Genomic DNA, 144,179 nt, shown 5'->3' with positions numbered 1-144,179 from the left:
AGGATCTGCAGAATTGTGGTGAGAGGCTGTAGACTGTGTTTGCTGGCGCTGTGAAGAGCCTCTTCACCAGGCTTTGGCCACAAAGGCCTTTGGGATGCGCCCATGGCTTACTTTGTTCACGGGAAGCATTTCACACGCACCCAGGGCAACAGACAGGCAGGGCTGAGGCCTCAACACTCGGCAGAGTTATTGAAAAGATTTTGTGCTTTTTTTTTGTTCACCTATCCCCCCCTCCCCACCACACCTCCTTTTTTACCACAAATCCTTTCTCATCCTTTTCGTTCAAATACTACTGTTGGGCAAACAGGAGACTCCTCTTTTTCTCTTTTTCTTGATCTCACCCTCCATAATATCCGACTTTAATTGTAATCACCTCACTTTTGTCAATGAACATTGTTTCTGTTTATTTGAAAATGTGATGTGCAGTTAAAAAAAGCAGGAAGGTTGAAATGTCTTTGATAAATTATTGTCACCTTCTACTTTATTTCAAATGCACAGCTACAGTGTTTTGCTGGACTTATTTTATTAGAAATCATATACATTGTTTAACAATAAAAGTAGTTTAATGAGGTTATGACCATAGACCTTTGTAATCGAAATTCATGTTTTATGATTCTATGCTTAGGCAATAATTCCCTCATGGAGCTTATAGCGCTCTTACATTCATAAATCACGCATTTGCTGTAGGTCAACTTGAATTGCTCATGACTATCTATACAATATGTATGTCATGTTTGAACTATGCGTGCACACATAAGAGAGAAATAACATTTTGTAGTCCTAACAATCTTTTAGCCCAGTGAACAAAATAATGCAGTTTTCCTGACATGCCTAGAAACCTCCATCTCCACAGCAGCTTAAGTGTCACATGAAAAAATTATGTGTCAGGGTTGGGGCCTGATAAAATATTGATGGTGGTCAGTGGCCCAGAGCTACTGTATAGTGTAAATTTCTGCTCTGGATGAAAGGAGGTGGTGATTGGCCTCATCCAGATTCAGTGAGCATTTATGAGAGCATTTACTTTATTTGTGTATGGTCTATCAAATGTTCAAGATAGGAATCTCAGTGCTTGTGTTTCATTGCTAAAACTAAGATTGTGAACCACTGGTGCACAGTATTGTCTTATATTACAAGTCTTGATGAAAACAAATACATTTAATTAATGAAACAGAAAAGGACAACCACAATAAAAATAACGTAATAAATGTATAATAATAAAACAAATATTAATTATTTATAAATTATTATTATTAATTTTTTATAAAGCTCTCTTTTTAAGATCCAACATGTGTTTTGAACAGTTTAAAGATTTTACAACATAAAAGGTCAGAGAGAGATCTAATCATTGGGATGAACTAGTAAAGAACCATTACTGTATTTTGTGCTCCAAGAGACACATAATTTAATGCATTAGGCCATGATCAATGAAGTCTTTCTCTGAGAACATAAATTACATTAAACAATATGGTTAGAAAACTACATGAATGAATGGTTGAGAATTATGACTAATGCAAATCAATCATATTAGGCCAAGCTTGGTGTGAATGTGTGAAACTTAGTTATATCAGACCCAGCAGGACGAAGTTACATCTCTGTCTATTTTCATGGGTTATAAAGATGAAATGAATAAAACATGGCTTGGTCTTTGGAGCACTTTGCTAAGATGTTGTATCACTGAAAACAGCAGCACTCTGTCAGATCAGATTGAGAACAGTGCAGTGACACACCTCTGCCGAGGAGATGATAAAATGTACAAACCGTATAAGGAGAGCAATAGCATCTGTGCCCGTCTCTCTGTGTGGAGAATCATGACTTCCTCCATAGCGCACACATTGTGTTTTTCACATTCATCCGTTAGAGTTCGCTTTCTCAGCAACACAAATTCCGACATTCTGCTCCGTGTGAATTATGATAATTGGATATATAGCAATAGTGACTATACAGACTGCAGGACTAAATGTCTCTTTGTTGTCTGCTCAGACACTTCACCTGAAAATATTATACAAGCTTTCGGAAGAATGTCCAATTGGGATGCTTTTCAGATGTTAATTCATCATAAGAACATGGCAAAGTGTCTTTTGAGGTCTTTAGATCTGCTTTGTCAATTATTGCTTGTGTCTGTGAGACCAAAGGGGAGTTAATTATTATTTGCCAATGCAGTCTGAGGAGTCCAATCCTTTTATGACTGGTTTCTTGAGCTGGAGACGAGGGAGTGCTCCCAATCACTGATGCCCATCTAGCCATTAGAAGAGATTCCCATTCCTACTGTCATCTTTAAATTGCAGTACACATGCTTCCTTGCACTGTAGTTGAGAAGAAGAGGGATAGTTATGGTTAATGCAAATTGGTATGTGTGATTCTAGTCTTTGATTATTTTCACAGCAAACAGAGACATAAGACGAAATACTACTTACCAACAACTTCACATCAGACTATGGTGTGACAGGACTTTTTTTGTGCTTTGACTTTGAATATTGCTTGGAAGTTACTAATGATAAACAATGGATGAGTAAAAAATACAAATAACTATAGAATTTCTATATAAAAGAATAAAATATATATAATATTTATATTAATAATACTTTCTGTAACTGAAGTTTGAACAGACCCATTTAACAGTGTACAGTTAATACATTTAAATGAATCACAGTTGTCACTTTTTACACCAGTGAAAATAGTTATATAAGGTCAACAGACATTGACCTTTTGTGACAACATGCCCCTATGGCATATAAAATGTAGTAATATAGTGTTATGTTAATATTATAACCCTAGGGGTTAATGAGGGAGCTGCAGGAGACTTATGAGACTGGGATATAAATCATAAACCCAATCAGTTACCCCTATCATTGTTACAAAGATCACTATTTCTGATCACATGCTTTGAATTGGCCTGTAAAGTTTTGCTGCTCCAAGTTAAGCTGATCATTATTTGGCATTATTTATTTATTACGGTGTAATTAGTCTATAACCCACATTTCTTTTTAAACTCTAATGATTTCAGATGACTTTTGCCACTTCTCAAATCATTGAAGGGATGAATCGGTGGGGTTCAACACTTCTAATAGTACATTTAGAATAAAATGCACTTCATTATCTGAGGATTCCTGAAATTCCTTAAATCTCTTATATTTCAAACTTTCACAAGGGCAAAAGCAAAGCTTTTAATCTGTATGGAAACCATTAAGAGAAAATAGTTTGACTGCCAAAAATGCTGTGGATTAATGGAAAATGTAATGAAATTAAGTGGAGTGATTTATCGCTATGCAGTACAGAGATTTACCATAGGAGGGGTGTTAATCCTCATGCTAACTTTTCAAAAGCTTGCTCCTGTTTGTGCTTGTACTGCGTATCAAAACTGCACCAAATGACTCAGCATGGAGTCATTTTATTCACCAATAATCATTTTTGTCATTTAAAGGCAATAATGATTCATTATTATTTTTATTTTGTCCCCTTGAGTGGACACTTTTTGTTTTGAATATAGCTGATTCTCCTCAGCTTTTGATTTTTGTCAGAATTAAACAAAAGTTGCTATAGTCTTTCTCTTCCCTTTTGCCAAGTATGTCTGAGTGAAACAGCTCCTCAAACAAAAACCAAAAAAGTAGGGTGGGACTTGATTTTGCCCATTGTGAATTGATTGGATTATTGTATCATTGTGGTTTGCTACTACTGTGATCTCATGTGAGTGACAGGATGTCCCGCCCTCGCGCCAGTAAACATGTCAGAGAAGATTATGAATTAAATAAATAATGATGTGCACAGATAATGATTACTGCAATATTCCTTTAAAAAAAACAAGAATTTTCATTTCATGGGACTTAACTAAAGAGTTTTCAGTGATTGACAACAATGGAAACCTTTCTCAATTGTTACACTGTTTTAATGAATAAAGCAGCAAGTTAGTCAAAAATAGCCATGTTCTCACTATATTTGTTTTACAATTTCATTTTTGTCTTTCACAAAACTGCCTTTGATAGTTTGAATGAAGTGTTACTGAAGCAATTGTAAAGATGTGCCTCTTAATAATAGGTACAACAGAATAAGCAGATTGGTTACTCTTTTGGTAATATATTTAACAAAGCATAAGCTGTAAATGATTACATTGTTCAGTGTCATTAAACGGTACTTTAGTCGACTTGTCACGTCAAGTTTTATTGTGCCTATTCTAGAACAATTTAGTTTATTACATGGTTCCACAGCTTTTCCCTTACATGTGTACACCAAAATATTACAAAATATGCACAGTATTTGGTACATAAATATCTGCAACTATATATCCCTTGTTGTTGTTAAAAAAATAACTAGTGGCTATAGGGGGTGTAGTTTCCCCTCTTTCCACAGATGTTGTCTAGTGATAAATAATTTGTGAATATAGATCTTCAGAATGGAGGATACATTCACAAAAAAAAAAAACTCTTAATCTTTAACAGCCATTCTGAGGATTTGTGGGGATTTCACAAATAAGTACAATCCTGTTACGGCAGCTTTAGGCTGTAATGAAGACACTGATTACTCCAAACATATTAACAACGATGTTAAGAAGCCCATTGCTCTGCTGGAAGCAGCTCTAGATAACATGGAGATGATATCAGGCTGTCAGGACAATGAATGAACGAGCATGCCCTCATTGTCCCCAGTGGTCATGTCACATTGCACTCATGGCTGGATTACTGGCTGACTTAAACAGCTTAGAGTTTCTTTTCTACATGCACAGCAGTCCTTGTGCTGTGCTTCATCTTAGCTGGTGAGAAGTGAAAGCCTTCACACAGTGCTAGTCTACGTGGTCTCTCAAGGTTTTCTGTGCGTGTAGCTGGCCTTTGACAGAAAACAATCGGTCTCTGCGATTTCAATGCATGTGTTGCCATGGAAATGTCTCTGAAGCTCATTCACTGATGTGCTTAGCTGATTTATGTTCAACTCAGTGTCACAGTCAGCAGCTAACATATTGGTGCTCATATCACATGCAGAAGCTCTCTTGGTAATTTAAGAAGGGTGTGATCACACTTGACACTGATGATTGTTGAAAAAGCACACATTTTTATTTCAGATGCATGTCTGATATAGCCATCACAAAAATACATAGTTGCAGATATACATAATGACAACAACAACAATAATAATTTAGTTATTATTATTATTGTTGTACCTTTATTATGGATAAAACATTTTTACATGTTTGTTGCCCTGTTTGTATTCTGCAGGTGTCCTGAATAAAATCCCTGTTCAATGTAAAATCGAATGGAATATGGCTCTATATAATGATTCTTTTGTCAGCAGACATTCAGACTGAATAAGGCTAAAGAGTGTTAGTGTGTCCACTAATGCTCAGATTTTTGTAAATGTGACACTCACAGGCTGTACGGCTCTGAGCTCACCATGGAATCTGGGCCTTAAATGGCTTAGCATTCCCAGCCACACAAGAGTTTTCTTCAGCCCCCAAGTATGCATCACAAAAGTCTAAGTACAAAGAATACAAACATGTAATCATTTTCAGGCGTTTTAGTTATCTCCTACTGTGCCTTACTTAATCTCAATTTCAGAACGAGTTTGAAATGGAGGTATGTAATGAAGACTTGAGGATAAGTACCGTGTATGTCTTGGACATGTCGAACGAAGAATCGTGTAGCAGCGAGGAGATCAGAGAGCACAACAACAGCAATAAGGCAAATCAAGTCCAGCATGTAGTTAAGTCAAAGATGTAGACTCAAGCAATTTATCATATTTATTGACCCATAATATTGGCTTTAAAAGAACTCGACCTCAGAGACCACAGAATGCAAAGTGTTAAATTAATTCATATGTTCCCTTTTGTTGTGGCTCGACAAAAGCGGCTGAGTTTCTAACTCGCTCTCAGAGTTGATGACAGATGAGTCTTTCGGCAGTGTTTGCCCAGGTGTCAGTCCCTCTAACCCACTCAGCCAAGGGTGCGTCTCACTTTTTAACCTACTGCTCTCATCGTCCTTGTTGGCCTTTATCCGCGCAATATCTTTCTCACACAAAAAGCACCCAACAGGTCGATTCAGCGATTCAGACGAGCCATCAAAAAAAGACAACCTCATTGGTTTCGCAAAGTTTCGGAAGTCGCAACCATTATCAGCGTTTTTTTGTTTTGTTTTGCAATATTTGCACTAGCTTTCCAAACAGAATCCATCTCAGGGTTGGGAGATTAGAGCTGAATAGATATGAAATATGTATATGTATCTGATCACAAAGCACAAGGCGAACCCTTTGCCACAGCTGTGGCCATCAAGGCCCTGGACCCATTTCCTGTTTATTCGCAGTGCGCATGCTTTAACTAGCCCAGCTAAGCATTCTGTTCACTCCAAAGACCATTTATCAACACAGCCGAATTCTGTGCTGTTTTACGTTTTATGGCCCAAGAAAGTGCATAATTACTCAGATGGTTTAAAAAGGTATGACCTGGGGCATTTGGCAAGAAGTTTACTATGCTTCACACTGTGTCTTATTAAGGACCATTTATCTTTGTATAGATGTAGTGAATGGCTTTAACATTTTGTGCTTGTTTAAAAGTCCAGCATGCATTGAAATTAGTCTGCTAATAAGCAGGATATTTTGTTGGCAGTAGGCCGAGAATGGGAAGGCCTAGCATATTTTAGGACTTGTCAATCACCACATGTTGTTTAGTCTGGGGTTTGAGGAGGTGTGGTGGAAGCATGTGGTTTGAGCCTGGCTCCTCCCGCATTCATGCTGCTCTATAATTGTGCGGTAAATTATAGTTAATCCTGCATTTTATACATCACTACAGTCCAGCCCAGAAAAAAAATCCAAGATAATCTCAAAGATGTGAAGTCGAAAGATTTAAGGGGGTTTCAAATTATTTGTAGATTGTAATAAGGACACCAACATGATATCAACCAATATCAACATAATACAACAGAGAGTGATTGTATATCATAATGGTAACGGTTAAAATGTTGATTTAAAAAAAAAATGTTTTCATTATCAGCTACACTACCAATCAAAAAAGTGTGGGTTGGTAAAATGTTTTGTTGGTAAAAAGTATTTTATGCTCACCTAGGTTGCATTTATTTAATAAGAAAATACAGTAGAACACTAATATTGTGAAATACTATTACAATTTAAAATGACTGTTTTCTATTTAAATATATATTCAGTTTCTTCAATGTCAAATGATACTTGCCTGATATTTTTGAGGAAACCGTGATACATTTTTTTTAGAATCAATAGAAAGTTCAAAAGAAACACCATTTATTTCAAATAGAAATCTTTTGTATCATTGTACATGTTTTACTGTCACATTAAATTAATGTAATGCATCCTTGGTGAATAAAAGTTTGAATTTAAATCAAAATTCTTATCCTTATCCTTATCAAAATAAAATCTTAAATCTCAATCACAAACCAACCATCCTTCGGAACAAATTGCCCATTTAAAAAAAGTAACTTTAAACAAATAAATACACACACATGCACAAAAACATACTAATATGCAAATGCTTATAAATGTTTATCATTCTTGAGAAAAAAAAAAAAACAGTAATGGCCACTGCCTCGACCTACGACAATATACATAATTAAATTGCTTACTTTGGCCCAGAACAATATATATATGTGTGTGTGTGTGTGTGTGTGTGTGTGTGTGTGTGTGTGTGTGTGTGTGTGTGTGTGTGTGTGTGTGTGTGTGTGTGTAATGATAATTTTGAGATGTTCACATGATCAAAGATACAATTAAACATCTCGCTTCCAGAAATCAGTTGTTCCCTAAATAAAAAAGAAAGAAACTGAATGGCTAACATTTATGTGAATGTGGTAAGAAATGTGCTTTCTCTTTGTGTCAGTCAGGCTAAACTCTGAAAGATTAGAATGCCAGCTCATTAGTTCAGGAATTGGGTCTGTTTAACGTTTGTTTTTCTAAGCGTCTCCAACATAGCAGGGAGCTCATGGCCATCAGCACCTCTGCCCAGGTAAAAGCACTTCCTCTTTCAGCCTCTGCCTCTTGCTATTTGCTCAACCTGATCCTGAGAAAAAAGGAGAGAATAACTTTAAAACACCGTCTCACCAATGAAAAGAGCCAGACATGAAAGAGCTACAGAAATGAACTGAATGCTGTGCGGTTGATGTTTTTTTCTTCTTTTCTCCTTCCTCTCTGCTGCCCTTACTTACATTGTGAGGCCCTGTCGCTCTATCTCTCTTGCGCTCTCTCTTTCTCTCTCTCGCACACTTGCTCACTCTATTTCCCTTGCTGAAAGACTGGCGTGGGTGATTCATCACTGTGCCCTGTCAAAAGCCTTTTCCACAACATGATGAGAACAATGTGCCTGTGATTGGGATTGAGAGGCACAGATTGAGAGATAGAAGCAGGCCTCTGCTCTTCTCCGCTCGGCTCCCTTAAGATAGGGCTTCACCCCTGAGACCATTTTAAAGAGTTTTGCACCCTGACATAGAGTTCATGCAAACTCTGAATAACACAGGTGACTGTGCCATGCTATGCTTGGACATGTAGCACAGAGACAATAGCCCTGACCATTCGTTTGGCCTTCCCAATGCCAACAAGTTCTAACAGATTTGTCCATATCGTTCTTTTTTCCCTTCTCCTTCTTGTTCCTTTACGTCATCCTCTTCTTGTTCTTCTTTTTCTCCTTTTCTTTCTCTGCCTCTCTCTGATCTCTTTCTTTTCCTTTCGTCTTACTTTGCCTCGGTATTATCTTTTGTCCACAAGGCAGTCCATGTGAGAGCTGAACAAATATCATCACAGATCTTATTTAATTCATGGTCACAGGCAGCCATTATGCTGTCATCAATAGCATTATCACAGCCCATTACCATGCCAGACGAGTTTGTGAGCCAATCCCTGTCCTCTTTCTGCCCTCCAACACCAATAAGATCATAATCACAGGGCTATTCCGCTTTCCTATCACAATACTTGCCATATAATGGCCAGTGATTACTGATATCTGTCCCACTAAATATGAACCTTACAGTACATCAGTTATCATGGACTAAACTGCTTACAGTGGTAAGCTGCAAAAAAAACCATTAACAAGTACACTGCACAGTTACATGATATTGTTTTCATACAACAGTTCGATAAACAAGAATAACAATATGCAATATTTGCAGTTAATTTGTCAGTTTTTGTCAAATTTAAACTTCACACAAAGCCACAGCAGAATTTTTCAACACACGGTTGTGGTGTCACTCCCCCCCCCAGTTGTGCTTTAAACAAATCGGTTGAGCATATGATTCAATGACTCATTCATAAACCCTTGTTTCATAGGAATTAGCCTTTTTAAATGAATTAGCTGTTGAGTATATGATTAAGTGACTCATTTGTCTGATTTGAATGAATCAGCGTGAATGTACTGAGTAAATGATTCATAAAACATACTCATAAAAGCTGTGTCCGAAACCGCTCCCTATCCACAATGTAGTGCTTTATAGTGTACATCCAATGTACACTTGCTGAAGCACTATTTCCCAAAATCCAATGCAAGAGTGCACGAGTAAGAGGGAGCGAGTGAGTTTAAACTATTTATTTCACGCTGGTTATTGTTTTTATCTTTTTTATTAATCATTACAAAATATTCGTTAATCACCTGTAGGTAGTATCATAACGGTCATCTGAGGGCTCTGTGTGACTATTATCATCTCTGAGCGCAAAATGCTGCTCGGGAGAGTTTCGAGATTTAAAAATAGTTCACAAAAAATATTAAATAGCTTATAAATATAAATTGTAAATACATTAATATAAATAAAATATTTAATTTATTATTAAAAATGTAATAATAAATTATTAAATTAATAAAAATATAAAATCAGCTGTTTTGGCATCCCTCCAACTCCACCAACATAATTTATGCAAGGTTATTCCATTTATTCTGGAAATTAAATCTCGGCAGTTTCACAACCAGAAGCTGCGCAATGTTGTGGCATCTTACTGTGATTCTTACCGTAAGTGACGACACACTGACCGTTTCAAGATAGCGGGCGCGCTGACGTGTCTGGAGGGGTCGAATGTGGAATCTACGTGCACATATGATAGATGAAACCACAAAGTAAGTATGTATATAATTACAATATAAAGTCATTATGATTGTTGTTAATGATAAAAGTAGTTTACTTTCACTAAATGTGAAAGTAAACTTTTACACTACATGTGACTAAGCTGTTTTCCGTCAGCTCCAGCTCTCTAATGCACAGAGTATACGACAGCGTCCGAATTCACTCACTTCATTTTGTTAACTCCTTACTGATATAGAGTGCACTCAAATACCATACACTATATAGGGATTAGTGAATAAGTGAATGAGTGAGCGATTTTGAACACCGCTAAAGACTCAAAAAGCCTTGAAAAGAGTCACTTGTCGCCACTTACTGGCATAATGATGTAATGTACAGAAAGAGTCATTAATAAAGAAACTAGCGATGCTGATTCATGATTGAATCACTCATTTGAGTCGAATCTTTTCAATAAATCAGTCACACAGGTTAGCGATGCAATCTGAATTTATTTGCCACTCACAAACTGAATAATTTAGAGCGGTTCCCCTTCAAAGACGCTGCGTCATGGCGTTGACGCTATGGGAACACCCCTGTGCAAGTGTCTGAAGCACGGTTCTGAACACGGCAATCTGATTTGCCGAACATATGGACGTGCAAACGTAGATGGGCGTTTGTTTCATGTTTGTTGAGCGCGTGTCTGTGTCCTGCAAAAATTGTGTTTGTGTGTGAATTGAAGGTCTTTAGACCAAGAGTTAGACTCAGTATGTCAGGTCTAAAGTACAGGAGATGTGTGATGCAGTGCCCCTGCTTTATTATGGCGGATGTCTCACACGAGGTGTGTGTAATGTGTATGGGTGAGGAGCATGCTAGGTCAGTCCCAGAGAGGGCTGACTGTGCACATTGGTGGACATGGTGCACATGGAGCTTGAAGTCAAAAAGTGGGGTTGCCTTGAGATCCACTAGACTAGGTAATCTTCTATGTTCACTGGGCTTGAGCCTTTTCTTATCAAGGGAATTGCATGTGGGAATAGCTATATCAAAAGGAATTCTGATGTAGTGTTGACTGCACAATTATATTAAAAATAATTCACAATATAATTGTTTTGATGTAGTCGGAGAGTGCAAAATCCATGACATAACATCCAGCCGATCTGAAATCCTACATTGCATTTATAAATTTGTCATCTTGAGACATTTACTTCTCACCATAAGCCTAATTTGTTTCACAGATACAGGTATGTAATACTGATTCCAAATTTGCATTCAGGCTAAACACATAACTTTTCTTGATTTAGTACAGCTCCCCCTTTTTTTACTGCCAGGAAACTGGATTAAAGGTAAACAGACAGAGATGCACTTTCTTGCAGCAAAATTAATTAAGGGTTTGGCCCCTCTTTCCTCTCATCAATTTATATAATGTAATTGGTGTGGAAAGCAATGGAAAGAATCTGTAGGAAAGGGTCTGCATGAGGGTATGCAGGAAGTACAAGTACAGTTATATCAGGTAAATGTGTAGTACTTAGCAGCATGCCTCCATGCAAAAACATTTTTTTCAGGAATATCAGTGCAGTCCTGGCACTTGTTCCCTAAATTAATATGTTGACTGAATTATTATAATCATGTGGCATGATCACATAATGAGTATGAAAGTGGGATACAATGACTCTGCATTTCTGCTCACCTTCATCCTGAAGATTTAGCAGTCTAAGGACTTGAGTCAAATCAATCTTGTTTTCAGATGTGTAATAATTATCCCTCTCTGGAGTGGATCCTCAGGACCAAAGGCTGACGTCATCTATTGCTCAGTCGCTCTGTCTCTCTTTCTCTCTGCCTTTTCTTCCTTTCTCAACTGCTTTTCTTATATGCCTCACTTTTAAAGCTGAACAGAGAATGGAGGATATTAAAAAAATGGATGTTAAATCATAAAACTGTCAGACAGGACATGGGTGGGTGTAATTGCTCCTTATAAGTCTGTCACCCAGAACTAACAGAGTCCCCTCAATACTAGACAGCAGCCTCTCCACTCATTATTCAACCTTCTGCTCAGCTGATAATTAAGTGACTATCGCTGTAAAACTGGAAACGTAATACAAAATTAGCATCACATTAAGAAGCCTATAAAAATTGGAAAATGCCAGATGAACATCAACGGCTAAATCACTACACTGTAAAAAATAATTCTGTGGCTTAGTAAATATTACAGAAATATTTAACTTTATTAACTTAATAAAATCTCTGAATATCGTTTACTTGATTGTTTGAGTTAAACATACCAAAATAATTGAGTAAAAATCCAACAGTTAATTTTATCAAAAATTTACAGATATATTCAAGTTTTTTTCTAACCAATGATTTAGTATTTGACTAACCAATTATTTGTTTATAATACACTTAATATATTTGTGAAATTTCTATCAAAATATTTGAGAATGTTGAATTAAACTGATCTGTTTCAAGAAACAAAAAATATTACTTATTTCAAATCAATATTATTAATATATTTAAGACACTCTTAAGAAATTGAGTAAGTTTACTCAATTAAAACAATGCACCCCTCCCCCACCCTCTGACGTGAAGACTCAACGGTTGAGTCGAGTGAGCGCGGGCTGTTTGAACTCTCCAGTCCAGAACAACAGTTCTCCTCTCAGCGTCGCATATTTGGTGCATTTTCTCTGTGAAATTCAGGTTTGTGTATATTTTATTTTATCTATAAAATCATTACTGTGCTTAAAATCATTTTATTTAATGCAAAACAACATACAGAGGTGTAATTCGACACCTAAAGGAGAGTCGCGCCTGTCTTTTCGCATGATTGAAACGCCTTGCATAAACACACGACTTTATTCCTAATGATAATGAATATATAATAAATTTTCGGCTCCGGCACGAGAACCAGCGCTGATCCGGTGGATATTGGACAACAGACTGGTTGATTACACTTGAATTAGGCTACCTGAATGTTTAAATGTTTCATTTTTACTTCTAAAATGATTGTTAAATGAGTTTATATGTAGGCAATATTGTATACATGTTAAAAACAGTGTAAAATGTGCTGTATTGCTGTACTCATCGACAATAAAGGCCAATGTCATGTAACGTATTCATGGGTTTCATCAGGTCCCTTTCCACAGGTGTAATGTACCAGATGCAGTTACTCAGATTTACTTAATTTTTTTACTTGCATTTACTCAATTCATACAGTATATTTAATTGATTTCACAGCTTTAAAATGTTCTCCATTTTTTTTGTGTAAAAATGTTTGGTAAAAAAAAAAAAAAAAAAATTGAGTAAATAATAGTTAAACTTTTTACAGTGTATCCTGTCTATCCCCTCATTGATTTAATCACATTAAAATGAGCTATTTGATCTAAAGGATATTAAATAAATTCAAAAGATGTTATTTTCATACCAACATCAAAACATAATCATCTTACTGTAAATACATCTTAAGTGTCTAAAAAACCTATCTTTTATTTTAGTCTTTAGTCTTTTATGTATTTATTTATTTATAACCATTTTCTTAGGCTTTCAATGAAAGGAAAAGGATCTCAATTATGATATCTGTCAAAGAACCTATAACTTGGGCCTTTGGATGAAATTGTATCCTACTGCATCACCTTAGAATGAGTTCAATTAATTGTAGAGCAAGTTAGAATGCACTTCCTGTGTTCAAAGCCTTGTATGAAAACTGTAGACGGGGTAATCTCCACTAAACTTCACAGCTCCACACTGGCCCAACAAACAGTGTTTAGAAAGCCACAAGAAAGTGAATCTAGCTACTCTCTGCAACAGTCCTGTAATTCTGTCAGGTACCTTCGTATTAGAGACGGCTGCTGAAATCACATAAAATAAAGAATAAAGCAGGAGAGCGCAGACGAGGAGCTGCTGACTGGCCAGAGATCTCACACACTCTGAACTGTTATTAAAAGAAGTGGTGTGGATAAAGCATAATTTGGAAAAAACAAAAGAAGTATGAGGTAATTGCAGGTATTTTCCATTTTGTTTTCTTTGATTGAAAACCAAAGAGTGATTGATACCAAATACACGTTTTAAAAAACGATTGATTGATAGTGAATGTATAATACTGTATGTTTCACTTCTTATGATATGTCAGGACCCATGATCATTTGATAATTAATCAGACCAATAAAATTAAAAAGTCACTTATTCAGTATGTACTGTATGTATATATATATATATATATATATATATATATAGAGAGAGAGAGAGAGAGAGAGAGAGAGAGAGTTTTAGTCAAAATTATTCAACCCCCATTGAAAATCAGGTTTATTGGCAAAATTGCTACTTTTTGTATCATGTTCCTTGTTTGTTAAGGGCGATGATATCTTCTCTTCACTTTTTGGACCATTCTTTCGACTTAGCCATATTTATAACATGCAGTCAAACGTGACACTCAACAAACCTAGCCAGTTCAGGTATTTCATGTGTTCTAGCTCAAGCACACCTGGTGCAACTAATGAAGCCCTTGATTAGTTGCATCAGGTGTGCTTGAGACAACACCTGTTTTGCAGATTTGTGCTGTTGTGAGGGATTCTATTCAGGGGGTTGAATAATTTTGAGACTGCAGAAGTCATTAAAAGTTGCATTTTCAGTTGAATTTGGGGAAACCACTTAAAACATTTAGTTGTGTTGAGCTTTTCAATTACTTTTGTTTGATTTGTTCATTGCAAACAGCTGAAAAACGATATATATATATATATACACACACACACACACTACTATTCAAAAGTTTGGTAGAATATTTTAAGCAATTACTACTTTATTCAACAAGGACACAAACGAAATATTAAAAGTGACAGTAAAGACATTTATAATGTTACAAAAATTTAACAAAAAGAAATACTGTTCTTTTAATCTTTATATTTATCAAAGAATCCTGAGAAGATGTGTGTCTATAACACTGTGTCTAAAGACTGATTGACTTTATATGGCTCAGGCAGAGATGGAGAGAGAGAAAGAGAAAGAGAGAGAGTGTGTGTGTGTGTGTGTGTGTGTGTGTGTGTGTGTGTGTGTGTGTGTGTGTGTCTCACTGCCGGAGCCCTAGAGTGAGTGTGTGATGTGTGAGAAGACAGGTTGGAGTCAGGGAATGCAAGATGAAATGTGGTATTTCTGAGAATGCCAGCACCTGCGTCAGTCTTCTCTCTGAGCTGTTAGCTCTGGCCCTGTGCTGCCCTGGCATCCCTGAGCCTCTGCCCTCTTGTTCACTCAAACACATAGTCAATCCCTCATAATACACCTCAGACTCACACACACACAACATTACATGATCTTAAACTCGTTAGGTAAAAAAAAGAAAATGCTGGAGCTGCATACAGAGAGGGAGAGAGACATAGATTCAAAGTTCTCCCTATTGATAAGGTAAATATTTATCAAACATGTCTACTTATGCATAAGTTTATATATAGGAAACAAGATCTACCAGACTCTTTCCAGAGTTTGTTTATCCTTACCTCACATGTACATTCATTTCAAACTAGACATAGTAATAATACTTTACTTTTACCATATACACGAACTACAAGACATCAATTTAATATTTCTTTTAGAGGTCCTAAGCTCTGGAGTGATTTAAGTCCAACAATGTCCTCTTATTCTGCTTTTAAAAAGCATTTGAAGAGACAACTATTGTTAGCTTGACGCCTTTATGTAGTCCTTTCTAGGTATTGCTTGCTTTTTCTGCATTCTTTCTAGATTGATAATTTTTTATGTTATTGAATTGTTGTTTTGTATTGTTTTTTGTTTTTTTTTATTTCTTCTGCTTATGTTCTTGCTTTGTTTTTTTGTTTTTTTACTGTTTAGTCTGCATGTCTCATGAGTTAATATGAGCAGGAGTGGAACTCTGTACAAGCCTAGAGTGGCTTCGTTCCCTCCTTGCATAGTTTTGTACTTGTACTAAACATGTGCTAAACAAATAAACCTAAACCTAGACTGCATCCGAAAGCCTAGGCAGCTGACTTGCCTTGCTGCCCTATCAGGCAAGGACTTTTCAGGCAGCATTTGTGCATGAACTGAAGGTACCTCACAAAACTGATTTTGGACATATTTCTGAGGTAGCATGATGGTTTTGTGATCTACAACAAAACAGAGAGCTTTGGTGACAACAAATTTCACTCTAGAAATGACATCAAAGGTGGAAAAGGTTTATTAAAAACGTGCATTTACAAACAAACCGAAACTCATTCTTAATTTGGTAACACTTTATAATAATGGTCCGTCATTAATACCTAACTATGCAGGAAGTAATGCAGGACTAATGAGTAGTACTACATTAACACTTCAGCTTCTACTATTAACTAATATAGAAGTAATTTCAAATTTAGGACAAAGATAGTTCCTTATTAGGTAATAAATAATTACTTAGTGAGATTGGCATCATTAAGAACTAATAGGTAATTATGACAAATTATAAAGAATTACTAATTAATTACTAATCACAACATTAACGTGTCTGAGATGTTAGCAATTGTCTTTTTTACTCTCATAAAATGCATCACTAATTACTCAAGTGTTGCCTAGTCACTATGCAGGAAGTACTAGTGACCTTGAAGAGTGAGATACTTGGGTAATTAGTGATGCATTTTATGACCACGTTGAGAGTAAAAATGATAATGTTCTTTATAATTTGTCAGTTAGTTAATAGTTATTAATGAGGCTAATCCCATTATGTAATTATTGGTTACCTAATAAGGAATTATCTCCTAAATTTGATATTACTTACTGATTAGTTAAGCTTGTTTCTATATTAGTTAATAGTATTAGCTGAAGTGTTAATGTAGTACTTACTCTTTAGTCCTGCATTACTTCCTGTATAGTTACTAATTAATGACGGACCATTATTATAAAGTCTTACCCTTAATTTTTTTTGCTCAACTGTCATGGAATCAAAAGCACAGGAATGTGGGATATCATTGGCAGCAAATGATACATCTATGTATCTCGATCAGATGAAGGTATCTCAGTAAACATGATCATTGGATTTGGACATGCCTTTTTTGCCTTCCTACCTGTATGCTGCCCCTGTAGACAGCATTTTCCAGCTTTTGGACTGGGAGAGAAAGAGAGAGAAAGAGAAAAGTAAAAAATATCACCAAAACAGCTTATAATTTTTTACTGGGTGCTAATGGGCTTTTTGGACAATGAATTTCCTCTTATACGGCTATGGTCATAAGAAACTAGGTATTTAAGACCAAGAGACTTTTCACTCGCTGCTCATTCTGTGTGCATGTTGAAACACTTGGATTCATATTTGTGATGTATTATGAGGATATGAGATGATGGTTTAAATAAGAGTCTTAACTTTTATGTCCAAAACAAATTACAGCTATTATATTGAACAGTGAACAGTGCCCTTGTTTCTTGATTCACATGCATTTCACTATAACACATTCCAACTGACAAACAAAAATATCACTGTTATGAGCTTCTTTGTGATGCAATGTTCTGTGAGCTTGCAAATAAGTGCTGGTCATGTTAGACAGAGATTTTAATATGCAGAGGGAATTTTAATCTTTACTTTTAATAGGATGTCCACCTTCTTGTGTCTGTAGCCTATAATTAGAAAGTCTGGCTGGCTAGATTGACAGAACGTTTCGTCCCAGATGAGAGCTGGTGCACAGTAGATGTTCTAAATTACACACACACAAGACATGTTTCATCTAACAAATTGGTTTCTTTTTTATCTCTTTTCCTTTGTCTTTTGTTCTTTTTGAATTTGAATACCAAGCTGACGTCATTGTCTCATCCTTTTAAAGCTTGCAGAGGACTATATATTTCACACAAACACAGGGAGAGAGGGACAGATGGTGTGTTGCAGAGGGAGTCTTGTGTTTTCATGTCCTTTCACCTTCTCTATTATCTGTGTATGACAAATTTTAGGCACAAATGTACTTAAAGGCATAGTACACCAAAAAAACAAAACAAAAAAAAAATCTGTCATTATTAAAACATCCTCAAGTCTTTCCAAACATGTATAACTTTCTTTCTTCTGTGGAACACACACACACACACACACACACACACACACACACACAAATATCTTTAAAAGAATGTTTCAGCTTTTAGTGGAGCCCAGAACTTAAAATGAGTGTGATCCCTTTGTATGATAAACCATTTTTTCACTTAAATCAAATCAAAACACTGGTCACACAGGGGGCCCAGTAGAACTCCATAATTTTCTGTATGATTTTTGTATTTAAATTACCTCTTCGTAAAATAATCTTTTAAGATGCACGCTATAAAAAGTGGCTGTGCACTTCCCAGTTCTGACTCGTCGCACATCAAGTAGATGGCAAGAGATGGCGCAGGCAAAATCAGGATACCAAAAGAAGAAAGAAAAGCACGAAAAAGAGGAGAGAACAAAACAAGGAGGACTTTATGAAATTTTTATTTTGAGTTTATGAAATAAGCGTTGTAATGATGTCCGATTCGTGAATGAATCATTTGAGTTGGTTGGTTCAATGAATAGGAGAAACCCATTGAGAAAACCAGTCTGAATGATTCATTCATGAATAGAACTGGTTTGGTTCTCGAGTTCAAATCACTGATTCAATGATCCTGTCGCTGTTTTTAGCTAATTTCCACGTTTCTTTCTGGTGCTGGTGTGTTAAACTTATTATTTACTCAGTGAATGATTAATAATTATAATAAATTTTGAGCTTTTGAATCAGATCTACAAGATGCAGCTTTTCAGTGAAGTGTGCATTGCCTTGCGCATATTTTGCACTTTGCCTGTGAGCGTTGCAAGTGGAGAGAGAGCCTTCAGTAAGCTTAATCAAATAAAAGAACTAGCTCAGATCAACACTGTCTCAGAAATACTAAAAGGTCTGGCCATGCTGTCTATTGAACACAATTTAGCAAGACGGCTTGATTTTAAAGATCTGATCAAAGGTTTTGCTGTGAGAAAAATGCCTCACTTGGGGAAAAAGAAATTGCAAGTTGACAGCTTATATTATATACAACAGCTTATAAGACATCCAGACAGAGTTTAAATAGTGTCTGTGTATGAGACAATGGTGTTGTACTGTATGCAGTATGTAATTATTTGCATATAGTTATAAATGCATAATTTCAGTTTATTTTATAAACTTTAAATTGAGTTATTTATTGTCTGTTACTGAATATACAATAATTGCTATGCTTATAGATAATGATTGTTGTTACATGGGGCAAAAAGATAAGATAATTGGGGGTTGGGGCCTTGGGGCCCGGATTACAAATTAGCCAGGGGGGCCAGAAAACCTAGCATTAAGAAAGTGTGGATGAACTTTATCTTAACAAAGTTCCATTCAGATCACGTCAGTAAGACACTGTTCGGTTGTTCGCTTAATTTTACTTTGGATTCATTTTTAAACAAGACACAGTTCGACATCGGCTTTTCAGAGCGATTGAAATTAAAGATGATGCAGTGCCAACTACGTTGGATCCGACAGTTGGGGAAGATGATTCCCCGGATATTGGATACGGAAGAAAGCACATATGGAGCACTGCTTTGGTTATTGTTTTGATCAAAACCATTCTCTTTAATCCTGAATAAAAGCTTCAGTGAACGACATCTGTTTTGTCATTAGTAAGAAATTACAAAACGTTTCATTTTATTAAAAACACAACACTGCAAATTACAATGTAGGCCTATACTTCTTTTCATTTATTTGTTTGTGAATAGCCTATAAGAACAACAGTTTGACAAATTCATTCATAATTCATTTACACGAAACACAACAAATCATCCATCGTCAATTATAACTGTGGTAACTCCAAGTACTTCAACTTTATTTGCCACAACCAAGACATTGGCATATAAAGCATATGTAATACCCTTAAATGTTTCAACTATGTATGTTTTAAAAACAATTTCACATGTGTAATGGATGGTATGTTGAACATTATTTTAATATACAAAACTGTGACCCAATCATAACAGTGGGCGTTTCCTTCCATGTCTTGAATGCGACACTCCTATCAAAACTGAGTGATTAAAAGAGAGGGTCAAAACAGGATAGAAAATAGATTATTACTTCTAAATTAGGATGTTGTTTGATGTTAAAATCTTGTTGTGGACCGCAGAGAACATTTATAAAGTAAAAGAAAGAAAAAAAACGCAGTTCATGACCCCTTTAATGTCCTTTTTGATGCTTGAAAGTTTTAGATGAACTATCCCTTTATTGGTTAGTATTTACTGTGAAAACGCCTTTTTTCATCAGGTTTTAGCAGAACATTTCTGTCTCCATCATCCACCCATTTCAAGCCACAGTTATGTTTTTTAACTCTACTGAACTTTTACGTTGTTCCTGGCTTCCAGAGGTAGTCCCTTCAGTGCCTCCTGACTTCTGTTTTCTTCAAAGTCTTTCTTATTCTCTATATCTCCTCCATCTATCATCCTCCCGTCTCACTCTCTCTTTCCATCTCTCATGTGGATGAAGGGCAGGAGTGTGGTCTCTATATTTAGAGCAGGCTGGTTTATTTACCTGCTGCCCTTGCTAACGTGTCCTTGCTAAATGAAGGCGAGTAGGCCCATCACCATCCCAAGAACAGCGCTTCACACCATCAGAGCTGATGGCAGTGTGTGGGTGTGTACTTGTAGGTATCTTGATTCAGCTTTTAATCAGAACTAAACAGATGAACCAATCTCTGCTCATCAGCGTCATTATGCTCCTAACAAGAGTTATTGATGTGAACTGCCAATTTATGCTGCATTATGCTTGTTAAAGTGGATGCTTGTCGAGGAAGTAGTTACACAATAGACTGCTGATCTAGCTACAGAAGTACTATGCGGTGATGTCCTCACAGCTGCCTGTATATGTATAATGTGGCCATTACCAAGTTTAAACAACTCAAAAGATTCATCCCTGCTCGCAAATCTCTGCATGTGTGCAAAGCATCTTCCTAAGTTCTGCATTAGGCAACTTTAGCTGTTGATTGACATACATTCGTTCTTCTTGTCACTCAAATCATTCTACTGATCAATGTTGGAGGGTTGGGTGCAGCTGAGGCGTTGCATCTCTTTCTAAACCTCATTTATCTTTGTCACACAAATACATACGTCTATCAAACACACACATACTAACCTTGAAGTCTGGAAAATTCTCCTTGACTGCACCGCTATTTTTGGGCAGGTTGCTGTATTGTCTGTTTGTGATGATGTTTTCTGTGCAATCATTTCGGCCATCATAACTGTACAGTAATTGTATAGGGTTTTGGTTTGTGCGTCTGTACATTAAAGGGATAGTTCACAGAAAACTTAAAATTCTGTCATCATTTATTCCCCCTCATGTTGTTCCAAACATTTATGACTTTCTTTCTTCCGTGGAAGATAAAAGAAGATATTTTGAAGAAAGTGTTTGTCTAAAACAGCACTGGACCCCACTATCTTTTGTTATATGGTTGGGAAAAAAAAACACTGAAACATTTTTCAAAACATCTTTTATATTCCACAGCAGAAAGAAAGACATACAGGTTTGGAACAATATGAGAGTGAGTAAATGAAATTTTCATCTTGTGTGAACTATCCCTTTAAAATATTTAATATACCAACCTATACTTAATTTTGAAAAACTTTTATGTTTTATAAATAGGTGCATGTGGAAATAAAAGTTTTTCTTTAATATTCTCTATGTGATCCTCCTTTTGTTGCTTAAACTTAAATCTTCCATCAGTCTAAATGACTTGAAAATACATCCCTCACTCCTACCTGAAGCTAATTTAAGTTGAGGGTGTTCCGTATGTTTTATGCAGAGTTTTATTATGTCATACATTTTGGGGTTCCCTCTTTCTGTTCAGAAGAACTATTCTTTTAGTAAAAATGCAGCATCTGTTTTAGCTGCCACTTCTCACTCTAATCACTGATAATATTTATGTGATGTCAATAACAGTACACTAAGGGTCTCTTACAGTTAGGGAACACCTCCATATCGCCCCCTATTGGCTATTTTTAGTAGTTAAAAACACACACACAAAAAATGTTACAGCTGACATTGTATTGGCCCCTTCACCTCTCATTCACAGTAACTCTGTCACACAGAGTATGGTGCTCATGGTCATTGTATACAAGGTCAGTCTTGATCACGTTTTTTTGCTTAAGAAGACTTTAAACTGCTCAGCCACCTCCTCATCCAAATCCTTGCCCCACCCCCACAACTGCCTTTACACCTATACATTGGGTTCTTATGTGGAGAGACTGTAGTATGACCCCAGCTAACCACCATTTTCTGTCTTTTTAACTCATATTCTGTCCCTTCCTGGTCTCATTTGCCTTGTCTTTTTGTCAATTTCTCTGGGATATCCGGACAGTCCTTTACTGTGTTTGAGGTTGTCATATTCGGGCCTCAAGATATATAGCAGGTGATGGATATATACAGTATGATATGATATGATATGAAATTATATGATATATGATAAAGAATAAAACATTTAGGTTTAGTCTCATGAATGGACTAAATGAACGGAATGCTTTTGGCTTACCTCAAAGATTAAGCACCAAATATCATTGCCTATTGCTTGGCAAGGATTTTGCTGTTAAATAAGACTCTTAAAATAGTTTTGGGATCAGAAACCTGCTTAAGAACCTTCTATTCGTCATAATCCAAGCAATGTTACTCAAGATGTGGAGATGTGGAGGCTTTTTTGAGGTAAATGTGTTTCAGAGGAAGTCATTATATATTTCGTGAACATCAAAGTGTCAGTGGGACAGGGAGATAAATTGTAATTGGCCGGTTCAGGTCATGCTCAATGCCAGGGTTGCCTAGAGACAGGAAACGCTTGATTCTAATTGGGTTGTCTGTCTGATGCTGCTTGGCGGTGTCCTGTCCTGCATCACAGCACACGTTATTTCAGTCCGACACCAAAAAGATCTGCATGACCCTGTGGTCTAGAAAGCAGACTGACAAAGGGAATCACTGCTAGAAGTTCCTGGTATGGTAGAGCAAAGCATGGACTCAAGAGAGGATATAGTATCGTATATTTGGGCTTGAGAAGGCTGTATAGCAGAGGCAAGGTCTTGAGATGTTGTTCTCATCACTAATAATCCAATTTGTAATACACTGAACAAAAAGCCATTCAGTGAAATACTCGCATTCATTGCTTTGGTATAGGATAGGTTGTGCCATATCTAGTTCCACTAGATAAGAAATACAAAATGTTACCTCTTTTTTGTCTAATTTTTACCTAATAGTGACGAGTTAGTCACTGTATTAAACCTTTATTTGACATAAAATTATTTATTTATCTGCAAATATAAATATTATTTTTACTACTTACTTGAGACAAAAGTCCTTAATTTGTGCTTTCTCTCACATCACATTTCCTCAAACCCTATTTTTACAGGGTCATCTCTTTCAGACAATAGTTATTTTAATGTACTTCTAACAACACACAGGGTTTGCTATTGCTAGTAAAAATCATTGTAGAGTAGAGTTAATTCATTGTATTGTTTATTTTTTAAATAAATGCCGTAAAGAACTACACAGTATTTACAGCTTACATCATGAAACAGTTTGGCAGTAACACGTTTAACAATAAAATTATATATTTTATATTTTAATATTATTAATTATATTTATTTATATAATGAATCTGACAAAGGTATATTTTGAAGCATCCCATAAGAAATTAAAAATCCTTTAAAACATGCAACCATCCTGGGGCTTTATGGAGCTTTAATGGGACTGTAAAAGTCTAGATTTTGTTAGAAAGGCTGTAAAATCCAAAGCAACGTGGCTGATAGATATTTATATAGTACCGAGGTCTGTTGTGGGTAACTCTGGAAGATTTACCCCTGGACTTAAACTGGTGGGATATGATATAAAGTATGTATATATATGTATGTCAAACAAAGGAAATGATTGCAGTTGTATTGAGATATCATAGTACTTTTATTGGGGAAATGATAGATTTTTTGTAAAACAACCATTTTAACAGCATTGTAAATAAGCAGCATTGGTGGTGTGTACAGTATATGGAAACACTCAAATGAACATCAAATGAAATACATTGTAGCTTTGTAAAGAGTGTTAATGTGAAGATTTAGCTTTACATTGTGTCTGTATATAGTTCCGATATAAAACTTGGCTTAATATTTCCAACATTATATTGGTCAGATTTGTATTTATTTTTTTGACCCTGAAATAAACAACAAGAAAAAACCTGAATACTGAAAATAAAAATGCATGTTATTTGGCTGCTATAGCTATAACATTTTGCAGATAATTTGAGTTGTTTTTTTCGCCATTGTTATTCTCTGCATACTTACAGACAGCAAGCCATTGATGTGAACGGTTGAATCACGGATGTTTAATGCAGGAATGTTTGGGTTTATTTCGATCTTGGATCTGCAAGGCCATAGAGACGGTGTCCTTCACTTCAACTACAACAACAGAAAGAATACAAATATTTAAAGAAGAAAAAAAAACTGTCAAAGAAAATTTTTGACTTATCAGAGCATGTCATATTATTGTTAATTGTAATTACAAATGCTGAGGACAGCACACAATACAAAATTGGAGAAAACTGTGAGTTGCTCTCTACTATAGACATATATATTACAGCAGCACTCGAGTGGAGAAAAATTCAACACATTTGTGAGTGGTGAGTGTTAGTCTGCGCCGGGTCTTCAGGTCTAATGTGGCAAGTTGGTGAGGTTTTATGCACCCTCCCGTCATTTATGCTGGAGCGACACAGGCCGCGGATGTGGCGGGGTCTCACGCGGCTGAGTGGGGAAGCAGGTTGACTACATGTTGATCAAGTTGAAAAACCTGAGTGAGCACCAAATATACAAATAATAATGTGATTAATTATAAGTATGTGATGAGATGTGATGTGATTGAAATTAGTGCATCATGCCATTATGAATCAAATGTGTATACATATATACATTATTAGATATAAGTGTGTTTTTTTCTACCTCTTCTATGCTTTTCATACACACACACACACACACACACACACACACACACACACACACACACACACACACACACACACACACACACACACACACACACACACACACACACACACACACACACACACACACCTGTCTGTTTTCTTTGTGATCTTTGGTTTTGTGATGCATTTACGGCTTGCATTAGTCTACAGTATAGAAGTGCTTCAAATCGCCCCACCCCCTTCCAGTCAGACAGAGTTACAGTCATAAAGATAAAGGTTGAGGTGCTTTCCCACCTGTGTAGACATAGATCAAACCGACTGCCAACATGATCCATACTGTTACGTATTTGGAAGTCATTCAGGGGGGAAAAAGGGATTGAACACTGGAAGGTTCCTTGTGATTTAGCTGCTTCAAATTTTCTATAATATTCTTGATTATTTACATTTATATAGATATGGGGAACTTGATGTTTCTACGCTCTACATTTCCTCAAGTTGCATTATTGAGGAAAAGTGTAAAAATACACTTTCATTAGTTAAAAAAAGTGCTTGTGCTTACAAGCTGTATAAAGTACATACAAAAGTCATTGTAAAAGGCTTCTTGGCAAAAACAACAAAAACAAATGGTTGATGGTGATATGATATGGTTTCAGCTTGTTTGTTTTAGGTTTGTGTTAACATAATCTCATAATTACAGCTGAGATTGAGTGAGAGAAATCAACGAACACAAAGATAGGATTAAAGCCAAGATAAGATTATTTCAATACAACAGGTGTCTTACTATCCTTGCATGAAGCAAAATCTTCAAAACCTTCTGAATGTGTGAAAATATGTAATTAAATCATGCATCTTTAAAGGACACTCCATCTGCTGAAGCTGTAGAGTAGACTATAAGGGTAAACATATTTAAAAACGGCTGCGGGTCACTTTATATTAGGTGTCCTATAAGTCCAATGTAGTTACTGTGTTTATATTGTACTGTAAACACTTTTGCTGCTACTGAGGTGGGATACAGGTATGGTTAGGTTTGGTGGTACGGTTATGTTTAAGGGTGGGTTAAGGTCTAAGGAAAGGGTCAAAAATGTAATTACAGAAATTAATTACATCTGTAAGTACATGCAGGTATTTTAAAAATACAAGTACAATGTAAAAACATCTATGCACACAATAAGTGCATTGTACCAACTGATTAGATTAAATGTACATAATAGTCCCCTAATATAAAGTGGGACCCCGCTGTGTTTGCCGTAGGCCATATGAGGACGGACCAAATCAATCAAATAGAACACAAAGAAAAAAACGGATTATTTTAAAGTTATACCGCCTCTCAACTTGGTGCAAGCTTTGCAAGCATGTGTCATGTGCCTGTCTACTGAGCTTCTGCCACATACTTAACCAACCGCCTTCATTAGGGGGTTCTGAAAAAGGAACAGGCTAAAAGGTGAGTATGAGTATGTAAGACCTTAAGAGTCACAGAGAAAGAGCATTACATGGTTTAACAGGCATTGAATTCTATATTGCTGTTGGTAAAGGGTAGAATCAAGGTCTGAATTTTCTTTTCCATCAAAAGGACACACCTGGAAGGGCTGGTGCAGGTTTGTCTATCTGTCTATACAGTAATCCCCCCTGCTTGTTCTGGGAAAATTCCACAGATCTGAACCACACCTTTCAAATGCTTCTAATATGGTACTCATCTACTGGAAACTATTATTTGAACAGACTGCAACTAGATAAAAGTTGTCCTGAACTGACAAATGCCTTCGCTCTGTATGATTATTAGTTAGAAATGAATCTTGAGCCTTGAACAAATACCTAATATAAAACACACAGAAACGTGTCCAAACCAAAAACAACTCTTGAAGCAAGTTTGTCTGTAGTTTATTAAGATCCATAAATAGATTTAGAAAGCTGATTTTACTTTTGAAGCTACCACAAGACATTAGAGCTTTTAAAACAAGGGTGAGGATATTAAATAAGCCCACAGAGGCAGTTCTCGACTTTCTCAACCATTTGTTTTAGGCTATTCCTGGGATTTAGGGCTTGCTTTTTTTCTCATTTGCTTTTTTCTTTTCAACATTTGTACATATAACATGAGTAAGGGATAATGTACAGTCAGTCCCTCATTATTGTAAAATATAACCTCAGCCAGGGTGATCAGGACCCCAATTTGAAGTGTGAAGATGATTGTCCTGCATTATCCTGCTTATTATATATGGATGCTTACAAAATAAACAGATAAATAAATACATATATAAAAACTAGCACTGCTCAACTGGTTGCCTGAGTCAAAAGTCAATTATACAGTTCAATGTTAATTGTACAATAATAATAATAATAATAATATTAGGAGAATCAAGTGTTCCAGAGCCATATCATAAATGACAATAACCTTCGCAGGTGTTCACAAAAAAGTCATGCAAAACGCACCAGAGAATGCCAGAGCACAAAATTCATTTCTACAAGGATATAAATATAATGCTGATATAGTGCTAGATACAAATCATCTGGGTCAGAAGTCTCTTGAAGAGGTGTGTCTTGAGACTTGAGAGATGGGAGGATTCTGCAATAACAAGTCATTGGTCACAGCATCGATTCATCTTTCCACATAATTCTCACCATTTACCCTGTGCCTGTGCTTAATATTCATGTCTTCTCCTCGTTTCAGGCTTTGCATCTTTCCCGTACAATCTCGCTGCCCTCGATCGCAAAACTCTGGCGACCGGAATGAGGTCATTATCCAAGGCTGTGATGAGGAACTGCTGCACTCTCTCTCTTCTTCAGCAGCAATAGTCTGTGGGATAATTCTGCTCCGCTCCTGATCTTTGATGACTTTACAATGCTTATTTCAAAACTAATTCGTATCTATCACCAGCAGCAGAAGCGTGCAGACACATGTAGTTAACAATTAATTTTACGATCAATATGAAAAATATTGGCTGAAATGTTGTTCAGTGAGCAACATCCTGGAACCTGTCCAGTAGACTATTGAGTGTGGGAATGAAATCACTGTTCACTATTCTTGTGGAATGTTTCTAAACACTCAGGTAGAAAGGCAGAACTTATCATGGTGTGATGGCCAATAGCATGTGAGTGGGTGTTTAATGATGCTTTCACGTTTCATTGGTTACAGCGGTCAACCGCGTTGAACGTTGACTAAATTTCCAGAGGAATTACTGTTGCTCTAGGTAATATGGCACAGGCCACAAGCACCCCAAGTTCATTAAATAGATACTATCTGTGTCCTCAGGTCAAATGGCAATCGAACAAAGCATGCTGCAGCAGATGGTTTACTCTCATGTGCACACTTATTTGCATTGCACTGCATTTATATTTTCTTCTGCTGTCCATCACCATTCTACAGCTCTGACCAAGTCTTGGACATGTCTTTCCCAGGAGTTTTTTAGAGCATTAAATATTACAAGTAAACATGGAACCATGTATGGTATTGAGAAACAACAAAATGTTGAACCATGCTACCATTTATAATCATTATTAGTGGTGTATGATGGTTGATGCTGGTGAGTAAATTGGTTTTCTCAGGCTCCACAGAGGAATTTGTCTTTATCACTGAATGGAATGTGATAAGTCAATATGAAAATGCCATTGATAACATGCAAAAATTCTTTTTTTTCCCTCAGTCTTGGGTTTCTGAATTACTCTTAGTGCTCACCAGCCCCCTTTTGCCCCCTAAATCTCTGTTCGAATTGAAAATAGCATGTATTTGCGCATCTCTAAGGCTCTCTTCTCCCTCCCGCTGTGTAGGGTTGACCTGGGGCTTGGCTGTCTTGCCTTGGCCTTGAGAGGACTGAGACTGTGTTTAAGTAGAGGGAGCGGCTGAGCGAGGCAAATAAAAAACTCTTTACACACTCTGAGACGGAGCTGAGCTGGAACCTCAGGTACACGATTGTGAAATTCCCCACGTTCCACTCCCTGCAGTCCACAACTACACAAAGAGCTGCCCGAAATCGAGGCTAAGTGTTCCTCCACAGAATGCTTGTCCTTAAGACTGTTTCGCTGTACACTGACTGCTTAGGGTCATTCTCAAAGGATTAGTCAATTGGGGCAGCATTTGATCTTGTATGAGTCCCAGAATTACACGATATGTGTTTGTTTGTAGAGCTTATTCATGCTACACATACCTGAATGACCTGATTTATGATGTCTACTGTCTGCTCCCATAGAATTGCTGAAGTATGGTTAAGGAAGACAATATCAGTGATCTCATAATATCTGTTGAATGCAATTGCCAAGATGTAATTGTACTATAACAGCTAGAGATCAGGAAGGAGCAGGAAAATCACGCTCCACTACAGCATGTGGGTGACTGTTTCTCCTCTGTACTCCTTTTTTCCTTGTAGTCATCCACACTGATTCATTAACTGTCTAATACACTGAAGGTAAACTATCAGATTATTGCCATCCTCCAAAACCTCTTCATATTAAATAAGTGAAAGTTCATAACACGTTCATCATAGTGTGGCAGCGTATAGAAAATCATACTACAGTCTGTACAGTTCACTCCTGTTAGACATATGTGGCCAGGTGGTCATAATCTCATTAAATCAGACATAAAGTAACTTCTGTGTGACTGTTTGCAAGAAGTAGGAACATCAATTGAACTGCCTCTCTTTCAGTTGCGTATTCAGAGCTTATAAAGTTGTTTTAGAAGAGATTAACTGCTCGATTTGCTCTCAACATTCTGAGAGGTTCACACTGAGGATTAATATAATGTAAAGTTGACCATGAAACAATCTCCAATGGAGCTAAATCAAAAATTATGACAAAAAATACAAATAGCAAAGACAAATAGATAATTTTCCTGTGTGATGCACATAAAAGATCTCTTTGCTAATTGTGTTACTCTTCACATATCATTATGATTTAATGGTATTTGTGATATTTAAGCAGTCAAAAAAGTGCACACCTCAAAACTAAAACAAACTAGACAACAAATCATCCATGTCATGGTCATTTGAACAAAACCTTCAGCAGGGGTCCTACTTTCTTAATGTATTTCACAAGACAAGCAGCCACCATCTTTGATAGAGCAGTCTGGAAAATGTGTGAAAATAAGACAATAAAACACATACCTAACCCGCTGCTATGGGCCAGGGAACACAGTGGTTACCATGGCTTAATCTGTCACTGAAGTGGACTTTAAGGGGTGACAGGGTTTTTGCAGGCTGATCTTTCTCCCAAACAGACAGCTTAGCATTTGTGTGCACAGGAAGAGCCCTTTCCAATATCTCAAATAAGCTGTGTTGGGCAGAAGAGCCAACTTAATCTCTGTCTCCTACTCTCTCGCTCTCTCACACCAATGGAATATGGAGGAATAATTAATTGTATCCTAAATTTACCAAAACATCCCTGGCTTTTCAGTTTGGAAATAGTTGTTTGGATGAAATTTCGAAGAAAGTGAAATCCTGTAAATTGTTCAGAAAATTATCCTTTCACTTTAAAACTTTAAAAATGACAGCAAAACAATTGCAGCTTCTGTAAAGTTCAGCTTTTTCAGGTTAGAGGTTAATGGGACAACAAGTGATCAACCTGATAATTATGTGATAAAAGAGATAAAAAGTTTACATTTAAATTAAAATGTATGTTTGTATTTTGAATCGCTTTGCTTGTGATTATTCTATGATTAATCAGATTAATGTCCTCACTGGTGATAGGCCTAAATGAAGTTTTGAAAGTCGCATTCACCCTTATGTGCACCTTAAGCAGTAGCATATACAGACCAAGTGATTTAAACATAAATGGTCCATTAGCAGGTTACATAGATGGATGGAGCATTTGCATCCCAGTAACAAACTGAGCACACATGCATGTCGCAGCCTCACGGACAGCAGCGGGGAAAAACTGATGCGTTCACATCTCACCGTGTCCCTCCCCTGAAACCCACCTTCTTTAAAGGTTTTTGTGCGTCCGTTTTGTGGGATAACATCAGAAGGGTTCGTCCCGTCGAGCCAATCAGGTCCCTCCCTACCTCAGATCGCAGCTATAATACATAGGAGTAAAGAGGCTTCTCGCATAAGTGACTGTGGCTTCAACTCACGTTGCGATTTTGAGGTTAGTCTTACCTTTCACATCCACGCCGCAAACCTCCGATGCGTTATCAGACGCACATTTACGCACCTGTCACGGTAGGGCTTGGCGCTGAGGGGCACGCGTGAACTGAGGAGAAGGCAAGGACATCGCCGGAGATCCACGCAAAGAGAACGAGAAATCCCTCTAGACAGACCGCGCAGGGCGCTCTAGAACACCGCAGCGAGATTCACCGTGCGGCAAAATGCGGCTTCTGACGAGAGAGCTGCTGGTGTCTCTTCTCAGTCTGTCCTTGGTGGTGTCCGGACTGGCCTGCGGTCCAGGCAGAGGCTACGGCAGAAGAAGACATCCGAAGAAGCTGACACCTCTCGCCTACAAGCAGTTTATACCTAATGTCGCGGAGAAGACCTTAGGGGCCAGCGGCAGATACGAGGGCAAGATAACGCGCAATTCGGAGAGATTTAAAGAACTTACTCCAAATTACAATCCCGACATTATCTTTAAGGATGAGGAGAACACAGGCGCGGACAGACTCATGACACAGGTAATTCCTTTCCGTTCACAAATCACACCGGTGCTTGTTTTTAAGTCAGGGCTTAAGAAAGTACAGTTCGTGTAAGGATTGTGAATTAGTCTTGCGGCACGGCTCTTTCTAATGAAGCTGTGCGAGAGAAATGCCTCCAGGAGAGGACCGGCTGGTTGCCTCCTTGCTCACCCTCTCTGTTCCTATATTTGTCCTCGATGAGATACTACATCAGGCGCGCGTTAGCCTATATGTTTTATAAAATGTGGGTATCCTGCTAGATAGGTACGGCACCTGATCTGAAGGGACTGTGGTGGGCATAATATGTCAGTCTCATGACAGCTAAATATAGAAGGAAATTAAGCGTACATGTTCATGGGATCGCTTAGTAGTCATACCGCAGCCCACCCGCTCGCAGCGGCTGCTTATCAGGGCATGAAAATATTGACATTTCTCAAAGGATGCTCTTAAATTTGTTTCTGCTTATTAATGGGCCAGGACGGTACCGCTTAGTGACAGATTAGAATCAGACACAATGGCCTATCTGTCTTCACCCCTCTGCTTTCGATATTATGCAGGGGTTTGCTCCTATTCTGACAATAATTTTACGCCATGCGATGCTGCATAATCTATAGGCCTATTTGTTTTACAACTGACCGATATATAAGCAACATCAAGCGATGCACATGCATAAACAAGTTTTATGTGGTACACACCAGGAGTAGACTAGTACAACATTACTTTAATTGCAATATGCGCTGATATATTGATAAATGGTTAGATATGTGATTAATCCGTTAGATGCGGTAAACTGTTTTCTTTGCTTTGTAATTATATTCGACTAGCCAGACTTCGATCTATTTATTTTATGGTTAATGCTAGAGTTGTGAGCTGCTCAAAAATTATAGAAAGTCTTTTTTTTTGTCCGAGTTGTAGCCTACATAACATTTAACATTTTTTTCTTAAATTTTTCTTTCTTTAATTTTTGAAACGAAAGCTAGGCCTCTGAAAAAGTCAGACAGCTTCGGGAATAGGCTGTCTGTCCCCAACATGGCTTTCCACTCTCGTCGCATTAGCAGGGATCATTTGAACTTCTGACCCTTTGCCCAAAGGAAGAATAACATTGCTGCTTAGTAATGCATCGAATATATATTTGCTATACAAAGCATATTGAGCTCTGCTTCCGTGTAATTTACAAAGTGATTACCCTGAGTGTAATATTTTTTATTAGGTTATTTTGACGTGCCTCTGCTGAAAAGCTATTCGGTTCAAAATGACTGGTCATGACTGGTTATCGCATGGACGAGGTTTGCTGAAGCATTGCGAATGTCAACCAAAGTGAATTTATACGCGCTGCGCAGGTGCATTATAAAGTCTCCCTTTTTCTGGTCCTTAAAAAAAGATGAAACCCTTGTCTGGTGTGGTTTTCTCAGATGTATATCAAACTCTACTTAAGGTGAATGTGATTATAAGTGTGTGATGACCCGCGGGCACACACACTGCCATTAAAAAAGGAAAGCTACCCCTGCAATCTTGTTACTTCAAATGGACGTCTAAGCTTTTCAAAGGGAGTTAACGAGGTGTCCTTTTAGCAAATGTTTTGGAGAAGCGCATCCGAGTGGAAGAGATGGTTTGTTGGTTGAACACGCTGTGTAGTGAATTGGACTTAACGGTGCTGCTCACGAAATTAGGCGCAAGTGCGAGGGCATCCTGGAGGCTGTTTGCTCTGACAGGTAGCTGATAAGTGTTTCCTCTATAACAGTTCATTTTGAGAGGAGATTAGTAGCTGACTGTGACTATAGGCGGCGTGTTGAACAAACCTCGTGTGGAGCACAAAGCGGCGGCACAGGGGGTTCCCGCTGCGCTTCATGGTGGCTGAACAGAATTTGGCTTGATTTGCGGCACACGACCCAATGAATTAATAAAGAGTTTAGGCTTCACGGGTCTTGAATCCCCGGCAGTTTTGCTCAGAATATGCTAGGTTGTATCTTTTGGTCCCTTGTTTGTATTTTCCTCTCTCATTTGAGTCCCACGAGTGCTGTAGAGCTAATAAGCAGCAGATTAAAATAACTAAAGTAAAAATCACTAGTTACAGGAAATATATTTTTCTATAAGGGTAAAGTACCAGTCTGTCATTTTCCATTCAGTCCACAGATGTATCAGTATCACAGTAAGAAAATGATTAATGTAGCTACATAAGAGGATGCATGTGTGAAGTACATTAAGTTTTTGGTGGTTTGCATAATAGACATTGAGACATAATGGAGTGAACTTTAACTATTATATGTTTTATAATTGACTCTACTTCATTTTTTAATGTATGATGCAGTGTAATAAGATGTATGTGGCCTTCAATGCAGACATGAAAATTAGAGGGTCAGGCGAATCAGTAGAAAGTGGGGCGTTAGTAGTCTGGTACAGAAATGTATGTAGATGTTATAGGCTACGGATGGTGTGTGTGTGCTTGTGAAGTAGGGAGAGAAAGAGGCAGCGAGCGAGTCAAAGCTAGGAGGGAATTTGTGTGAATTATTACAGGTATTAATTTGGCTTAGTGTCACAATTTGCAAGCATATTTTGAATAGATTTTATATAACCTCTGAAAGACCGTCGATTAAGCAATCACATCACGTCCCTTGAGCAAACCTGTGCTGCAAGAATAATGAGTAGTTGCTTCTCCTCTTGGACGCAGTGAAAGAGTCTTTTGTAGTGTTTTATTTGACATATTGGTTAAGTGTTGGGAAGAGTTGTCCTGGAGAAGGCCAAGCATCCCAACACAAGGTCCCGGGAAAGGTTAGTGGGTGCATCACCCACACATGGCCTGATACTCCATATCTCGTACCTGCACCTCGGCGAGACCCACTGCTCTAAACCAAAATGTTTAAATAATAAAAACAACAAATCACTTACTGAACATCACTTTTCAGTATTTTTTGCCTTCTAATCTCAAGTTACTATTGTTTGTATTCTGGCCTTTTAAGAAGAAGAGGTCCTGATGCAGTCACACCTTTCTCTAGTTGGATCTATATGTTTTAGATCAGTGAAGCGAATGCAATAACTTATCAATTTTTCATTGAGCTCTTTGAGCAGAATAGCCTTGCATGCAAGGCTGAATTATTTCCAGTGTAAATACAGGATTCTTATTTCATATATATAGACTTATTTGTAAGTCAACCTGTTTGTCTGGACATACTGATTTGGATAGTTACAGAATTATTGTCAGTAAATGATGTCTGGAGTGCTGTGATCCTTTAAAATGCTGTTCAGAACTGACTGATTGTGATAATACTGAACCAGTCTATCACACCGAGGTCTTTAACTATACTAAAACTGTCAGTTTATTTAAAAAGCTTTTACGCAAGCTATCATTTAGGAATTTTTGGAGATTAAGAGCATTATTTATTGTGTGTGTGTTTTTTAATGTGTATGGCAACATGCATCAATGAATGGAATTATAAAAAATCATCTCTCTTCCTGTTCTCTCGCTGTCTTTCTATTAGAGATGCAAAGACAAGCTGAACTCACTGGCCATCTCTGTAATGAACCAGTGGCCGGGGGTTAAGCTGCGTGTGACAGAGGGCTGGGATGAGGACGGTCACCATTTTGAAGAATCACTCCACTACGAGGGAAGAGCTGTTGATATCACCACCTCTGATCGAGACAAGAGCAAATATGGGACACTCTCTCGGTTAGCTGTAGAAGCTGGATTTGACTGGGTCTATTACGAGTCCAAAGCACACATCCATTGCTCTGTCAAAGCAGGTAAGACCATGGCAGGTTGATTGGAAGGGCAAAATATCGAAATGATGGGCGTAATGCTTCACACTCCATTTCATGTTGAAAAAATATCAGGCTTAAAAAGATAATCTGCTTTTAAATACTGATACAGTGAAAACAACAACAAAATTCTTAATTTATTACAGAAAGTTTAAACTATAACTGTATTCATAAAAGTAACTTCTGGCAAATAAATGATTATTTCTAACAAATATTATTCTAATTAATAAATCGAATGTATTTTAGTTATTATGAAAAATACAAATAGTTTCAAGGCTATTCCTCTGTAAGATATTTTAAATCTTTCACTGAGAGTTAAAACGACTATCACAGAAAGACTTTCGAGCCAATATATTAACTGATCTTACATCGCCCCACTCTGTCTCTTTGAAGGAAGCGCTTATCAAGTCATCACAAGATCCCTCACTGAAACAGAATAAACATTGCTTATGAAGACATATCAAATCAAACACGCACGCTTAAAATATACGATGAAAAACACGACGGAGTTTGTGGCATCACTTGCGCAAATACAATGTAGGCCTAATTCCTATCAGCAATCTTTTATTTATTTATTTATTTTGTAGTGTAATAAGTTTAACATTGATCGAAGATAATTAAGCTGGAACACATTGGCAAAAGCCTTAGGCTTTCGCCAAATCTTATTTAAATTCTAAACACTTTTACAAATACATTACAGGCTTTAAACAGAGCCAGGTCGAACTCGCTCGCCCAAATCTGTTTCTCAATTGTCACCATCTTATTTCATGCCCTAGAATCTTATGAGAGGATTAGACGAAAAGTCCATTCTATAGCTCTGTTTACCGACCCAAGAGATCGGAATGTGAAGAGATCCCACAAGGCCCGAATTATTGTCATTAAGCTTGACAACGGAGAGCATGATGGTTTAAAAAATGAAAGGAAAGAAGAAGAGGGCATTGATTGACTACCGCTAGCATTTCTAATTTACATTCAAATCTACACCATTAGAGCCTTGGAAAAGTGTCTGGGCTGAGTAAATAGGTACTATTTGAGCCTGCTTGGGGTTTTCTCATTCTATAAGTGTGAATTGTCACATAGAAGTTTCTGCACCTGAGCAAATATGAAAGAGGCGCAAGGAAAGGCAGGAGTGTCCTTTTCCAAGAGTGCTCTGTACACAAGCTGCATTAGAATGACAATGTCCGGGCTTTATTGGTTTTTAATTAGAGCAGTCCAGCCTCTTTCCTCCTCCATCTCAAACAAAGACATTTTTTGGGGAAAAGCTTTCGATTTACAGCCTAATTCCCGTTGCCACGTTTTCTTTTGTTTATTCAGCCTTTTTCTTACTTTTGGCGACTTTGGGGCTGATATAGCCTAGTTTACGTGCATTCTTTTCGCGCTTTTTTATTTTATTTATTTGTCAGCTTCGTCATAACTAAAAATACAGGCCTAATGTTTAATTATGTTACTTCATGATATGCTGCATAAAAGGCGTCCCGTTTTATTCACCCATTGCTATTTGTCTCGACAGAAAATTCGGTTGCTGCAAAATCTGGAGGCTGCTTCCCAGGTTCGTCTCTGGTCACGCTCAAAGACGGAGGGCAGAAGGCCGTGAAGGACCTGAACCCCGGCGACAAGGTGCTGGCGGCGGACAGCGCTGGGAACCTCGTGTACAGCGACTTCATCATGTTCACAGACCGAGACTCCGCGACGCGACGTATGTTTTACGTCATAGAAACGAAAGAACCCGTTGAAAAGATCACACTCACCGCTGCTCATCTCCTTTTTGTCCTCGACAACTCAACGGATGATCTCCACACCATGACCGCCGCGTATGCCAGCAGTGTCAGGGCCGGACAAAAGGTGATGGTTGTTGATGATAGCGGTCAACTTAAATCTGTCATCGTGGAGCGGATATACACGGAGGAGCACCAGGGCTCGTTCGCACCAGTGACTGCTCATGGAACCATTGTGGTCGACAGAATACTGGCGTCCTGTTACGCCGTAATAGAGGACCACGGGCTCGCGCATTTGGCCTTCGCGCCCGTCAGGCTCTATTATGACGTGACATCAGTCCTTTTCCCTAAAAACTTAATCAGTGAGTCCAGTGCGACTTTACAACAGGAGGGAGTCCACTGGTACTCCAAGCTCCTCTATCAAGTGGGAACGTGGCTTTTGGACAGCCACATGCTTCATCCTTTGGGGATGTCAGTAAACTCAAGCTGAACACCTTCATATGGAAATAAAGCAAGAGAAATCACACTAATGTAGGATATAAGACAATGTTAGTACAAGAGAGAAAGAGAGAGCGAGAGTGAGAGAGAAAGAGACAAAGGCCCCGAGCGGAGTTGGGATATTTATTACAATGACTTTAAAAAAAAATGTCATTTTCAAAGAATAAATGGAGCCTTAAAAGTTTTCTTTGCATAATTTATTCTCGCGTGAACTCAGGCTGGTGGCACACAAACGGATTCGAATGATCATCCAGCGGTGCAGAATCTATTTTTGTATATCTCATGTAAACAGGAAAAAAAGATAATGTATGGAAAAAAGAATGAAAATTTCATGACAGGTTGTAACATTCTGTGCATATGTGCAAATGACTGTTATATTTTAGGGGTAAGCAAACGCCGCGGGGCTCCAGAAATTATATTTTTATACACAGAATTGTACATTAGATTTTGACCGATCGTTACCTAATCACTTTTCGTTATTTGAAATAGTGTAAGATACGAGAATATATTTTAATTTAAATAGGTGCAGAGTCTTTGCAGTCTTGTGCTGTTGTCTCTTTTAGAATTCTCTATTATTTTGTCATTGCTTTGGTTGTCAGATTGGGACAGACATATTGTTCACTCTTCTCTGGTTTCATTGTTTTTTTTTTTTGTATTTCTTTAAGAAAATGCGAAATGCACATTCTGACAATTCAGTAACGATAATAGTCCCACAGTAAAGAACAAAGGTTTTCGTTAAACATTAATAACTACTGTACATTTACTAAAATGTATTTTTCTTTTCATATTTTGTAATAGGTAAATAGTTTTATAGAAATAAAATGCAGCTGATGCACAGTTTGGATAGCATATGATTGAGTGGCCATACCAGTTAACTTGTCTTTCATTAAGGCAAGCTGTCAGGAAATGTATAGAATTTATTATTTATATGTTTATTATAAATGAATGAGATAAAGAAAATATTCAAACTGCTCGTTTGTATGTTTTTGTTTCATGAATATCCTTTGATGATGATGATGATGCAGAAATTGAACATCTTGACCTATCATTTTAATAATCTGAAGATTTAATAGGCTATTGTTGTTATTGATAGGCCTATTATTAACGCTCATCAATATTTTATTGTTATTGCTACTTAACAGGTCGCTTCTAGGCGGCAGTTTATTAAAATATTAACAGGGCTATTTATGTTCATTGCGGTCACGTTTAAGACATTGCACAACAAAAGATGGCTTTAAATGTAAATAGGCTACAATAATTAAATAAAAAATATTTTATTGTTGTAATGAAAAACGTAATCGGATAGAGTTGACCAGAGTTTCCCCCCACTATTCAGTTTGCATAAAGCTCGAGTGGGAGAAACCAACCCATTCAAACCAAAGTGTGGAAATGCGGAAAGTTAAATGTTGAAAGCGGCTATCGGTAAGACGCGAAAAAGTCTTTGATCTGCATTTTGTATGCTTGCGAAAAGTTGTGGTCCCATGTTAAATATGAACAGGATAGTCCTCCTTAGCGTAAACAGCTGAAAATCTCTCACGCAGATTAAAAAGGCTACTGTTTGCGTGCTTAAAACGCACCAACACATCTACTGGAAATCGCCTTGCCTATTAGATTGGCTCTTTAGTGATTTCTCATATCAAGGTCTTTAGTGTGGCTTTTACTCGCCGCCATGAGAATTACGTCAAAATATGTGACGGATTCAAATACATTAAATTATTAGACTACACATTTGGCTATTAAACACATTTAGTCTACACACTTTTCCCGTCTTCATATGATAGTGATTTTTATAGTTAATCGCAAGAATGAAACAGGTGGCGCACCAGGTGCAACGAGAGGAAGTCATCCAATTCAAATCTAATACACGATGCATAACTCTAACTCGCGGTTATGAGGTAAACCCAAACTCTAACGATCTCTGATTTTTCCTTTGGTTTAGTCTGAGATGTGATATGCGACTTCTATTCAAGGAAGGAAAAAAGACAGCCGAACTTTATGCAAGCTAACAATGAGCCCCAAACCCAGTTCAGACAGTAGAAATTCGAAATGACAAAAGCTGATCACATCCATAGCAAAGTGAAATAGTGCCGTTTTGTAAAACTGAACGGCCTATGTCATCCTTACAATTGTAAAACTTTAGCAAGCACCTCCCAGATCATGATATCATTCATGTGAACTCTCTGATGAACAATATTATCAATAATATATAGAGGAATAGTCCCAGAGAGCCAATGTGAGCTCAGCTGATAAACTGGGTATTGAGAATAGTACTAAAGTTTGAAGGGAATGTTCTAGCCTTATTGGTGTGCAAATTCATACTGTAATTTCTATCATTAGCAAATCTAAAAGACGGCTAGATCAGGGTCTTCACTATCTCTGTGTTGCACCAACAACAAAGAACTAAATATACAACTATATCCATTTATTGTCTTTTCTGATTAATGTGTGTGCGCGCGCATGGACACTTTGAAGGGTGTTAAAACTAGTGAGTGAATGGAAGTTTGAGCTTTTGAACTCTGTTGCAACACGAATAGAAATTCCACTACCAATTCTTGAGAAGACTTCATTGTGCTGCAGGTTTTGCTGCTTTTTAGAGCTGTTGGTGAGGCTCACTCTCAGCCCTGACCTTGAGCATTTACACAGACACAAAAGCGACTGGGCGAAAGCATTCCTCGGAGCAGGTAAATAAAACCCAACTAATCCTTCAGAGGGGCCTTGTGTCTGCAGCGAGAGCAACTGTTTCAACAAACGCTTGCTGGCAACTGCAAACAAAAATGGACTGGAAACTGTTGTGAGGTGGGAATGAAATAAAGGTTGCCTATCGTTAAATTCCAATCATTCATTTTAATTGCATGAATATTTACCCAAGTGACAATCACTTTTCCAAAAGTACAATTTAAGGGAATAGAGCACCCACAGCTTTTGACAGATTGGTGTGGACCACTGCTTATTGTGGCATAATGATTACTTGTAAAAAATCTGTAAGATGGTGATTTTTGTTGACTCAAACTGCGATAGGCTTACTTTATACTCTCAGAAAGTAGATGCAAGATGAGCATCAAAAGCCATTAATTCATCACTCAATAACAAGAATATGGGCAACACAGAAGATGAAATCCATGAAAAGGATTTATTTCAAGTAATTATTCATAACAAGTACAGTCAAGGCATATTATCGGTTTCCACTTGACAAGCTCCATAAAAGGTTACTAAACAAACACCATTTATATTCTTCAGAATTCAACATGTAGGACAGTCCGGTGTACACATTTCAAACACATCAAAACCGTTCCATTAATACAAGACTGAAGGACAACAAAACGGCGATCAAAGCAGCATAAATCACTTCCCCAATACAATAATGATTTCCAAGTAATGTTTTCTTTTCATCCAACAACACAACACGTGTGTACAGCTGCCAAGAGTGTACAGATCATTCTTGGGATTTGTGCAAGTTTTTGAACTTTGGAACTCAGTAGGGTGTGGTCCCAGAGACGCAAAACTTCCACGGACGTGGGCTAATACAGAAAGGAAATCCAGAAGCAAGGTCCCCCTGCTTTAATACAGAAGGATTATGTTCACACAACACCACAGTGAGATCAACAACAGCCTTCCCATCAAGCCTCAGACCCAGATGAAAAGAGCAGGAGAGAGAGAGAGAGAGAGAGAGAGAGAGAGAGAGAGAGAGAGAAATAGAAGGAGAGAGAAAGATACAAGAGAAGGGATATCTGGTACCACTTAAACTGAAGAGGACCTGTTGAGAAAATAAGACAAGTTAGCATCATCTGGACGCAGCTCTACTGTAGATAGACACAACATTATTTAGAACTGAAAACAAAAGGAGGGTTTTTCATATTAGTTTAATGTTTCCATTTTATTTTGTTACGCATCATTTTAGATATGCAGAGGTTTTCAAAAGCAATGTTCCTTTCACGGTGCAAGGACCTTCACTCGAATGATTTTAAGAAGGAATTTGATATAAACGTATTTTCATTATAATAACGATCAAAACTCACACACCATCACCAAACCAGAAAGATAAACACCAGAGTCAATACACAACATGTTTATAAATAGGCCTCTGATTTCAACTGAACAGTTTAGGCTGCTGGTTCACAATCAGCACATTAATTAGACAAACACAGTTCAGGTCTTGGAGACCAGAATTCAGGAGCACTGCAGTGGGATGCGGATATGGGAAGGTATCAGCTACGCTTCTCCCTTCAGTCAATCATTGCACTAAAGGTGATAAACAAGGCTCAAATATAGCATAAAAGGCTAAAAAACTAAGCAATTAAAAGTTTACTTCGAACCCATCAACTTGATAGTCCAGCCATCCTAAAATGAAGTCAGCATCAGATCAACAGAGCGCTGAACAAGACTAATCAAAACAAATCTGCTAGTCTGTATACTTCATTGTCCTGTTCGGTGGTGCAATAGTTGCAATGATTGTTTGCTAATTTTCAAAACAATCTCATCAGGTCACCCTCATTTTAAAGTTATATCTGCAATGTTCAAAGAATCTCTCAATCTTGCCACCGAAAGAACTCCAATACCAACGTTTATTTCAACGGGGGGGGGGGGTGTCTTTTTATAGGGTTGCAACATAAACCATCCAAATAATTCCTTTTGAAAACCAATGCCATCTTAGAACGTAAGGGGCTACAGATCTTTTGTTTTATGAAAAACCCTCCTTTCTGTGCTCCCGGAAGCTCTGTCCTGGAAAAGAGAAAAAAATTGTTTAATTACAAGTGACAAATAATCATACCGCTGCCAAAGGGAAGCAGTGTATTGAGTTTGACAAATAAAACAATGAGCAAAAACATGAGTCTTAGAGCTGACTACCATTATAAGAAATGGAAGTAATCTACCGCCAGGTTTCACAGACAAGGCTTAAGCTATTGTCTGAGACTAAAATGCATGTCTCATGCAGTTTTAACTGAAAGTAACTTGCACTGACACATCTTAAAATATATCAGTGCCATTGTTTTTTTTCTCAAGTTGCACACCAGTAACACTTTTTTTTTTTTCAAGGCACATTTATAAAAGCTACTTAAATGTCCTAACTGAACTAATGCCTAATGCTGGCTTAATCTAAGCCCTGTCTGTGAAACCAGGCCTAGAAGTCCTATCTTGAAGCAATAGGCCATCCTGGTATTTCTATAAACTGGCCAATTGTTCAACTGCAGCAGGATCCATGTAAACAAAATACAAAATTAAAACATGGGGAGTGTGCCAGCCACTTGTGATTGACAGAAATAAAGAAACAAAACAATATAAAACAAAAACACACCAAAAAGTAAAATACCTTTAACACTATTTTGGACTATATATCTTATCTAAAATCTCTGCCAAAAAGTGACCAATAAGTCAATCTCTGAAAACTTAAACTTGTCACATGTGTGATTACAGTTAGGAAAGGGACAGCTTCCCCAAGTTAATCTAAACTTACAATGAAGTTACTAAAATGTTCAATATGAACACGTGTTTCTCTCTTATAAGACCATTTATAAATTTTACGTCTTATAAGATTTATAATTAGAAATATATTAAAAGTGTTTTTCAGACTAGTTGAAACCTTTTAAATCCATAGGATTCACTCTCTTTATATAAATACATTCAAACCAATAAATAAAAAACAAATCCGTGCCCTATACCAATTTTAAACAGAGCATGTCTACAAAACTCAAAGTTAACAAAAACAAAATAAATGTAAAAAATCTTAGTCAAAAGGATCCATGTGTTTTGATTTTATAACATTATTTACAATCTTACCCATTATATATATTTCTGTGATTCCTGGAAACTCACAATGCAAAATATTAATACAAACATATAGACAAAGAGTACTGGGATTAATCATGGCTAACTACTATATTATAAATCACAAGTGCATCTTAAAGCAAGTGGGTGTTGAAGGGCAGCAGCTTTACAAATGAACTTGAAGGCCAATGGCCCAAAGTCTTGGACAGTCAAGAGAAAAGTCTTCAGATAAATTGTTGCACCTTAATTAGAAATAAAATCTTTCCACCTAAAATCCAATTCTACATTTGGCAACAGAAACATTCGGGAGGATGGACGAGCATTAGGGAAATGAGCATGTTGTGTTTAGAATAATAAAACATATTTTAGGATGCAAGAGGGAATCTTCAAACACAAAACAACATCAGACAACAGTTAATGGTGATAAAGACAGCTGGCTTCACATACCCGTATTTACATGGTATATATGTGACCACCTTTTATTTTTCATCTTTAAAATATCTTCAAATAATAAGCTCTAAGTTCTGCAATAACAAAATTGTTGTAAAATGACCAAGGGATACTTTTTTTATGTTGATATATAAAAACAAATTGAGAAAAGATATTCACCTGTCACATACAAGTAGGTATTTTTTAACCATTTCAAACATGGAAAGATTTCAATGAGAAAACAACAGACTTGACAGCTTCATACACATTTTTTCCCCCATTATATACAAAAAAGTGACCACTGATAATAGTTGCTCCCAAATCCTTTGAAATTGTAGACCTGGATGTGCTAATAACTACAAACATTTATTTGATAATTTTTTTTAATGAAGTGGCTACAACATAACAGGGATTTTGTTATACTGTTATATTATCTAAAACTGAGATATTTTAGATACTATAACAAGACTGTTTTTGCAACATAAGTATCTTATAATGTAAAGTGATTGGATTAAATTAATCAATCAAAATATGAACAATATAACCCACTAAACCAAAGAGCAGTTCTGGGGCAATAACGGGACAGTTCAGTTTAAGCTGTACAATTAAACTTTACAAGCACTATACTTACACCATACTGATGAACTATTATTATTAATACAAATAATAACGACGATGATATAACAACAACAATTTGGGATGTGAAATACTCATGATTGAGGCTATGAAAAACCAGGGATTGTAATATATTCACTGGAGACTGACAATACATGAGGATTTGTGTAAAAAAAAAAAAAAAAAAAAAAAAAAATCTTCATGGGTAACAACATACAAAATAAAGTAGAAAATGGAGATGAAGGGTTTTGGAAGAGTACCCAACAGCTGATGTTGACCAATCCCTATCCCTAACAACTCAATTCCTGTCTGACCAACTGCAAAACAATGAACTGAGTCCAAGCTATAACCATACAAACATTAGATTCAAAATATCTCCCTTCACAAACAAATGACCTCAAGCTGAACACGATTTACAAAAGCATCCAGTGCTCTAGACAACCCACACCACCATCAAAAGCTACAATAAAATCATCACACGGGCCTTGATTCAGTCATCCTCTTCCACACACAATGTGCTAAACTCTGAGGAAAGAAAACTAAGCACATTAAAAGGAGCATTACCAAAGGGGGGGACTTTCTGACAGCCTTTAATACTGTCCTAGAAGCCATTTCTAACAACAATTAAAATAATCAAAATATGCGACTCCAGCACCACAACTTAAAATCAAAGTATAAAAGCCATTTTTTGTCAAATAGTTTGTCACAAAGACACATCATGAACCACCACTCCAGCTCTGCGGAAAACTCAACTGCAATACAATAATAATGGTGAAAGGGACAATGAATAAACTTAAGATCATAAATAGTCATGAACAAATGCACAAAAAAAAAAGAGAGAGACATTCGCAATCTCACAGTGGCTTCCAAAGATATTCAACTAGAAAAAACCTCAACCCAAAAATGCCCCTGAAGTTCCTCAACTGCACCTCTACAACTCTGATGTCCACAACATGCCCTGGGCCACGGCCCAAAACTAAAGAGCTCCATACAGAAGAGTTCTGCTGCCCTCTACAGGTGACAAAAACAACTGCAGCATACAGAACATTCATTCAGTCAGGCCAAAGCCCCCATTTAACACTTTGTTCAAGTCAATGACTGGAAAATCCAAAATAAATCAAGAATTCCTATTGAAAAGAATTGTTCTGATGATCTGTCTTGAGAGCTACAGGATGGAAGCAACTATTATCAAGTGTCATAAAAATGACTTGGTTTCATCCCTCTGTCTCTTTTCACCTGCTGGTTCAGAACATTACTGATTTCCATATATAAATGAATGTACAGAAACAAGAGCGAGACTTCATGCCAAAGTCATTCACAACATGAGTTCTAATGCTGCGCCATATCCAGCAGGACACAGCTAGTGTTTGGCTCTTTGTTTTTTTACTCTTTCATGCATGTGGATTGAGTTTGATGACAGTCCTTTCCACACAGCTTCCGAAGCTTTAGCATCCTGATTGTGCGTCCGATTGTTTGCCCGTCTTTCAGAAAAAGAAGTGCTCTTCTTGCTCACTTCTCTTGTCTTCTCTTCTGTTGAACAATGTTCCTCAGCCATCAATAACGGAAACATCGATGTGAGACAAATCTATCATGTGCCTATGTAATCAAGGGAACATGTGATTGAAATGAGACACACATTTAAAAGCAAGCTAAACTTGGGCATCTCCATCAAAACATGACAGTCAGTAGAGTTACAGAAGAGCTCTTGTTCTTTGTTACACAGTTATGATGAGTAATACTTGCTGAATGCACATTTCATTCGCTCTTCAGCGACACAAACCATTGTGATCTGCTTCAGCCAATAACAACACATATACCAATACGTTAACGGAAGTTTTGGTCTAATGCTGTAGCACAATCTTTTTTCTCGCTTCCCAGCAATTCACACCATATGTGAAGAAACTTCTGAGATTCAATATTTGATAACTGTCCTACAACAGCAATAGCATTTAGACCAGGGATGTCCAAACACAGTCCTCAGTCCTGCAGAGTTTAGCTCCAACTTGCCACAACACAAATGCCTGGAAGTTTCTAGTATTCCTAGTAAGACCTTGATTATCTGGTTCAGGTGTGTTTAATTGGGGTTGGAGCTAAACTCTGCAGGACAGTGGCCCCCAGGAGCAGGACTGGACACCCGTGATTTAGACAATTTTGTCAAGTTTTTAGGGCTATTAACATGGAAAAGGTCCATAGGAATCTAATCAAAATCGTATTTGCAAACTACATTTATAATGTATATTAGGTCTTAGTGTGAACAAGTCTTGTTCTATAAAATCATGGGGGGAAAAAGCCCCAAAATCTAATTATCTAAAAAATATCAACGACTCTACTCATGTCCATGCATTGAATTGCATTAACAAAAGCACAACTAAGTTTAAGATGAATTCAAAAGCTTACCTGTGAAAGCTGTGCTGAAAGCTCACTGCATGTTCTGGGTTCACAAACTTGGCAATGGCCTTCCGCTGCTCAGGCAACATCGTAAACATCTATTAAAGAATCACACAAATGTTTTAGTATATAAACATTCATCTACATTTTCTATGAGAGATTTTTCTTTACAAAATAACAGTGGGTGATACACCTTAAGAGCAGGGGAAAAGTCATACAGGAGTGCATCACTGACAGCACACAGCTAGATGGCACTATTGTCATATTTTTAAGAGACCACTCTACCCAGAAAACGGTTTATTCTTTGGGCCAGTCAGGAAGTCGAGGTAATTTGCAAACGTGATTTGTTTTATGTGCAAGTGTATGTGGGGGATCATTTTAATGCACAATGTGGAGGCAAAGAACCATCTAGTCGTGGATTATCTCACTTTTATCACATAGGGCACTGCCAGAATGTACATCATAGTTAATGATGTCATTGATGTCTGCAGTGCAAAATTTGACTGGACTGACAAGTTTCAATGCTCCTGAATTTCTCTCTATTTGTGAGTGACTGTCGAAGGCAGCACACTGTGATTAAACTAACTGTGCATTAAACAGATTAAATGCACACCTTCCAGCCAATCAGAATTGACTATTCAGACAGACCATGTTGTAAATTACAAGAATTACATAGAATTACTAAATGACTCCTAATGGATTGATTTAAACTTTCAAACAACAGTAAACCCAGGATCTCATCAACATAATGCTGTTCAACCAGCTATGTGCGACTTTTAATACCATTTATTACTCTCACTTCAATATGTTCCACTTTTCTTGCAGGAAAATTTGAAAATATCTGTTCTAAAGATATTATGGTCTTCAAACAGTTAACTGAGATGAAACTTAAATACATAATAAATATGCTTGGGGTAAAAAAAATATATATAAATAAATAAATAAAAACCTGCCAAAAGAAGCCCCTCTGAAAAATATGGTGCAAAGAAGCATCACTTTAGACCAAGATGCTGTATTCTAAATTATACAGTTAAATATCTTTAGCCATGTCTTATGCTCTTTGGCCAGCAGATGGTGCTGTCACCAATTTGGTGTTTGCTCAGGGCATTGTAATAATGATGTAGCAAGTAACACACAGTGTACACACCTTTACTTGATCCATAATAAAACAAAAGATAGATATACATTTTGGAAAAGTGCAAAACAAAGTCAATGTGGCCTAACCTCAACAGGGCCAATGGAGTTGAGAAGGTTCATGAGCTGTTTGTTGGTTGTGGTGGTGGATAAACCCTCAATGCAGACAGTGCTGGGCTGACAATCCTCAGCTCTTGGGCTCTGCTGCATCATCATACGCCCCCCACCACGGCCACGTCCTCGGCCCCGAACTACTAACTGTGGACATAAGTAAGGGGAATATTAAATTAATTAAATTAACAGTACATTTTACCAGCTAACAACCACTATGATATTAATAAAAAAGTATGACGAGACCATCACAGAAGAAACCAGTGCTTTAATGCGATGCTGAAACAGGAATCTTTGTTGTTTAATTCATGGTTATATCCGTTAGCTATTTTTACTCTCTCTGCCTGTACTTGTAATTGCTCTTAAAAAAAAACTGACACATTATAATTCATACACAATGTTTATATTTTCAGAGGCATTGTTAGACTTCCATGGTTCAAACATATAATGAACAAATGGTTTCAAAAAGCAAGTTAAACTATATAAACTCATTTTCTGTAGCCTTGATTTATTTGACAGTTATTAAATAATCAGGGCTACAGAAAATATTAGATCATATAGTTAAACTTGAAATAGGAGAGACAATGCACCAATCTCTTCAGCACTTTATTGATTAAGCGTGAAGTGGCTAGAGGGAAGAGACTTCTGAAAAAGGCCATCATTAAGTCACGCCTGGAGTTTTGCTAGAGGCCATGTGACAAAACCTGGTGAATGAAAATGTTGTGGCCTATTGAGACTGAAGCTGAGCTCTTTGGCCTTGAAAGCAAAGCTCTATGCTGGGTGCAGACTAAAGAAAGATAAGGCCAAAGTCACAGTTAAGCACAAACTTTATGTCAGTATAATATAAGCCTTTAATTTTGTAAGGTAATAAAGACTCTTGTGTGTTTTATGGCACTATTTTTTGTAAAAGTGCTCTGGGTGCTAAACAAAAACACTACACAAATCATTTTAAAGGAGACCTATTATGCAAAATCCACTTTTGCATGCTGTTTGGACATAAATGTGTGTTGGCACAACCACCCAATGTACACAACCACCCAATAGTGATAAAAATACACACTCCTTTTTTATTAATCCCCATAAATCATCAGCAGTGTCTCCCAACGACCTGTTTTCAGAATGCTGTTTTAGTGACGTCACTACAGCACAGGCCCCGCCCACGAGTGTTGACAGACACTGCCATTCTGCCATTGTACTGACGAGAATGTCTCCCAAGCGTTGTAGGTGTTGTGTGGCTGGATATATTAATCCACATAGCTCTCTCTATTTACTCCCGAAATCTGAGGTAGCCGCTGAAGACGAGGTAGAATTATTTTGTTTTTAAAGAAAATGCTCCCTCAACTCTCCCGAAATTCGTTTATGTACTTGCGCACTTCTTATAACTTAGGCTATGTTCACACTTAGCGTCTTTTTTGACAAGAAAAAGTTGACAACGGCGTTTTTTTAGCAAAAAATATTATAACCGTAATTAAACTACTAAACTATACCTGTTCCATCTCCATACAGCACTCTGACTCTGTAGGCATTATTGTCCGACTCCGGGTCGAAATGAACACCGTTACTGAGAGTTTCTGATATTATAATCATTCCGTGAGATGAAATTGTCCTGAGAGACTGAGTGCGAGCTCATGAAGCTCCGCCCCCTGTGTCGTGCAGCAGCAGCTTATTTGCATTTAAAGGGCACACACTAAAACAGAGCGTTTTTCTGAGCCCCAAAAAATGACAATTTAAACATGCTGTAAAAAATGATCTGTTGGGTATTTTGAGCTGAAACTAGACATACACACTCTGGGGACATCAGAGACTTATTTTACATCTTGTGAAAAGGGGCATAATAGGTCCCCTTTAAAGCTAATTTGACTGAAATTCTGGGGATTCACAGGACTGTTAAAAAGTTTGGGGTAAGATTTTGGTAATGTTTTTGAAAGAAGTCTCACCCAAGCTGCATTTTAGGGATGCAATATGAATATAAATATAATTATGAACATTTTGGCCGATTCTGTTAACCAATAATTCTTAATATTTGAAAGCCGATAACCGATATATTGGCTGATAAATCTAAATCCAAATTTGTATATAACTTTTCAGAGCTTGATTTCTAAAACAAAAGTCTCACTATTAAGTCCCAAGCACTTCAACATGAATCAAGCATATACAGTACAGAAGACTTGTTTGAACCAGTGTAAGTTTTAAAATTAATTTTACACTGCTATGGCCAACTTTCTTAAATATAATTTTAAAAAAATTATATATATATATATATACATTTTTTATATATATATATAAAATTATATTTAAGAAAGTATATATATATATAAAAACATACAATTAATTATATTTAAGAAAGTATATATATATATGCAAACAACTCATTGGACAACAACTTGCATATAAAGAATAAAAATGCATGTGCCATGGATAAATAAAATGTAATGTGGGTTAGGGTTAGGATGTACAATAATGAAATTATTTTAATTAAACCATATTTAAAAGTTATTTGCTAAAAGATAAAAATGAAACAAGAAAAATAAGTGCTAGTTATTATTAATAATGCATCAATGATTTTGAAAAAAAACCCTAAAATTAATATTACTGTTTCAAATAACAGCATTGCTGTTTGAGCTACACTGGGAAACTGAGGCGCTTTGTTAGCGAGTTAATCAACAACAAAATCTATATGAGATTAATCATATTTATACAAAATAAACATAATATTACAACTTATATCTGCACAAAATGGCGCAAATGCACAAGTAAACATGAACTCTCTCTCTATTTATATTTATATATGTTGATATATTGTGTTGCTGAAAGTATATTTAAACATAAAAATGTAAATCGGTTCGAATTTGGTTCAGATAAAATATTCCAGTACAATGCAAAGGCATTTCATCCATGTTTTCAAATAAAAGTGCATCAAAAGGCCCAGGTTGGCTCTGGACTCAACTAAGCGCAGCTGCCACGCTGAAAAATCCCGCTCTCTCACCACTTACTCAGTATAAAATACACTTTTGCTCCCAGCGAGACACCGGGTACAATATGAGTGAGTGATTTACAAGGCCACGGTTATATCAGTAAACAGCAGCAAGTGTTTAGAATATCTGACTCAACATGAGAGCTCGGGCAGATGCAGCAAGACAGTCTGACTGAGACGGTGCGAGAGGCTGTGCAGGAAGGCACTCTGCTGTGACTGACTGACACACGTTAGCACTGTATTTGTCCCCTGAGAACGGACAACTGTACAGAGACGGCAGCGTGCGGAAAAGGCCAAGGGATCTTCATCTCTCCTGCTTCAGCCTGTCAATATCATCACACCTGGCACTCTGTTCCATATCATTACTGCTCCTGCTCTCTTCCAAAACAGCTACCAGTCCCCTGGGAGAAGCAGTGACACAGCTGAGCCATAGCAGGAAACCAAATCTGCCGTCTTTACTAGTGCTGAAGCGTGAGGGAGAGAACCACTTAGAGTAGCTCTTCATGACAGGGAAAAACTCTCACAAAGAGAGCAGATGTGGTTGTATATTCTGGACAGCACTACACAAGCCCATGAAGAAAAGCAAATATAAATAGAATTACGACATGTGCATTCAAGTGATTTTGGTCAGAATAAAATGGACGTACTGGACAATTTCATCCTTTTCTCTTTTTCCCTTCCTGACAAAGACAGAAAGCTTTTTAGTTCTAATACAACATGAACGTGAAAGTTACGTTTTCTGCAAACAACCATTCAAAAGTTCGAGGTTGGTAAGATTTTTTAAATGTTTTTGAAAGAAGTCTCTTAAGCTCACCAAGGATGCATTATTTGATGAAAAATAATATTACAAATTAAAATAGCAGTTTAAAAAATTTTTTTTATATTATGCCCTTTTACAAAGTCTTGATTTTGTTTTTGGGTTGTACTAAAATATGTTTTCGGGTTGTACTAAAATATGTTTTCAAGCTTGATTATTAAAAAAAAATCATTATTTTTTTCACATATTTTACATTATTACAGCACCTCTCTCCCCAGTCTGGCTCGAAAATGGCGATTTCGATGAAGCCCCTCATTCTGAAATAGCTGGCCCAGTGTGTTGTGATTGGCAGCGCATAGCGCATGCTCGGGAAGTGTAGTGTATTTGATCATTCTTGTGTTGCCACAAAGGATGATGGGAGACAGGGAATTTGATCTGACTACTCAAAGTAGTTAGTGCCCTCCACTAATATTGGCACCCTTGGGAAATATGAGCAAAGGTAGCTGTGAAAATAAATCTGCATTGTTTATCCTTTTGATCTTTCATTCCAAAAATGCACAAAATTATAACCTTTCATTGAAGTAAAACAATTGGAAGTGGGGGGGGGGTTCATTATGACATAAATGCTTTTCTCTAGCCACAATTCACGTTAGCCACAATTACTGCCACCTAATTATTGCAATGTCCTTTTCCCAAGATAACAGCTCTGAGTCTTCTCCTATAATGCCTGATGAGTTTGGAGAACACCTGACAAGAGATCAGAGACCATTCCTCCATACAGAATCTCTCCAGATCCTTCAGATTCCCAGATCCATGTTGGCGCTTCTCTTCAGTTCACCCCACTCATTTTCTATAGGGTTCAGGTCAGGGACTGGGACGGTCATGGCAGAAGCTTGGTTTTCTGCTCAGTGACACATTTTTGTGTTGATTTTGATGTTCGTTTTAGATCATTGTCCTGATGGAAGATCCAACCATGGCTCATTATAAGATTTCTAGCAGAGGCCGTCAGGTTTTGATTTTTATTAGAGATGCACCGATTGATCGGCTGGTGACCGGAATTGGCAGATTTTCACGTGATCGGCCATGACCGGCGATCGGCCGGTCAGTCTGACATATGCCGATTTTAGACAGCGCGTGAGCGTCGAGTGAGCAGCAGTGAAGCGCGGGTTTCGGCGCGGATCTATTTTTGCTACGCTGCTCACGCTCAATTAAAGTGAAAGCACACTTTTGATGGACAAACTAAAAATGAATTCACCCCAAAATGTGCTCAATATGCACAGAATAAGTATGTCTAGTGTGTTTTAACAAGAACTGGAGTATGTCAGAAAAGAAAACGAAGACTCAAAAATATTTGTAGAAGATTTTCCCATTTAAACTTGTTTTCATTATTCAGTTTTGGTTGCAAGTATGCTTATGATTATAAAAAAAAAAAAAAAGTAAACTAGCCAGAAAATATAGAAATATCTTTATACTGCAAGGCTATATATACAGTGCTATGCTAAAGTTTACTAAAAAGAGGAATAAAAAAATCATCTTTTGGAAATTGACCTTAATGCCTTAATTAAAAAAATTAGGAAAAATCCAACCTTTAAGGACACCAATTTTCTTTGTGAATCAATAATGTATCGTAAATAAATAAATGTTCTTCCTTAAAATACAGGGTGCATAAGTCTGGACACCCCTATTTTAAATTCCCACAGAGGCAGGCAGATTTTTATTTTTAAAGGCCAGTTACTTCATGGATCCAGGATACTATGCATCCTGATAAAGTTCCCTTGGCCTTTGGAATTAAAATAGCCCCACATCATCACATAACCTTCACCATACCTAGAGATTGGCATGGAGTACTTTCCATAAGCTCATCTCTCAATGGCAAATCAAACCAGCTATTAGGCTAACTGAAATAAAACCATGCCAATTTCTAGGTATCAACCTCCAGCAAAAAAATAAGCCCACAACATTAAAGATCCAGCAGTATATTTAACCCTGGGCATGGGGTACTTTTTATCCCTGTTTGCAAAAAAAAACCCATCTAGTGGGTTTGCTGCCAAATAGCTCTTTTTTTACTTTCATTTGACCAGTGAATCCGGTCCCTTTTGAAGGTCCAGTCGTGTCTGACAACTGAATATGCTGGAGTTTGTTTTTGGATGATCGAGGAGTATTTTTTCTTTAAACACTCCCAAACAACATGTGGTGATGTAGGTGCTGTTTGATTTTATATTTAATTTTTTGGCTTTCTGACCCCAAAACTCAACTAATCTCTGCAATTCTCCATCTGTGATCCTTGGAGAGTCTTTGGCCACTCAATCTTTCCTCCTCACCATGCACGTCCTTTTAGATTTTTTAATTATTGCCCTGATGGTGGAAAAGGGATTTTCAATGCTTTAGCTATTTTCTTACAGCCACTTTCTATTTAGTGAAGCTCAATAATCTTTTGCTGCACATCAAATTCTTTGGTTTTACTTATTAGGGCTTTTCACACTTGAAATAGTTAATCCTGGGTCATTCTAAAGCCAGGGTAAATGGAAACCTGGGTTATCTTGCTTCACATTTCACACTGCTCATACTATACCCGGGGTTAACAGTTAATCCTAGGTATTCATAAACTGCTGTTTCCCACTGCACATTCCTAAACCCCAGGATAAAGTCCATATTTGCATATTTTCTGTGTCAGTGTTACTGACTGGACAAACGCAGCACAGGACCTGTTTACATAAAGGCTCTAGCATTCTGCTTATTTTCACGTTACCTCACGTAAACCACGCTCCAGACCAAGAAGATAATAGACAGTTTCAGCAATGCGCGAATCCTCATATTACACATTACTGACATTACTGAAGTTTTTTTCTGAGAAAACTAGGGCCCTATGATTTCCGTGATGCGGAAAACGCGGACGGAATCACGGAATTTACACATGAAAACGGAATTCTCTTATACGCGCGGAATCGCACAGAATTTGCATATATTTTGTTGACATATTAAATAAAGGTTTTTTTTTTTTTTTACTTCCTTCTCATTTTTTCAGTTTAAAACAACAAACGTAGAAAGGTCTCTACCTAAACCGTGGCCAAATGGCATTGTTAAACATGTTGCCTAGTAACTATACGTCCTTACGTTCCGCGTAAGGAAAAAAATGTCGAAGCGAGCTCATCAAGGCAGTTCACATGTCGTGTCTTTTGCGCGCTCAAGTTCGTCATTTCAAATGTAGGCACGCCGCACGCTCATAATTGAAGCGACGCGCTCATTTTTTTCCAGGCCCAGCGAGATGAAAACACCTCAACTCTTCAGAATGCCGCAAGCGCACCGCAGTTCATGTGACGAGAACCAAAATATCAACTTCACCCTTTCCGTAACAACATTGAAAGCTCAGTCAACATAAAGGATGTGGGTGCACCACAAACACTACGGGTGTTTTTCTCTTCTCCGTAAATAAATCTTGTAGCAGAGCTAAAGCAAGCGTTTCTCGGTGGTGGAAATCTATTAGCTATTTAAACTTCTTTGTTGTTGTGAAGAGCGCAGTGCACGGTTGCATAGCAACGACAGACACCACGGGAAAATCGGACCGAATTTTACTATAAATAATAAAAAAAATAAGCTAATGTGCATTGTATTTGTAAATGTCAGTAATTTATCTTTTTTTGCTTACATGGGGGGGTCACTGATGATGATGGGTTAACACTGTACTTTTAGGCTGTAATATGTCATTGTGTTGGCTTTCTGTCAGGCACATATCGTTGTTTCAATGTTTCTGTCTCCCTGCAGCATGGCTGCATTTAATCTTTAATTTAATATTCATCAATCCTACCTTGTAACTGTTACCTTCATGTTACTGTTATTTTTGGCCAGAGATTTGTTGAAGGTTTGGCTGAATTTTTGAGAATTTTGAATGTGCTTTGCTGAATATATTAACAGTTTAAATAAAAAAGCTGAATTGTGAGTTTGTGTTACGGAATTTTTAAAGGTCAATACTGCTTAGAAGTGAAAAGAAAACAAGCAAATCCGAAAAATCCGAAAGGGCTGAAAATAAATCCCAAAAAACGGAATTTGAAAAAAAAAGAAAACGGAATTTGAGAAAATAAAACGGATTTCATAGGGCCCTAGAAAACCTTTCAAACTATACAAGGTAAGAATGAAAATGTCTCCTTTTCACTCCAATTGTTGCATTTTCCATCACCGTTTGACATTTTTCCTATCACACGCAGAAGCAACTGTTTATATACATCACGCTGTTTCCTTGACTGCCCAAAGGAACATAGGAATATAAGGAATAACTGAACAAGGAATATAAGGAACGCGATTGGTTGTCTGTTGCAAAGCATCTAGTGGTAGCATTCTAACACCACATCGTTTCACACTGTAACGGTTTGGCACTGCAATGCGGAGTTAAGATCTGGAGCAGGGTTTCATAACCCCGGGTAAAAAGCGGTGCTAACCCCGCATCTAAATTACAAGTGTGAAATGCTACTTTAACCCGGGGTTAAGCGCAGTGTGAAAAGCCCTATTGTGATGAATGATAAAGGGAATTTGACCTTTGTATATTTATACTCCTGTGGAACAGGAAGTCATGGCTGGACAATTTCATGCTCCTAGTCACTCTGATGTGCTGAATGAATATGAATGGGAATATACTTCAGAGATATTTTACTCATAAGAATTTCTAGAGGTGCCGATAATTTTGGCCAACATGCTTTGGAGTAAAACATTTATTTCATAATGTGAGTTTCCATCCACTTTCAAATGTTTTAATTCCATAAAAGGTTCGAATTTTGTGAATGTTTTTAATGAAAGATCAAAAGGATAAACAATGCAGATTTATTTTCACAGCCACCTTTGCTAATATTTACCAAGGGTGCCAATATTAGATGAGGGCAATGTACGTACGTAACTTTCTGGCAAGTTTGATAGTTTTTATCAATGCTATACAAAGTGCATTCAAACAATCCACAATTACAGCTTATTATGACCAACAGCAATTAGCTACTGCCATAATGCTTTATTTCAGAAGTCCCCAACTCAGAGAACCGTGGCTTAAAGAAGTCGTAAATACATTAATTCCGAGTCCAACATGACTTGAAAGCACCATTAGTATCAGGGCTTAGTGTAAGCTGTGCAAAATGGCATTGTGCACCTGTCCAATTAAGGGCTTATGAGAGTAATCCAGATTCAATGTCATACCCGGTTCGTTTGGTTTGCCACGCCACGGCCTGCCTGTTGTTGATTTTGTACACCACCAGTTGCCATGGTAACTTTCCTGATGGGACCAAGTCTCTGTTGTTGGGCAGGCCGACCAATTGGTTGTTGCTGTTGCTGTGGCGGACCAGTGTTGGGACCGGCATCTGCCTACAGAATACAGAGCAGATACATTTTATAACCCATACAAAGAAAATCCCCAAAGGCACACAAAATTAACATGACAGTCCATCATGCTGAAGTCTGACTATCACAAATGTTCAAATTGCTTATATCAAAACCAATCATTTAATACAATGCCAAGCCTTAGAGTTTACAAAGTGTACACAATGTGGCAGAAGAATAACTGAATAAGCAAACAACATTATAAGTGACAAAACTGTTCCATGATGTGATGCTTTCTGATTTTGGGATGATACTGTGATCAGTTTCAGAGGATAAGGTGAAGCTGAATTTATAAAACATCTTCCACAACAGTGATGACTGCATCTCTGAGCATTAATGCCATGGATGAGGACCTGCCTGAGACTGCACAAACTGCCTCTGGCTCTTCCTCGAAATTCCCAGGAATTCTGTTTCCTCATCTCTAGGAAAACCTTTCAAAGTATGCTGGCAGTTTTTAGATGTTAGGCCTTGAAAATGGCCAGATTTAAAACTAGGGATGTCCCGATCCGATCCACGGCATCGGTATCGTGCCGATACTGGCCCAAAACGCTAGATCGGATATCGGAGGGAAGAAAAAATGTTATCCGATACCTATGATCCGATACCCATTAGGGGTGGAACGGTACGTATTCATACTGAACGTACGTTCGGTGCATGGATTTACACAGAGAATACACGGTATAAAAATAAATAAAACTCACGTGCACATTAATTAATGTAATACGGAACTAACGTTACTGTTAGATACGCGCATATGCGGGTTCTTTAGGGACACCTAATCTGTAGCCCCGCCTTAGCTCTGAACGCGCGTCTATTCCACTTCAAACGCTCACTTTATCATAATACGCGCACGGCGCGTCCTATTCGCTTTGGACGTGCAAATGGATTCAAACTGTTCAAGCATCGAACTAGACGCTCTATTCGCGTTTGGTGTGAACGCAGCAAAATGAACAGGATTGCAATGCTGAAATGTGTGTGTGTGTGTGTGTGTGTGTCAGAGAGAGAGAGGCACCGGCGCGATCGAACAGTGGAAACAAAAACACACTCCGTCATTTTCATACAGGACATCATTAAAACTGCAAAAAGTGTTTAGCCTACTTATATTTGTGTAAAACACAACATTGTGCGTTTGTCAAACTGTAAACTCTTGTCAAACTGTAACTGTCACCCAACCAAAATCACACACACACACACACACACGCTGTTTAAAAGCAAAAATGATCTAATCTTTTGGACATTCATCATATTGCATTGGTTTTCATTTCTTGTCCTAAAACAGAGCACTAATCTGTTTATTTTTAAGTTACACATTCTACATTGAATAAGGAAACAAATATATTGATCTGAAATATAGCAAATTAATTTTAAATTCATTCAGGTTACCAAACATATCTCAAAGTCTTTTGAATAAAGGGTGGCAGTCTTTAATTATCAACTGTTGTTGTGGACTAGCTATATACTGGAGAAGTATTTGTTCTCCATTTGAGTGAGATGTTTTTATGTGGCTAATTGAGGAAAGTGCTTCCATATATTTTATTATTAGTAGTATTAGTTCAAGAATAAAATAAAAATATCGGATTGATATCGGTATCGGCAAATAGCCAAAGCCGCGGCATCGGTATCGTATCGGAAGTGAAAAAGTGGTATCGGGACATCCCTATTTAAAACTCTATTTCTTAATATGGTACTTGTGGACACGGTTATTCGATTTTTTGGGGAAAATTTCATTTTATTTTGAATTTATAAGATAAAATTAGACCTTTAGGATAAGTGCTGCTATTCAAATATATATGTTCAATGAAAATATATGCAATTTAATAAAATTAAAACATTTAGTGCTGTCAATCGGAAAAAAACCCCGAATTAATAAAAAAACAATCTGTAATTAATCGTGATTAATCGCGCCTAAAATTTTAGTTTTTTATATTGCAATAATTTCACATTTAATCTCCAAATTAATGTAGAAACAACAAAGACAGTAGCCTATATTTTAAATATTTGTTTAAATAGCATCTTTCTTTGAAAGAAGGCCAGTATCACCGATATCAATACTGCTTGTATTGAATGTTTTCCCCCTCAATTTTATCCATTATAGCCATTCAGTATTACAGTATAATTAAAAGCTATATATTAGGCCTAAATTAAATGGGCTATATATATCCTGATTGAAGCTATATTCAGTCGATATATTCAGTATAGTTATTGAGTCAAGAGCAGAGATTGATTTTCTCTTTTCTTTTCTTTTCTTTGATTATCCTTAATGACAGACAGCAGCAGGTTTATTAGGCTGCTGTCACTTTAAGCCCTGATGTGGGACGCGGATCTGATATCCCATTTTCTCACAACTCTTTACGTTTATTTAAGACTTCATTTAAATAATTTGAGGATACCCGACAAAACTGCCATTTTGGCATAATTTTGTGTGTTTTTGTCCATTCAAGCGCTGTCTGAAGCAGCTTTCTGTGCGCATGAGTCGTGTGTGTCACATAGACAGGAAATTCACAGACAAGCACCAGTACTGCGCTTTGCGTTCCAAAGTTCAAGTTTGGTGAACTTTTAGGCGTGACGTGCACCCTTGCAGCGTCTATTTTGCAAACATGAATTCAACATTTAACAAATAGCAATACACTCAAAATGTAAAAAAAAAGTAAAAAACAATCTACTCGACTTTACTGCAAAAATATCGTTCTTTTAACTCAGCCAAGAGGTCACGCTGTGACATATCGATCTTTTACTGGTCAAACGTCTTCACTATATGCAAATTCGCAGCTCAGAGTTCACCAAACTTGAACTTTGGAATGCAGAGAAATGCGGATCACATGAGCACTTTTCACATGAGCTTGCGTTTGCGGTCTGACGCATTCGCATGCGTATGAACTGAAGTCAATGGAACAAAAAGTGTAGCGTGACTGCCCCTTTAAAGTGAAAAAATTAATCGCATGAGTTAACTCGTTAATTTTGACAGCACTAATATCTTTTCATAAGAATACGTTTACCTTTCAAATGAACCTTATTTACTTGGATTGTGCTTTGTCTGTCATCGTATATTTAATTGTTTGACTAAAGGCCAATTCACACTGCATAGACAGACACTGACCAACACAGACAATCACCAGATTGCAGCACGTCACTTGTCAGACATTCCACGACCCGACAAACGCTGATTCAACATGTTCAACTGACGAAAACAAACACCAACCAATGCCAACAGGTGTCGACAGGGGCAACACACTGATCCGATAAAACCTGATGAAGTGTTTAACGGGGGTGGGGGGATTGATACCTTTTTGCCCCAGGTAGGGGGGCATCTTACCCCAGTGGCCTCTTTGAATAATTTTACATTTTCCGCTATGACAACTAAATTAAAAAAAGAATAATAATACTATGGAAGTCAATGGGGTCCATTAACTGGTTACAAACATTCTTCAAAATATCTTCCTTTGTGTTCAGCAAAAGAAAAAAAATTCATACATGTTTGAAACAACTTCAGAGTGAGTAAATGATGACAATTTTCATTTTTAAGTGAACTATTCCTTTAAAGGTAGGGTAGGCAATGTTTTTCATTAACACTTTTTATTACACTGGTTGAAACTCTCTTCACATCCTGTACATGCGCTGTATCCAATAGCAATGCCAGTGATGTCCCTAAATGTAATATTGTCCACTACAAAGAGAAATAAACATCAGCATGTATTCCTTATCCGAAAGCAAGACCTCTTATATTCAGGCTGGTAAAACATTAGCATGCTCCCTATAGACACATTGCTTCAGTCTACAACAAAGACATAATTGCCACCCATGCTATGCTCATCCTTTTCTTCCCATCTGTCTTTTTCTAAAATATGTGCATTATCTCTATTCTGTCTGTCTCCATCTGAGGGAGTTAATGGATTAATCTAACTCAATACAAAATCCACATATTCAGATTACATCTATCAGATGCTCCACTGCTATGCACCGGGGCGGGGTGACGGCACTTGACAAGCACCTCCCCCTCCCCCACCCACCCCGTCACCTCCATCCCCCATGCTGCTTTTGTAAGGTGCAGGCTTTGTATTCTTCCCGATGAAAATTTAATTTGCTCTTATCTGTACGGCTAAGCTGGGAAAAATACAAATCCGCCCAAACCGCCATCTCTCTTTCTCCCGGACTCTCGCAGGTATTATTACACAGATATCAACATAGACGAGGAAGATTAATTGCAGATGTCCCCGGACTGACACCTATTCTAACACACTTCAATGATGAGCTGATGGATGGATAAAGCAAGAGGCCAGACGAGATAGATGAAGAGAGTAACACCGAGCGAGCACAAGTTAGAAGGGAGAACAAGAAAGAAAGATAACATTGTCAGGCAGCCGAGGTTGACAGCAGGAGAAGAGAAGCACCTAGAGGATCAGCTTCTCTCAGTCTGACACCCCTCCCCCTTTTTCCTCTTTGTCAGTCAGAGTCACGGCATTTCAGATAGCTGTGTGTAGCTTTCTATTAACTAAGTTGACACACAGTTATCTTCATCCACAGAGATCCAGCACTCAAAGGAGATATTTAGCTTTGCTTCAGGCAGGAGACTGGAAAAGGATGTTTTCTCTTCATTCAACACAGCAAATAATCTCTTAGAGCCCATAAATCATTCTTGGGTCCTCCTTTTCTTGGTTGAGATGCATTAAATGTCCTGTCAGATTCGTACATAACCACCTCAAACTCTAGTCTTAATGTAAAAGGGTAGCTGAAACCTTGACATAAATTTCCATTAGGTCTTTCTCGACTTGGTTCATAAAATAGCACCTTGACTTAAAGAAGACACAAACCTTTTGAATGTCTGGATCGGTTGCCACTCAAAGTAAAGGCGCAAATGCCAAGCAACTCACTTTAATGACGCTAGGATGGTGCCATTTATGGGCTTAAAAGGTAAAAGTGTTCTATCAATTAAGTGTGGTGTCACAAAACACAGCATGGAGACCACCTTCGGTATTGATTCTGTCAAAAAGAGAAATTCACTTTGTACTTTAAACAGTTTTTGGCTCTAAAAACTTTAGTGGTTAAAAAAGTAGACTCCTTGACTTTTGGAATAATTGGAAATCCTCCTTGCCTTTGAGACGAGTTCTTTGATTTATTCTATCAAGAGCTCTGGTTTACTATTTCAAGAAAATCAGCAAAGGGCAAAGATAAAAAAAAAGAAAATCTGTGGCATATAAACTTTAAAGATCACATCTAGAGTTTAAACGGGTAACAAATTTACTCACCTCTCCCAGAAGCTTAACTAGTCTCACTTTCTGTGGAACCTGTGGTGATTCTATGCTGTTCATTCTTTGCATCACTGTTCTCTTTCCGCCAAGCTGAGGCTGACCCAGGCCATGCCCTTCTAATGGGCTGGTCTGAACAGCACCCGGTCTTTGAGTGTTTTGTGGGGTCGTGGTCCTCTTCTGCTGTGCTTGCCATTGGCCCTGCTGGTTGACATCAGGACCAGGGTTCTGTTGCTTCTGTGGTGGAGACCAGCCTGAAGCCTGTGCCTGAGGTTTAGTGTTCTGCAGACGAGCCTTCACAATCGGACGAGGGGAACTAAGACCTGACGAAGGGTTCTGGGGGGATCCGTTGGAGATCAGTGAAGGGACCGGCTGCGGGGGTTGGGCTGCAGGGGTCTGTGTGGGGTTCTGCGTTTGTGGGGTCTGGTTTGGGTTTTGGCCGCTGATTCGTTCCATCAGTTGTCTTTTGCGCTCACCAGCCTGCATCTGCCTGCGCTGCTCTTTTCGCTTGAGGATCTCTTCTCGCAGACGCTTCTGTTCCTCAATCTTCAGTCTGTACTGACGCGTCTCCTCATCTTCATCTGGGTCCTAAACAGACAAATATAAATTCAGGATAAGTAAAACAAGTTTTTCTTTTAGTTTGATTACAGCTTAATTTCTCTGTCAAAGTATACACAATACATAATCGAAAATATGAAGGCTTAAATAAAGGTTCCATGTCACCTTTTTCGGTGAACATGCTCAACACCAAGGGAAATTGTAGTCCAATTAACATCTATACATGCTGGACAAAGTTTAGCTACAATTGACCCTGCGTAGGGAGTTTGATTGACAGGCGATCTGACCAATCATAATCCGCCATGCGCTGAATCCGCCATTTTTGTCTGACAAAGCTGTCAGGAGAGTTAGTAGATTAACGTTGGAGGATTTGAACTTGAAAAACGGTGTGTACTGAAATCTTTCAACAACATTCCTTCTTACGTACAGTCGTGTTTATTTGATGCTATAAATGAACTAGAAGGAAGAGATGATCGGTTCACGAGCAGCTTTAACTGAGGCTCTACAGCAGTGGTCTTCACTATTTTTTTCATGAGAGCCGCACTGATAGGACAAAGTCAGTAGGAGAGCCATTTTACCGCAAAGTATAAAAAGTTACATCCAGTCATAAATACCATGTTTGCCTATCAATCTGTCACCCCTGAACATACAATATGCAATGCAATAAATACAAAAGGGTGAAAAAACCCCCCCCATTATTTATGATGTATCAGTCAAATTTGTAACTGAGACAAGATGATTTTCTTTAATAAAAAAAAATAAAAAAAAGCAGGATTTCCAGAAAATATTCATCCCAGAATCACCTTAAGTATTTTTTTTTCTACATTAGCCCATCTTGTAGGCCTATCTAACCATCCAAGAGCACATGCAGGGCAACTCCGCAGAGACTGGATATGTTTACATGCACAACTTTTGTTTCAATCGGACTGAATTCATTTCGATTGATGAATCTGAATGTATTGTAGTTTACATGAATGCTAAACATCGTGATGTGATACATGATCGGGTTGATGTGCGTGTTTATAAGTCAAAAGATTCAAATCGGAATATGAACATATGAACCGTTGTGCCGTGCTGTTTGTATTTATCATGCAGTAGAAATGCCCAAAACCAGTCGTCTGTATGATAATCTGAAACAAGGACTGGTGAGCCGTTGTCCTGCTTCACTTCACACTTCACTTCACTTACTTTATTCATCAGGAGAACAGCTCGTTCAGCGCGTCATACGTCGTCCTTTCAGTTTCGGTTTTCAGTCGATCAAGTTTTTTCATGTTCTCTCGATAAACCACCCCTTTCAATCCGATCGAAATTATTTGTAATAGAGCTGGCACTTTGAGTTTTTAAAGGGTTATGTTAAAGCCCTACTTTATTAATGTTTTTTTGAAACATCTGTAGTGAATGCATTATCATATCACCGTATTATTTACCGCCATGCGAGCCACAAATTAAAGCTTGGCGAGCCGCATGAGGCTCGCGAGCCGCGCAATGAGTAACACTGCTCTACAGCGATCTGTCAGACACATTAAAGAGCCACAAAACGGTATTTATTGTTTAAATTTCTTTTCAAAAAATGACCAAATTTGAAAGGTGTGACTTTGTTTCATATCAAAAGGAACCTGGTCTGGTCTGTCCTGTCAGCACGTTGTCAGTGTCCCCTCTGCTCCGAGATGTATTTTTCACTGCGTGAGAACATGGTGGGGCTTGAGAGTGGCGTGGCTTGTCGGACATAGCAACAGTAACTAAAGGGGGCGGGTCTTTGCAAACGGTCAATTGCATTATCTAGATCTATTAGCCTGCCTTTAAAAAAATGGACTGGTATGATTTTAGTCAGATTAAGCTTTAAAGTGACTGAAAAGACTGAATTGCTTTAGTTTGGCTAAATTCCATGTGCCATTTTCATGGCAAAATTCAGGTTATAATAAAAAAAAAACTACAAACCACTAAAGATGTTTAAGATTCATTTTGTTAAAACAAAAAAATACTAAAATTTAATCTGTACTGATTTTGGATTATAGTTAAAAACAAAGCTTTTAAAGAAAGTATCGGTATAAGAACAGTCACGATAAGGAGAGCCGATTAGCTACAACAGTAATAGGACTATGCTACACAAACTAACTAATGAGGTTACTGCAGTACAAAAATGCTGTTCAAATTGAAAATCTCCAGCATTTAAATTAGCTCCCATTGCAAAAGTCTATGGGTGGAAAACATACTGAATGTTAACCCCTCCCAAATGTATATAGTCCTGCTATGCAGTATTACCTCTGGAGTGGTGCTTGACTGTGCAGCTGGACACTCTGTCTTCATCCCAGGCACACTGGGCTGCTGCGGTGCTCTGGCAGAGCCCTGTCCTAGTGCCACAGGTCCTCCCCTCCCTGCTGGTCCAGAACGAGCAGCCTGCCCTTGCCTAACATTTTGTGTAACTGGCTTTGCTTGCCCACTAGGCACTGACGGGCGGTTATTATTGTTGCTAGAGGCGATGGGCAGCTCACGAAGGTTGCTGTTGCGTTGAGGAGGAATCTGCTGCAGTGGAGGAGGTGGCGTCTGAAGAAGATAAGGAGGACAGATAAATGTGTTGACATTCATAATAAGTATTGCCAAGACTGAAAATCACTAAAATCAGTTTTCCATCAAAACCTGACTTGACCAAATAAAATACATAATAATACGGGTTTCACAGACTAGTCGACTTTAATGCTCTACCATGATGCTTTAAGCTTGACGTCGACTAGTCACTGATCATGGCCAATAGAGGGTGCAACAGGGTAAGAAACCCTTGAAGTCCAATTTTACACTCGGTTTCCAACAGTTAAAATGAGAAATAAATGCATACTTCAAGAGCGCTCCACAAAATATGTTTGATTATACCATCTGGTTGCTCAAAATTGATCGGGTGAACGCACGTTTTAAACAGATTGTTGTACATGTAAGTTAATGCGCTAATACATTTTAAAATCGCACACACACACAGACAGTATCTTGCACATCACGTGCAGATCCACGCGCACACAAAAACATTCAGTAGAGCAGAAATGTTTCGTCAACACTTCTGTGATTTATCAATAATATTTTTCAAACTAAAACCCACAGCTTCTCTATTAGTAGAGAGACGCTGCCAGGTAGAATTAATTCACACGCAACCCCTCTCTCATTAAAGGGTTAGTTCACCCAAAAATGAAAATTCAGTCAGTAATTACTCACCCTCATGTTGTTCCAACCGCGTAAGACCTTCGTTCATCTTCGGAACACAAATTAAGATATTTTTGATGAAATCTGAGTGCTGGGTCACTTCTCCATAGGCTGCTAGGTGGCCCAAACTTGCTGGCCCAGAAAAGTTATTAAAGAGATCGTTAATATAGTCCAAGTGACTCCAGTGGCTCAATCTTAAGTATATCAAGCGACGAGAATACTTTTTGTGCGCAAAAACAAACAAAAATAACGACTTTATTCCACTATTCATTTCCTTCTCTCTGGGCCTCGTAGTGTTTTTGCGCTGCGCGTCTGTGTTATACGTCATCACGCATCACACACATGACCAGCGTCCGCCAATAGTGAGCCTACGTGGTGACGTGTAACACAGACGCGCTGCGCAAAAACACTACGCGAACCAACTAGAGGTCCAGAGAGAAGGAAATGAATAGTGGAATAAAGTCGTTATTTTTGTTTGTTTTTGCGCACAAAAAGTATTCTCGTCGCTTGATATACTTAAGATTGAGCCACTGGAGTCACTTGGACTATATTAACGATCTCTTTAATAACTTTTCTGGGCCAGCAAGTTTGGGCCACCTAGCAGCCTATGGAGAAGTGACCCAGCACTCAGATTTCATCAAAAATATCTTAATTTGTGTTCCGAAGATGAACGAACGTCTTACGCGGTTGGAACAACATGAGGGTGAGTAATTACTGACAGAATTAACATTTTTGGGTGAACTAACCCTTTAATGCATTCATATAAATGTAATCATTACTCTGCTACTATATCTGTATCTGATTTAGAACAAGCAGGAATCTTTGTGAAATATAACGACCCAAAGACAAAAGAACTGAAAAAAATAAGCTGTTATGTAGGAGAAATAGCCTTGTGGGCAGTGCTGCGTTATATACCACAGCTATACCACCAGTGACTAGTTGACGTTGAAGTCGTTCAACTCCTAATTTATAATCAATATTGCTCTTGACCTCTTGCTTACTGCAACAAATAAAGATTTGAAAGGCTTACCATTCTGGGCCTGGCGTGATTGTTTCGTTGCTGGTTGCCCTGTGGTCGGGACTGCATCTGTCTATGGCTGCTTTGAATCGACTGGCGGAAATGGGGCTGGGAGAGGTGCAGCATGGGATGGTGATCCCTTGGGTGGTGTTGGTGGTGCTGTTGGTGTTGGGGTGGAGGCTGGGAGTGAGGCAGGCCCTGTGGGGGCAAGTCCTGTCTATGTTGCTGGTGCTGTTGCTGGTGCAAAGGCTGATGGGATAGTGAAGGATCATGGTGAAGGGGCTGCTGCAATAGACCCTGAATACCGTAAAAACAAGAACACAGCCAAAGTGAGACCTATGATCAAATGTGCATAAAACAGGCATTTGATCAGCTAAAGACAAAATAGAAGGAACTGGGGCAACTGGCAAGTAACCCTAATTTCCACCAACTGCGGATCTGCTCCGGAACGGCGGCGGAGTCAATAGGTTTCCATTAAAGTCAATGTGTGTATTTTCACTGACTGCGGAACGGCTGCGTTCCGACTCCGGCGATCCGCAGCCCTCCGGAGCAGATACGCAGAGCTTCTATTTTTGCCGGATGCCGGAGAGCTCCGCAGCAATTCAGCACAGGACATTCTGTTTTATCGCACGATCATTCGTGAATTCGCGAGATCTCATGGTTCCTCGTGACTTCAGCTGTCAGTCATGGTCGCAGCCGTTCCACAACAAATCCGGACCTGGTGAGCATTGAAGGACGACGCAGCACGGAGCCGACACGCTGCGGAGCCAATCCGCAACCGTTCAGCAGTTGGTGGAAATCCGGGGTAACACCGCTTCAACGCCGAATTTTACTCGCATGTGGCGCTTTGAAACATGCTAAGGGTGTCCCGCAGATAGCGCCGCGAACTTGTGCAACACTTTCAGAAACAATCCGTGCATGAAATAAATGCATTTGAAAACAACATTTTGCAATTTTTTATGTAATTGTTTAAGGCCATTTTGTGATTTCAATCATCATACACCACCCCCGAGAATGAGAATCAGGCCAGTCGAGAATGAGAATCAGAGCACTCAGGAATTCAGCATAGTATAATATTTAAGTAGTTTACCAAACAAATAATTTGGTGTTCCTTGTCACTATTGGCTGAACTGACAGGTAAAACCAGTTAATATGTCAAGTAAAGAAAAATAACACCAATTTGTGTTTGATGAGAATCAAGAGAAACTATTTTCATGAAAGAGAGAGAGACATCTGATGTGTAACAACTAACCCAGTGACCTTAAATAACCATGAACTGACAAACAGGTCTAACACAAGAGGGCAGTCTTGTCTGCTGCTTGGATTGAAGACAGCAGCTTCTCCTTGCTCAGGACCACTACACAACACCTACATTTCAAACTAACATCTACGGTGTACATTTGAAACTTGTTTTGAACCAAACTAAAACACCTTAGGTATGATTCTGTGCCATGTACAACACCCTTCAAAGGTTTGGGGTCAGTAAGATTTTTTTCAACAGAAATGAATACTTATTCAATAAGGATGCATTACATTAATGTGAAATTAAAGATATTTAAAATCAAACAAAATATTTCCAATTTCAAATAAATGCTGTTATTTTTATCTTTATATTATACTACAAGAATACTGAAAAACTAAAATAAATACATAATTATAAATATTTAGCAGCACATATGTTGATAGAATTGATAAAATTAAGAATTTTTTCTTGAGCATCAAATAAGCATATTAGAACGATTACTGAAGGATCATGTGACACTAAAGACTGGAGTAATGATGCTGAAAATTCAGCTTTGCCATCACAGGAATAAATCATACTTTTTTCTATTTAAATATATTTCACAGTTGTTTTAAATTGTAATATTATTATACAATATTACTGTTTTACTGTATTTTTGATCAAATAAAAGCACCCTTGGTGGGCAAAAGACCACGTTCAGACTGCAGGTCAATGTGGCCCAAATACGATTTTTTTGCTCACGTGACTCAGATGTGTTTTTCTCATGACAGTATGAACAGCACAAACCACATGGAATCTGATCTTTTCAATTCCTATTTGTGCTACTTCCATATGTGGTCCTAAATCCATTAGAGGTCAGATGTTTTGCAATGCGACCGCAGTCTGAACAATCATATCGGGATTCATGCGACTTTTACCTCGCTCTAGAGCAGGGGTGCCCAACCCTGCTCCTGCCTATCGACTGTCCTGCACAGTTTATCTCCAACCCTAATCAATCACACCTGAAGCAACCAATTAACGTCTTCAGGATCGCTTGAAAATGAAAGGCAGGTGTGTTTGATTAGGGTTGGAGATGAACTGTGCAGGACAGTCGATCGGCAGGAGCAGGGTTGGGCACCCCTGCTCTAGAGCAACATTCGTCACAATTCTGTGCTCGTGGGAGTCACTTCAAAGATTTTACATACCCGACATTATCAAGACAGTTGCGAAAGGTAGTCAGCGAAGGACAGTGATGTGTCAGAGCTCACAAGTATTACAGTGACAGCTCTATAAATACAAGCAAAATACGAGGGCACGTCTCATAAATGTTTAAAAACTGCTCTTTTTTGCATCCTCCTCTTTGTTTTATATATTGCCGGTGCTTAAATTCGCTGGGTTCGGTGGCAAATCATACTATAAATAAACGCGTAAATCACTTCAATGTTCTCTGTTTTTACTTCCGTATGACAGTGTGCGTGACATTTTTATCATTCTTTTGCGCATGTGGGTCAGTTCAGGACCACAATCTGTTCGCACTGGAGTCTGATATTGGCCACATTTATGTCAATGTGAACAGCTTTACCAAATAATCGGATCTGAGCAATAAATCTGAATTGAGTACTAAGGCTCACAGTGTGAATGTAGAGACTTCTTTCTAAAACACGAAAAACAATCTTGACAACCTCAAACTTCTGAATTGTAGTGTACAGCTGAAATATTTCCTGAATTAAATTACAGGACTGAGACTTTACCACATCATTAAATTTGTGAAAACAGATCAAAAAAGTAAAACAAATAACACTCAGAATAATATTTTTCATGCTAGTTCCATGCCATGCTGTAAAGTAACATGAAATATAATGTTCATCACGCACGCTAAGGCCATGCAGATTTCTGGTAAACCAACTTACTCTCTGGCGTACCTGCATACCAAACAGCATGTGCTGGGGGCTAAAAGGGGGTCCCTGCTGCTGGGGCGAGAAGGGCTGCCTGTGACCCACAAAGGCACGGGGGCCATGGGGCCCTGGAGGGCCTGCATGATGCGGGGCCAGACCCGGCCGAAGGGGTTCTCTCTGGAAAGCACCTTCTCCTTGAGGCCCTTGGTTCTGCCCGAGCCCCAGAGGACCAAATCCAGGACCTCCGAGTCCCCCTTGAGGGGGGAAAGACGGAGGGCCTTGCCCCGAAATCGGAAGAACACTGTTATTCATGAGGGGGGCAGGGCCTGGCTGGTCAAACATGTGCTGGCCTGAAAAACGTGGTTCTAGAAATAAGAAAAGAAAGAAAGAGAAAATATTGTGAACGAGAAGCCAGAAACCAGCAGCATCAATTCTGACATTGTTAATGTTACGCTTCAAAACAGAGACAATGCAGGTACAGTCTATGCAGGCAACCAGTGTGACCACCTTTATTTGACCTTACCACCAGAAAAGAAGTGCTCTTGATCTTGGTGATGTGGTGGTGGTCCTCTCCATTGCTCCTGGGAGGGTAGAGGCCGCTGAGGTGGGCCAAAATTCCCTTGGAGATGCTGCTGGAAATCAGGAGGAGCCTGGAGGAGGACAGAAAACGGCAAAAATGAAAACATGACTATTCCAGCAAATATCATTACTGTTGACATGAGTTTCAAAGCCAAAAAGCTTCTTATTTGTGCTCCTTATCATCTTTTTAAATGTAGCTCTTCATATTAAGATCATAAACATCAGCTTATACCACTGAGAAATCTTTTAGGTAGAAAGAAAGCGTTTTGCATACACCCTTGAATTACAAATCTTTATCCGTTCTCAGTGCTTACCTAACCCATTGCTCATAAAACTCAAAATCCCCTCTCTACCTTTCCAGAGGAAAGAAAGATAACGATCCTTACTAATCCTGGAGTTGAATGTGAATCCCCTCTCCTTTATTCTTTGAAAATATCCTTAGCTCTTAAGAAATTAGCCTTCGTTCAAAGGGGCCACACTCCAGCAAATTGTGATGCTTTGCACCTCTTTACTCATTATAAATGACTTAAGATGCAATCAAACTTTTAATCCACGTTTCCAGCTCTGATCTTCAGTCGGCCAGTGAGTGTCACCAAGGCCAGCCAAGTTGCTTAACAGAAAGTCAATCAGGCAGCTTAGCTAAGCAATGGCCAGGAGGGAGCGAGAGAGAATCACATTGTTATTGTGGACTTCATTGCTCTATTCAAAAGGTCAGCTCCTGTAACACAATGGGAGCTTAAGTACATTCACAATACCTTTGCAAGTTTGCATTCGTTTGATAAAAGGAGCATGTCCTTTCTGGGGGCTAATCTTTCGTAAATACCCATGGATCTGTTCAATATGTAACCAGTTATGATCTGCCTGTGAGATAGAGAGGGAGTGGGAAAGACAAATGCCAAACACAGGCTATTGCCATTTTGGAGACAAGCCTCTTGTGTCTTAAAATACACCCAGCACATTCTTCATTTCTGCTGTTCAGTGTTCAGGTATCTGACCAATTATCAAAGTTTTTTTTATATATATATATATATATATATATATATATATATATATATATATATATATATATATATATACAGTGTTGGGCAAGTTACTTAAAAAAAGTAATTAGTTATAGTTACTAGTTACTTCTCACAAAAAGTAACTGCGTTAGTAACTGAATTACATCATTACAAAAGTAACTAATTACCAGGGAAAGTAACTATTGCGTTACTTAAAAAAAAAAAAAAAAGTTTAAATATAAGAAATTTCTTGGATACCCCCAATATGAAATGTTAAATGAATGAAATTGACACTAAATAGAACATCTTATTATTATAAAACATTGTACACTAATCTACACTATTTTAATGTTGCTGTGGGACAATGTGAGAGACACCTATTAACTTAAATATTAAAATATTATCATTACTATAGTGCAACAATAAAACAATAGATGGTTTAGAACTTTTAATATTTATTGCACAGACCACAACTGGCCAACAATTAAGTCTAAAAATAAATTATGCTTCTTAAGAAATGTAGCCTACCAAAAATAAATAAATAGTAGCCTAATAAAAATATACATACACATACACTAGTGCATATAATTAAAATGATAAAACTCACACACCTTAACAACTGGTAGACATTCTGTATGAAGTATTTTCTTCCTCACAATTGTAAGTTTAACAAAAAGTGCTCTCAATATAATACTGAACAATGTATCAACATAAATAATAATAATACAATATAATATTTTGGGGGTTTATTTTCCTAATCTACAGAGAACGTCATCATCAGAGGTTATTTTAGCCAAATTCTAGTCGTGTTTGACGCACGTGCTCACAACCGTCAAACAAATATGTTTGAACGTTCCCTGCAGGTTATTTTGGAGTTTATGTTATAAACTAATTTAAACATTGCATATGATACCAATATGCTACAGAGATTATTCAAATGCTGATATGTGTAATTTATTTATAAATAAAGTATTTATGCTCGGACACATTCGGTCTCTGTCGCGCACTGTCGAGCGCGTTCTCGGACACACTCGGTCTCTCTCGCGCACTGTCGAGCACGTTCTCGGACACACTCGGTCTCTCTCGCGCACTGTCGAGCACGCTCGCGGCATTCGCCTCGCTTTTGTCGAGTCCCGCGCCTCATAAACACTCACACACCAGAGAAAAAACATTGCAGCTCCTATGGCTGAGACTGAGAGAGAGCCTACTCGGATGAAAACCGCTTCAGTGAGCTCAATTATAGTAACGCCGCATTTTTATTGACAGTAACGGTAACGGCGTTGTAATGGAGGAAGCAGTAATTAGTTAGATTACTCGTTACTGAAAAAAATAACGCCGTTAGTAACGCCGTTTATTTATAACGCCGTTATTCCCATCACTGTATATATATATATAGCTGGTACTATTTTATGACATACTAAAAGCAATTCATCCGTTAAACTACAATAAATCTTACTAACAAAAGAAAATCAAACTTTAAACTTGTACTAACTTGTAAAATTAAGACAGGCTATGGGCTTACTAAACAGTTTTATAATTTTTCTGTTATGAACAGCATCAAACATAAAATACAATATAAATATGTAGCATGGAGATTAATATTCAAAAACTCTGCAGTAGTAAATATTCATAGAGAAATTGTGGATCAGCCTATTGTAAGATGAGATGTGATCGTATGCTAATGTATGATAATTAAGTGCCTAGAGGGCTAATGGACGCTGCTCCCTGCAAAATGCCATTGGCATTTTAAATGGTGTCCTGTCTGTACCAGACTGGCAATGGGAGACAGACAGCTGGAAATGTGTCATGAATGTGTGTGTGGAACTTTTCCTATTCAGCGAGATTAGGGACAACCAACCATTTCAAGTGTCCACAGTGTCCCCAAACTAGGGATCGCAGTACATGAATAGTTGACAAATAACATGGACATCAACTTTAACTTTCCTTTTCACCATCAGGAATTTAGGTTAAAATGTTTATGAATTTGAAGGTGTATTGTAGGTGATGTGACTGATCATTATATGTTTTTTTGCAGTTAAATGGTCCAGTGGTGTAATATAAATTTTTTAATAATCCATGTAGTCTGGATTGAGGTCAAAAAAAATATTTTATAAGAATTATATAAAAAATTGTTTTAGATAAAACGTTAGCATGTAACACTGCACAGGGTTCCTGTAACAGCCATTTGTCATACTGAAACACTGAATTATGCATCCTTTTGACAGCAACAGTAAAATGGAAAACCAAAGTATTTATATCAGTGAGGACAGAGAAGAGAACTGGGGAGATTTGGGGGGGGGGATGTGAGATGGTCTCCTCCGCAGTAATCACTTTAGCCACAGCACGGGCAGCTGCCTGATGGTTCCTCTACATCCTTACAGGCAGTAAAGGGCTTTTACATCGGTTCTGAGTTTTCACGGTCTCCATTTCGATTTGAACTGGCAGATCTTTCCCACATATGAGAACATTTTTCGAAACATGCCTTCCACACAGCAAGACAAATGTTGGTTTCGTTGACTACGGGCCAGTCAAATTCTGAAAATACCATGATGTTGACCGTAACGTACTGCAGTTATATGCAGAGCAAAACCACTTAATTCTAACTCAAAGCAATGTGAGGTAACTTACCGGGAGTCTCTGTTGCGTGATGTTAGGCCTCGGTTGGTTCTGCACAGGAGGCATTGAGGGAACTGAGATTAAAATGGAAATAGAAAAAGCACGAGTCAGACAGACAGAAAAAGGGTTGCAGAACGAGAGAGTGGGGCGGCGTAACACGGACACCATAAAAGTGTCTTCTTGCCACAAGTCTAAACCATGGTTTGTCACAGCTGGTCACAGAGAGAGGGCTGTTCTGCTGATTAAACTGTGCATCTCTCTCTCGCGCAGACTGGGCCACCTAATGAGATAAACTGACACTCAAAAGGAGTAATTTCACCTCCGCAGATGTGTGCATTTCAGAAAGATGGTTTAATGCTGATGGGCTGCCTACAGAGTGAAGGCCATACCAAAGGGGGGGGGACTCTTTAAAGGACCTGAGTGAAAATGTGAGTAAGCATCAGCCAAAAGTGAAAAGCCTAAAAATATACATGGAATAGCCACTTTAACAGGTCAAACACATCTTACAGCAGATGCTCAAACAGCTTCTATCGACCCAAATATATGAATATCAGGTCGCTTGTTTTGTCTCTGGGGCCATACCTTGCACAGGTGAGGAGGAGGGTCCTCTGAAGTGAGGGTTAATGTGAATGTTCTTGGGGTGGTGCTGTTGATGCTGCTGGTGTTGGTTGGGATGTGCGTGCGAGTGCCGTGGTGGTGAGTTCAACAAGCGCAGTCCATGCGTGTCGTGTTGTGTTCTGGGCCCCGGGGAACGGTGGGCCAGGTGTGGCATCAACAGCTGCAGCGGCTGCTGAGGGATCGGGGTGCCTGGATCTGGGAATAGCCCAGGACCTCCAGCGCCTCTCGCACCAGGCAGACGCGACTGATGGTGGTGATGCTGGAGCGGAGGAGTCATTCTGAGCTGCTGCTTTAAAACAGAGAGAGAGAGAGAGAGTTAGAGAGAGAGAGTGAAAACAAAAAGATCATCAATCAATAGCGTAAGCCTTCTCTCTTTCACCCCCAAAAAATCATTATCTTGTAGTGTTGTGACCTTGAATCAAGTAATCAATCATAAGAGCCATGTGACTGCGACTGAATCTAAATTAAATAAGGAGTTTAAGAGAAATACAAAATGTTAACGTACTCTCTCACAACATATTCAATATTACATATTTCATATGATGAGTGAAAAACTGACTCCCCAAACTAGATACATATAGTCTATTTCAGAAAGCCTTGCACATGTAAGCACACTATATTTATTAACTCATCATCAGATGAAGACAACTTGTACTTTATATGACAACTCATAGACAGAAGTGGACTCGATTAAATCATTACAACAGTGCACTATATAGCACTGTCTGAAGCATAACGTAAAATAACATATCAATGTCGAGGAATGACAAATTGTGTCAAAAGCCTGAAAAGGCTTTCCTTCTCCATAAAAGAAAATCAGCTTTAAAAAAAGAAAGAAAAAGGTGCAGCACGAACGTTCGAACGAACAGCTCAAGCGCAAAGGGATTACATCCTCGACAGATATTTAATAATAAAGTAAGCGCAGGAAGCTAAATCCTTCAGCAAAGTACAAATTTAATTTGGTGTAATGCTTCCTCAATGGACTCCCGCCAAGTTATTTGCCATAATCCATATATCAACATGGATAAGAGGAGGAGTGAGAACAGTGATAATTGACTTTTACTCAAAAGCAAACTGACTCCAGTCCACAAGGATGAGACATGACAAGTCAAAGAACCATCATCTAAAACTGATTCAAAATCTTCAATAGCCTTTAAAAGGATCAATCCCATTGCCTGACCATTCAAGTTAAAATATGTGTTTGCAAACAGAATAGCTGTCACTACTAAAGCTGTGTCCAACTGTTGCAAACAATGTTACTGTTTATACACTACAGTGTGTGGTCAGTAAGATTTAATGATTTTGAAAGTCTCTTATGCTCACCAATGCTGCATTTACATAATCATGTAGTACAATAAAACAATTAAAAATAATTCTTCTCTATTTTTATATTATGTTATATTATATATTATATTTTATCTCTATTATTTTATTCTGCTTTACAATGTCATTTATTCCTGCGAGGGTGAAACAGAATTTTCAGAAATCATTACTTCAGTCTTCAATGCCACAAGATCCTTGATTTGGAGCTCAAGAAATATTTCTTCTTATCAGTTGAATTATGTTGAATATTTTTGGAAACAGTGATACATTTGTTTTCAGAATTCTTTGACAAATAGAAAGTTCAAGAGACCAGCATTTATTTGAAATAGAAATCTTCTGTATCATTATAAATGTCTTTACTGTCACAATTTAATGCATCCTGATGTACAAAAGTATTAAATTTCTTCTAAAAGAAATCTTACTGACTAAACTTTTGAACAGTAGTGTATGTAACTGTGTGTGCAACAATCAGGAAATGTAAAGCCATGTAGGCAATGATGAAAATGTATGTGCGAGTCTTGAGTGTCCTATCTCACATTGACATCAATGACTTGATGAACAGGTTCAGTAGAAGCATTCATATTTTGTGGCATTTCAGAGACCCGTCAGTTTCTTACCTGCATTCCCAAATTCATTTGCATCAGTGGCGGCCTTTGCTCATTTATTCTCCCTTGACCTCCAACTCCATCACCACGGAAACCTCCCATTCCAAATAGAGGGAAATCGCCTCTTCCACCGACTCCACGTCCTCCTGCTCCTCCTCTTCCCCTGATCCCACCTCTACCTGTCATTCCTCCCCTCATTCCATCTGCTCGTGGCCACCCTCTTCCTCGTCCTCCAAAACGGCCCTGCTTCCTCTGACGTTCCTTTTCCTCAAACTCCTGCAGGTCTGCTTTAGCTTCCTCAGAGAGCTCTGAAAGGAAAGACAAAACAAAGATCCAGATTTATTTGATTCTGACAAATGAAACAATTCATGGTTTAAAACAACTAAACCATTACCTAAACCATCTTTCAAAAGTTATTTTGGAGGATCAATTTAGCCCTTTTTTATACTGCTCATAAATAGGATGATGATAATAATATAATTTTAATCTAATCATATTTTTGTTTATAAGCACTTGGGCCCTCAAGTTAAACCCTAAAAAAAAGCTGTTCCAAATGTACATTTACTTAAGTCTAGAAAGTTACTGTGAAAATATAAAAATAAAACATTTTTTTATTTTTTATTATCATAAACACTTACAAGATATACAGAGACATTAATTAACTTGTCAATTTAAAATATTTGAGCAATATTTTCTGTTCACCTCACACCAAACAACAACAGCCTTCACTGATCCCCTTACAAACAAAAATATTTTGGCAAGACTGTATAACTAGGTAGGCTTTGCTCATGAATATGAATTATGTCATGTTAATCCAGTAGGTCTGCCTTACTGACTTAAAGGAAGACGTAGTTAAGTTTAGGGATGGGTCTTAATGACCTAATCAAATGTACAACTAGTCACTCACACCGGTGAAGCCAAATCATAAAAATAAGTAATTGAACTATAGAATCTAAAATAAGTCAGATTACTCAAAACAAGACCATATGAGGATTTTTAAACCTGTAACAGTACAAAAAGGTGCTTCATGTTAATTCCTCACCTAATGTTTCTGGGATGTTCCTTCTTTTACTGGCAGCATCAGACAGCCTGACCACTGTGTCATCTTTACGCTCCGTCTTAAATCGCAGACGTCTAGATTCTTCAACATCTTCCTCTTCCTCATCAGACTCCTCCTTTACATCTGCATCCTGCTCTGGCTCAGCTTCTGGATCGTTTTCATTCTCCACCTGAAGCATACAGCACACATAAATCATCAGACTGATGCGATCTCCACGAAAGAGCACAAACCATCTGAAGCAGCCATTCTTTACCTCCTCCAAATCTGTGACCTGAGAGCTGTCCTGCTCCTCAGTTTCCTCTTCATGCTCCTCCTCCTCAGCCACTTCCTGTCTGTTAGTCTGCTCTTCACTATACTCAGTCGGGTATTCATCCACCTGCGAAGAACAAACAAATATTTATTCCATTCAATGGAAATTCAAGCAGGACTAGAACATCAGGGCTAAACAGATCTCGTTTATTATGGATTGAAACACCTGTTCCGGACCGTGTCATAGGTCGGCACTACCAGAACCTGTTCAATGCCACAAATGACACTGATGAAGATAAAACATTAGAATGAAGCAAAATCACTTCTGAATGAAAATGTTAATGCCACATCTGAGAGAGAGGCCAGAAAGGCCCAGTGCAGCATTCTGAAGTTGGGGAGGGGAGGGGGCGCTGAAGGGGAGTCTTCCTAAATTAGCATAACAGTGGGAGCCCAGTCTCATTACTATTCCCTATTACCATTCCTGCTGATATTTGAAATTCAATGAGATGTAAATGTTTGACATGATACACAGAGAATGGGAGATAAACACGCACACGGCTCAGTGGTGGTGAAAATATCATTGACTGTGTTGTCTTTACACACACTCACTCACATGCACACACTCACACAACAAACAGACACAAAGAAAGCTCCAGCACACACATAGCTCACTGACAGGGAAAATATCATCATCTGACTTGGAGCAAATTCTCACACACGCTCGAGCACAGAATGTACAAAAGCATCCGGAGAGACGGGCACACACGGCTTCTGCTGACTACCTTGCTGAACCTCACATCCTACACCACCGGTCTTGTCTCCCTCCTCACAGGTTTTGTGCCCATCTCTGCTTCAATCATCCACCACAGGTACTGTCTCCATCCCCTGCTATTCCTACAGATCCTGTTTCTGTCCACCTGTTATAGCTTACAGGTCCTCTAACCCATTTCCCTCTGCTCAAGTATACATTTCTCTTTAAACTGAGACACAGCTCAGTCAAAATGGTTGTCATGAAAAAAAAAAAATCAGTCAAAAAATTTTCACTTTGGTACTGAAAAAAAAAAAAATAAAAAAAAAAATTGCAGTGCACAGTTAAAAGATTATGTTGTGTTATTCTATTTTTGAATTTTTTTTAATATTTTCTATAACTATATTTTCAAATGTAATTAATGAACCCTCTGGTTTCTCCAGGCTTTGGTCATTGTCAAGGGACTCTTCCAGCTGGCAGCATTATCAAATTATATCTTGTGATAAATATCAATATTGATCAACATGGAAAAAAAATATTGTGATCATAACAATGTCATACGTTCTTCATCTTATTTTATTTGTGCCATGTCCTACTCTGCAGTTTCACAAAACTGTTTCTTCACTGCTCTCACATGTAAGTAGTATAATATATATAACAAAAAGCTGAATTTCTTACTTATAGCCATGTACATATATTAGAGTACAGCGACTCACTTTTCACCTTTAGGCACTAGCACATATTTCTATAGGTATTGTTGTTGCACCTTTTATAATATATTTGGACAACATAAATTTCACTGCTATGGAGAGTCAACAGTGCTCAAGCAAACGTATATTTGAAGAGACAGTGTTTTTTTATTCATATCCTTGAGAAAACGTGTGAGGCATACAGCTTCTATTACAAAACTCTCCAGGTGATTTTTCCACAGTGAATCCTGATCTCAGCAGTAACAATAAGACTAGAATAATGTACAGAAATATAAAGACACCGGCATTGAACAGACAAACTGTGTGTGAATGCGATGTGAGGGTAAGCCCTCTCTGCACCTGTCAGCATTACCTTGGACACCAGTGATCAAGCGATCACCTGGACAGGCAGAATGATCAACGACATCTGTCCCGCATTAAAGGTCAATGAAAGGCAGAACAAAAGGAGCAGTCTGATGAGCCTTGACTCCTGCAGGATTGTATCAGTCTCTGTGTCTTTGTGTAAAGTGACTAACCCTGATGCTCCATGACCAAAGTACACCAAACATTTTCTAGGTTCTGGTTCTATTTGGTTTATCAAGGTCCCAGAACACTGAAATAAACATTTTGGACAAACATTTTTTTTTTTTTACATACTAGGGTGCAATGGCTCTCTGTAAAAAAGGAGCATGCCGTTCTTCACTCATGGTTCAGCACACACTTGCATTGCGGTTCATCTCTAATCTGACGATGCATCTATAATATGGCTCGTGGGGGAAGGAAAAAAAACAACGCATAAAACGGACAGAGTTCCTCTAATGTATGTTTCTGTCGATGGATACACACCACATGCGTTTCAGGTAAGAGTAGCTGTCCAATCAACTGTTGTGTATGTAAATCTGTTGCTGACATCACAGTTCCTTTTCCACAGTTTTAGCATGGCAGGCGAAGGAGACAAGCCGCTGATAGAGCGGCCGCCTGCATCATATAAATATCCTGTCTGGAAACATTCTGGCTTCCCAATAAGTTACAACAGCGATGGTTAGGGTTGGGTATCGTTTGAATTTGAACGATTCCGATTCCTTGTTTCGATTCCGGTTCCTAACGATTCTCGATTCCGATTCTTTTAAGAGGCAGAGTCAAAAAAGTTTAGATCAATTTTAATTCTATGAACTTTTTACTTTTTATGAAATTTACTATGAATTTCTCACAGGGCTGTTTTCAACTACAATATAAATATCAAATCTATTTTAAACAACTTTTTTATGACATTTTAAATGAGCTAGCTAACCAACGGTCTTTCTGAAGGAAATAGTCTGACCTTCTCCATCAATTGAAATTTAAAAAAAATTGCATCACAATAAGTGTATTGTATTGTATGTGATTGTCACTAACATTTTAGTAACTAAACTGAATTTTATTAGGTTTAGTGACAACATGTTACAATGTTTACATGGTACAATTTCTGGTAAGCTACGCTTTTTTATTATTTCATTTCAATTCAGTTATTGTGATTTGATTTAATATTGACTCATTTGGATAAATATTAGGTACTCAAGATAGCCGTTAATTTTTCTCAAGAAAAAAACAACTCACCTAATGCTGTAAACATACAGAGAGCCCTATCAGCTCAGCTGGCAGTATTATTTAAGGTTAAAAATAACTCAAATTAAATATAATGCGTTTTTTATTTATTTATTATAATAACAACTTTATTTAATGATATAAGTACAAATATAATAAATATGTAATATAGTACACATATTTAGAAAAATACTCTATAGCTCTTTTTTTCTTGCCAACTATGTGCTATAGCGATAGCCTATATGTTCATTAAATGGGTTTCCTGAGGTAAATATGGCATCATTGTTCTCCAGCTGTGTTATTGACCTCTTCACGCTGATAAAAAACACTGATTGATCGATATTATATATGAGGAATATACAGTTAGGTAAGTTGTAGCCTAGGCTACTGTATCTTTCAACAGTGTTCGTGTTTTTTTACTATTAGCTGCTAGTCGAGATGATCGGCTCACGTGCGCTAGGGATCTGTCACGTCACATTTACAAGCGCCAAAACGGTATTTATTGTTTGAATTTCGTAATAAAATTGACAGAATCTGAGAGCTGAGATTTTTTTGTATATCATAAAGTAACTGCTCTGTCTAGTCTGTCGGTCTCCGTGTCCTCTTTGCTTCACGATTTTTATTGTGCGTGAGAAAATGGATGTGTGGTGTGAGAACGTGTGAGAAGTGTCAATTGTGTGTGTCTCACGGTAAATGCGTGAGAGTTGGCAGCTCGTAAATGTGTTTTCATGAATATATTTTTTTTTTTACGTTTGCCGGCATCGCGCGCAGTTTTCAAACGGACGAGCAGAGGACGAGAGAATAATAGTTGCAACTTGCAAGATACCGAAGAATAAGAAAACATCATGCACGTTTTTAAGGTTTAACGTCAGGGTTGTTTGCTCTGAATACATTTTATGAGACGCTGTGTGAGTTAATAAGGCAACTCACACAGCGTCTCATAAAATGTGTCGGTTCGCAGTTTAGCATAACAATCAATATACGCTTACACCTGTGCTAGTACACGCATTTACCATGCCGTGTGTACGTTACAAATGTTTAACTAAAGTGTCAGCGAGTTAACATTTGGCAGTTTGAAATCGATTATGTAGTTACTTCAGTTCAGAATAGGGCTAGAAATGACTTAGACAGCGGTTTCTTCTTCCGGTCGGCGGACTATGAATCGAAACTAGGAATCGAAATTTAAACTTTTGAACGATTCCGGGAAAATCGCAAAGCTAGTCCCGGTTCCAATCGATACTCGATACTCGATACCCAAGCCTAGCGATGGTTGAAAAAACTTGGACAAAACAGTCAATCTTTGTAAACTTTGTTCTATGTGAGTGCCGGATGCTCCAATATGACCAGTCATTTATGCCGTCATCACCCAGGTGTTGATACCTGCTGCTGATCTGTGCTGCGACTCTCGTTCGGCTCACCGTGAACACCAACTATCGCAGCAAGCCTAACACACGATACAATGTTACTCTTGTTTCATTTAATTTTCAAAATTGTAACCTCAGACATCACAAAATGTGATTTTTGTCATGGCTAAACCCCAATCATCTGGTATTTATGACAGGTCCATAAAGTCTTAAAGATTCATTACAACTTAAAACTGTGGAATGATCTCAGAGAAATTCACTACAAGCAAATGTTCTCTACAGAGGACAATACAAGAATTGCTGGGTGACAGAAGGCGAATCTAAAGAACTGTACACTAAGCATAGCACAGAAAGTCAGACCAAAATGACTATGACACGAATCCTGCACAAAGCACATGAACTGACCACTTACAGGGAAAATGCTTAATCCTTTAAACCGTTCCACACATTAACTCTGGATAACAGTAAACACAAAGATGCTAAGCCCCAGAAGCTAAGCGACCTTGTAAACAGAGATATCATACGGTCTAAGAAATCAAAATTTAAAGCTGAATTTTAAGCAATGGCAATATTCTTCAAGAGTGCAACAAACATTGAATACAGTCAATATGAGTTTGCTGCCAGTGTTTGTTAAGTGTGTTTGTGTTCTGTGTGCATGTGTTTTTAGTTTACTTTATTTTTATTTTATTTCTATCCTCGTCCGAATGCTCTCTCTGTATGATATGTGTTTATTGATTGAAAATAAAAAATCATAATCACAAAAAAGAGTGCAACAAACAGCGGTCAAAGGTGGTTTATCACCTTTGTATTCACAGCAAAATACTTTTCCACATCTGTTGCCTCAATTATGCTTTAGGAAAGTAAGTCAGTTTCTACTACACATTCAAGTGAGTGTTTTGTATTTTCTTAGCACTTCTTTCTTCGGTACAAAACAAAACATTAAGGAGAATATCCCAGCCTCCAAACCCCCCAAAAAGCAGAAACTAAAGAATCCTCTTGGCATTGAGCTTAAAGCCCATGTTGCAGGTTTTTTTTATTTTTTTTTTATTAATATAACATTGTAGGAAAATACCATATGAAAAGTAAATGCAGGATTTAAAATTGTTTTGCAAGACACAAGGGCACAAATTTAATAGAAAACGTGACCGTTTCCTTGACCGTGTTGAAAAAACGCTTTTTTTCTCCACGCATCATATGACGCCACATGAGGTAGTCGTTTGGCTCTGCGTTCGCGCTCAGTGCAGAGATAGGTTGGTATTCAGTTGGAGCGGTCATGATTCAAGTGTGTTTTCGGTGCTTATTGTATTTCAATTAATCATCGTCGTGGTAGATGATTGTGAATTATGGCCTGTCAGGACATCGAGTCCACAGGTTTCCGAATAAGAAAAAGGACGGTGCAATCTTCCGTGCCAGTGTGCGTTTTGTGCAGGCTGCAGGGTAAGAGACGGGACTTCACTTCTGCTTCTGCTTTGAAAAACGCGGTAGTGTGTAGCGTTCACTATAGACCGGATGATTATAATCCCGGCGATATGTGCACACTGTTCCGTCTCCTTCATTGGGTCGCCCGCGGTGACGGTCCACCGTCAGCATGTGGTTCGGCCGCCGGCGGGAAACATGGCGCTCACGGATCCGTCAGACATCACTTATTGTACATCTGTTTTACAAAATGTGCCTGTCTTAATTTAATTCATTAACATATCCTACATAAACTTGTAATGTACTGCATTTATGTGTTTGTTATTAGTCTGCAGCAGACACTATTATTATTATTATTATAAATATAATATATTATGTAGATAATTAATTTCCAATCTGTACAAACCGACTTTAATGTTTGTGTTGGCTGTTTCTACATATAAAGTTTTTGTACAGTAAGACAGTTGTGATTGTGATCATTTTTTGTATTCATCGTCACCAAATGGGTCAATTCAAAGCCTTTATAAAGTCCCCCTTCCTCTGGAAACTGTCTCCTAATGGCTGACACACACAACACATGCAGGTAAGGGTCTAAGTACTAGCTTTGCTATTGCCTGATACATGATGATAATCTGTACAGTATTGTGATCTGAGCATAGTGTACATATCGTCGGCTAACGTGAATACATCTATAAGCTAACACTGTTGTCCTGTTCTCCTCACACCACAACTCAACGTTGTTCTGTCTAACCCTGGCCTGTCCTGCTCACTTGGCTTCATATCAGGCTCATAATTATATGATATCATCATATATATGAATTATATATATATATATATATATATATATATATTATACGACATACGAGTAAACATTTAGGCTACAATTCCCCCAGCTTTCCGAGCTGTCATTGCGATCCATTGCTTTCCTATTGTTTACTTTGACCGCTCTACCTCATGTTACGTCACTTCAGGTTCGGCGGTTTTCAAATGCGGAAGTAAAAATTTATCACAAAAACGACTCCAGAAGCCTAAATAGCGTTTTATAAGTATATGTTTATATTTAAATATAGTTCCTACATTAGTTTTCTATACATTGGCTTACTGGGTACTCTAACCTGCAACATGGCCTTTAAGTAGGATGTAGAAGTTGTAGAAAATTCCTTTAAAAAACCTACATCTGAGTTAAGATTAGGGTTGGGTACCGTTCACATTTTAACCAGCACATGAAATTCAGTGCCGGTACCCAACGGTATGTTTTTCCGGTACTTTAGGCATGTTTACCTCAATAACTGTAAAGAAACTGTAAGTCATTTATAGAAGTGTTTTTTTACATTACGCCAGAGCTGCCTTGGTCACTATCTGCCATTGTCTGTGATGTTTGTATACTGTAATATTTACCAGTAAATAGTTGTCCCAGACCCATGTTTAAAGATTTAAAGATCTACCCAATCTGGTCAGACAGTGTCCAGTCTTCTGAAGACACAATCACTCGGGACTGAATTTAGAATATGTACTGCCATGTTTTTCCTTATTACATCTTACAAATTTTGTCTGATGCATAAAGGAATTGTTCGTTACAGTACAGATAATTAATTGATCTGAATGATTCATGAACATATGGCTTTGGAACGTCATGCGGGTGAATCAATGATGACAATTCTCATTTTTGAATGATCTGTCTCTTTAAGATCTAAGCAAATAAATAAATAAACAAACATGTACAGAAAGGACACGACTCATCAATCATGCCCCTGTGTCATGCTTGCTAAAGACCACTTTAAAGAAGGTCAATAATCTTTTCACCTATACAGCCAACTTTATCAGATCTTGTCTGAGAGCTTTTCCCATTAGCCAGCATGGATTGGCAGGACATCTGCTGAACAAAGACAGTGAAAGGTATCTCGCCCTGAACAAAACCTTGAGGCCTGAGGGTCACAACGCATGCGTTGTCAGGCTGCAGACGTGAAGGAAATGTGGTGGGAGATTATGGAGAGTGTAAGCAATAGAGATAGCAAGCAAAAGTGTAACTTACTTGAAAATCGTCATCCAGTGGCTCGTCGATCTGTAGGTCCAAAACTTCATCTTGATATTCATCACAATTCTGGCCTCCTGTGTATTCCAACCCTTCATCCTCTGCTTGGTACTCATCTGCCTCATACTGCCCACCCTGAGAGAAGCCCGCTCGGCACCCCTCTGTCTCTTCATAGGCATTTTCAGTACATCCTACGTCTTCATCTTGAAGGTGACCAGAGGTGCCCAGACCCAGTGTTGCATTTAAACTCACAGCCTCACCCTGACCACTGGACCACAGACACAAAGACACGTGTTAAGCACTGGACATTGAAGTAATGAATTTGTAGATTTGTATGTTGCTTTTGTTACCATAAGAACTATATTAGAGACTGAATTAAAGTGTGTCACCTAAGATTGTTATTTTAAACAACTTATTTTTATTCTAAAAAAGTAAGCCATTTGATTAAAGGAGAAGGTGTCAAAGTTAGTTCAATGTCATCTCTAATAATGTTATGGATGAACTGCTCTATTGATTTTAGAGCACTGAAGCTTTGCATAAATTATGGGGTGAAGACCATTTTGACCCCAAAATTGAAAAGTGAACAGCTTAGGTAGTGGTGCATTCTATATTAACAGCTGACATAATTCTATACAACAATAATAAAAAGAAAAACTTGTAATATAGGCAATTTTGGGCTATACTGCAGACTATTCCACCATTCATCATAAAAAAAACCCCCATCAGAACAGATTTAGTAAGTGGCGACTTCAACTGTCATGACTTAAACTACATTTTACCAGTTTAGAAGAACAGCTTAACGTTGGCCTGCTTCGTTTACAAACATTAAAAAGGTTATACCCAAAGAAATAAATAGTATTTTGGAAAACATACACTGACGTACAATGTATATGAGAGTCCTAACAGTAGAGCTGGAACTAACGATTATTTTTTAATCGATTAATCTATCAATTATTGCAATAATTATTATTATTATTATTAAATTGAATAATCTAACTGTTATTTTTTTCCGGTTAATCTATTGTTTATTTTCTGAATAGTCAATTAATCCTTTGGTTAATTTACCAATAAATAATAACTGTAACTATTAACTTTTACTTAATGATACTATTTATGACAAAAGATAAGGTTTATGCAGTGTAGGCCTAACAGGAAAGGTGTTTACTATGGCTCCGTTCATAGTCTAGTCACTTTTTGGGATTTACAGCAGCAGTTGCTTACAAGTGTGAATCCTGAAATGTTTTGTTCATTCAGGAGATTAAAGGTGCTCTAAGCGATGTCACACGTTTTTTAGGCCAAAACATTTTTTGTCACACACAGCAAACATCTCCTCACTATCCGCAAGCTACCTGTCCCCTGAACACACTGTAAAAAATGCGGTTGATTACTGATGAGCGACACCTGCGCGACGCACCGGTCTCGTATCTCTCACGGAGGAGCGGAAGCATAAAGGAGGAGCGACAACAGTGAAGAGCGAGAGAGGACAGGCCTGAACTTGTGTTGTGTTTTGTTTTATTTTACTGTGACAGCAGTCGTCCGTGAGGGGCTGCTGTCTTTTACTTTCGTTTTTGTATTGGTTTATTTATTTATTAAAATATTTGAATGTCCGCCGGTTCCCGCCTCCTTCTGCCAATAAAAACGAACCTCGTTACAAACACCTAAAAAATTCTCGCAGTATTAGGGACTTTTCCGAGTCTTGTAAAAACCATCCAATCTGCGTTTGAAAAAAAATATATAAAGGCCCTCAAAGTAAATTAAAAATAGCTAAACATTGTCATTTAAAAATGGATGGATTTTTGCAGTGCCTAGGATTTTATTGTATTGTTGGAGTACCTCGTATTTTGGTCCTCTTCATCACTTTGCAAGAGGTCATCATTTAGCTCCTCATCTGACAGCTCTGAGGGGTTCTGAGGATGGACAAAAAAAAAAAAACTATGAAAAATCCCTTGTTCAATCTACTTGACTTTTTGGTGCAATTGATTCATATACTGCTTTTTAAGTCTTGGACAAGTACACCTGCTGGAAATTATTTCTGTATTACTATCAGTTAAAAAAATGCTTAAGTCAGCAACTAAAAAAAACAAGGTCCATGCTTTCTGCCATAACAACAACAACAAGTTAATAACAGATGATTATATGATATAGTGTAGAGGTGAGAGAAACAGGCAATGATGAAAAACACTTTACCTTTTTGGATGACAGCCAATCTTCTTCAAGTAAGTCTCCCTCCTCCAAATCACTGTGAATTGATAAAAATGTATTAAATAAAAAATATGCTCTATTCACAATAAATATCTTTGAATTGCCTGATTTCAGCAGAGCAACGTAAGATATTAAAGCAACAACTTCATCTGCTTTGCAAACACCACACTCAACAGCAACCAATGAAATCTATGTATAGCCTACCTGGTTTTAGAGCACAATAATTTAGTAGTATGGTAAGGGCCTCCTTTTGTGGCCAATTCAGCATCAATTCATCTTGGGAATGGCAGATAAAAGTCCTTCACAGTGGCCAAGGGGATTTTAAGCCATTCCTCTAGCAGAACAGTGGCCAGGTCACTATGTGATGCTGGTGGAGGAAAATACAGTCCTCCAAAATGCCCCAAAGTGGCTCAAAATATTCAGATCTGGTGACTGTGCAGGCCATGGGAGATGTTCAACTTCACTTTCATGTTCATCAAAGCATTGTCACAAGTCTTGCTTTGTGTATTGGTGCGTTACTGTGCTGATACACGGCAGGGTACAATGTTTGAACCATGGTCCTCCAGAATGGTTCAATAGTCCTTGGCAGTGATGCGCCCATCAAGCACAGTAAGGAATGCAATGAGATTGCGAGCCAAACCATCACTGATCCACCCCTGTGCTTCACTCTTGGCAGCAACAGTCTGGGTGTTAAGCCTCTCTGGGGCTTCTCCACATCGTAACTCCCACGGATGTGGGGAAGACAGTGAAGGTGGACTCATCTGAGAACACCACGTTTCACACTGTCCACAGCCCAAGATGTGCACTGCTGGCACCAATGAAACCGACATTTGGCATTGGCAGTGACTAAAGGATTGGCTATAGCAGCCAGAGCATGAATATTGACAGTTTTAGTGGAAACTGGAGAGTCGAGGTGCACATTTAATTATGCATTGAGTTGGGCAGCTGTGGTTTTATTTATTTTTTGGATACAATCGAAGTTAGTGCCTGGACATCTCTTTCAGACAGCTTCCCTATTACATTGACAGTTACTCCTGTTGGATATGGTTCGTCCTACGTGGTTTGCCAAAATTACCCCTGAAAACCATAGCTCTCCATACACCACAAAGACTTGCTTATCACAAATGCGTCAGCGAGATGCGCACCAACAACCTCTGATATGTCTCCCATTTAAGGCTGTGTTCGATATGACAATGTATTGTCACATACTATTTGTCGATACGAGTATTGATACAGATGCTTCTGTATCGATTCCACAGCATGTGCACAACAGTGGACCATGCTTTTGAATTTGAATACAAGAACAGTATTTAAAACGGAGTGGAAATGTGTTAATTCATAGAATATAATGTATAGGCTAGAACAAGATTTAATCTAACACGCAGAGGAACATAACTGGGGTTGCATGATATAAAGAGACGTAATCCCCTTATCAGAGCTTCGCAATTGCATAATACGGAAATATCTGCTAAGTGTTTTAGGCTACTTATTTTTCTCAACCTGGCAACCATGTGCAAAAGTGTTATAATACATTAGGGCTGCACGATATTGGGAAAAAAAACATTGCGATACCGCAGAAAAATGGAAAACATATTGCAATATAAAAACAATTTCACCATTTGATTTGAATAGCTCTATTTGTAAAAAATAAATAAAAAATGATCATTCTAGAATGATTTTGTAGGAGTGTGTATCTGCACAAAATAATAAACAAATTAAAAACATAGATAAATACAATAGCAGAAAGATACAAATGAAATAAGCAGTGTTTTATGTTTTTATCAGGTACATCTAACAGTATTCAGGAGGTCCGTAAATGTAAAATAACAGTCTGCACTGTATATTGGGTGACCATACGTCCTGTTTAACCAGGACATATCTGGCCAGGATTTCGAGATCGCCCAAAATGCCCGGGATTCGGCTTTTGCTTTCTACAGTCACCATTCATTATGTTTACATTTTTACATTATTTGACACTGACACGTACGTGCCAGCTTTGCAGGTCATGCATTCTGCTTCACACGGATCCCGATCGAGACGAAAACACAGGAATTTTCTTAGCAATGCTAGAACGCACATCAAACCGATCACTTGTTTAGCGTTCATGTTAACACTAGATTTAGATTCACCAATCGGAATTAATTCAGTCCTACAGAATCAAAAGGTGTGCATGTAAACAAAAAGAATGGCGACGAGAAAGCAAAAGCCGTATCCCGGATATTTTGGGCGATCTCGAAATCCCGGCCGGACATGTCCTGGAATATGGTCACCCTACTGTATATATGAAATATAACTAATATAGCCTAATTAATACTATGAAATAACTAATATAGCCAAATTAATACAATTTATCTTTGTTAAATAAAGTGATTTTCTCTGTCTTTTGTTGTTTGATTAACATTGGTGATACAAAAATCTGCGGGTATATTAGACTGCTGTCACTTTTTAGTTGTGTACTTACATTATCCCGACTGTTTCCAACAACTTTCAAACCAGGAGAAATTTTTATTTAATTCGAAGACACGGCACGTTTCTTTATTTCCGTTTTGTCGCCGTCTCAATGGCGTCATATCCGCGTTGTCCCTGGTTTCCGCTCATACTGCCATGGTAACCAGAGCTCTCTGATAGTAACCAAGGCGACATACGTGGACAATGTAGTTCGCAATGTCTGTTTGCACGCTGTTGTTGTTTCGTTCAAACATTATGGACCATGGCAAGCAGACTTTGGATAAAAAAGGAGAACTAAAACGAGTATCAATATCAGCGTGGTGTTTTCGAGATGCCGAGAGCTCCCATAGACAGTATATAAACGAGAGCTCCACGTCCGAGACTTCGACCGCTTCTACATGTACTTTATTAAACAGGTGAGCACATTTACATAAAACTAATCAATGTTATATAGTTCAACAATGATAAAATGTCAGAATATGATCTGTATGTTATTCTAATGTTGATCTAGCTTACTGCTAGTCTCATACAGACAAACTAACACATACATTTCAACACATTGAAATACAGTTTAGTGTGCTAGTGTAATGTTAGACCAAGTGAAACAACGCTGCGTTACCTCACAAGTTTAATTTGTCTAATAAACTGACCTGTGAGTTGTAATTCTGCACTTGCGTGTAGTTCGGTAGAATGAAATCCATATCCCTTTTATATCCGCGGGACTCGCGTCGCTTGTGGAGCTGATAGCTGTCTCTTAGCAATCCTGAACTGCTTCATATCACAGTCATGATAAAAGCATCGATGTATTCAGTCATCCATAAACATTATTAGATCGGTCGGCTTGACGTTGACGACAAGATCCATAATTCTTAGCAAATGTTGCGTCATCAAACTACGCCTTTGTTATTGTAAGAGGTTAGCGACCCCTAGCGGCTAAAAAGATTCCATACTGTACGTTTAAACACATAACCAGCTGTGTTTGTTTATGAGGATACTCGCAGAGATTGCCATTTTGACTACATTTTGGGTGCACGTGTCCATTCAAGCTCAAAAAGAAGAGAAAGAGAACTGAATTCGGTGTTCACGTGCTATCTGTGCTGCTCTAAGTGTGCGTACAGAAAACAGTGCGTGAGTTCCAGTCTTGCGCTTTATGTTTAAACTGACAGGACTTGCACATGCAAATGCTAAACTTTCAATCTAATGGTTAAACTTTTTGGCAATTAATCCACGAATCATATGCGTTCTGTACCGGGGTGAAGTTGGACCGTACGGACAACAGATCAACTACGATCCCCATAATTTACATCGTACATCCTGCGATGTGACTATCGCGGATAAGCACATTGCGAAATCGATGCTAAAACGATATATTGTGCAGTTCACACATTCACCATCACCTTCTGCACCCCCTCTCCTTCCCCCTCCTGCCATCCAACCTGAGCTTAAGGTCTGTGTGGAGGACGTGAGCAGAGTCTTCAAAAAACAGAAGACTAGGAAAGCTTCAGGCCCAGACGGCATCTCATCTGCTTGTTTAAAAGCCTGCGCTGACCAACTGGCCCCAGTCTTAACGCAGATCTTCAACAGATCATTGGAGCAGTGTGAAGTTCCCTGTTGCTTCAAACGCTCCACTATCATTCCAGTCCCCCCAAAAAAACAAATCACTGGACTTAATGACAGACGTGTTGCTCTCACATCTGTGGTCATGAAGTTGTTTGAAAGACTGGTGTCGGCCCACCTGAAGGACATCATTGGACCCCTGCTGGATCCCTTTCAGTTTGCTTACAGAGCAAACAGGTCTGTGGATGATGCAGTCAACATGGGACTGCATTATATCCTGCAACATCTCGACAGACCTGGGACTTATGCAAGGATCTTATTTGTGGACTTCAGTTCGGCCTTCAATACCATCATGCCTGATCTTTTCACAGCCAAACTGGCCCAGCTCTCCATGCCATCCTCAATCTGTCAGTGAATCTCCAGCTTCCTGCCGGACCGGCAACAGCTAGTGAGACTGGGGAAACTCACATCCAGGACATCCACGCCCAAGGGTGCGTTTTCTCCCCACTGCTCTTCTCCCTGTACACTAATGACTGCACTTCTAAAGACCCCTCTGTCAAGCTCCTGAAATTTGCTGACGACACCAGTGTCATCGGTCCCATCCAAAACAGTGACGAGTCTGCTTACAGACTGGAGGTTGAACAGCTGGCTGTCTGGTGGAGTTATAACAACCTTGAGCTGAACACGCTCAAAACAGTGGAGGTGATAGTGGACTTCAGGAGGAAAAGCCCAGCACTCCCCCCTCTCACCATCATGAACAGCACTGTGGAAGCAGTGGAGTCATTCAGGTTCCTGGGCACTACCATCTCTCAGGACCTGAAGTGGGACAATCACATTGACTCCATTGTGAAAGAGGCCCAGCTGTACTTCCATCGCCAGCTGAGGAAGTTCAACCTGCCACAGGAGCTGCTGATTCAGTTTTACTCAGCCATCATTGAGTCTGTTTTATGCACTTCCATCACTGTCTGGTTTGGTTCAGCTACCAAATCAGACATCAGGAGACTACAACGGACAGTCCGGACTGCGGAGAGGATTATTGGTGCCCCCCTGCCAAACCTCCAGGACCTGTACTCTTCCAGAGTGAGGAAGAGAGCAGGTAAAATCATCACAGACTCCACTCACCCTGGACACCACCTGTTTGAACTGTTCCCGTCAAGACGGCGACTCAGATCACTGGCCACAAAAACATCTAGGCACAGGAACAGATTCTTCCCACAGGCCATTTCCCTTCTGAACAGTTAACATACCTCCCAAGGCATATGCCTGTAAGTGCAATACTCCCACTGTTTAGTGTAATATCTTCTAAACTCAGGTGATATTTATATTTATTCATACTATTCAAAATAGTGTAAATATGTTCATAATCTGTAAATGTTTATTCTGACTAAACCCAACAATTTTTTTCATATTTTTATTCTTAGAATTTTATTTACTATGTTTTTTGTTGTATTTGTATATGTGCACTGGAAGCTTCAGTACCAAGAAAAAAATCCTTGTGTGTGCAAGCACACTTGGCAATAAAGCTCTTTCTGATTCTGAAGAAAGCACATTCGTTTGGAACATAAAATATTTATTTTAGCGTAGAGTGTGTTCATTTGTGTAATAACCTACCAGCAATGTAAATATGCTTTTATTTATATATTAGAATGAGTACATTGCAATATAAATTTATTTGAATGAGTACATTATTATTTATGGGCTTAAAAAACAAGAAAACAATCAGAATATTGTACCTGGTGGGGAGTAGCCAATGAAACCTATGTATGCCATTGTACAGTGCTACCGAGGCCCTTCACAATACACACTTTGACAATGCAGAGGGCACAACTCCCTGCTCTGCCTAAAGTTAGCAATGGCCCTAGAATATGCAGTGTTTAATAAACAGCTGTAATACTAAATTCTGCTGAGGTGAAATTTAGTGCAGACCCGTATCGTGATATATATCGTATCGAGGCCTCTGTATAGTGATATGTATTGTGACTTTGTTGCCGATACACAGCCCATTATGTTGTGTGGATTGCAACATTTCATGTACAGCTGTGCTATTGTTCTGCTAATTCAACCTTCACACTCTGCTCTTACTGATGGAATATAAAATCTGTGAAGATTGCCCACCACGCCGCGCATATATAGGCATGAAACCTCCAACACTATATTAGCCAGTGTTTCAGTTTCATTGTCCAACCCCTGTATGTGCTTTTGTGATCCATTTTGAATGACATGAAATGTTAATACTGGAATGCTATAAGTGTGTCCAGGAAACTGATTCTTTTTTTACTCATCTTTTTCTTTCTGCATTATAGAGAAATGAAACGTTTAGAGCAAAACTGAGCCAGCAATGGGACAATGATTAAGACTTACCTCTCCAAGTCATCATCTTCTCCTCTCCGTCTTCTTGACCTTTCAGCACCAGGCTTATCGTATTCATCAAAGTCATCATCTACATACAGACAAGAGAAGGAAGCACATTCATCTTTTATTATTATCATATATATAACATTACATTTCATCTGTAATCTGTATAATAATAATAGTACATGCTCAGAACTTGCACATAATAATAACATCTCAAAGTTTTGTGCTTGAGATCTTAGGTTTTTCCGTTGAAGGAAATACACTAGTCTTTGAAGAATGACTCTAATCTTAAAGGGACAGTTCATTGAATTTTTTTATTTTGTGTAATTCCAAACCAATATGACTTACTTTCTTCTGCAGAACACACACACAAATTATATAAGAATGTTTCAAACCAAACAGTTTTGGTGACCATTGACTACCATTATATAGTTAAACACAAAGATATTTCTTAAGAGATCTTCCTTTAGGTTCCACAGAATAAAGTAGGCCATAGCCTACACGTTTGAAACGATATGAGGGTGAGAAAATGACAGAATTTTCATTTTAAGGTGAACTTTCACTTTAATAAAATAGTAGTAACAACTCTTTATCAGACAATCAGCTCATTATTCCAGAAAAAAAAAAAAAAAAAAATAGTACAGATGTTATTTGGAAGAGGCCACTGCAAGATTGCAGTTATTAGCATATTTACGATCTAATAGACAGCATATTTACGATCTAATAGACAGCATATTTGTTCACTGAGTTACTGTATGAAATGGAAGTTGCAATAGTCTTCTATTTTCTATTGTGACGTATATCAGAGCTTCTCATACAAGAAAAAATGTAAGGCGGGACTTGATTTTTTCCATCAGGAATTGATTAGATCGTAGTTGTTTGCTATTGCTGTGATCTCATGTGAGTGACAGGTTGTCCCACCCTCACACCAGTATACACATAAGGGAAGTAATTTTGATTAAAGGGTAAACGGGCACATGAATTTAAAAAGAAAAACTAGATATGCACAGCTATATCAATTATAATAAGTAATGCAATACAAAAATCAATAAGATGAATAAATGTTGATTTCATTGTGTGACTTTTAAAGCAGCACATTTTCCTAAGTTCATAACACAAATAAATTATTGAACAAGAGAATAGCATTTAAATCGTATTTGCATCTGTGCAGATGGCAGTGGTATTGTATGATTGACAATTTGAGGGGATCACTAACTGATAGAAAAACAACATGAACATCTTTCTATATTACTACAATACACACTTTATCTACAACCACGACTATATTTAAAATATAAACACATACGAGTCTCAAAACAGTCCAGTTGTGATTAAATACTTGATTTTCTCAAAATACATTATTTGTATCTTACGGCACGGTTAAAACAACAGTCCCGCTGTCTGTGGAGACAGCACTAGAAATGCTTACGTAACTAATTTAGACCCAACCTAATTGTACTTTACACGAACAATTCTTCAACCACCATAAACATCAAAATCATTAGTTATCTGTTGCATTTTTAAAATAAATACACACAGGAAACGCATTCATTTTAACCCTTCAGCTAGCTAGTTAGCAACCTCAAATGAATAGAAATGTGTAAATGCACGTCTGCTCATGATTAACGACCATCAATATGACACACCATAGCAATAAAAACAACCTAACAGATAATCGTGGCATAAAAGTAAACTGAGCTCAATCTGTAAACCAACAGCAGACCTTAGAAGCTCATCAAATTATGGAACAAAAGCAGCTAACTCGTTACCGCTAGCTGGGAGCTAAACTAAGTGTAAATTAATATGACATATATATCATACCCCCGACATTGGTCGCCATAACCCAAGACTGTATGTTATCTTGGAGACTCTGGTATCTCTATAACGTCGATGAGTGCATTGAAACTGGTTTAAGTGCAGCGCTTCAGGCCGATAGCTTAGCGTGAAATCTCCTCAGTCTGAGCTCTGAAAACATCTGCACAAGAATCATGGCGACCAGAATGAGCCGCGCTGCATCATGGGTATGAAACTGCATGGAGGGGAAGTGCTAACGGTTCAGACTAGCCTGACGTATTTAGTTTTAACTTTCCAATGAAAGTTAAGGTTAAACACATTTTAAAATGGCGCGACATAAACCAATTAAATTGAATTTGTATAGGGCTATTTACATTAACTGCTTTATTCAGAAATGCATCATTCTGCCTCAATACTTGGCTTATTGATTGACGGGTGTTAAGAGGGTCAGAGTGAAGATTTTATTCTCAGTTATAGACATAGTAAACCCTGAGGTGACAGATGATCATGTCAAGATCTATAGTAACTATATAGCAGATGCAGATAGCCATTTCTTGCTTCATACTGGGTGAATGCAGGAGAAGTGGGCCACTTTCTGTTAAACGTATAATTTAGATAGAGATGTTTTTCTTTTCTTTATTACTTTTGTTAACTTTAATGTCCAGCTATTGTATTTCAAATTGAATACAGGCGTAAGCTAGTCTGAGACTAAAATGCATGGCTGAGCTGTTTTAACCGAAAGCAACTTGCACAGACAAAGGGGTCCTATTATGCCCTTTTATAAAGTCTTGATTGTGTTTTTGGGGTGTAGGCTACTAGAATGTTTTCATGCTTGATTGTTCAAAAAACGCATTATTTTTCACATATTTTACATTATTACAGCTCGAAGTCTAACACCACTCCAGGCTTGTTCAACTTGAACCAGCGCTGCACACAACAGACCGATCGGTGTATGACCCCTATGTGTATGACACCAAAGTACAACGAGAGCGATTAGAGAACAGACGGCTCAGTCAGTATGCTTTTGAATCGCTCATAAACCGGTCGGTCTGTTCTGTTGTGTGCAGCGCTGGTTCAAGTTGAACAAGCCTTCCGAATCCGATTTTGATGAAACCCCTCCTTCCGAAATTCGAAATGCGCTGTGATTGGCAGCGCTTAGCGCTTTTTCTGGAAATGTCCCGCCCCTCCAGAAAGCAAGGTTATCTTCTTACCGTCAACTCTCGGTTGATTAAACCAAACTGTCCTTACTCGAGGTATGCTAGTTCCAAAATCGCGTCCGGGAGTAAGTTCTTCCAATTTAATTCATGGTTAACACACCAGACATTCTCAATCTCAACAGAGCGTCGAATCGACGAGTCACCGTGGAAACGGACGCTAAGAAAAAGCGCCTCATACTACATGTGCATATCGCCTCCTATTTGGTGGTTGTGCAATCATTTTTCAATCTTTTCGTTTAATAATCTTTAATCGCTGTGAATAAGAACTATATCGTTTGTTTGATGCTAATTATATAATAAAATGAAAGGCTGATAATTCTTAATACAGTATGTACTTGCAAAGATAACATGGCTGGATAAGTTTATTTTTTTTGTTTAGTCATTTTGCTTCCACATTGCTTTATATATATATATATATATATATATATATATATATATATATATATGTATATATATATCATATCATGTCTTTAATTATAGAAATATATCATAGCATAGAAAACGTCCAGTTGCAAAAAACAAAACAAAAAAAGTCTGAATGCAGAATAATGATGTGTGAGATGAGAATTATATCTATATATTATGATAAAATTAACATTTCCTTATTTTAATAGCACTTTATCGATATAACTATATAATATTGTGTGCAATTTGTCACGCCCACTAGAGCCTCATCAAGAGGTCACGCATGCGCTGAACACCTCTGAAGAAACTAACCCTGGAACAGAACCTGCTGCGGAGCAGGTTATGTTCAGGGAGTAGGTTGCTATGGCTACTTTCATTCCCTGAAAGTTACCTCCAAAAGTTGGAACTGAAAGTTGAGGTTATCCGCTTATTAAACATACCCAGGTATGTCACATAACCTGCTTTATGGAATACCCCCCTGCTATAGTGTAAATATTGAGGATGGCGTAAATTTCAACCCAGTTCGAGCCCGATTCAGACCCTGACAATGTTAACGAACAAGAGGATCGTGCAGAGTGGATTTCATGCACAGACTTTGCAAGCAAGGATTTCACAGGACGTTCCAGAGTGGTACTTTTTTTCTTCTCTTTTTTTTTCTCATCATTTAATCGTGATATTTGTTGGAAAACTAAGGTAAAACAAACAGTAATCGATCACAAAACCATGGTTAGTTTTCCCAAGGAGCGGTGAACATCTTACAAAAGCGAGAGCTTACAAAAGCTACAGAAAACAAGCTGTTCTCCATAAAATGTGCTACGCACAGATAAACGTTGGGGTTATAATGTTCAGGAACAGTTTTTAAAATAATTTTAATAACTCTACGTTCATCAGCCTTAGGAAGGTCAAACAAATTAGTCTTGGAAATTTTGTTTAAAAAACAGTGTATCTTTGTTATTGCAACAACACTGTCTTCTCTAATGCAGCTCATCCAGACCTCGTCCCCTTTTTACGTATTCCATGGGTGGAGATTATTTAAATGAGTAACATTGTGATTTCATAAGATCCCCAAAAAATCACGTTGTAGTCCAAACAAGCCGTTCGTTGTTGTTCTTGGAAAATGGATTCTGTTCAACAAAAAGATCTCCTTTTGGAGTGGACTTTGAGCTTTGTAACCTTGCAGATCTTGTTTTATGCTCAAACAGCAGCATTGCACACTAACTAAAGTTGTATAAGTGGAAAAGCATAATAGGACCCCTATATCAATGCCATTGTTTTGTCTCAAGATGCACACCAGTAAGGTTTTTTTCTAAGGCACGTTTATTAAAGCTACTTGAATGCCTTAACTATAGCCTGCTCCTGGCTTATTCTAAGCTCTGGCTGTGAAACTGGGCCATAATGTGTTATTTGCAAGGTATAGCTATACCAATTAAAAACACATAATTTATTAACACGTATTATCAAACAAACATATTCAACAGCATATTTAACAAACCCAAAAAGCCAACTTTCTGCAAGACCACGCCGAACGCTGTGAGTGTGTGTTAGAAATCAGGAATGGTGAGAGAACATTGTGCTTGGTATGTTTTTCGTCTTCAAACCAAACTTCAGCTGGCAAAGTTTAAATCCCGTCTGGTTAGCGCGCTTCCCATAATGTTCACACAATAGGTCAGTAGGTGGAGAGTAGGCAGTCTTTTGTGGCTGTTCGAACACATTCGACCACATGAGCGTCTACAATACGAAAGCAATCCGGTCAAATGCGTTTTCGACTACCTCTGGAAGTGGTCGAAAGTGGACAAGCTCAAAACGTTTTAGACCCCGTTTACACCTGTACTTAGCGTAGTCCACTTTTGATTCGATCGACCAAAACACATCGTAAGACCAGGTGTAAATAGGGCCATTTTGCTCCTCTCCTTTTTTCACTCCACAGATTGAATTTCATGCCTTGTCTTCCTTTCTGCTCTCTCTTTCCTTTCTTTCATCTCTGACTTGAATTTCCTGATTGCACACTCATTTCTGTTTTCTAAAAAAGTAGATTAACTATAAAATAAGCAGTGAATGTGAATTTGAGTATAATGAAAGGTTAAAGATCGCCCATGCTGAATCCACACTGGCCCAATTTATTTCACTTATTCAGCCAAAGTTGGCCGGCAATATTTAAACACCTTACAAGAAAACTATTCTTTGCATTTTATTCCTTGTTAACTGTAACAGTCAAAAAAAGAACTGTCACAATAATATTTGTTTACATTCAGTGAGCAACCATAAGCAATGAAAATCTTACCAGATTTTAATAACCAGTGTCCCTTTAATTAAAGATGCATTGTTTGCTCTGAAAGTGAACAAAGTGAACCCATTGAGCACAGTACATTCAAGCTTAAATGGCCCACTTTACCTGTATCATTTCATTTTTTTCCTAAAGAACCTTGGCAGCTGCAGAGTCATGTTGTTGTTGTCAGTTACTCTGACATGAGTATTAGACATATTTACCAATCATGTTTGTACATTTTTTGTTGTTGTTGTTGTTTTTAAGGCAGACTATTCATTAAATTAGGCTAATTATTCAAATGTAGCCTGTAGTTGGAGGTTGGGGGGAAAAAATGGTGCAGATTATTCTAACAAATTTGAGAGTGACGAGTCTCACTGAGTGTATTAAGATATGCATTACTCTTTCATAGTCTATAAAAAACAGAAATATAAAGAAAAAGTTACATTTGATCCTTTACTCAACTCTCTTTTTAATATAGGCCTATAAAACTATAGACCTATACTGGAACTATAGCAAAAATATTTTTAAGTGAAAAACATTAGTGTTTCAATGGTTTTAAATCTTAAGCAGTTCTTTCATCAGTCAATATATTAAGATCAAAGAATAAAGTGTTTAAAAAACACAAAGATAATTTTATAAGTTTGTATCTGCTTATAGCCAATTCCTGTGAATTGGCTTAAGAACCAAAAATCAAACCGAAGCACTTTATTAATCATATACTCTATTTTGTATTATTATGAAATGATTATGCCCTGCAATACTGTTATTATATATAAACTATTTATATTTTTACTTTTATGGTTTTCTTAAAATAAAATTCACCTATCCAAACTGGATGCATATATTAAACAGTACTCTATTTTATTAAAATTTTTATCCTTTTGTGATGTAATGCAGGAAATTATTTTAAACTCTACGGTCGCGTGCACATTCTATAATGCAGTTTGCTTTTCACATCCGATTCAAGAGTTTACATCCATATCAGCAATATCTGCATGATAAACCTGATTCATCCCCACCGTTCTTTGACTGCGTTTCCTAAAGATTATTTTCTCTCTGCATCCATCCGGGGGAGTCATTCAGAGGTTATCATTTTTTTGGGCTGTTGTTATTGGATATCATGCTCAAATTCGGGACGCCATTGGTCTGGTGCTTGTCAGTCTGTGGCGCGCCGACGCTCGTGAACGCGCTGCGCAGACAGTGCACGACACGTAAATGGCCAGAGAGTGTCTGGAGTCTGTCTGAAACTGATAAAAATGGTGATGGAGTTTATCCAGAGTCTCGCTCATAGTCATTAGAAAAACAAAGGGAGACAGAGCGGAATTTTACAATCATCCAACACTGTATTCATTTCGTAGCTTGACAACTAGATTCTATTGTAGCGCATTTCAAAGTTTTTATTCCATGTTTTTCACCAGACAGACAGTTCATTAATTCACAGGTAAGATGATCGTGGCGGGGCGCAAATCTTTTTGTCTAATGCAGTCTGCCGTTGTTATGGTGATTGTGTTGTTCACGAATATATTAGCTAGTACTTAACTGTGTGCGATGTTGCTTAATCATAGCAAACAAGACGACGCATGTGAACCGCTGATCGGATGCAGGGTGGTCATTTTAATGTGATTACATGTTACCGCATGTCGTTCGGCGGGATGAAGAAAGAGTTTATCGCGATCATCTCTTCAGACAGATGACGCACCTGTGCTCACGTGAGCACGGTTTCTCGTTAACCCCATGAACTCGAGATGCCAAAACAGTGTGAATATATGCGTGCAGGAGTCTGTACAGCACGGTAAAGATCATGCAGCTATGCGCAAAGTCGTCTGCTGTTTATCCGCAATTTAAGGCCCGTCTTTGTGTGTGAAGTTTCCGCTTGCGGTGGAGGACTGAGTTGCGTTTAGACTGTTTTGCAAAAAAAAAAATGTTGGCTATTTGAGGTAAAGAACTGGTTAGTCTAGCGACAGTACGTAGGCTAGACATTAAATATATTTGGCAAAACTACTACAAAATAATAATAATAATAAAAAACCCGCCAAAAGCTCTTTACGCGTTTCAGTGTCTGTAATCATACGATGGCGCTAACTTGTTTTCTAGTCTTGATATCTCCGGCGGTCACAGCTCGCAACCAATGTCAGTACAGTTCTGTTACGCGCTTGGATGGTATCGTCCAAAAATGGTTTGTTCCCTAATAGCGAATATATTACACAAAAGTTAACTAATGCTATACATTTGTCTATTTAAAAAAAAAAGTATCATAAGTCCCCACATAAATACAAAATACAACTCGTTGACTTTATCCACCCGACAGAAATACAGGGAAGAGGGAGGCTATAGTTGGAGCAAAGTCAAGAGTTGTATGAAACAAACTTTTATTTTATTTATTTATTTTATGGTGATTTAAAACACAGTGTTTTAGTTTTTTAGTGGATTTAAAATTCCTTGTATCATCATATAAGCGGTTGGGTGAAGTGAACAGAATACTGGCATAAATTCAGACAAATAATTAACAGATAATTTGCTATTATTTGAATGAAAGGTTGACTTTTTTTCTCACGAATTTTTATCCTGTTTCATAAATGTTAAGTTGGGGCAAGTTGCCCCATTTATATTGGGGCTTGTTGTTACATTTTGAAAATGTATACAAATTTATACAATTTAGAAATTGCCATAGCCTATTTATTAATCAGAACAATGGTTTGCTATTTTTGTTTGTTAACATGTTAATGTTACGTGTTTGCTGTTAAATTCTTATGAGTTTCATAATTGTTTTGTTTTTAATGGTTTTTATTTTGTTGAACAGTCAGTAATAGGCTGTTTAATGTTCTTTGCAATGTACCCCATATACTGTAATGTGACAACATGCCCTACACCACAAAGGTCAAGGTGTGTTTAATAAACTGCATTTTTTTTCATCGGCAAATAATAGTACAAATATTATATATCTTGTTGTATGGCTAAGACAGTTATTGACTGCAGAAAACACTGAAAAATATTCAGTGGAGTAAAAGGTTCCCCTTTATTTACTATTTAATGATTACGTTTATAACGAGGCGTTTTCTTAAGTAGGCTTTTTTTAAAATCCTATTTCGATCCTATTTTTGTGATACCATATTTCCTTGCTGTATGTAAAAGGTATCAATTGATTCTGGCATTATATTGTCTTTATCATGATTAGAATCATGAATGTTAATCAAAATGTGTCAGGATTCATCTGTGGTGTGCAGACCAAAACATTGCAGATATGCTAACGGGCTTCCATGCTGTCTTGCAGATTAGTCATTTCTTAACTTAACTTTGCATTTACCGGTCTGAAGTTTTTTGAGTGTTAGAATAGGTCTGCTTTCTTTCTTAAATTGTTCTAAATCTGCCGTTTTTGACCGATTGTTCATATTGGTCCAGATTTGAAAAGGCACCATGAATCTGTTGCCCATGTGGCTTGGCTTTGCATGCTCATGCATTCATAGTTTTAAAGCAGACAGAGACATCTCTCTTTGATTTTGTTATTAAAAAAGCAGTCATAGGACTCAGCTTTTCAGTCATATTCAAAACAAGATGGCTGCTTCACAGGAGGCCCAAGGATATACATTGGTAGCTATAGTGGTCCCTCCTTTATATCATGTTTTGAGTGCGTGTAAAGTGTCTCAGCGAGAGAAATTGGGACCCTGCACTCACTGGATGGTATCATGCCCTATCCCAGAGGTGTTGTGCAATGAATAAAAAACATCTAAGCTAAAATATTATTATGACAAGTTACAATAATTGAATAGACATAAATGTATACTTAAAAAATCCTTGTCTTCCCTTCACTGGTGCATATGATATGTAATTATAATTAATTATATTATCTAAGCACAAAGAAATAACAAGTTAAAAATAAAATAAGTAGGCTAGACCTAATCGTTGAAGGTCACACAAGGTTATGGTGAGAAATTTCGTAATTCTTGTTGTAGTCGATGGCATCTAGGTTTTATAAGTTCTGTTTGCGTATGACGTAATTATTAAAAAAAATACTTTATATGAGACATGACAATATATATTTAGAATTTTAAGAATCTTATTTTGCGATGTCTCGTGTATATAATGATTAACAGAAAGCAATAGTTCCATTCAAACAAAAGCTTAATAACTAATTACAGAATCATTTTTAGATATAATGCGCTGTGAAAGCTTCTGTTATCTTAGATACAATTTGCTAAAATAACACATGCAAGTTTATGTCGATTTTTGTATTTTGCAGTATGTAGGCAAAAGACTAATGAAATGAAGCACTGAATTATTCCTGTTTTAATCATAGTAATTTTACAAATAAGCTTTCACGTTTATGCTTTTTTGTTATGGGTATCTGGGTATCTGCTATTTTGTATGTTTTAAATAGAGTATATTCAATTTTGAGGCAAAATCAATTTAGATGAGGTGTGGCTCACTATGAGACGCTTAAAGAAATCTGTTGTCTGTTGGTTAAGTATTTTTGTTGCCTTCAGCACACACTGATTTACAGATACTTTCTACCAATTTGAGCAGCTCAGCACATACGTGTTCATTTTGAGGCTTTCATTATTGTAATGTTTGATGGTATTATAAATGCGCCGCTGCACACTTCTGAATATCAGTTCACCTTACAGGCCTATCTGTGTCCAACCTCAGTACTCCATGTCATGGTTCAACTGATCAAGCTGTGTGTGTAAGTGTAAGCATGTTGGTTTAGCTCACAGGGCCGTAAAACGTTTGGTTGATGTTTTTGAAAATGAAAAATTGCTGTCCACATCAACAACCTGTTGATGGAATTATGTTCTTATTCTACTAGTATCTATTTCAAGTATTATCAGATGTTTTATCCTTGCACAACGATATAAATTGCTTTAGCCATCTGATATGATTTCATATTTATTGAACATGATAAAAATTACGAGGTTTTTAAATTAAATATGGAATAAAAATGTATTTAATTTAATTGTGATAATATTTGTAAAGAAATCTAAAAGTAATTATGACACTCAATATAACGGCAGGTCTGTCAATTGAAGTGAATATATGTGTATATATATATATAGATATATATTTATAAATAGATAGATATTTACTTATTTATTTATATCAACTTTTATTAATTTGAATTCTTTGTGTTTGGGCTTTCTTTATAGGCAGGAGGATTCAGCTACACTTAAAGGTGAAACCGGTGTTCTGGACTTGTGCTGCCGTGTTGACGGTAGGTTTAAAAGGGCATTTCCCACCCAGTACTCTGTGAAGCACATTTGGGCATGTCATGGAGAGAGAGGTGGAACGGCAGGAATGCAGAGATGTGTGCAAAGGTGCGATTATGAAAGCCTGCAGGCTGATGAGTGTGCATCAGAGAGGCTAATGCTAACCGAAACGAGTCTCTGTTTTTCTTTGTCAGATGTGACGTTTGAAATGTTGCTGAGTAATCGCACTTTCAGCTTGGCACACCAATCATTTCCAGTACTCGCGTCTCATACAAATTTCTAACTGATTTCTTCATTGAACATAATGATGAGACAGGTTAATTAATGGACAGGTAAAAAAAAACAAAAAAAACTGTACAGACAGTCTGGCATGAAACAGCTGAGAGTTTAAATGTGAAGGTTACAGGGAGACTCTTTTCGATAGTAATTTTTGTGGCTGGTTAAAAAGCTGCAGGAATCCTTTTTTTTGGTGAGAAATAATATCTCACAAAATGAAGATGGCAGCCATTTTTATTGCAGTGTCCAACAGCGCCCCCCGGGTCTCTCTGTAGCTCTTGTGGAGCGAGCTTATGGATTTGGTGTGTGAAAGAACAAGGATCTCACTCTCCTGCATTGCTTGCATATATTCAATATCAAAGCCACAATGGCATTTTAAAGGGATCACTGGCAGGCAGCCAAAGCCTAGAGCCTCTCTCTTTTTGGTGGCTGTCCTGGCTTACTTGCTTTCTTCCTTTTACTCATGTCCTCGTGCTGATGGCAGTGTAACGTCTGACTCTTCTCAAAGCTTTACCCAAGTGCTGGAGCGAGACATTGGATGTATTAGGACAGCTGCCTCCATTTTAGGGAGGAGTTTTGCAGAGGAAGATGGATACCCTTTCCACAGTACCAGAATTTGCAGCGTGAATCAGTTCAGACTTGAGGCATCGCCTGCAATATTTAGCCATTTTTTGTCATTCGATGTTCGTTTGTTAAACGAATGTGATAGATTTACCCGAAATTTGCCGCGATTAAGTTTTTTTTTGTATGAGATTGTAAATTTGATGGAACACTATGAACGGTGCTGTGGGTGCAAATTTGACCAGTCTCAAATTGAAGCAAATGTGCTTTTTATTACTCTACTTTTGACCTTCTACATAGCTATGATGACATTTGTAAAGATCTTCTTTTTTTTGTTGTTCCACACAAAGATTTTTTGATCTGCTTTTTAAATGCATTTCTGGAAGTGATTTGTTGTTAGTTAGTTACAAATATCCAAATAAAAGTGTGCCTTCAGGCTCTGAGGATTTCACTGGTAAATGATGATGTGCTCTAATCCGCTGTGAAATGTTATTTGTCTTATTTCAATGTATAGTACACAGGCATGTTTAGATTTTTTTAACCCCTAGGTAGCACATTAGACTGATGGTAAAATAAATTAAATCACACATTACTTTAGCAGGAATAACAATATTTTAACTAAAAGTTTAGTCCTTGGATTGTCCCATTTATGTTGTGTATTTATTATTTAAAATTCTTTAGTCATTCTCGTTGAATATTGTGTTTAATGTTCCCTATCCATACCTCTATCATTGATGATTTTCGTTAAAGATGATTTTCATTATATACTAGTATTTCTGTTGTAAATGACACAAATAAAAATATGTGGACATTTTGTTGTAAACGTTCATTGAAGTATATAAATCTAGGAAAAAGGAATGCGTTTTGAAAAATGTAGTGCCTGTTAAAAATATAATTTTGCCGATTCATGTAAATACAGTATTTTTATTAATGTTAAATAAATGTAATCAATTTATTTTGAATTGCTTTGATAAATCGATGTTGTCTTGTATTCATGAAAAAGTAAATGAAACTGTTTCGTCGCTGTAGATTTAATTATTTGTGTAAGCAGTGTTATTCTTGTTGTTGTTATTGCAATAAAAAAGTCCTTTAAATGATAAAAGTGTCTATTTGTGCTTGATACAAATATTTCATCAATTCATGTTGTGATTTGAGGGAGACTGGATTAGAGTGTAGAGTGTGTAAAAAGCCGCAAAGGTGCTATTGAGTGTGTGTGTGTGTGTGTTGGAGGGTGGATTTGTGGCTTAGTCTGAGGCCTTGTCCTTCAGTATCTGAGGTACACAATGTTCTGGAAGATTCGGCCTCTTGAGCGACCCATTGACCCTGAAATCTTGCTCATAACTGGAAAAGCTTTGAAATGCGAGACTTATGAGGGGTGTTTCCGTTATTATAGCTAGAAATTTATATAGAAAGAGAATTTTAAGTATGAACATAAAATTTGTAATAAAAATTATAGAAAGGGATCATTTAAATTCACATTTGCCTGGTGTATTTCTATAATGATTGTGTGCTGATAATGTACAGTATAATGAAAGTTTAATGTAAACTTTTGAAAAGTACTGACAGTTGTAATGTACACATTATGCAATAATGTACAGTGATTATATAATACAGTATAGCCATTTTGGTACTGTGCGTGAGGACAGGAGATATGTTGTTCCAAACATATCAGTGATGAGGCTAAAATGTTATGTATGTTTGTAATTTACATGCAGACTTATTTATTAGTTCTTTATATGTTCCATGTTTCTATATAATCTGCATAATTGTCTGCTTTAAAATTATAAGCACTATGTACTGTTTCTTTAATTTCCTACCTTTTTATAAATAAAGAAATATTTAGGGTTTATAATTTCAGAGATTTTCCTGTATTTACATGAATAATTTTATGCCAAATATCTGCTAAATTACGTTTTGCGCATTCTAAAACAAAGCTGTTCAAATTTAGGGTCTGTCACTTATTCTTTGTCACAGTTTGTTTGCAGAAAATTTGTCTTGAGGATTGACACAAGAACTTCATGCCATCATCAACTTTCATAGAGCATTCATAATTTGAGCTGGATAGTAAACTTTCGATTTAATAATCGCTAGCCAGAGCGAGCATAACTGATTCAAGGCTATGACCGATGAAATGCCAATCATCGCTAAAGGTAGTTTATTGGGTTTAGTTCATGATGTGATTGGCGAGTCCTGATATGTAACTGCCTCAGCTAGCTTTCTGTTAACAGCATGTAAGGCCAAACACACAGCTCAATGTTAGGTGTGAACATATGACTTTTTAAAGTGCTGTGTCCTTGTATACTTTTATTTCTATTTAATGACTTTTCAAAGTTGCTAATGCTATTTATTAGTGAATTATATTACACATTGGCCGCCCTAAGTGAATTTCCAAATCTTTGCTATTTTGTTTGGATATTTCGATCTGCCTATGAGTAAAAAGCTTAATATTAAATCACATTGTTCAGGCTTTTGTGGAACTCAAAAACAGTCATTTTCAGATTTGCTTCCTTTTCTCATTGCAAGTTCTCATTTCATGATGTTGTTTATGTTTCCCTCTTTATTTATTTTATTTAGTTAAATGCATGTTTTCTAAGCTGTCTAAATGATTTAAGCTTTGAAGGAGAGGTAGAAAGAATGTTTGTTCATTCCATCATCCCTATAGGAATAGTTTATATATATATATATATATATATATATATATATATATATATATATATATATATATATATATATATATATAATCTCTCCCTCTCTCTCTCGCTTTTCCTTTTTCACAGCTGCTGATCACTTAATGGCCTTTAATTATTTGCAACGATGCGATGAGTCCCAGAATGCCACTTTTCGACATAAAATCACTGATAAATACAAACCTTACTGCTTCCTCATAGCTGTGACTGTAGATAGCCTATGTCAAATATTTCTTCAAATGCAAACAATATGCGGTTAAAGATTATCTTCATTTGGTCTTTTGATATTGCCGTTCTGTTTTATTCTTATCCTGTCATCAACTGTGGTTGTATATTTTCCGGGTTGTTTTGAATGATCTCAAGAGGTGATAGTCAGATTTAACCTCTTCCCAGCCCTTTTTCATTCTGTCAGGTGCTGAGGCTTGCCAAACAGTCAAAGCGTTCAGACTCATTAACAGTTAAGGGGTACATTTCGTTTGGATGCCGGTCTGCTAAAGCATGTGTTGATGGGTTGAAAACCAAATGAACTGGTCACAGTGATTAAAGGCCAAGTGGTTAATCCTAGCAAAGAGTCTGTGACGTAAACACCAAATGAACACTGCAACTGTTCGATAAGAAAGAGCTGCGCTTAAGCACGCAAACATCCCAAATATCAATTTCACGTCTGATCTCCCACTGACACTCAATGTGTGAAAGTGCAGGGGTTACACCAAATAGGGCCTTGGCAATAGTATCATGTTATCTCCTATCAATTAGTGCCTAAAGGGGATTAACCCCTGCAACACAGAGGAAGCTGATAGGATCACTGTTGAATTGCAGGGGTCACCTGCTTCCCTCATTAGTGATGACCTCTCCCTCTTTCTATCTCGCTCTCTCTTTCCGTCTGCCTCTCTGTCTGTCATTTTTGTATATTCACTTAATAGGGGATGCAGACTGATATGTTTTTGTGGACATGTTATCATGGATGTCTTTTGGAAGGAGGGTTAGATATTCGGTGGTTAGTCATGCTGTGTTGTGTTATGTTGCCGTTGTTCAGGTGAGAGTGAATCAGCAATGTATTCAGAGTTGACAGCATTTCTCTTATAACAAGGCCAGCAGAATGAAAGCCAACAGTTTGAGTCTGGCTAATGCTAGTGTATCATGGCACACAGGGAATAAACTGCTGCTGACCTTCCTCTGTATTCATGAACCTGTGCTGGTGTTAGTATCTCCTGAGGAAAAGTTCGATTTTAGAACAATAACTTTAAGAATCCCAAGTAATATTTAGAAAAAAAGTTGCCTAAATATAACAATCGTGGAAAGTGCAAAGAAAGACATATATAAAATGCAATATATTTTAGATGCTGCATGGTTGTTACCGTTTACCAGTTTGTATAGAGGCCATTACATTCTGTACAGTCTTTTTCTTTGTGTGTCGTAGAAGGAAAAAAAGACAACATGAGGTAGTTGCACATCCACCCTGGGCCAATTTTAAAATCTTTGCTATTTTTGTTTGTATGCTTTTGTGGAAATCTAAACTGATCATTTTCAGATGCATTTTGTTTCCTTTTCTCATTGCAAAGATTTTCTTGATTTACAAGATTTACATGGTTATTTATGTTTCTCTTTTAATTTTTTATTTTTATTTGCATGCTTCCTAAGCTGTCTGAATGATTCATTACGTTTTGAAGGTTTGTTTATTCCCTCATTCCTAAAGGAATATTATTTTAATGAAATATCATCTTGCTCTCTGTCCCGTTGTTTTTTAAAATAGGGTGGCCCATGAGGGACACACTCTCTCAAGGTGGCATGAAGCATAACCCAACCACCCTCGCAATATTAATGATGATGATGATGATGATGATGATGATGATGATGATAATAATAATAATTTTAGGTATAATGTTGTTTTTTTTTTTTTTTTTTACCATTAAAAAATCAACTGCCAATATAGAACTGCTGTGATTCAAACCAAGTACATTATATCTGATTTTATTGTTGGTTCCATCACTCTATTTGGGGATAGCCAATGACAATTTAAAATATTGGGGTGGCACCTGGGTTGGCCAATCATTTTTAAGTCTCCTATCTGGACTCACCCTTGACAATGTCCCTAGATGATGACCAAAATTACTTTATTTTTATTTTTTATTTTTTTATGAGATATTCCAGCTAAGCTACTTTGTGCTGGTGAATTAAGGTAGTTAAGAAAATAATTTTAGTGAGTTGAAATTTCCTACTATGTGAAATGATTTACTCCATTTAAAATGTTTTTAAATCAGCATTTTGCCTATTCTGTTATTTCATATATGCTGCTTTTGACCTCGTATTAATTGAGAGACTACAATTCAATATTTATACTTATAAATATTCCTTTGTCAGACTGCAGGACCATTTGAAATGAACTTGTGAAGGCAAAGAGTGACAGAAGAAAAAGTGAAAAAGAAAAGGTGAACTGTATAAGATTTAAGATGTCCATTTTCCCTTACACATGCAATATAAATTTGAACCTAATAGCTTGATGTTGACAAGCACATGGACGTCTACTACCCATAGGTGAATCTCACAAAAACATATTTATGGTCAAATAAAAAAAAAAGAAGAAAGAAAGAAAATAAATTACATTTTGCATAAACTACGGTAAATGAACCATTTGCAAAATATTAAAAACTGTCTTGCATTGATTGCATTGACATTTTCATAAAAAATAAGCAAATTTGCCCCCAAATTCTCATTATTGTAACAGTTGAATTTCTCTCAACTTTAGTTCAAATAGATGACTTATCTTTACTGTTATTTTTAGAAATGCATTTGGGTGCTCATAATTGGTCTCTATTGCTGCAGAAAGTTCATGAAGATCAACCTGTCCCAGCTGAAGCTCCATGAAGTTATGGATTGTCAGCATCAGGAAAATAACACTTGCAATTTATTTGAGCTGCGTGCCAGTATTTTTAAAATGAAATGTAATGTGTTTGGATGTTCTCTGCATCAAGCTGGAAGTCTGTTTTTATTACTCTGAATTTTGTAACAGGAAGTGTGGGTTGAAATTGAGCTTCATTAAAATCCTACATGATGAGGAGAAAGTTTGAGTACAGTTTTGATTGATTATAGAAAGATTATATTAGAAGACTAAATCAGTAAGGCTGTTAAAATGTTCTCTTTTCTTAACTGAAATAAAAAAAAAATTATGATCAATGCCACTGTTACGTTTTATATAATGAGTTTTCACAAACCGGAACGCAATGTTTCTTAGGTGTGTAATTTTGCTGAGAGCACTGCATGTCTCACAAAATAATTTGCACAATATTTTTTTTTTCCCACACAATGCCACCGAAATGTAGCCAGTCATTTGCTGATAAATCTTTAACAAGCAGTCCCAAGCATGCATCAATGTCCTCTCAGGAAACTGCATCTCTTTTACTTCAACATTATTTCTGACATACTTTTTAGGTGATTCTGATTACTTTAAAAATCAGTGTGTATATATTTTTTATTATATATTGAACATTTCAGGCTTGTTCAGTGAGTTAATAAATATGCATAAAATGGTTTTTTTTTGTTTTTTGTTTTTTTTTAACTGTGGCATTACTTTACAAGCTACAAGTGAAAATTCCATGGCAAAATATCAACTTAAATTTCTATGAAAAATAAAACAAGAACAAAACCACAGCTAAAACGTTCAGATAATGCTGATGATGCAGTATCTAATTTAAAGTGGCCATTTATCACTTGTTTATCTACATTTGTCCAACCAGTTAATCACTATGACTGGGTATTGACAAACATTTTACGCTTTGAATAGATTTTGATTCAAAAGATTGCGATTCAATTTCAATTTGATTCAGGATCGATTATTTTGGATATGGATCAAGTACAGTACATGGCAAATTTTCTCAAGGAAATAAATCTCAACTACTTCTGTAAACTATAAAGGGAGTCAGTTGGTACTACATTACTATAATATTGACGGTTAAAATGTATTGATTTGTTTACAAACACTTAAATTATCACTAAGCATCACAGTGAATAATGGGTTGAGTGATTTATCAAACGTGATGAATGAAACAATAACAAAAACTATAAATGTCCAGAATGTGTGACAATGTTTTGTTTACTTTTGTTGCAAAAATATCTGGTAAGACACATTGTTTTTAATTTTAATATAGTGACCTTTCTTTATTGTTTCAGGCCAGTGAGCTACAACACATAATGCATCTCTCATGTAACGCTTTATATTTTGGCTTTTGTGCTTTATGTAATTCCAGTGATTGTATAATGTTGTGATATAAGTTTCTTACACTCAGGAAGAGAGGAAGGTTTGACACCGCCCTTGAAATGATGCAATCCTCTGTAGCCAATCACAATCCTTCTTTTTAATGGACGCATATTAGCATGAATGAATGAAAGGCTGTTTTATTTATTGCGACATGCTTATAGACTCTGAAATGTGCAACTTAATGTCAAATACAATTACCTACTTCAACCTGAGATTCCTTTTAAAATCTAATGCCAGTTAGCGCACAGAAAATGTTTTGTGCATTTCTTCTCTTCATGTTCTCTAGCCGTTTTCCCTCTCCACTCATGCCGTTTTAATAAAGATGCTGCCGCAGACTTTCATTAACTGGGTGCTTCAGGCAAATATGTAGTAAGAAAACACATGCTGTCTTTGGCCTTCCAGCTGTGTGGATGTCCATCAAACTCTGTAATGTTTTTTATACTTCAAAAGAGGTAATGTAATTGACTTGACAGACTTTTGACATGTTGGTAAAAAATGGCAGTAACTTTCAATCAGCTGTACTTCACTGTCAACTTCAGTGTAAGAAGTCATGCAAATGATCATATTCTTCGTCGTGACACAATGTGTTTAATTTTTTTATGGTTTGATAGTACAAGCAAGAACACAATATTTAATCTCAATTTGTATCAGTGCACACTGCACTGTTTTATGTTTTGCATGTTTCATTTTATGCATTAATTACGTTATGTTTTATTGTATATTATATTTCTCTTGCCTAAATGGACACTATTCGGTAGAATAGACATTGCAGCATCAATAATGCCCATTTTACACTAATTCAAGTTTGGAGAACACAGACGGACAGACATTTTTATTAAAATTACTATTATTGCTTTAAAGCATCAACATTGTTGTTGTTGTTGTTATTGTTTTCTGTATGTTTACAAAGAAACAACATGAACAAGAACATAATGGCAGTATTTAATTTAACCACATCTGTAATAATTCTAGGTTTGTATATCAGAACAACTTATTTTTGTTTTGTTTGGTGCATTAGTTCAGAGACTGTTTGCATTTTTGTGTCATCATAGCAAAACGATGAATTTAATCATGAAAAAGTATTGTGAGAAATTCTGCCAACATTTAGCCGTGATAGATTTAGTTTAAGGTGTTTAAAAACCGTATTTGCCTTATGTCTGCACACTCTCAGTTTAACTTTAGAGTAATTCTGCTCTGCTGTTCCACAAGGTAATGATAATCTTCCTCCATGCAAAATGGTAAGTTAATAAAACTATTTTTAGCATAGAAGACGTGGACAGTACCCTCCACAGCACAGGCCTCGCAGACTCATCTGTGTCTGGTGGAAATGGCATAGAAAAGAGAGTTAATTATTTCCACCCAAACCCAAAATGCCTCTGTCTCTCTGTACAGATTGGCTTGTGATTTGCATGAGGATTTTGAAAAGCTTTTCAGTATGTTTGCCATGTCTGTCCTGGCTGTCTGTTTAAACAGGCCCCGAGTAATGAAGAAGAGAAGATGGAAGGAAGGAGGGAGGGAGGGAGAAAAGAGGAGGTGTGCTAAACCCTGGTTTCTCTCCTCAGCCCTTGTGGGATATGAAGGCCCCAGATGGTGTAGGGTTGTGTGTGTGTGTGTGTGTGTGTTTATATGTAAGTGTGCGTCTGCCTGTCTGTCTGTCTGTCTGTCTGTATGTTCGTTCCGAAATCAGGATCATCCTTGATAAAAGAACCCGGCCCTAATGTCATCTGTGTGAAGCTTGTCTCTTTCTCTGAATGGAGACAAAGGAGAGTGGACACAACTCCCCCCTCCCCATTATCTTTGTCCCCGTTGCCCTCTGCAGCCCAGGGCCTGACACCCAGCACCGAGGGCTTTGATTAGCCAAGTGGAGACACTGGGGGGGTCACACTACCCTCTGCCCTGATTAGCCTGCACTTGGCCACTGCTGACCCCTCCTTCCAAAGAGAAACATGTGAGGGGTCTGGAGATAGTGAGATGGGGCATTTGGGAAGAAACATAATGCACCTTGACCTGTCGAGACTCTGCTGTTAACAAATGGATAATATGACCGTTTTCATGTTGTTGATGTAGTGTTTTCAGTCTCTCTCTCTCTCTCTCTCCTCTCTCTCTCTCTCTCTCTCTCTCTCTCTCTCTCTCTCTCTCTCTCTCTCTCTCTCTCTCTCTCTCTCTCTCTCTCTGTCTAACTCTGTCTCTCTCTCATTTGGAGATAACTAACGTAAATAATTGCACTGTAGTTTGAGGATTTTAGAAGTATTCAGAGAAGAGTTTATAGAAGTATTCAATTTTTTAAAAACTTTTAAACTGGGATCCCTCCCAGTGAAATTTTCTTGACATGTTTGGTTCACATGTCAGAAAAAAATAATAATTTCCCCCACATTGTGAGACGTCACAGTTTCTGTAAGTATTTTTATTAACTGAATTAACAATATTACTATTGTATTTGTTTTTTATTGCTTTTCTGTGCGTTTGGTGTTGATTATAAAAACAGTCGAGCAGTATTTCAGTTTGGGATAGAGTTTTAAATGATCTTTACAAGAATGCCATATCAAAGGCATTATATTTAGACAAATATATGGTAGTTGATGTAAATATTACCCTAGAGTTTAGGTGTAACGACATCAATTATGTATTTTTTTTCAGTTATTTCCAGTATTGATGTTAATTAGTTTGTTAAATAAAAATAAAATATTAAATTTTTATGTGGGTTTTGTATCTTATGTCACTCATGGATGAATGTTGTTAACTCTGGAAATATATTTATTTCTTACACTTAAGGTGGAATGTACTGAATCTTAAAACTACATCATTGTCCTTACTTTCTTGTATTATGCTGAGTCAAGGTCTCTGGTAAAATATGATGATTGTGCCTTTTGGGAGCTAGATACACAAAACCTGATGACCGGTGAAAAATTTGGTCACAGGAATATTGCATTTTCAAAATATTTGTGAAATGCTGGTGTGAATGTTGTGTGTACGCAGTGGTTTTCCTTTCATTATGAATGGCTGTAGGCATAGTTTGCTCAGTGAAAGCGCAGGAAGTGCCGCTGTTGTTGTTCCTGTGCTGTGGGTGGGTGGGTGGGTGCCTGCACTGCTGCTTTGCCATCATGCAGTTTACTCAACAGATCTAGAGTCTGTGATAGTCAAGTGTCCTGTCAGGTGCGACTCTGACTGGATTAGCTAAATCTGACCCTGGAACTGCGGTTCTAGAGGTGGTTTGTAGGAAATGCGGGGTGGTGGGGGTTGTTATGGCGTCCTCTGTGTGCTGCTCCTGCCCCGCCCTCTAACCAGCCACTCAGAGCCAAGAAAATGGCAGCTGCAAGAGAACACCGATTCTCCACCCACCCCTCCATTTCCCCAACCCCCCCACCCATCTTCCCCGCTCGCCTTTTCCCATGTTTTGTCACTTTTGAGGTAAAATGAACTGGAATCCTGTGTCTTTTTGCAGTCCGAATGTCTCAAGCCTTTCGCATTGAGGCTTTCCTCATGCCCAGGTTTGTGTGTAAAAATGAAACGTTCCTCACCTCTACAAAGAAATCGAATAGATGTTCTACCTCAATCATTCATATCCTCACTTTATTCGCCACCATGAAGAATGTAATAGGAGTTATTTACCTTCATACGGGGGAGGCTTTAGTAAATGCATTTCATGGCAGTCAAAACGTCATGAATGTTTTAATGAATGCTGTCATATGTATGCCATTTGTGATGAATGGATGCAGTCAGGGTTTTTCGCTGCTGTACTACCACATGGCAGATGATTGAGAGTGGGGGGAAACATAGCCAGTGCATTTGCTCAGGTGTTTACATTCAAAGCCTGCCATTCTTTGAGTATGACTTTGATTGAACTTGTCAAGTGTACTGAAATTTAGAAATAAATAATATGAACCGTATTAGATGCCTGTTCTACTGTTGACACCTGAGCATTGGCAGAATCTTCTGCAGCTTTTCCTCCTGCCTCGCTGTACCATTAATTCCTCAAGGATGCTTTTTATGAAGGTATTCTGATTGTATGTGCAGTATAACCATGTGTTTCTAAATTTGTTATCTAAAGCATGTAATTTAGGATGGCTGTGGCAAAGTTTAACTCACTAAAGTGTCTAATTAAATCGTTGTAACCAAGAAACAGTCTAAACAATGAGCCAGTTTGTTTGGCTGTCTTGTGCTTGGCTTTGCCAGCACACCAGAGAGAGGCAGGGCAGGTCCACGAAGGATGTAATATAACCCCCTCTGCCCTTACTATACTATAATGGAGCCGACACGTTGTCTCTCCCCTCTCTGATATTGACTCTCTCTGAACGTGTGTGTGTATGTGAGCATGTTAGGAGAATATGTCAAGGTTATTCTGTGGAAAACATGTGACCCTTCCTATTTTCCAGCTTGAGTTTATGATAAAATGGAGCTCGACAGTTCAAATGAATAGATCATTGCATGTCGGACTAAAAATTACACTCTGTACACTTGAATGCTGTACTTTCAGATGGTGTCATTTGAATTTGAAGCTTACATTTTTGTATTTTGCATTAATGTGTCTCACTGTTGTTGTTTTTGTGAATTTGTCTGTCTGTCACAGGATAGCAAAGAGGAACCGAAATGATGTGTCTGCAGAGATGATGCAGGTAGTATTGTAGTATTTTTAATTGTGTGTGTGTGTGTGTGTGTGTGTGTGTGTGTGTGTGTGTGTGTGTGTGTGTGTGTATATATATATATATATATATATATCTTTACTGCATTACTCTTTCCCTCACTTTAAAAAAAAATACTGTTCTCTACTTTCACTTTCTTTCTCTCACTGTTGAACAGCTTTTAACTACCTTAATACAGCTGTATCAGCAAATTATAAATATTACCATAATATTATCAGTTTAGCTTGTTAATGGTACAGTAACAACTTGTTTTGACAAGGTGCAAAAAAGTATCCACATATTCAAGAAATGTTAGACTTGTTATTAATGTCAGACCTATTTGTTCAAGCTTGTTTATTTTGACGAATGTCTTCTTTAAATATATAGCCCACTCTCTGAAATTTTTATTTTATAAATATGATCTTTATGTATTATCCAAATGAATATATCAAGAATTAAGTCTAAACTTACACTGCAAAAAAATTATTGTGATTTTAATGGTAAAAGACTGTAAAAATGCTACGGTAAAAAAGATTGTTAATTGGTTAACAGAAAGTTTCCGTACTATATACGGTGAATATCTGTAATAGATCTAATCGTACATTTATTGTAATTTTACAGTGAAATACAGTTACATTGTAATTGTACAGTTTTTGGAAGTGAAATAGAATTTCCCAGAATTTCCTGCGTGACAACTCACATTTGATGTATTTTTATTGAGATATGTTTTTCTTAGTTTTTTCTAATCAGTTATGTACATTATGGTTTTGTTACATCTAATGTTGTTAATTAATGTTTATTGCATTTCTTTAGTGTTGTGTGTTACCATGATGGTGTTTGTGTGAATGACACTGTGCAGCTTCTTTAAATTAGTATTGACCTTCTCATCTTGTGGAAAAGCTGCTGTGATGAGCTTTGATTCATCATGTGACTTTCTCATCACCACCTGTTTTTGGTGGTTGTCAGTGTATTACAAAGGTACAAAATAGATGTTAGTACTTAAATGGGTTGGCAAATTAACATTACATCAGGTAATGAAATATGTTTTTTACTGTAAATTTAAGTTAAATCTGTCAAATCTAAACTGTTGGCAAGCACAGCTGCTGTTTTTTACCGTAAATTTCACAGAATTGTTGTTGAATTCATATTTTACGTGTATTCTCAGTTCTTTTATAATTACTTGATGGCTCATCCATGCCGCATAAATATAGCTTATTTTTTTAAATAGGCACAATTCGCCACCACATTAATTGCAAATTAGTTTCATTTTAGTTGCACTAGTGTTGCTTGTAGTGTAAGTGAAATTTGTAAAATAAAAAAAAGAGAGAAACTACAGGCATTTTGTTTAAATTTTTTTGTACATTGAAACCAAGTTTAAATAATGTACCAACATGTTTTTTTTTTTTTTATCATATCAGGAAGTAGCTAGCATACACACATCATTCGCTTAATATTTGTAGACCTTTAAAGTGAGTAGAATGTTTTAAGTGGTTATTTTGTCCTGCTCATAGTTAGTTGGAGTCACGGCCAATTATGTCTCTAAATGTCGTACAGTATAAGGTCAAAAGTCGCTGTGCTGTATTAAAAAGGTGACAGTAACCATTTTGGAAAGGTCAACCACTCAGTTTGTTTCCAAAGGCGAAGTGCCACAGTGATGCCTTTGAGCTTTTGATTTACTTTATATTACATTTAGGTAATGATATAGCTCCAGTAAAATTCTACATCCAAATGTTCTTAGTTGTCCAGTAAGATTTGAAGTATGGCCTGTGGTCTTATTTGCATTCATGCCAGATTTAGAGTAGATGGTTAGATAATTGTAATGAATGGCTATTTTAATTTTAATTTTGAAGTGGTGTCCTTCTCTAACCACTGAACACACATGTACAGTGTTTACATTACATGTAAAGAGGACTTTTCAACCCTCACTAGGTTGATTTAAAAGCTTTTGGTGTGCACATACACTAAAGTAAATGTGGGCACGTCTACATCAGATGTTTGCATTGTGGTGCTGTTACTTTAATTATTTGATTTGAATACTTTTTTTTCAGGGCCAGTCAGATAACTTTTTTGTTTTATTTTTTTTGTTAAAGGAACTTTAGAAGTTGTATATTCAGCATTGCTGTTTTATGAATCACAAATTATATATTTAATTTACACAATATATTAAACCGAGATCACATCACTTGATTTCTTAAATTCTGATTCCAAATTTGAGGTCCAGACTCTGTAATATTTTTTGCAAGAAGTCTTGTGCTTAGTAAGGCTGCATTTATTTGAACAAAAATAGTGAAACAGTAATATTTAGAAATATTGTTGCAATTTAAATATATATCTTTTTTTTATATATATATATATATATATATATTTCAAGTTAATTTATTCCTGTGCTGTGTCATTACTCCAGTGTCTCGTGATCCTTCAGAAATCATTCTAATATGCTGATTTGCTGCTTAAGAAACATTTATTATTAATATTATTATGCTGGAAACAGATGTGCTGTGGTCAATTATTTTTTTTTACAGTAGTGTACTATATATTCTTATGAAACACAAAAGTACAAAAATATGAAAAGAATTCTTAATTGTTTTTCAGCATGTATACAATCTGAAGAATTTGTTCTGTTTTTATGTTTTAAACTTCAGAGTTGTTAATATTCTTTTTTCACATCGCACAGCATGTTTTTGAAATCGCACTATAAACATTAACATTTTAACAGGTGCACGTGCCAGTCACTAACCTCAGTGACTGGCACTTGAAACTTACATGGTCATTAAAATTTCTCATTAAGGTTTCTTTAAATTAGTGTAACCCATGTAGTGGTGGTGGTGGTGGTATGTGTGTGCGAGACAGAGCGAGAGACTGGAGTTTCAATGCCTCTGCTTCCTTTTGTCCTCTGAGTTGACTTCTTAGGAGCCCATTGCCGGAGTTCCATACATGAGAGATCAAGAGTTACCAAGGTGCTTAGAAGATAGACACAGACACACACTCATTTCCTTTGCATGTCAGAGCCCTGCTGGGGTTTCAGTAGAGGTCACTGACACCACCAGTGGAGCTTTCCCCTAAATGAAAAACCAACCCCTGTGTATGAGTGTATTTGTATGTGTGTTTCTTTCTGAAGTCCTACATTGCATTGGTTTAGCTATGATATTATTATAATAGAAGTATGTTAAGATGTAACTGACTCCATCTTATATTCTCTCATTATGGAATACTATCAAGATACATATTAGTCAGGTGAAGTATTTCAAGGTAACTTGAATGGTCTTCCACTCGGTCTCAGTTGTATAGTTTCTGAGCTAAAGAGGTTGTTGTCTGTGTGCACCTGTAAACAATGTTGAGGTAAGATGAAATACCCTTTTCTTCAACTCATTCCCATCAACTAGCTGCAGCATTAACTTGTATTGTAACAAGATTAAAATATATTTGTCCTGTGGATTAGCATTCTTTACCATCCCTTTCGTTCCTTTGCCGGACTGGTCTGTGTATTTGCAGCAGTCTTTTTGATCTGCGGTGCGTAGTGAGGACCCTGGCTTGGGTCCGGGCATCCGAGGGCCTGGTGTGAAATCGGCCTGATGTCATCCCTTTTGTCCTCCGTTTGCATCCCTCACTCCTTTAATGACGTTTCCGAACCTCGCAGGCGCATTCCTCAGTGGTCCATAGGAAGCGTTTGGAGAACTCAGGGCAGAAAAGCACAGTGGGAGTGTTTGGAGTTTGGGGGGTTGAGGGTGTGTGGATCTTTTGTATTGAAAGCAGATGAGTAGACATCCGTATTCTGATACTTTCCCTCCATCTCAGGCTTTTCTGTTGGTTGTCTGATTTGCCATGATATCAGGCAAAGTGGAAGTTTGAATAATTTTTTTTATTTATAATTTGATAGAAATGTAGGAATGTTGCCATTAATGAAGCACTCTGTCATGACCAGAAGTGTATAATCTTGATGTGTATCTTGATACAACAGTGTAACTGTTTGGACTACAGTTTGCAATCACTGACAATAGTGTACTTCCTTGCCCTAGACTCTTCTGAGCATTATTTATGTGCACATAATTTACACTTGAACTACCCTCTCTCTTTCTATATATATATATGAGTATATATAGTAAAGATATACTATATCTATATATATATAATATTACTGTGTGTGAGAGAGAGAGAGCTGAAGGGGGTGTGAGCAGGATTGGGGACTAGTCAGAGGAAATGAGCCACCTGCAGCCATGACAGGAGGTTTTGACCTTCATTTGGAGTTTCTTTTTCTCTCCCTCCCTCCCTCCCTCCCTCTTTCCTTCTCTCTCTCTCTCTCTCTCTCTGTTTCTAAATCTCTCTGTCTGTCTCTCTCATTACTTTTCTCACATACTTTTGCTCTATAGAAATCCAGTCAGGGACCTCTCCCCTCAACCATTGGGCATCACTTCCTCATACAAGGAGTGCTAGAAAAGAAATGTAGATGAGGCATTGTCATTGAGCAGGTCAGTGCATGGGAAATGCCAGTTGTCTGTGCCCCCTCCCACCTCCCCCAGAGGACAGGTAGTCTATGACCAGATTTAAAAAAAAAAAATTTTAACTAAGGATCATTTACATATTTTTAGAGAAAGTCCAGTTATTGTTTGAGTCACTCACCTGCTATAAAAAAGACAATATTTTATGCATTTAAAAAGTTGTTTAGATGTAGTTGAGTCCTGTTGTCTCTCCTGCAGCCCCTCCGCAAACATTAGTTTTATTTGTCACAGCCAACATCGTTAAATCACTTTGTAGGTTTACTTTTTGTATGTAAAAAAATAAAACAGTTTTTTGGTCTACAAAGTTTGTTTAAAGTTTGTTGGTCGGATAATATTATAAGATATTGAATTAGGCCTAAAGTTTGTATGAAGTTTGTTGTATAAAACTTGCATAACCAGATTTTGCTTTTACCCACGTATTTATTTGATCAAAAAGTGTAGCCTACCTTGTATAATTTAATTTAAATGTTTTTTTTGTTTTTTTTCTACAAGTCTTAATGATTTGTTTTTTGAATTAATGTTATTTTGCGTAACGCTTTCGATCAAATCCAGAGTTAAAAGGCTGAAATGTAACCCCAGGGAATTATAATACTATTATAATAATATATTTCGTCTGGTGATTGAATTTGTTTCTGACCTTTTATAATCAGTTTAATTTTTTAGATTTTGAGTTGGTTTTATTCGTTAATGTTGCACATTTAAGTGAAATGTTAGCGTCCGGTTTTAATGTAACACTGCAAAATTAACTACAACAGTCTACATAAATAAATGCGGGTAGCAGTTATTTTCAATAAAGTTAACAATGAATGTTAATTAATGCTTTTGTCAAAAGCAGGGGTTCTTCATATGATTTTTTGTTGTTGCTGGAATTAATCTAATAAAGATCGTGTTTTCTAAAAAGCAGTAGGCCTATTCATTATATAAAAACTTTTTTTTTTTTTTTTATGTTTAAATACAATAATAATAATAATTTCCATGTTGATATGCGTACCGGGAATATGAGTTTTTGTTTTGTTTTTTTGTTTTGTTTCCCCCCCAGCAGAAAATAGTCTCCATCTCCCCGAACGTCCTGTTATTTCGGTCCGGCAGATGCATGCTCTTAATCTGTTAATAGATTCCGTATTTTTATAACTATGATAACGTAGGCCTAATAAGTAGGTCTGGCATATTTTTATACGGCTATGAACAAGCATGACTGTGGGCTACATAGGTTTTTTTCTTTTCCTTGTGTGAGCATTTCATTAGGCTGAGTAGGAAGCAAACTAAATTATAATTATTTGTCTGTTTATGTTGTTTGGTATCGATACTGTGAGTGATTTTAAAGGCTAGTTATGGAATAAAGTCCACTTGTAAGGTATCCAACGCTTTTGGGGCAACGACTCTGTCTCTGTTGTCCCAGTCATGGGGCACATGGGGCAATGTAAAGGGTTAGGCAACAACAAAATTTTGCTGATACAGAGAATTCAGAAGTTAAACAACTGGGGAAAAAATATCCAAACGATAATGCGTTTGATAGTGGTTATTATGTAAGCTTTATCTGCACTGCTTCTCCAATCCTTATAGGCTACTGCTGAGGGTGCATTACCGACTCACTCCTGATTTGGTAAAGCTTTGTGTGCCAGCGCCGTGACGTCATGTCCGCTGGGCTCAGCTCCCATTTGATGAGAGGACGGCACGTTCTTTTCAACCAAAGAGCAAGATAAAACTGGAGCGCGAGATGGTTATTAAATCCAGAGAAGAAGCAAATAAAGAAGCTACAGAGACATTGAGAAATATTATTCTTATTGTTTATTTAATTCTTATCAAGATTTCAGGAGGCAGTTAATTACACAATTAATACGTACGTGATACAAATTATTTACACATATAACAAACAGTAGGCTACCTGTAAACACAAAATAAAATTGTATTATCTTAATTTATCTCTTTTTCAGCTTTCAACATAGCTTTTATAGATAGATCTTCGCTGATGAGTAAATTCATTCGGTCGTATATCAGATAGAAGGCCATATTCATAGATATGCTCATATGCAATTGAACTAATACTGTTTCTCTGATTCGGCACAGTTCTGTGTTATTAAGTTCGCACTTGAACTTGTAAGGCAAAGTGTGTTAAGTTTGGTGGCTATATAGCTAGTCACACACTCTTTTCAGGTATAAAACAAAGAGATTCAAAAAGTAAAAATTCCACAATTTGGTAGGCTATATGGATACAGTCTGCAACTTAAATCTCGTTCATACCGTTTTAACTTTTCTAAACACGCGTGAATATGCCTACATGACAATTTGCAGCTTTCATGCAAAGGCCCCAATACCGCTTCATTCACATAAAGAAGTTATTGCAATATAAATAAGCAATTTAAACACCTTAGAAATCTACTCTCACATAAAAAGCAACACCGGTCATTGGATAAAGTTTTTTTTCCCCCTTAATATAATCTATATAAATACATAACAAATATGAAGTCAACATTAAAACAGTATTTTAACATCTGTCATACAGTAAACAGCTGGTTTGCTTCTTTTTTTTTTTATCGATAGTTGTGTGTTTTTATATAGGTTTATATTTATATAGCCTATTTGTTTATATTTCTGTGTGATGTGTTGTGGCGCTTATCCTGGCTTTTGTCAAGAGTGCGCATAAGCGAAATCATTGTCAGTGCTACACGTTTATAGGCAGCATTATGATGATTAAAACATACTTTGCTACAAAAGATGATTATATTGCTCTTTTATAAAAACTATGCGATTTAAGACGCTGCGGTACATTTGTTTATTGATTTAGCGCACTAGTTGAAATGTTTTGACCAGGCTATGTTATTTCGTAGCTATTATATGTTAGGCTTACCGGGTAACCTACAATGTAATGCACTGTTAAAGTAGTTCTCGCGTGTTTTTGCGATTTGTTTTCCCCCCACCCTCAATTTACTCTTTAAACGAACCAGGCTAAGACGGTGAACTTATTTACAAGAAGAACAGTTTTTTATCTTCTTTTTTTGAAAATTCCTGCTGAGATTGCGACGATTGCTGCGTCCATTTTGTATCAAACATCAAACCAAATGATACGACAAACGTGGAAATAAAACAACTCTAATGCATTTGATATCACAGTTGCCTGGATGCAGAAGAAAAGACTCTTTGGACTTAAGCAAGGTTTTCGCATTTTCCCCACATAACTATTAAATGTATAAACGAGCGTTGCGCTAATAGTGGAAAACGCTTGGTTCTGGTGACAGCATGACAAAGAAGAGCGATAGAAACACTTGTTTCTCAAGAGAGCCACTCTGCCCAAGTGCAAAAAACGTCTCCTAGCCTATTTTTGAAATAATTTGACCATTATTTCATAAGAGAATTGTATTCAATAAATGTATTTTGACATAATTCGATATAGCCTCTATTTAACGTCATTAATGCTGGTATATTTATTAACTGGCCCTTTTATTCTTTTGAATTATTGCATTGTAAATATAACCTTGCGCACCCCTCCCCCCTCCCATTCCACCCCACCCCACCCATCATCTCCACCCCTCCCCGCTTTCTCTGTCTCAGTCACTGTCTGATTTGTCTTCCTTTGACGTGGTGCTGTGGTTGTACAGTCCCTGCGCCATCAGGTGTATTGCCAGACCGTTCTTGGGGCCGCTGGCTTTTTTGATTTTGGCCCGCTTATTCTGAAACCAGATTTTGATCTGAGATTCATTGAGGCCCAGTTCCTGCGCCAGACCCTGCCGTCGCTGCTCGGTCAGGTAGCGGTTGTTCTGGAACTCGGCCTTGAGTCTCTGGAGCTGCTCCGCCGTGAAGGCCGTGCGTGGTCGCTTGTCCTCCTTACTTGCGCTTTTCTTCTTTGGTTTACGAGATCTGGGACCTGTGTATGGGGATGAAATAACATACAGTTTTAGAGCGAAGCACAAATTGCATAACAGGACCAAATATGCTAATCTGTTTTATGTTTATGCAGGGTCTGGAGAGAGGGGGCTGTAAACATGTTCAACGAAGAGTTGTAATTTATGAGGCTGTTTTACGTAGGCTTTATTTATTTATTTATTTTGCGTCACATTAGGGTGTGAGCAGTATGGATCTCTCTCTCCCTCTCCCTCTCCCTCTCTCACTCTCCCTCTTTCTCTGGAGTGGAGGCCATTAATAGGTAATGCGGGAAACCTCAGAGATGAAGCAGAATTTTGATGAGGGATTCGCGCCTTGCTCCACATGGACATTTCTTAGTTTTAAAAAAAAAGCCTTTTTAGACATCGAAATGGAATGAGTGGTCATATAGCGATCATACGTAAAAATTAACCCATTCGACATCATAACTGGTTATGACTGGTGTAAGTCTAGATCACTCTACAAGAAAATAAACAGAACACAAAATTAGCTTAACGCTCCGACTACGGTTGGATAATAATTTCATGAATATTTTAATAAAAAATAAAAAAAGTTGCGCGAGGAGAAGCTGACATGAATGTAGCCTACATTTTAAACGCGAAAATAAAAAATGAAAGACTGGCGCGACAAGGTAGCATACTATCCAACAGCAGTAAACAGTCCAGTTGCTTTCCTTGAACGAAAATAAAAGGATAGACCTATACAAATGGAAGACGTAAATATGTCTCAATCAGCACTCCAATCTTTCATTTAAGATGTAACTGAGATATCATAAATTTAATATTTCCAACAACAATAACAAAATCGACGGACTAGGCTAAATGACCAACTCCGAGTTTGCTCTACGATGAATTAGCATTCAGTAGCTATAATGGTTTCTTCTGTTTTGAAATAGTAGCAATACAGTTTTAGTTAAATATTCAAGTTACGAAATACTTTACTGCGCACAAACACTCACGAGCAACTGCTAACTCAGAATAGTAAATGCAAGGCCTGCTCCATTGTCAAAAATATGCTAATGAAATATCAACAAAGACGGAAGGCTTACAGGGCAAAACCTTTGACAAAACCAAAAACTTGTGTGTGTATGTACAGCCATTCAGCGTTAAAAATGCATTTCTGTAATATTTTATTTACTTTAGTCTACTTATATTTAATTAAAAGTAAATCAACCTTGACACATTCTATTTATCATCTCTTCTTTAAAACGATACCAAAAATATTATATCCTACACCATTATCAATCCCAAAGCAAACGGTATGGAATTAAAATGAAAGACAATTACAGTATATTAATAATAGCTTAACTCTAAAATAAGTATAATCGAATTTGCGAAAATTTAGTTAACTTATTTTATAGCCTACTTTTCTGAACGTTTATATTGACGATCTTAAGCCTGTTTTGATGTTTTTGGACCTTTGTCGTTTTACTTAAGCAATAGATGATATAAACCCCATCGTAATGTTTCAGTATAGCCTATAAATGTTCAGAAATGTGAAAGATATGAGATTTTATTTATTACGATATGTTTAGTGAATTGTTTATATTTTCACAGATGTGGCGGTTTGTATTTCAGCTTTTTGGGTTTGTTTTAGAATTGAAATGGCCCTCTAAAATTGGGATACGTGATATTAGATTAGATTAGATTAGAAAACAGTATAGATAAGAACTTGTAGAACTTTGGATGCATTTAACAGATTTCCCGACACATGCTAGCCTATAAGAAAATTTAGGGAAACGTACCTGACGATGGCCTGTCCGAGTAGCGTGTGCAGTAAACCCAAGCGGGCCACAGCATAGACTGACTAGGGTGTCCGTTTGAATTGCTCTGTGAACTATCCGATTCTGAGTCCAGGCACTGATCCACATTCTCCCCGCGGGGCTTCAGGGGCTCTTCGCTCTCTACCTCAGCCTTCTTTCCTCCGCTGCTCGTATGCGTTGTGGAAGTTCCCTCTGCTGGAACAGTACTTCCCACCTGTCCCGTGCTAGGACCCGTAGGGTTGTGATTCTCTCGAGCACCGTGATTGCCCTCATCGCGCGTTATGTTCGCTTCTTTCTTACGGCCAAAGTCCGGCCGCAGGATGTTGTCGATGAAGAAGTTTGTGATTCTGTGCGGGAGCTGCTGGTTCCCTGGAGCTTGCAGAAGGGGTCGTATGGCACTGTTGGACTCGTCCGCTGCTCCTCGCTGTTCCGCGTCTCTTGCGCTCTGCTCATTCTCATCCATGCTGAGACACACTTTCCACGTTCCGTCCTTAACCCTTTATCGCTCTCCCGCACTCAGGCAGTCGCACCCCACTCCGCGGGCGACTCCGTCCACTTTGTTCACTTCAGCAAAATTTCAAAACTGAGCAAGAAAGTCTGTCAGTGTGTTTTAGCGACAATATAAAGCCTTTGCGCACCGTGGTCACAAAGGAAAAACATAGTTACGCCTTCCAGTCACGGAATGTTCTCTGTTTAAGGTTGATGAACCGTAACTTTCCAGTTTGGTTCTATTTGTTTTGTGCGCAATGCAACTATCGAGGCTTCAGTGGCTACTCTGAGAAGTGGGGCTCCTAACTGCTCGTGAAATACTTTCACTCTGGATTTTTGTTCTTATTTTTAATACGAGCCCCCAGTGACGTTACACTCCGGTATCCAAGACACGTGCCTTCAACCAATAGAATAGTCTAGAGTTAGTCACATGGCCCTGATTCGCGAGTAACAGACAACACTCATCCTTGCACTTTTAAAGACACAGTGCTTCACCGAAATCCAAATTCAGACCGTGCCAAAAACGCAGCCTGCATACTGAACACGGACTTCACATTTTTTCCCCTCTTAATCATAGAGGTGTACTTGTAGCGTAATTATTTATGCTGTGCATGTTTTTATGCATGTACCTAGCCTATCATTATCCAGATTTGGTCGTCAGCTCTCAATCCGAACGCACTCACGAAACCGCAGATTTTAAAATCCAATATTTGTAGAGAAACATTTTTTTTAGACATTTTTTCAAGTTTTTCAGCAGGGGAAGTATTTTATTGTATCATTATATCGCAGTTTTGACTAACTGTAAAAAGTGGTAATGTAGGCCTATAACACAGAATGCGTCAAACTGGAGAAATCGTTTCCGCAATGGAGTTTGCTGTTTCCAAACCATAATAACCTTACAGTTTTCTTCATGTTTGATGCAGACATTTTACTTATATGAAAAGCAGTACGAAAAATTCCAGGTTCTCAATATTTAGAATGTTAGCCTAGAGTCTACAATTCATATGCTGTACAGCAATAAAGATTTTCGCAATATTGCACTATACAGAAAGAGTAAACGAAAACGGATACACGTAAGAGAGCTCTTCATCTGTCGATACGACTAGTGTAGTCCATATTTTTAGTGTAATTAATTATTTCATGCTCATTTCTTTGGACAGATGCATTTGGCTCTTTAAACTTAACTGCTTATTTCAAAGAATATCGGCGTAGTCACGCCAAAAATGAAATTGTAGAACAACTTTCACTCGTTCATAAGCCTTAACCCTATAGGCACCGTGGCAACGCTGGAACCTTGTATAGCAGATACGGTTCCTGTCCCGCGCTCTCCAGGTAGGCTACCACAGCAAATCCATGCATCGCTCACTTCTGTGTGATTCAGATTAATTTGATCACACAACCTCGAGTCGTTATGTCTATAATGAAGGGCGCCTGAGGAGCATTTTTGGCTACGTTGACTGTAACCTACTATGTAGCACATCGAAATCAACAATAACAACGACTTGGTGATATATTTGAGCTCTTAACCATTTGTAAAGACATCACCTTGTTGGAGCTGCCAGTATGGTTAGTCTAGCTTCTCCCAGTGAGCGTGCAGTAGCCTATGTCTTTTCTAACTGAAGAGGTTTCTCAAGAGGCCTTCTGTGATTGCATTTCTCATTATGAAGTGTCTCTGGCGAGCCAAGACCATGCAATCCCTTTTCAAATTGGTGCACATTATCTGCCTAACCACGTCTTTTTAATGCCACTAACAAGGCATATCTTATTTCCTATTTGCAAGATTGTTTCCTTTAAAACGAAATATTATAGCATATATAATATAGTCTTTCGTTGTGGTTTCACTGAGTACAATTGTTGGAGGGACTAAACTGTGAGGCAAAATATTATTTAGTCATGTTTTTATATTGGTTACATTCCTATTGATGATATTGTTGCTTGATGAAGATCCCCCGACAACAATCATTTGAATAGTCCATAGCGGTACAATAGCCACTGGCCTGTTGTACACCTGCTCTTCTCAAGTGTGGAATGGACACGGCTCTAATCTAAGGGTCTTCAATGATGCATTGGTTTTAGGGGCATTCTTCTACAACGATTTTTAATCACCCGCAAGAAATTCACCGTCGACTTCATGCGCGGAATGGGTAAAAGACAATAGAGAAATTGACAGATCGCAAGCGCCGTGGCCTGCCCTCTATCTGTCTCTCTTTTGCCACAGTCAAGACTGAAACACTCGCCCTGGTTTAGGCGAGAATTGCAGTGTAGGCTACACAAATTTTTTTTTTTTTTTTTTTTTTGCGCATAGAAAAAAATAATTAGCCTATCCGACATGCATATCACAACAGTATAACAGCCAGCGCTAATTAAAATATAACAACAATGCAACCGATCATTATTGTGCTATTAGGGATTATATAAATGAACCATCCATGTGTCCTCCTTTACCCTCTATACTTCTGCTGCTTCATCATCTATACTGTAGGATATGTATCTTGTGATTTCATTGATCCAATATGAGGCGACCCCTCCCATAGCAACAAAACGCAGGTTAAGCGATGTAAGCACATAGCTTTACTAGTTGCTATACTTTTACTGTTGTACAGCAAAATAATAAATAATAATAAACCTAAAGTGCATCTACTTATGCAAAAGTAAATCCTGAATATTCAACTTTTTATGCTGGATTATAGGCTATATACGTCATATGATTTAATATACGATGCCGTTTCAAGCAGGCCCGTCAGTGCAGATCATCATATCACGTTAATTTGACTCTATATCTGCTATTTTGGGGCCAGTACTTTATATGACAGCCTTAACTGCACTGGCACCACTAGTCGAACCCTGTGCACAGGAGGCCATACGTTGATGTTTTTATTTGCCGTCATCATCCTTTCCGTCTTTTGTGTTGACTGTGTAGCCTTCACATGCGCTTCCAGTCTATATGTTGTCCTCCAGAATGCATAGTACACTGAGGGATATTTCATTATCCTTATTCATCAAAGATTTTGGTGAGCTTTTGCATTTCACCGCGCCATGATGCCCAGACAAAATAGTTTGGTCTGGTTGGCAATTCTACCTCTTCTTGAGCACTTCAAGGAAATCGAATATTCACACAAGAATATATTTCTAAAGAATTTCATTGGATTTGCACCTAAAAAACGTTCAAACAGTGGGACAGCAAGACTTCTTAAATTATCTTAAGGAAAATGTTAAGAGCATAGGGTATTGTCAATTAGGTTGAATCACGTTCAGTCTTTTTAAGAAATTAATTATGTTTTGTTTTTACATTGTTAAAAGTAACCTTTGGTGATATTATAGAGAGAGGCTACAAAGAGTTTAAGTCGTGTTTTCAGCGGTATCTTTTATCCCAGAAGCCTATGTCCTATTTTTTATTTTATTTATATAGATTCCATGTAGACGCACGACAAGGTTTCCCTAATTCGCTTAACATAGACAAAATAACGTCCATAACATAATTAGGCTGAAGTTATCCACATTGGGTTAACAGAACAATTTTCAAAATATTATTACAAAAATATTTATTTAGTTATGAAAAATGAATATGCTATTTAGTTGAGGTATTTTCATGTTTGTAAGATGCTTTTTTAATGTAAAAAAATAAATAAAAATAGCACCAACTGGCGTCCCATAGGAAAATGTTGAAGTGATGTGCCGTTTGCTCTCGAAAAGACCGATGATCTCAGTGTTGATATAGGCCAATATTAAGTCAAAAATATGATGGATGGAGTCAGCGTATAGAGTTTTATTTGAATAGATGTTTTATATAGACTACCAGTTTATTTAGGAAATGCCTAGTGTTTGTCCCCCTGTGCGTTGTCTTTGGGCTCTCTTGAGCTTTAACGCACAGTATAGCTTATGCCACTGGTTCAGTCACTACAATAGGTGCTGACGCGCTGACTCGATTTGTGAATGGAGGCGCTGGTGTGTGTGTGCGTGTGCGAGTCTTGGTGATCCTAGAGCTTGCAGCTTGATATAAAGGATAACACACGCCCCTTAACTCTCTCACTCTCTAACTGTCTTGCTCTCAAAAGACACACAAACACTCATACTAACACGGTCAGTCAGAGCACGCCTGTGATATGATTCCTGACACCATGCAGGGCAGGATCCAGCCAACCACCAGTCTAGGACCTGCAATGACACGATGACAGTTGTTTTCGATGTTACACATACATTTCTTTTCTTCCCAAAGATTTGTAAAATGTCTTTACATTTTACGATTCGAATAATGTTTTAAAAAATCTCCATACCTGAGAAATGCGACTTAATTGATTGCGCCAAAAATTCATTTGGTTGGCTAAACCTAGCCTATCCATAATTTGGTCCAATACCAAAGAGTGAAACCAATACTTCTGTGGGTATTGGCTAAATGACTGATGCTTCTTGTTTTAAATCCAGATTCCTCCATCAAAGCCGGGGAACTGTCGGGGTCCGGATCCTAGCAGAGTGGACACTTTGAAAACGCCGGGAGGATAGAGTTGATAGGTTTTAATGCTTTTAATTCTAAAGCGTCTGATCGTCCTGGCGTAAATAAGTCTCCTTTCAGTCGACACAGTCTTGCTGTCCCTGACCCACCGTGCATGTGGCGTCCTCCACAAACCGAATTAAGGCTCTTTAGATGGGATCAAGTTAATTGAATGCTGCTCCCATCTTGAGACCCTTTTTGGAGAAAATGGCTTCATTGACAGTCAAAGCTTTAGCCTTGTATCTCTCTCCACTCATCCCACCTTGAAGATTTCAGTGAATTGGAGAGACAAAACGGTTTTACGTACTTGAATAGACCCTTTTTTTCAACTAACTTTAAAAATCATTAATGATGCTTAAAAATATTTTCAGACACGTCTAACGTCGGTTGGTTTTTCATATGCAAGAGAGTGCCACAGGTGCATTTTCACTTTCACAAATACCAAGCGTTTTTCTCCGTGAAAACTCGCATTTAGAGCCCCTCTCAGACATGTGTCAGCCCACATTATATTTCATCAAACGCTTTTTTCCCTTCAAATTAGTTTGCACCCAGAAAGTTTTAAAATGGTCTACACTGTTACGAAAGCCTTGTTGATCGTTCTTATAAATATATTATATCTGCACGTTTGATCTATAATCATAAGTTGTATTTAGATTATTTGTGTGTGTATATATATATATATATATATATATATATATATATATTATGCATTGACAACACTGACATCCGTAAATAAATTATAGCCTATATCCATGCATAAACTATCGTTGTCTTTATTCCATCTTGTTAATTTCGTTCCATTTAAATGTTGTTAATTTTTTGTACTTTATGGAAGTGTTAATCAAACGTCTGTTATTTATACTACAGTAGCCTATTTTTTTTTAGCATTTTACTAAGATAAAGTTAGCATGTTTGTAAATACTGACTTTTCTAGTTTATTACACTAAGTAATCTGAGTTTCATTGAAGTTATTTAGAGGTGATACAAGATGAAATATTTTCGATTTTTATATCAATGATTTTAAAATTGTACTTCCTTAAAATTGTTATTTAAAAAGGAAATGTAATTTAAATGTAATTGCACGTCTCATGATAAACATTACTGAATGGTTGATTATAAAAACATTAATCCTTGCTTAATTCTCACTTTCTTTTAAGATAATGTGTCTATAGCCTATGCCAGCCTAACAATGTGAGACAAGAATTCGTTAAAATGTGTGCCATTTAATGTTCTCATTTCCAATTCATTTGAAAATAACAAAATTTTCTAATACAAATATTATCAGAATAGCCCTATGCCGTTTTAAGAAATTCGTCTCCCATTCATCTGTTTGCTAATGCTTTAGTGTTTGTAAAATAACGGGTAACAATTAGTAGTAGTTTTTTCTTTTTAATAATTTCTCTTAAAATACACGCCATTAAGTTAAAACATAGGCCTATAGGCTTAAAATGTCCATCAAATTGTGTAGCCAAATGACCTTGATTGCTCTGCTGATTATTCGCCCGGTCTACTGACAAATAATATCTAAAGCACAGTGCTTTGTACATAGGCTAGTTCTTTTGAAAAAAGCAAATAGCCTATGCTAAAGAAATGAAAATAATATTTTTCAAATAGCCTATAGCGAATATTGTTTTTTGTTTTTGTTTTTCGTATGCGCAGTGGATGTTTGCCCCCTTTTTAAATATGAAAAAGTGTAAAGGTGTATATGGACCCTTCACCTGCTAGGAAATCTTTATTGTGACAATTACTTAACACCAATAAACACCACGTGGTGGCTATACACTTCAGGGTTAAGGTTTTTTTAAGAAGAGGGGGGAGCGGGTATACGAACATAACCCATAAAAAAACAATAAGCAAATACTTGAGCGCTTAGTCCGCGTGCTATAAGTTACTTTTTCCGATGTCTGAACACCCTGGGTGGGTCACAGGATGCTATCATGGTTTCTTCGCAGGAGTTTAGATGTTTCGAATTCCATTGGCACCTGTTTCACGCGCTTGTGATTGTTTACGACCCTCGCGACAAGTGTGTCGAGTGACGTGCGCAATAATCACTTGTCTCTAAACACTTTGCCCACTTCCACTTCACTGTGCACTTGTTGCTTTACTCACTTTAGCGCGTCACTCATTTTTTAAAGTAATTAGTATGCTAATACATAACGAGCACGATGCACCTAGCACAGTCTGTCAACAGTAAGAGGTCATACGTTGGTCAATTAATATCTAACGAAAATAAGTAACTATCAAAGAAAAAGGGGGCATGGATAAAGAAACCCGATATGATTGTCTAATGGGTCAAAATTAAATAAATAAAAATATGCCATTTGTATCTAATTTTCATTGTGGACTTGCTTTTACTGCATATGAGGACACAAAATGGGCTGGGATATTCTTCGTGTGTGGCATCACTAATATCTTCAGATTCAGCATGTATATATAGAGAAGAGGCTGATTCCATGTGTTGCTGCCCCACCTTTAACCTAACCCCTAAGATATTTATTTTGACCACAGCTGAGAAGAGAGGGCTTCCTGAATCAAGGCCTTTTACCAGTTGCCAATCATGGTAAGGCATAGACCTGATGAGATATGAGGTCAAATGTCTCAGAAAGTGTCTTTGGATCACATTTAAAGTTTCGAATGCAGAATATAATTCGACCTCATATATTTTTAATGTAGCTTTGGTCTTTTTTTTTTTTTGGTCTTTTTTTTACCCCAGTGTCCCTTCCAGTGCCCCTCTGAGAAAGCTGGAGTCCTCTTTTGTGCGTCTGTACTCGACCGGAACCTGCTCCGTCCACAGCTGCTCTCCTGCTTTGTGATGAGGAATGTGTCATTTCACCATCTTTCACACACTAATCTATTTATCTTCACTTCCCTGTTTTTGCACTTTTTGTATTCTTCATTCAATTTTAAAATATTCGAGTACATAAGCTGCCTATCCCTCTTTGTGCTTTGAATTCACAAATTTGACAGTGCTTTTCAAAGAAAAATTCAAAGAATAAATCTGTGCACAATGTTTTGAAGAAAAATCGAATCATTTTAGTCATCATATTTGAATTCAACTTGTAATAAACTAATAATATATTCATGTATTTATTTTCTTTCTTTAATATATTTAAATAATGTGTTTATATTCTCTTCGTAATTGTGGCATTTTGGTTACATCATTTTTCATTAATCACAATAGGGGTGTGAACAGTTAATAGCTAACTAAATTCAGAGATGCATATTGAAAGGGGCCCCTGCAAAATATTCTGGTCAAATGCCTAAATATAAAAACTCTAGCATCAAATCACATAATTTATCTAAAAGTAACATGGCAGAATGTCACGAGAAGGTCACTGACCTCAGGGTAAATGTCTTACCGGAAAAATATAGCATTTTAAATAAAAGCAATATTTTGAAGAAAACCAAATAAATGTTATTATTTCAGTCCTTATGTGTAGGAAAATGGCAATACATTAACTTATTTTATATTCCTCCCTTTCTACAGGTTGAGTAACAGCACAGACAGCTGATTTCTGAAAAGATAGAATATTATTGGACATGTATAGTCTGGAATCAGTCTGTTTCCTATCAGAAATAACAGTATTTCCTATTTAAAATAACAGTAGATACAGGTGAAGCAATTATAACAATTACATTTTTTTTTTTTTATCTTTATCATTATCAGTTAGACATATTGAAAAACAAATAAACAAAAAAACACACAACCCCTGAATAACAGGGTTATTTGTGGCACAGGCCTACTATTAGAGTGTCTTCATGTGCTTGATTAGGTTGTAATAGTGGCAGGCCTAACGGCAGTCAACAGACAGTTAATCCCAGACCGTAAAGCCATGTGTATTTCATTTGCACTGTAAAGGATTTGTGCGGATCAGTCGCTTCATGTGTCACCACCTGATATTTACTTTTCTGACTGCAGCCGTCACAGAACTGTGAAATTCATTCTACTGCACTCAAGAGGGAAGTATGTTTGATTTTCATTTGTACAATGCTTGAAGAATATGAGTTTTAATCTTCATTTTTTGACATTGTTAATTTAAAATGCCTTGTAAATAAATGACTGGCCTAATCGTCATTCCGCACTCCCTTCATACACCTGGAGATCACTTGTAGTATTTCGTCCAAAGATTACTTTTTTTTTTTTATATAATTATACAGACCCCTTTGCCATTCGATGTCTGAATACTAAATGAGATAAATTGTAACAAAATGTTAGGGAAGGTGGTTATGCTGTTATAATGACAGTTGAACCCTTGTTGTTGATTATTGTTACATTCATAAATCCTGTGACCTTGACCCTCCTTACTGAAAAGCACTTTGCCACCACCTTTACTACAAGAGAACTTGTCTTGTGATCGACCATGGAATCCATAAACCAATTAGAACAGGCAGGGCTGAATTAGATTGACTGAGGCGAATGGAAGTCCTGGTCAGTTGTGAGGAGAGAGACATGTTTAAATGCCAGACTGGCATTTGAATGGCATCGCGGGCAATTTGGACTGAAATGGTGCTCTGTTTTTTTTTTTTTTTTTTTTTGCACCCTCCTGTAATACTGTCGCCGGTCTGTGTCCCATTAGGTCTAATTCTACAATTCATTATCTTGCTACCCTCGAAGATTGAGTGAGACTGCGATGAGACACTGAGCGAGAGATATTGAGTGAGAGAATGGAGAGAGATTGTCATTGTGGCTTAACATGCACAATGTCAATCCTTAGATTCAGTGACAGTGTTGACTGGAGCAGAAATTATTTCACAGCCTGGCAGTCCAATTTAAGATAATTTTGTTAGTTGAAAAATGTGGCGATTCAATTGGTCTGTTTTTGTCTAATTGTGCATGTTTCTATATGGCTGCATTATATCTTTTCAGGTGCAAGACCTTAGTCTTCTTTTTCATTAATTTATTCTATCTTCTCTCTCCCTCTCTTTCTTTTTTTATCCCTCCACTCCCCTTCATCTCTCCTCCACTTCCCTATCCTCTTGTAGTTCAGTCAGAAGCCAAAGAAATGTCAGGGGTGAGTTCAATAAGTCTGGGTAATTGCGATTCTGTCTTCTCGTCCGTTCGACTGAATCATCTTCCATTAGAGGAGTGGTGGGGGGGCCCTTACCCAGGGCCAAAGAGCAATCTAAATCCTCAACGCCTGTTAAAACGTTTGCAAGTAATCTCCATACAAACACGTGGAAAATGTACAAAACATGTATTTTGTTATTTTGTTGTTCTTTATCTTTTGCTTGTACCTTTAGGACTGTTGGTAATAAACTTTTACAAGCAGATTAAAACATTTAGTGACAGTCTTCCAGAGCAAACTGAGGTTAAGTGTCTCAAGTGGCTCAGGGCACAATAGTGACAGATATGAGAAACATCTTTTTAATGTTATCTTTTTATTGCTTAATAGTTTTAATTGCCCTGCCCATTCATAACCACAACACTTTCACCACCAGCAATACTGTATTGTTGAGTCCAATTTTTTTTAATTCTTTTATTTCTTTATTGTTGCTGGTTTTGTGTTCAATAACCACCAGAAATGATAGAAAAGTACTTTAAATATTGCTAAAAGCTATTTTCTGAAGAAGTATTCTCACATCTTCAGTGGTCCAGAATCACTTTTGAAACATCTGGCTTTTGTATTAGATGTGAAGGGACATCTCATATAACCAATGACATGCCTGTCACTGTTGAAGAAAGACTAGAGACAGGCAGTCTTCACGCAACCAGGAGGGGTCCCTCTTTAAAGAAAAATGTACAATACTGCCATCTGCTGACGTTAACTTGAACCAATTTTATGAAAGTGTTCATTTTTTCGCTTTTATAGGGCAACTTATTTTTTATTGTACCATTTGTAATGTATTCTGATTTACAGTAATTTTAGCACTCTGATTGTATTAGATAAGGTCTAACTGTGTTTGAAAAGGTAAAGAAGATGACATTTATTTTTCTCTTTAATGTGGCAATGTTTAAATTAGAACCTTGTCAGATGGTGTATAGACCTGTCTTATAACTATTTGTGAATTAGGCTGGTAATTTGTTGAAATACGTTTTTTTTTTAAAGGGGCTATATGTACGAATTGTCATGTAGGCTATTAATCGCTTTTTATTGCCAATGTGTGAACAGATTGTGAAGAAATGTAAAAAATAAACGAGACATTCCCCGACTTCCATGGTTGTAATGTTGATGTTTTATGCAAAGAAGAGGGATTAATTCAAACTATAGTCTCACAGTCAGATCTATCTATCTATCTATCTATCTATCTATCTATCTATCTATCTATCTATCTATCTATCTATCTATCTATCTATCTATCTATATATATATATATGTATATAAATATATATATATATATATAGATCTATCTATCTATATATATATATATTAGTGCTGTCAATCGCTAAAAAAATGTATCACGATTAATCGCAATTATTAAAAACACTTAAGTTTTTAACGTTTTTCATGTTTTATAATGTAATAATTTCAAAGTTAATTTCCAAATTAATGTAGACAACATAAAGACAGTATATTTTAAATACTTGTTTAATGGCATATTTGTATGAATGAAGGCCAGTATCACTGATACTAAAACAGCTACTGATGTCTCATGAAAATGATCCCCCCCATTTTAAACATTAATTATAACCATTCAACATTACAGTGTATTTGAAAGCTATAAAATATGTTTTTCATGTATTAGGCTTCAAAAAATATAAAGTGAACTTCAAACAATTCTCACATAAACCCATAATAAATGTCATACCTGTCTAACAGGCAGGACATAGTATAAGGCTACAGAAATTGAATAAAGTTATCAAACAGTCTGCACTGCATAACTTATAAATTAAATATAGACGAATCCTTATTAAAGCTACAAAAGTCATTTTTAGTCAAGAGCAGTGAGTAATTTTCTCAGTAACCTTTGTTCTTTGATTATGCTAACTTGACTGACAGACAGAATTAATGGCTGCTGTCACTTTAAGATTTGATGCTGCTGACAGAGGCAAGGATCTCACACGTGTTTCATTCTCTTTGTTAATTTATAGGGATAGTTCACCCAAAAATTAAAATTAGCCCATGATTTACTCACCCTCAGCCATCCTAGGTGTATATGACATTCTTCTTTCAGACAATACAATCGGAGTTATATAAAAAAAAATGTCATGGCTCTTCCAAGCTTTATAATGGCAGTCAATGGCCGTTTATGTTTTGAAGTCCATCAAAGTGCATCCATTCATGATAAAAGTGCCGTTGTACTGTGGCTGCCGTCGCATCATCCAAGTGGATGCTGCACACTGGTGATGGTTGAGGAGAGATCCCCTGATATGATTGTAAAGCGCTTTGGGTGTACAGTAGTACATATGAAAGCGCTATATAAATGCCTCATTCATTCATTCATTCATTCAAAAACGATTATACAATTTTTGCCATAATATTTGAAAAGACTTGTTTGGACTTGTTTTTAAAGAATGTTTGGATGATAGTGTTATAGATGAGACTCAGTCTGGATTTGTGAGGGACCGACACATGTGAATAACATTAGATTGGTTCTAGACTTATTTTATTATAGCAATTTGGTGGAACATAATAGTCTAGTAATTTTAGTCGATAAAGTTTTAAATATGGATATTTTTCTTATACAAACGCATTGCTTCACTTCAGAAGGCCTTTATTAACCATTCCAAAGCTTTAACATATATGTACCTTTGAGGGACTAATATGTACTCTTTAGGTACAAAAGTGTACCTTTTGAAAAGGTACCACCACAGTGACAGCTTTTGTACCTTTTTTTCCTGAGAGTGTAAGGGGATTATTAGGAGGCCATGATTGGTAAGGGCCAATGGGTGGAATGTGGCCAGGACATTCCACCCATTTTTAATTCCCCACCCTCTATTCAATAGTCCATTTCACTAGGAAATAGGTCACAATACTGAAGTAAAGTCGGTTGTAACTTCCGGGTCTCGCAGCCTTTAAGCATTAAACATTTCTTAAAACTTAATGAAATGAAATCCATGATTAAAATGTGTGTAATAGCCCATATAACGACAAAACAAATAAACTTTAATTATTGTTTAACTCTCCCGCCATATTTAAAATGAATCGCGAGGACTTGACACTCATGGGTCACGTGACCATAAACGATTAAATTACTTCCTGGAAGTGACCATCACATGTTCCCTGCCTTCGGAACGGACTTGTAGAAGGGCTCTTCGTGAAGGGATTGTTCACTTTCGTTTGGAAGGCCCCTACAAATTATGCCCCTTGAAGGGTGCCCCAAATCGGGGCCTTAACAGTATATTCTGGGGCAGCCCCAGAGAATTTTTAACGCAGGTGCTGAGGGGGTGCTAGATCATTGACAGGGGGAGCTGCGCAATTATATATGTAACTTGGCCACTCAATATTTTATATGCATTTATTTTAATGATCACATCTAAAGTTTGAATTGTATTAAATTGAACAAGCACAACATTCAACATTCAATCAAATATTCATTAAGATTTATTATTATTAATAATGTTATTTCAACATAATATCTCGTTATTTCGACATGCGTGCAACAAGCAAGATGTGCATTTGTAAATGTGCAATCATTTTTATTAATAAACTATGTTTATGTTTATGTGTCAGTGTCCCTGCAAAGATGAAGTTGATCGCCATCTCCATAGTGAACGCGCTTATAGAGAGAAATGCACATAATGGATTACATAATCAGAGAATAGCCTATTTATTTTCGTTTTGAATTGTTTCGTTTAAAGACATTTCAAGCTTTCTATAGATATATTTCTCATGTCTTTGAGGCTTATGCTGAGTTTTGGTTAATTTATGATGAGATGTGCTCCAGTTCAAGTGCAATGCAGCGCTGGCGCCTCCATGATTGTCTGCTATATTTGCTTCTTATTGATTAAATCCAGGCAAATGGTTGATGAAAAATGTATTAAAATGAAGAAACAAGTTATACAAAATGAAATTCCCTTTAAAGAAAGGTTTTCTACAAAACAAAATTTAATGAAGTGATCAAAATCATGTCTGACCCACTCCATGTCTCTGGATATATTGCGCATCCTACTCATGCTGTTCACTTTTCATAATCATCAACATAGATGGGAAAAAAATAACATTATAATATTTGAACAAATATGAAACTAAATGCTTTTATTTAATGGCTACACCATAGGCCTAAAGACTCTTTATTTGTTCAAATTGCTGCACATTCATTTAATTCAGAATTTTGCACACATAAGTTGAAAGTTATTTGTTTGTGCATAGTAAAACATATCTGCAACATTTATCAAGTTTATTAATCATTATGATACTAAAATCATAATAAAGTAGGCTATATATGTACAAAAAATCAGATGAGCCCAGAATATGAACGTTAAGCATTTTCCTCCATAGAAAACCATTATAAGAACGCTTAATGTGGCTTAATGCAGATTAGAATGTCCCCTATTATGTCGAAATATCGAGATATTGTGTCGAAATAACATATATTATGTAGAAATAACGAGATATTATGTTGAAACAACGAAATAACAAGATAAGTTTTCTTTTTTTTTCTTCTTCACCATGCAGTTCAGGACTTACATAGAATACAGCCTGAATGTAATTGCTTCCAGAAATTATGTTTGGGGGTGCTAACGGGGGGTGCCAAGGCTGCGTTTCCGATAAAGTTGTCTCTTAGCGTGCTACGAAGACACTTAAGATATAACTTGACTAAAGGTAGCTATTCCATAGGCGTGTTCCCCGACCCATACCCCATACCATAGGAAGCTGCTTAAAGGGATACTGAAAATTCTGTCATCATATACTCACCCTCATGTTGTTTCAAACCTGTATGAATTTCTTTCTTCTGCTGAACAGAAAGGAAGATATTTAGAAGAATATCAGTAACCAGACAGTTTCTGGTCCCATTGACTTCCATAGTATATATTTTTTTCCTACTATGGAAGTCAATGGGACCAGAAACTGTCTGGTTACTGATATTCTTCTAAATATCTTCCTTTCTGTTCAGCAGAAGAAAGAAATTCATACAGGTTTGAAACAACATGAGGGTGAGTATATGATGACATAATTTTCATTTTAAAGTGGAGTATCCCTTTAAGATATACCTTCTTACGTGCGACGTTACCAGGTGCTGTCCGTGGCAATGGTGCTGAATTTATTAATATCGATAGCTCGAAAATCAATTATTCTCCATGCAGGGGCTGTTTCACTGCATTATGTGAGAAAGCGGTGTTCTTTATAAGAAGCATTTATAAATTGCATTAATTAGGACTCATGGGATATTATATCAAAATAAATCCAAACTAGCCTAGCCTAGCCTACATATTTTAAAATTGTAATCATATATTGCTGCCATAATAACCATTTCAAATTTTCTACGTGCTTTCTTCTCTTTCCCATTTTTGTTCGCTGAGGTGGAGCTGCGATGAAATATTGTTCTTGTAAATACTTTCAAGCATTTCAGTAATAAAAGTGTAGCCTACGTCACGTACGGTGCTCGGCAGTGATCAAAAAGGATTTAAACAGTGGATTTTGAATCTCTTCTTGAAAACGCAGAGATGTGGATTGAGACGGCAGTTAAATCACCACACGACCTGTTTGTCAAAAAACAGTAGGTAGGCTACTAATTTGGCCAGGGATTTTTACGTGGGTTGGGTGAGAAAAAACACTGACATTATGGATTCGGACGGCACTAAAATAACCGACCCTGTAAATGTTTAAAATACCGGACGAGCCCATGATAAACAATAGCGTCCGAATAGGACTTAACTGACAGTAGCCTATGCTTTCACTGGCCTTTAAAAGCGCTCTTTAATTAAAATAAATGTATACAATTTTATTATATAGCCTATAATAATAATTAAAATTCTAACAACAATCAGTGTAATGACAAATTTATTCTTTGTGTGAAAACACTTGAATTAGCCTAACTGAACACTGTCTGGGTGTATTAAAACTTCAGAATTATATTCATATAGCCCTGCAACAGTGATACGGTAAAGCTAAGAGTGGTCCAGACCAACCTTTCAGGGCCCGGTTCCCCAAAACGTTCTTATCGCTAAGTAGTTCTTAACCTGTTCCTTAACCTCTCTCTTAACGTTATGGCACGATTCCCGACACGTTCGTACGCTAAGTATATCTTCTGTAAGTCACACTTTCGTAAGGTTGGTCTGGAGTCTGGACCACTCTTAGCTTTACCTTATCACTGTTGCATGTCTATATGAAAATAATTCTTAAGTTTTAATACACACAGACAGTT

At 37.4% G+C, this 144,179-nt stretch overlaps 3 protein-coding genes and 1 long non-coding RNA gene across 7 annotated transcripts; 2 read left to right on the top strand and 2 right to left on the bottom strand.

The window, feature by feature from the left end:
* Positions 1-30,529: 30,529 nt before the first annotated feature.
* On the top strand, positions 30,530-42,790 carry shha (sonic hedgehog signaling molecule a). The gene is made up of 3 exons (XM_082162186.1): positions 30,530-31,473; positions 34,950-35,211; positions 36,737-42,790. The coding sequence occupies exons 1-3, from the start codon at positions 31,174-31,176 to the stop codon at positions 37,429-37,431; spliced, it is 1,257 nt and encodes a 418-aa protein (XP_082018312.1). The 5' UTR covers positions 30,530-31,173; the 3' UTR covers positions 37,432-42,790.
* On the bottom strand, positions 40,551-96,543 carry rbm33a (RNA binding motif protein 33a). 4 transcript variants are annotated; one of them, XM_082162116.1, is made up of 19 exons: positions 96,358-96,543; positions 94,543-94,621; positions 88,162-88,213; positions 87,808-87,881; positions 85,975-86,242; positions 78,146-78,268; positions 77,875-78,061; positions 76,845-77,140; positions 74,869-75,193; positions 74,299-74,360; positions 70,614-70,740; positions 70,106-70,455; positions 66,986-67,270; positions 65,029-65,310; positions 62,209-62,796; positions 56,786-56,950; positions 47,859-48,026; positions 46,644-46,732; positions 40,551-45,842 (listed from the first exon to the last, which is right to left on the bottom strand). In XM_082162116.1, the coding sequence occupies exons 1-19, from the start codon at positions 96,374-96,376 to the stop codon at positions 45,794-45,796; spliced, it is 3,588 nt and encodes a 1,195-aa protein (XP_082018242.1). In that variant the 5' UTR covers positions 96,377-96,543; the 3' UTR covers positions 40,551-45,793. The 4 variants fall into 4 exon arrangements, with proteins under 4 accessions (XP_082018242.1, XP_082018244.1, XP_082018245.1 ...); XM_082162118.1 differs by having other exon boundaries at positions 40,551-45,776; XM_082162119.1 differs by having other exon boundaries at positions 70,118-70,455.
* Positions 96,544-101,419: 4,876 nt separating this feature from the next.
* On the top strand, positions 101,420-139,075 carry LOC309493114. Its single transcript, XR_014203793.1, has 4 exons — positions 101,420-101,659; positions 105,360-105,424; positions 117,766-117,811; positions 137,916-139,075. It is a non-coding gene; the product is annotated as an uncharacterized lncRNA (long non-coding RNA).
* On the bottom strand, positions 125,832-129,772 carry en2a (engrailed homeobox 2a). Its single transcript, XM_082162207.1, has 2 exons — positions 127,937-129,772; positions 125,832-126,175 (listed from the first exon to the last, which is right to left on the bottom strand). Exons 1-2 carry the CDS (start codon positions 128,415-128,417, stop codon positions 125,859-125,861), a joined length of 798 nt encoding a protein of 265 aa, XP_082018333.1. The 5' UTR covers positions 128,418-129,772; the 3' UTR covers positions 125,832-125,858.
* Positions 139,076-144,179: the final 5,104 nt, after the last annotated feature.

The sequence above is a fragment of the Leuciscus leuciscus genome (assembly GCF_965113295.1).
Source record: "Leuciscus leuciscus genome assembly, chromosome: 2".
Lineage (NCBI taxonomy): Eukaryota > Metazoa > Chordata > Actinopteri > Cypriniformes > Leuciscidae > Leuciscus > Leuciscus leuciscus.
The sequence above is the reverse complement of the archived record's forward strand: the minus strand, read 5'-3'. Positions and strand labels throughout refer to the sequence as shown.

Bases quoted from the DNA above. Each gene is read 5' to 3' on its own strand.
- en2a (XM_082162207.1), bottom strand. From the start codon at position 128,417: ATGGATGAGAATGAGCAGAGCGCAAGAGACGCGGAACAGCGAGGAGCA. The intron at 126,176-127,936 runs GTACGTTTCCCT...CCCCATACACAG, and splicing joins CTCGGACAGGCCATCGTCAG to GTCCCAGATCTCGTAAACCA.
- shha (XM_082162186.1), top strand. From the start codon at position 31,174: ATGCGGCTTCTGACGAGAGAGCTGCTGGTGTCTCTTCTCAGTCTGTCC. The intron at 31,474-34,949 runs GTAATTCCTTTC...TCTTTCTATTAG, and splicing joins CGGACAGACTCATGACACAG to AGATGCAAAGACAAGCTGAA. The intron at 35,212-36,736 runs GTAAGACCATGG...TTGTCTCGACAG, and splicing joins CCATTGCTCTGTCAAAGCAG to AAAATTCGGTTGCTGCAAAA.
- rbm33a (XM_082162116.1), bottom strand. The intron at 78,062-78,145 runs GTAAAGAATGGC...TGTATGCTTCAG, and splicing joins AGGTCACAGATTTGGAGGAG to GTGGAGAATGAAAACGATCC. The intron at 70,741-74,298 runs GTAAGTTACCTC...GTCCTCCTCCAG, and splicing joins TCACGCAACAGAGACTCCCG to GCTCCTCCTGATTTCCAGCA.